Here is a 135,971-nt window from a genome sequence, read left to right as displayed (position 1 = left end):
GGCAAGGGATGGCCATCTGACCACCTAATGTTATTAGGTGCATACACACTTAGATATATATATGTGTGATAAAAGTTGATTGATAACTTTATCATTAGGTAATATATTTATTCCTGGTAATGTTTCTTGTTCTGAAGTCTACTCTGATATTAATAGTTACACCAGCCTTCTTTGATTAGCACTGCATGGTACATCTTTTCCCATGCTATTACTTTTAACATCTCCATGTTATATTCAAAGTGTATTTCTTGTAGAAAGCTGATAATTGTTTTTCTAATCCAGTTTGGCAAGTTTTGTCTTTTAATTGGTGTGTTTAGACCGTTTAGAATAAATACGATTATTGATATTATTAGATTCAAGTCTACCACCGAAGTAGCTGTTTCCTGTTGATAATATCTATTTTGGTTCTTTCTGTTTTCTTTTGGATTGAGTATTTTTTTATTTTTCCATTTTATTTCAACTGTTGGCTTAAGTATTAGTTGTCTGTTGATTCACAACAAATTATCCTCAAATTTAGTGGCTTTAAAGCACACACATTTATTATTTCACAATTTCTATGAGTCAGGAATACAGACACAGCTATACTGAATGCTCTGCTTTATGGTCTCACTCAAGGCTGCAAAGTGTCAGCTCAGCATGAATGGTTTTATCTGAAGGCTCAACTGGAGAAAGATCTACTTCCAAGTTCACTCATTGGTTATTGGCAGCATTTGGTTCCTTGCTAGCTGTAGCTTATGGCCACCTTTGGTTCCTTGCCACGTGGGCCTCTTCAAAACAGTGAAAGTATTGCCAGCAATGTGGAAGTCATGGTCTTTTACAGCCTATCAGAAGTTATAGTCCATCACTTTTAGCTAGTTATACTAGTTTGAAGAAAGTCACTATGTTTCTCCTGTATTCAAGGGGAAGCAATTACATGAGGATGTGAATACTAGAGGTGGAGATCATTAGTGACCATCTTGGAAGTGTACCTACCACAACTTTTTATTTATTAACTCTTAAAAAGATTTAGTGGTTTCTTTAGAATTTTCAATATACATCTTAAATTATTCAGCCTAATTTCAAATAATCTTTTAGAGTGATTAAAAATAATAAAAAATGTGAAGTATATATTTACACTCTTTATGCCATTTCTAGTAATCTTCATTTATTTGTGTTTAAGTTTCTCTCTGTTTTCATCCTGACTGAAGAACTTGCTTTAAAATTTTTTGTAGTGCATGTCTGATGGTAATGGTTACTCTTATTTTCCTTTTTCTGAAAAAAGTCTTTTTTGGAGAATATTTTTCTTATATAGAACTCTGGGCTAGCTTCTCTTTTTAAGCATTTTGTGGATAACACGCCATTATCTTCTAGCTCACATAGTTTCTGACGAGAAGTCTGCTGATTTTCTGTCTTTGTTCCTTTGTGTGTAAAGTTTCTTTTGTCTCTGGCTGCCATCAAGAGTTTCCTTCTATTTTTGCTTTTCAGTGGCTTGAATATGATGTGTCTGGGTTGTGGGTAGTTTGTTTTTTTCTTTTTATCCTTCTTGGTGTCCTCTTTTTGGATATTTGGTTTAGTGTTATTACTTTTGGGCAGTTCTGGCCATTATCTCTTCAATATTTCTTCCATTCCATTCTTTCTTTCTTCTTTTGGTATCCAAATTATACACTTATTAGACATTTGATATTGTCCTACAGCTTGTGGATGTTCTGTCCTATTTTTTTTCCTATTCTTTTGTATCTTTGTTTTTCAGTTTGGACAATTTCTATTGATTTATCTTCATGTTCATTGATTCCTTCCACCTCTGTGTCAAGTCTACTGATGAGCCTTCAGAAGGCATTCTTCATCTCTGTTACTAGGATTACAAAATTTTAATTCCAGCATTTTATTCCTAGCATTTCCACTTGATTCTTTCTTACAGTGTTAATTTTTCTGATGAAATTCCTTATCTGGCCATGCATATTGTCAATCTTTTCCACTAGAGACTTTATTCTCTTTATCAGACTTATTTTAAATTCCCTGTTGTTAATTCCAACATGAGCATCACATATGAATCTTTTCTTTTGATTGCTTTGTGTGTTGAATTTTTTCCCCTGCTTCCTCATGTGTCTCAATTTTTGGATATTAAGATGCTTAATTATTAATGCTTAATTCTTTTACTTGTAGAGGATATAAGGAAGAAGGATCTGGACAGGATTTTGTGCCTTTCTTGCAGTGCTGCTATTTTCCTATCCAAGTTCTACACTATAAGGAGGCTTGCTGGGGTCTCTGTTCTGTCTGAAGTCTTTCTTGTGAGCACCTTGTAAGATATGTGCAGAAGACTCGTAAATAGGTGAAAATTCTCATGTCTGTGGTTCCTGGGGATTCTATACTTTCACACTGGTGCACATTCAGCTTTTAGCAATCCATTAAAATTTTAAGCTGAGTTATTCTTACCAGTTTGTACAATGTCTGGCATTTACCCTCGGTAAGCAAATGCTGGCATCTTGTTTCTTCTTGGAGGTGCCTGTCTTTAGATTTCAAGTAAATTGGTTGCACAGCTACCTCAGCAATGTGATGGATTAAATAAAAATTGTGACTTTGCAGATATCCAGCTTTTTTTGGTGGGAGTGATGCTCTTTTCATTTCGGTACATACTAAGCTGAATTTGGAAATTTGGTCCATTTACTCTTAATTGATTATAATTAATTTCATGCAATCATGTTATTATAACTACTTTGTCTCTCCCCTGTCAAATTTATGGATCTCAATAATAGAGGTTAGATTAATCACTAATCCTTTGTTCATGACATTCTAATTGATCAGTGCATGGTCTGTTTTTATTTAGTTATTTTTAATAGTTATATTTAACTAAAATATTAATTATATTTAATTCATATTTTATATAATTACATATTATATAGATATAATTTTATATCTTAAAATTATTATATTTAATTATTATTTATTTATATAAATTTAATTATTTTTAATCAAGAAGCAACTGTGAACCTTCTCAAAATAATATCTTGAAAATAACTTATACTGATCATATTTCCCAATACCTCCCAACCCATTCTTGCCTTTTCTACTCAAGAAAACTTTCATACTGAATCCATGCATATGCCTTCTTTATTTTGCTTTTCATGTAATTTTATTGCAATTATATGTCTTTTTAAAACTTCCATTATAAATCTAGGTGTTTAATTTTCTAATGAGGGCATTATGTTACAATCTTTTTTAGACTTTTAATATTACATTAATATTACCTTTTAATATTACATTGCTAAAATTTATGCATATTGTTGACTGTCATTGTGGTTCATTTGTTTTATTTGGAACTTTCTAAAAGTCAAGTAAAGTGTGGAGAAATATCCACATTCCTGGGAATAACACATTTTGAGCCCAAATTATCCCACCTTTCCTCATGATCATGATAAACTCATTTACCACTTGTTTAATTTGTTTACTTTTATTGATAATAAATGATAACAGCCTTAAACGAGTCCTCTGATTCCTATGCTTTTAGAAACCTGATTGCATGTATAAAAACAGTTTATATTCCTAGAAAAGTTATAGTATAAAATCAAATTAATATGTAGACTCCCAGTTGAAAGACCTTATTCACTGCTTCATGAAATATACTCATTTACCCTATTCTCTACTTTCTAAGAATCTGAGTATGAGGGAGTTTTTTCAGATTTCAGGACATGCTCCAATATGGTCTCAGATGACTCCATTTAGTTGTCAGTTGTCATGTTGGTCTTTCTGTGACCCTAAAGTGTCCTTATGGGACCTTATTATTTTAGGAATCTGGTGAAATTTAGAGCAATTTTTCAAATAACTGGAAATAGCCTAGTTGACTATGGGTAACTCCATTAGTCCCAGTATTTTAATGTGTGAATTATGTAATTTAGTATATGTCAGAGAGGAAATATCTTCTTTGAGCCTGACATTTTATTTTCCTTTTAAAAAAACACCATAAAATGGAATTTTCTGGACATCAAGAGACAAGAGACCAACTGAAAACTGAAATTATCTCAACAAAAGGTAATACTAAGTAGTTACCAAACATGTACTACCCACTCCTGCCTGAAGGTGGGAGTCTTCAATTATATAATGGTCTAGGGTAGAGCTTGTGGAGGAGTGGTGCCATCCAGCCCTAGTTTATGTGAGTCAGGTTCCAGTGGGACATTCATTCATTCACTCATTTATTTATTTATGTAATATTTATTGACTCCATAATATGCTCCTGATTCTGTACTAGGCTTGGGGCAACAGAAGTGAACAAAATATGATAAAAAAGCCTATGGAGAAAAATAAAAGAGGTGAGGGTATGTCAAGGGCTGCAGTGTTAAGTAGGGAAGTGAAGAGAAGGCCTCTCATAGAAAGTGACATTTAGATAAAAACCTGAAGTTTGGAAGCCTGACATGCAGAAGGAGCATTGGAACATTCTGGGTAGAGGCCAAGGTCCTGAGCCTGGAGAACAGGAAAGAAAAAAAGAAAGAAGAGCTCTGGTGGAGTAAGAAAGATAGCATGGTAGATGAGGTGACAGGGGAAAAGTAAGGTGTGCTGTTTTGAGGACTTTCCTTAGATGGAAAACTACTGGAGAGTTTTAAGCAGAGGATTGACACAAATTGGCTAACATTAATTAACAGAACTACTTTGGCAACTGTTTTGAGAATAGATTGAAAGGAGGCAGGCCTTTCTTACCTTATGTGAGTCTGTGAGGGACAGTTTTTCTCCCATTCTTTAATATGAGAATAAAAAGTCAAGCAAGTAAAATTTCTCTACAAAAAGGAACTTTTCTCAGGGAATTTGTGAATATTATAAGCTCTCACTCCTTGATGGAGATACATTGTCCATTTTCTGGGAAGAGACACTCATATTCTTGTTGCATTTTATATAAATTTATTTATTTTATTTATTTATTGGCTGCATTGGGTCTTCGTTGCTGCACACGGGCTTTCTCTAGTTGCTGCGAGTGGGGGCTACTCTTCATTGTGGTGCGCAGGCTCCTCATTGTAGTGGTTTCTCTTGTTGTGGAGCATGGGCTCCAGGCGCATGGGCTTCGATAGTTGTGGCACATGGGCTCAGTAGTTGTGGCTCATGGGCTCTAGAGCACAGGCTCAATAGTTGTAGCACACGGGCTTAGTTGCTCCATGGCATGTGGAACCCTCCCAGGGCAGGGCCCGAACCCATGTCCCCTGCATTGGCAGGCGGATTCTTTACCACTGGGCCACCTAGGAAGTCCTCTTGTTGCACTTTAAGAACAACAGGTATATGAAAAAATGCTAAACATCACTAATCCTTATGCAAATCAAAACCACAATGAGATATCACCTCACAGCTGTTAGGATGGCTATTATCAACAAGTATTGGTAAGAGTGGAGAATAGGAAACCCTTGTGCACTCTTGAAGGGAATGTAAATTGGACCAGCCACTATGGAAAACAGTATGGAGGTTCCTTAAAAAATAAAAAAAAAAACACCACAGAATTACCATATGATCCAGCAATCCCACTTCTAGTTATATAGCCAAAGGAAATGAAATCAGCATCTTGAAGTGATATCTGCACTTCCATGTTTACTGCAGATATACATCTCTTTTTAAAAAAAGTGATTAGACCAGACACAGAAATATAAATACTGCCTGATCTCACTTACATGTGGAACTGAAAAAAGTCAAACTCATAGAAGCAGGGGGTAGAATGGTAGTGGCCAGGGGCTGAGGAGAGGGGGAAACGGGGATATGTTGGTCCAAGGGTACAAAGTTAAGTTATTCAGGATAAAAACATTTTGGAGATTGAATGGTGACTGCAATCAGTAATACCATATTGTGTTTGTAAATTTGCTGAGGGAGTAGATCCTAAATGTCCTCACCACACACACACACAAGTGGAACCATATGGGGTGATGCGTGTGTTAATTAGTTTGCTTGTGGTGATCATTTCACTGTGTATATGTATATTAACACATTACGCTGTATACCTTAAATGCACACAATGTTTGTCAATTATATCTCAATAAAGTTGGAAGAAGAAATAATAGTAGATGTTTATAATCCATTAATCCTTTCTGGTGTGTCAGAGAGGAATAAAAGGAATTTTCCATAGGTCTTCCATAACACCCATTGAACTGATATTCAACTGTTTGATTTCACCATGTCAGTTTACTAGTCTCTGTAAATTCACTGTTTTAAAAAATGTTTATGTTTTCTAGAACTCAGTAGTTTTTTTTTTTCTCTATCAGGAAATTGTTCATGCTTTTTCCTATTGATTTAAAAACAAATGACATGTTTTGGGGAGATGAGCAAAAAGTATTAAGAAAAGGATGAAATCACCCAGAAAATCACCCAGGAAAGAAGCCTATAAGTATTTTTATTCCTTTCAGTCTATTTTTTAATTGAAATATATTTGACATATGACACTGTATAAATGTAAGGTGTACCACATGTTAATTTGATACCTTTATATATTGTAATAAGATTGCCATTGTAGCAATAATTAGCACCTCGATCACATTACATAATTATTTTTTCTTTTTAGTATTTGGTATTCAGATTTTATATTTTCACGTAGTTGAGATCATAATGTCTATACAATTTTGACTCCTCTTTTTACTCAACATTATAAACATTTCCCATGTTATTCAATATTCTATTACATCATTTTTAAAGACTGCATAATGTTTATCCATATGGGATGAACAAAAATTTACCCCCTGGTTGTTGATATGTAGGTTGAAAGAACTCAATCCCTACTCTTACTAAACCACAGTTACACAGATAATCATATAATTTTTAAGAACAGGTATTTCAGCATAGAGGAACAGAGTACTAAGGGGGTACAAGAGGAGTTGAATATAGTCTGGGATCTCAGAGGAGACTTCTCTGAGGAAATAATATTTAAATGACTCTGAATCACAAGACATTAATTAAAGGATTGCGCAAGGGCACACCCTCCAGAGGGAACCATGGAGCAAACATCACGTGGAAAGTCACCTGGGTTGGAAAGGAGTGTGTGTTTGAAAGGTCAGGAGCGCTGAAATGGAATTGCAAGGGGAAGACTGACAGCAGATGAAGTTTGGGGAGGAATCAGGAGACAAATCATAAACAGCTTTACAGGCTAAGTTTGAGATTTTGGTTTTTATCTTTAAAAAAAAAAAAAGAAGAAGAAAAGCCTCTGAAGAGTTCCAAACAAGGAAATAACACTACCAGAATTTTATTTTATAGAAATTGCTTGGACTATAGTCTGAAGAATAGATTGGTGAGGAGGAAAGCACAGTTGTCAGGAGACTTGTCAGACAGGGAGACAGAGTGCACACAGGGGGGCTCATGGACATAGGGAGGGGGGAACTGCTGTGAGAGATACTTGGGAGGGAGAATGATCAGGAATTGGTGATTGGATGTAAGAGTGAGGAAAATGCCAAGAATTCCTCTTAGTGTTTTGGTTGGCACCATGGATGGCTGATGGGGCAATTCACTGAAATTCAGCACAGGAGGAGGAGCAGTTTTGAGAGCAAGGCCAGGAGCTCAGTTTTGGACATGTTGAGATTCAGGTGCCTGTGAACCATCCAAATGAAGATGTCAAGGAAACAGTTGTATATAGGGGTCTGGAGTCTAGAAGAAATCTATCTGTTGAAATTTAGGAATTATTGATATATGAATGGTATTTGAAGTCTCAGGGTGTGATTGCCAAGTGAGGGAGTACGATATGAGGACAGCCTAGGATAGAGTCTGTGGTGGAGGCTGTGCTCGCAGATAGATTCCCCTTTCAGGATGGAAAATCTTTTGTCCCTTGGCTGTTGGCTCACAGCTTTAGTTATTAGCTCTCCCAAGGAATTGCCCTTGGCTGAAGAGTGACACTTTGCCCAAGGTCTTGACCTCTCCGGGAAGGGCACTCACCTGCATCTCAACTCAGGACAACTACGGAGGGCCATCCCAGCTTTATAGGTACTTGTTGTGAGATTGGCTGAGAGCTTTGTTGAGACTGTATTACCATTCAAGTTCTCCCTCTAAACAATTCTGCTTCCTTCCCTTCCCTTCTTTATCCCAAGAGCACTCCTGAATAAACTTTCTGCATTCAAAGCTCTCAAAATTGGCTTTTGGAGGAACCTGTCCCACAATAAAACTTTCCACTCAGTTGAGACTTATTTCACAACATAGACCGGGGAAGAATTTTGTTAGAAGAGACAGACGAGTGGATCGATCATTTAACAGGAAAAGAGTCCCTTGGAATGCCTTTTAAAGACGTACATTTCCAGGTAAAATTCAAAAGCTTCCTCAAAAAACCTTTGTTCTTATCAACTTATTTCTTTCTAAGCGGATCCCCAGACCTTAATTGGAATGGTTCTTTGTGAGCTGTCCTGCTTGTACTAGGCTGATGTCAGTTTTCACCCCCAGGGCTTGCCTTCTTTAGAGTGTCTCCTTCTTCATCTATTTCTAGCCAATCAGAGGAGAAATTTTGAGTGGCCTTTCTGCCTCTCTCTTGTCCTTTTCCCTTTAAATCAAAAGTAGGCAATGTCCCCTTCACTTTTTAAGAAGAAAGAGAATCTCAAGGTTTTCATAGCTTTCTGACTGCTGTTATTTGAAATTTAAATATAGAGCTCCTGGCAATAATATGAGCATAGCTTCCTTTTACGCTTGCCTCTGGGAGAACAGATTTCTGAAAAGCTTATATTCCTATCATACCATTAAATTTTGAATAACATCCTTAAACTGACAACAAGATTTATAATGAAACATCTAAAATGCTTTTATCATCTCTTTCATTGGAGATATATCTATACTATACATGGAAACAAAACAAAACACTAAATGCTAAGATATAATGAAAACCGATCACAGAAGCATCACAGATCCTTTGAAACTTATGTATGTAGAATAATTATTTTCAGATAAAACATCATTGAGCCCTTTGGAAAAAGATTCACATTGTATTCACTTTTCTTCCAGTTCCAGTTCTGACAAGAGTGTGTCAGAAGAGCAGAACACAAACTGCAGAAGGAAGGATTTGCAATTATATCCTACATAGAGAAGAATCCAAATTATGAAACATTAAATAGGACTAATAGGTTATTTCACATCTATAAGCAAAACTCATGAGAGGACGTGGCATCATGAAACTATGTGCCAAATAATATATAGCTTTAATGCGAGGAGAAATATCACAACAATAGTGGAAAATAGCAACACCCCTCTCTCGTTTCTTGACAGATCAAGCAAGTAAAAAATCGATGAAGGTATAGAAGATTTAAATAACTTAAGGAACAGACTTGATTTAATAGTTATGTATAAAAATCTATATTTATATATAACATGACTTTCCTTATGCTTAGAGAATTTTAACAGAAATAGTTCATATATTAGGCTACAAAGAAAATTTAATACATTCCCCAAACCAGGACACATTTGGACTACATGCGGTGAAGCCAAAAACTAGTCTTAAGAGATATAAATTAGCTTATTTTATGAATAGCTTTTGAAGAGCAGAGTTTTTTAAAAAAGAGATATAAATTAGCAACGATGAAAACCAAGCATTTAGAAATTAAAATGATACAAAACTATTTTACTGAATGACTTGAATCAGGGAAGCAAATCCTCAGCTATACAATATTTGAAGGAGGGTAATAAAAAAGCAGCACTAATCAGAGATATATTAAAGTAACAGCATTAATTTCTTTCATTATAAAACAGGAAGAAAGTAAATCAGTAGACTAGATATTTGTCCCAGGAGGTTCAAAGGAGAAAAATGGGATAAAAATAAGGGAGTGAAGAATAAGAAAATAATTTAAAACATAAGTTAATAAGTTACAAAACTAAAAAAACCTGAGAGCTAGTTATAAAAAATGCTTATATAACAATTGAATAATGAGTAAATATTTGTTTTTCACTTATAGATGTTGTTATAAGCAGTATATATTCATCTAATCCTTGTAATGACCCTATGAAGTATTACTAGCACCCTCGATTTGCAATGAGGACATTGAGGCACAGAGAGGTTAAGTAACTTTTACCTAAAATCAGAAATCTAGCAAGTGACAGAGCTGAGATTTGACCCCAAACAGTCTAGCTGCTAAGACTATGTCCTTAATTCTAACACTAGACTCACAATTATGAAGGAAAATGGTTACAAGCTCTTGGAAACAATAAATAGCAATTTAAAGATTTATTAGTGAAAACGAGCCATATGATACTATGCTAAAAACATAGGTGATTTAAAAATATTCTTTATAGGTAATATATGGTAAAAGTCACCTGGAATTATCAGTTAATGCTCCAAAGAATATTTCGTTTCATCCAGGCCAATGCCAATATATTACCTTAAGTGTGTATATTAATTTAAAAGTAAAGTTGATAAGCTAAACTGTTCAGCATGGCATTGTGGTATACAGACATCTGGTTTTTGGAGTGCTCAACACTCTTTCCAACTTTTTGAATACTCCCTTCCTTTCTTTCAAGAAATGGTTTTGTCCACATCAACCATGTGGTTTGAGTAGGGGTTGTCATCTTCAAATCTCATTTCTCTTATCAGAAATGGGTGCTGACTTGACTTGTGCCTATCAAAGTCCTTCCTTGGAAGTTTTGAACTGAGGACCTGAGAGAACACATTTCATGCTGTTATTTGGTATGAAAGAGAAACTTCTCTTAGCAGTATGTCTGCTGAGAACAACTAAAATTTCAGTAAAATGAAAAACAGCTGTTTGAAACAGCAATAAGATACCACTACATACCTATTAGATTGGTTAAAATTCAAAACACTGACAGCAGCAAATGCTTGTGAGAAGGTAGAGCAACAGGAACGCGCATTCATTGCTGGTGGGAAGAAAAATAGTTCAAGCGCTTTGGAAGACGGTTAGGCAGTTTCTTTCAAAACTAAATATACTCTTACTGTACTATCCAATAGTACTCTTTTTTGGTATTTATCCAAATGGATTGAAAACTATGTTTACATAAAAACCTATGCACATACATGTTTAAAGTAGCTTTATTCATAATTGCCAAAACTTGGAAGCAACCAAGATGTCTTTCAATAGGTGACTGGATAAATAAACTGTTCAGCATCTAGATGATGGAATACTACTCAATGGTTAAAAAAATGACCAGTCAAGTTGTGAAAAGCCGTGAGGAACTTCAAATGCATATTGCTAAGTGAAAGAAGCCAGTCTGGACAGGCAACATACTGTAAGATTCCAACTATATGTGATTTTTGAAAAAGGGGAATTTATAATCCGTGGTTGCCAGGGGTTTGGAGAGAGGGAGGGAAAGAGGAATGAATAGATAGAGCACAAAGGATTTTTAAGGCAGTGGAACTCTTCTGTATGATACTGTAATGATGAATATATTACATACGTGTAGTAATGGATATATTAAACATTTGCCAAGACTCATAGAATGTACAACATAAAGTGAACCCTAACGTAAACAATGGATTTTAGTTAATAATACTGTATCGATATTGGCTCATCAATTATAAAAATGTACCACACTAATGTCAGATGTTAATAACAGGAGAAGTTGTATATGTGTTCTGCTCTGTGTGTGTGTGTGTGGGAAGGGGGAGCGGGGGTGATGGCAGGAAAGAGGATGTATGAAAACTCTGTACTTTCCTCTCAGTTTTTCTGTGAACCTAAAACTGCTCTTAAAAACAGTCTGTTAATTAAAAGCAAAACAAAGCCCCAAACAGCTGTTTGAAAGAGGGGGACTAATGAAACAAGGACTTGAAAATGTATGATTCTGCGGAGAAGTTAATAATGGATTGGGGCAAGCCTCAAATTCTCCATTGCTTTCCTCCTTCACACTGCCAATTGTGATGGCAGACCTAGAAACTGAGAAGAAAGCAGTGGCCAAGAGCTTTTGGCAGTCTCTTGGGACTGGGAAATCAAACATTGGAGTTCATTGCTACCAAGATATCCAGGACTGAAAGGGGACATGTTCCCAGAGAAAAGGGAACTTGCTGAGAAGTGAGCCCAAACTTCCCTACTTTTTTTTCCCTCAAGAGGTTTTCTGATTCTTAATCTGTTTGGGTTGATGGCCCAAATGTAAAGTTGATATGAAGAGGTTAAGAAGCTTAAACAGAACATGTGAAGGCTCTTGGTGACACAGAAAGACAACGATTGGCATTCAATGTCTGCCTTGGAAGAGGAGTCTTGGTAAATGTCCTAGGCTTCAGTTCGAAACCCCCAAGAGCCTGTTCAAACCCCAAATAGACCAGACCTTACAAAAACTGAAACTTGGCCTCTAATTATCTCAATCCCTAATTGGACCAAGGTGAATTGCTCCTATTTAACTGCCTATGAGAATAAAAGTAAATTATCCTTGTTGGAAGATAATGGTATCTATATCCTCTATAATTTTTCATATACAATGTAAGACATTCAATAAAAAATTTAGTAGGCATGCCAGAGTCTAATTACTAAAAGCCAGGACAGAAAAAAGATAATAGAGATTAACATGAGATATAGATACTGAAGTTATCAAATGTGGATTTAAAAATATATGTAATATCATTAAAATTGACAAGATGCAGAGTGTCACTGAAGACCTGAAGCTGATAAAAAGAACTATAAAGACTATTTAGAAAAAATTTTAATAACTAAAACCAAGAACTCAATAGATGATTTAACAGTAAATTGGATAAATTAAACAGAAAACAAAACCCATAAAGATTACACAGATGAGATTAGTCAAGTGGAAGATAGAATATATTTAAAGTATGGAGAGGAAAAATAAAAACAGGTGGACAATGCAGAAAAGGCCACAAGAAATGTTGGACAAGGTCTACAAGACATGTAATTAGCAAGCCAGAAAGAGAGGAAAGTGGGACCAATAAATATCTGAAGAAATAAAGTAACAGGAAATCAACATAGAAATCAATGAAACCAAAAGATGATTGTTTGAAAAGTTCAATAAAATTAATAAACCTCTCACCACCGTAACAAAGAAAAAAGAGAGGGAAGAAATAAATTCCTAATATCAAAAATAAAGGGTACATCTGCCAATCCCATGGATGTTAAAAGGATTATAAAGGAATACTATGAACAACTCTTTGCCAACATACTTGATAACCTAGATTAAATAGACAAGTTCCTTGAAAGACACAATCTGTTTAAACTGACACAGAAAAAAAAAATAGATAGTCTGAATAGGCTTATATCTATTAAAGAAACTGAATCAATAATTAATAACCTTCCATAAGAGAAAGCACCATGCCCATATGGGTTCACCAGTGAGTTCTACCAAGTATTTAAGGGAAAAATGATACCAATTCTCTACAGTTTCTTTCAGAGGAGAGGAGCGGAGGAAAAACTTCAACCCTCATTATCCTAGTCCAAGTCTAGCATTATCCTAATGCCAAAACCAGAAAAAGACACTACCAAAAAAAGAAAATCACCAATTAATATCTTTATTGAACATAAATGCAAAAATCCTCAAAAAATATTAGCAAATTGAATCCCATAATGTGTAAAAAGAATTATATACCCCAACCAAGTGGGATTTATCCCAGGTACGCAATGCTAGTTCAACATTTGAAAATCAATTACTGTAATCCATCACCTCAATAGGCTGAAGAAGAAAAATCATACGTTCATTTCAATAGGTGCAGAAAAAAAAAAAGCATTAGATAACATCAAACATCTATTCACGATGAAAGCTCTCAGCAAGCTAGGAATAGAGGGAAATTCCTCAACTTGATTAAAAATATCTGCAAAACCCTGCAGCTAACATCATACTTAATGGTAAGAAACTGGATGCTTGCCTACAAAGATCAGGAACAAGGCATGGATGTCCCCCTCTCACCACTACTTTTTGATATCATACTGGGAGTACTAGATAATACATTAAGACAAGAAAAGGAAATAAAAGATATACAGATTCGGAAGGAAAAATTAAAACTGTTTTTGTTTGTAGATGATATGATTGTCTATGTAAAAAATCCAAAAGAATCAACAAGAAAATTCCTGGAATTAATATGCAATTACATCTAGGTTGCAGAAAACAAATTTAATATGCAAATGTCAGTTGCTTTCCTACATACCAGCAATGAACAAGTAGAATTTGAAATTAAAAACACAGTACCATTTACAGTATCACCAAAATATGAAATGCTTAGATATAAGTGTAACAAAATATATACAAGAACTATATGAGGAAAACAACAAAAACCTGATGAAAACAACAAAAATCTGATGAAAGAACTCAAAGAACAAAATAAATGGAGAGACATTCCATGTTCATGGATAGAACAAATCAATTTTATCCAGATGTGGGTTCTTCTCAACTTGATCTGTAGATTCAATGCAATCTCAGTAACAATCTCAACAAAAGTTATTTTATGGATATCAACAAACTGATTCTAAAGTTTATGTGGAGAGGCAAAAGACCTAGAATGGCAAACACAATATAGAAGAATAAAGTGGTAGGACAGAAATTACCTGACTTCAAGACTTGCTATAAAGCTGCAATAATCAAGAGAGTATGATGTTGGTGAAAAACTAGACAACCCTGAAATAGACCTACATAAATATAGTCAACTGATCTTTGATAAAGGAGGAAAGGCAATACAATGGAGAAAAGACAGTCTTTTCGACAAATGATGCTGGAACAATTGGGCATCCATATGCAAAAAAGAAAAAAAAAAAGAATCTAGATACAGATCTTATACTCTTCATAAAAATTAACTCAAAATGGATCACAGACCCAAATGCAAAGTGCCAAAATATACAGCTCCTAGAAGATAACATAGGGGAAAATCTAGATGACTTTGAGTTTGGTGTTGACGTTTAAGATACAGCAGCAAATGAATGGCTCATGGAAGAAAGAAACAGTAAGCTGGATTACATCAAAATTAAAATTTCTGCTCTGCAGAAGACACTGTCAAGATGATGAAAAAACAAGCCACAGACTAGGAGTAAATATTTGCAAAATTTATATCTAATCAAGGACTGTCAAACAAAATATACAAAGAATTCTTAAAATTAAACAATAATAGACATCCCGCCACTGCCATCTTGGACTGAGGTGTCGGGTGCAGCAGTTTCTCACTCGGAACTCTGGTCTGAAGTGCCCAGTGCAAGGCCCCCATGAGCAGGTGAAACCAGACATCACAAAGGAAAAGAAAGAAAAAGACTTAATATTCATTTAATCCAATACTTGGACATTAGTCTGAGGCTTGGACAGTCTTCTATAAACACCTCTATCGCCAGGACAAGCAACCCCAAAAGTTTGGACAACCATGAGGAAACAAAGAAACACCATGCAGGCAAAGGAGCAGGAAAAAACCCCACAAGACCAAATAAATGAGGAGGAAATAGGAAAAATGCCTGAAAAAGAATTTAGAGTAATGATAGTGAAAATGATACAAAATCTCGATAACAAAATAGAGAAAGTACAAGAAACAGTTCATAAGAACTCAGAAAAACAAACAGCAATGGATAACAAAATAACTGAAATTAAAAATACTCTAGATGCTATAACCAGCAGAATGACTGAGGCAGAAGAACGAATAAGTGAGTTGGAAGATAGAATGGGGGAAATAAACACCACAGAGCAGGAAAAAGAAAAAAGAATAAAAACACTAGAAGACAGTCTCAGAGACCTCAGTGATAACCTTAAATGAACCAACATTCGAATCATAGGCATCCCAGAAGAAGAAGAAAACAAGAAAGGGTCTGAGAAAATATTTGAAGAGGTTATAGTGGAAAACTTCCCCAACATGGGAAAGGAAATAATTAACCAAGTCCAAGAAGCACAGAGAGTCCCATACAGAATAAACTCAAGGAGAAATACACCAAGGCACATATTAATCAAACTAATGACAATTAAACACAAAGAAAAAATATTAAAAGCAGCAAGAGAAAATCAACAAACAACATATAAGGGAAAACCCATAAGGATAACAGCTGACCTTTCTACAGAAACTCTGCAGGCCAGAAGGGAATGGCAGGATATACTGAAAGTCCTGAAAGAGAGAAACCTACAGCCAAGAATACTCTACCCAGCAAGAATCTCATTCAGATTTGAGGGAGAAATCAAAAGCTTTCCAGACAAGCAAAAGTGAAGAGAATTCAGCACCACCAAACCAGCCTTACAACAAGTGCTAAAGGAACTTCTCTAAGTAGGAAACACAAGAAAAGGAAAACACCTACAAATACAAACCCAAAACAATTAAGAAAATGGTCATTGGAACGCACATGTCAATAATCACTTTAAATGTAAATGGATTAAATGCTCCAACCAAAAGACACAGACTGGCTGAATGGATCCAAAAACAAGACCCTTCTGTATGCTGCCTACAAGAAACCCACTTCAGACCAAGGGATACATATAGACTGAAAGGAAAGGGATGGAAAAAGATATTCCATGCAAATGGAAGTCAAAAGAAAGCTGGAGTAGCAATACTCATATCAGACAAATTAGACTTGAAAGTAAAGACTATTACAAGAGACAAGGAAGGACACTACATAATGATCAAGGGATCCATTCAAGAAGAACATATCACAATGGTAAATATCTATGCCCCCAATATAGGAGCACCTCAATACATAAGGCAAATGCTAACAGCTATAAAAGGGGACATCGACAGTAACACAATAATAGTGGGAGACTTGAACACCCCACTTACATCAATGGACAGATCATCCGAACAGAAAATAAATAAAGACACACAAGCTTTAAATGACACATTAGACCATCTCGACTTAATTGATATTTATAGGACATTCCATCCAAAAACGACAGACTACACTTTCTTCTCAAGTGCACACGGAACATTTTCCAGGATAGATCACATCTTGGGTCACAAATCAAACCTCAGCAACTTCAAGAAAATTGAAATCATATCAAGCATCTTCTCAGACCACAACGCCATGAGACTAGATATCAATTACAGGAAAAAAAACTGCAAAAAATACAAACACATGGAGGCTAAACAATTCACTCTTAAACAACCAAGGAATCACTAAAGAAATCAAAGAGGAAATCAAAAAATATCTAGAAACAAATGACAATGAAAACACAACAACCCAAAACCTATGGGATGCAGCAAAAGCAGTTCTAAGAGGGAAGTTTATAGCAATACAGTCCTACCTTAAGAAACAAGAAAATGATCGAATAAACAACCTAACCTTACACCTCAAACAACTAGAGAAAGAAGAACAAAGAAACCCCAAAGTGAGCAGAAGGAAAGAAATCATAAAGATCAGAGCAGAAATAAATGAAAAAGAAAGGAAAGAAACCATAAGAAAAATAAATAAAACTAAAAGCTGGTTCTTTGAGAAGATTAACAAAATTGATAAACCATTAGCCAGACTCATCAAGAAAAAAAGGGAGAAGATGCAAATCAACAGAATTAGAAATGAAAAAGGAGAAGTAACAACGGACACCTCAGAAATACAAAAGATCATGAGAGACTACTACAAGCAACTATATGCCAATCAATTGGATAACCTGGAAGAAATGGATACATTCTTAGAAAAATACAATCTTCCAAGACTGAACCAGGAAGAAATAGAAACCATGAACAGACCAATCACAAGTATGGAAATTGAGGCAGTGATTAAAAATCTCCCAACACACAAAAGCCCAGGACCAGATGGGTTCACGGGCGAATTCTATCAAACATTTCGAGAAGAGCTAACACCTATCCTTCTCAAACTCTTCCAAAATATTGCAGAAGGCGGAGCACTCCCAAACTCATTCTACGAGGCTACCATCACCCTGATACCAAAACCAGGCAAAGATGTCACAAAAAAAGAAAACTACAGACCAACATCACTGATGAATATAGATGCAAAAATCCTCAACAAAATACTAGCTAACAGACTGCAACAGCACATTAAAAAAATCATACACCATGATCAAGTGGGGTTTATCCCTGGGATGCAAGGATTCTTCAATATATGCAAATCAATCAACGTGATACATCATATCAACAAATTGAAGGATAAAAACCATATGATCATTTCAATAGATGCAGAAAAAACTTTTGACAAAGTTCAACATCCATTTATGATAAAAGCTCTCCAGAAAATGGGCATAGAAGGAAATTACCTCACCATAATAAAAGCCATATATGAAAAACCAAAAGCCAACATCGTTCTCAATGGGGAAAAACTGGAAGAATTCCCTCTAAGAACAGGAACAAGACAAGGGTGTCCACTCTCACCACTATTATTCAACATAGTTTTGGAATTTTTAGCCACAGCAATCAGAGAAGAAAAAGAAATCAAAGGAATCCAAATTGGAAAAGAAGAAGTAAAACTGTCACTCTTTGCAGATGACATGATATTATATATAGAAAACCCTAAAGACTCTACCAGAAAACTGCTAGCACTCATTGATGAGTTTAGTAAAATAGCAGGATACAAAATGAATGCACAGAAATCTCTTGCATTCCTATACACTAACAATGGAAGAGCAGAAAGAGAAATTAAGGAAACTCTCCCATTCACCATTGCAACTAAAAGAATAAAATACCTAGGAATAAACCTGCCTAAGGAGGCAAAAGATCTGTATGCAGAAAACTTTAAGACATTGATGAAAGAAATCAAAGATGACACAAACAGATGGAGAGACATACCATGTTCCTGGATTGGAAGAATCAACATCGTGAAAATGTCTGTACTACCCAAAGCAATTTACAGATTCAATGCAATCCCGATCAAACTACCAATGGCATTTTTCACAGAACTAGAGCAAGAAATCTTACGATTTGTATGGAAACGCAAAAGACCCTGAATAGCCAAAGCAATCTTGAGAAGGAAAAATGGAGTTGGTGGAATCAGGCTTCCTGACTTCAAACTATACTACAAGGCCATAGTGATCAAGACAGTATGGTACTGGCACAAAAATAGAAAGGAAGATCAATGGAATAGAATAGAGAACTCAGAAGTAAGCCCAAACACATATGGGCACCTTATCTTTGACAAAGGAGGCACGAGTATACAATGGAAAAAAGACAGCCTCTTCAATAAATGGTGCTGGGAAAATTGGACAGCAACATGTAGAAGAATGAAAGTAGAACACTTCCTAACACCATACACAAAAATAAACTCCAAATGGATTCAAGACCTACATGTAAGGCCAGACACTATCAAACTCCTAGAGGAAAACATAGGCAGAACACTCTATGACATCCATCAAAGCAAGATCCTTTTGGACCCACCTCCTAGAATCATGGAAATAAAATCAAGAATAAACAAATGGGACCTCATGAAACTTAAAAGCTTTTGCACAGCAAAAGAAACCATAAACAAGACTAAAAGGCAACCCTCAGAATGGGAAAAAATAATTGCCTATGCAACAACGGGCAAAGGATTAACCTCCAAAATATACAAGCAGCTCATGAAGCTTAATACCAAAAAAGCAAATAACCCAATCCACAAATGGGCAGAAGACCTAAATAGACATTTCTCCAAAGAAGACATACAGATGGCCAACAAACACATGAAAAGATGCTCAACATCACTAATCATCAGAGAAATGCAAGTCAAAGCCACAATGAGGTATCACCTCACACCAATCAGAATGGCCATCATCACAAAGTCTGGAAACAACAAATGTTGGAGAGGGTGTGGAGAAAAGGGAACTCTCCTGCACTGTTGGTGGGAATGTAAGTTGGTACAGCCACTATGGAAAACAATTTGGAGGTTCCTTAAAAAACTACAAATAGAACTACCATATGATCCAGTAATCCCACTCCTGGGCATATACCCAAAGAAAACCATAATCCCAAAAGAAACATGTACCATAATGTTTATTGCAGCACTATTTACAATAGCCAGGACATGGAAGCAACCTAAATGCCCATCAACAAATGAATGGATACAGAAGATGTGGCATATATATACAATGGAATATTACTCAGCTATAAAAAGGAATGAGATGGAGCTATATGTAATGAGGTGGATAGAACTACAATCTGTCATACAGAGTGAAGTAAGTCAGAAAGAGAAGGACAAATATTGTATGCTAACTCACATATACGGAATCTAAAAATGGTACTGATGAACTCAGTGACAAGAACAAGGATGCAGATACAGAGAATCGACTGGAGAACTCGAGGTATGAGGGGGGGCGGGGGGTGAAGGGGAAACTGAGATGAAGCAAGAGAGTAGCACAGACATATATATACTACCAACTGTAAAATAGTCAGTGGGAAGTTGTTGTATAACAAAGGGAGTCCAACTCGAGGATGGAAGATGCCTTAGAGGACTGGGGTGGGGAGGGTGGGGGGGGGACTCGAGGGGGGGAGTCAAGGAAGGGAGGGAATATGGGGATATGTGTATAAAAACAGATGATTGAACCTGGTGTACCCCACCCCCCCAAAAAAAAAAACAATAATAAAACAACCCAATTAAAAAATGGGCCAAAGACCTTAACAGACACCTCCACAAAGAAGATATATGGGTGGCAAGTAAGCATATGACAACACCAAATGCTGATGAGAATGTAGAGTGAGAGGAATACTCATTCATTGCTGGTGGGAATGCAAAATGGTACAGACACTTTGGAAGAAGTTTGGCTGTTTCTTACAAAACTAAACATACTTTTATCATTTGATCCAGCAGTTGAACTCCTTGGTATTTACCCAAATTAACTGAAAACTTATGTCTACACCAAAACCTGCAAACAGATGTTTATAGCAGTCTTATTCATAATTGCCAAAACTTGAAAGCAACCAAGATGTCCTTTAGTAGGTGAATGGATAAACTGAGGTACATTCAGATAATGGAATATTATTCACACTTAAAAGAGATGAGCTATCAAGCCATGAAAAGACATGCAGGAAACTTAAATGCATATTACTAAGTGAAAGAAGCCAGTCTGAAGAGACTGAATACTGTAGGATTCTAATTATGACATTATGGAAAAGGCAAAACTATGGATGGAGTGGTTGCCAAGTATTGGGGGGAGGGTGGTGTAAAGAGAATTTTTAAGGCAGTGAAACTACTCTGTATGATAGTCTAGTGGTAGATGCATATCATTATAAATTTGTGCAAACCCATAGAATGTTCAACACCAGGAGTGAAACAATGTAAACCATGGACTCTGGGTGATAATGATGTGTCAATGTAGGTTCATCAATTGTAACAAATGTACCACTCGGGGGGGGGAAGGGGGATGTTAATAATGGGGGAGGTTATGAATGTATGGGGGCAGGGGACACATGGCAAATCTCTGTACCTTCCATTCAGTTTTTCTGTGAACATAAAACTGCTCTAGAAACCATAAAATCTATTTAAAAAATGAGGTAAGAAAATTTGCCTAATTTGACAAAGGACATCAAGCCACAGACTCAAGAAGTACCGTGAACTCTATTCAAGATAAATTAAAAAAAAACAAAACACTCTTTGGCACATCATGATAAAACTTCTGAAAACTAAAGCCATGAGAAAATATTAAAAGGATACAAAGTAAAAAAGAAATATTATCTTCAAAGGAGAAACAATAAGTTGCTTTTTTAAGAAAAATGAAAACAATATAGTACCTTTTAAAGTGCTGAAAAATAAAATCAACTGCCAACCTAGAACTTTATACCCAGCAAAAATATCCTTTTAAGATGAAAGCCAATGCCAAAGAACAATGAGGGACTTTATTACAATAAAGCTATACTAAAGTAATACTAAAGAGTATTCTCTTTTAGAATAAATTTTGGAATAAAAATGATCCAGATGGAAGCCCAAAATGCAGACAAAATTAAAAAGTGATATAAATGATAAACATCTGGGTAAATCTAAATGAATGTTGATGATAATACTTAATTAAAATAATAATCTATGGTGAGTTTTCAATATCTATATAATGTAAAATTTATGACAGAGCATAAAAGTAAAAGAGTGTGATTAAATTGTTCTAAGGTTCTTGAGAGGTAAAAATATTAATTTATATTAGACTATAATAAATCAGAGTTGCACATTGCAATCTGTAAGTTAATGACCAAAGTAATAAAAAAGAAATAATTAAAACAAATGTAGGTAAAACTAACAAAATATTTTACTCACCCAAAAAATGGTAAGAAAGGAGAAAGAAAGGAATAAAGGATATATGGGGATTTCCCTGGTGGCACAGTGGTTAAGAATCCACCTGCCAATGCAGGGGACATGGGTTCTAGCCCTGGTCTAGGAAGATCCCACATGCTGCAGAGCAAATAAGCCTGTACGCCACAACTACTGAGCCTGTGCTCTGGAGCCCATGAGCCACAACTATTGAACCCATGTGCTGCAACTACTGAAGCCCGTGTGCCTAGAGCCTGTGCTCCACAACAAGAAGCCACTACACTGAAAATCCTGTGTACCAGGACAAAGAGTAGCCCCTGCTCTCTGAAACTAGAGAAAGCCTGTGCACAGCAATGAAGACCAGATACAGCCAAAAATAAAAATAAATACTATTTAAAAAGAAAGCTGGTACAGCTGTGTTAATACCAGATAAAGAAGACTTTAAGACAAGATGTAGCTGTAGAGATAGAGAATATTTCATAATGGTAAGAAAGGGTTAATCCAGCAGAAATGATTCTAAATTTTTATCTACTTGATTTTATATGCTCAAATATGTAAAGCAAAAACTAACAGAAATAAAAGAAGTAGGTAAGTCCACCATTATAGTAGGACATTTTAGCACACATTATAGTTATTGATAGAATGAGCAGATGAAAAAATCAATGGGCAGATTTGAACAACATGACAAACAACTCTAACCACATTGACTTATACAGAATCCTGCACCCAACAGTTCAAGAATATTCATTCTTTTCAAATGCACATGAAACATTTGCCAAAATTGGCCATAAGCTGAGCCATAGAGTCTGTTTTAACAAATTTCAAGGGAATAAAATCCTAAATAACATGTTCTTTGATCACAGTGCAATAAGGTATTAGCTAATAACAAAAGAGATATCTAGAAAAATCCCCAAATGTTTGGGAATTAAACGTACATTTCAGAGAAAGGGAATCGCAATGTCCATTAAGAAGTGATCCTGAAGGCTGTTGTTAACCTTAACTTTCGTTTTATGGAGGAAAACGATCTGAGAAAATAAAGTCAACACAGAGAGAAGTAGAAAAAATGATGAACAAATTAATCAATTGATCTATCTCTGTGGTCCCTACAGTTGGACTATTTGAGCCAATACATTTCTGATTCAATCTAAGGGGATTCTACAAACTTGTTATTTGAAACAAAAAGAGTCCTGATTAATGACAACACACAGGAAAGACTTTCCTCATCTGATCTCTGCTCACTTCTATTTTTTCTGCAGCTTAAACTCCATGCTCTGAACTCTGAACTCCAGCCAGACTAAACTACTTTGCCTTCCTGGGAATTGTCCAAACTTCTGTACCTGTCTTTACCCTCTTTGCCTTCCTGACTCTTATTTGTCCTCGGACCTCAGCTAAGACTTCCTCTAGGAAATCTTTCCTGTTCCTAGTCTAGGACTGGGTAATGGAATCGCAGCACTCCTACTGTAGTCTGTTCTTCCCTTTATATGTTAGTGTCTGGATTCAGAGACTTCCAATTTTGTGACTTACTAGCTGCTTGACATTGGCCAGTCACTACTATGAGCTTTGATTTTTTTCTTTTGTAAAATGGGGGTAATAACAGTATCTGTACTATAAGGCAACCATGAGAAATTAATGGTATTTTACACGGTAAATGCTTAGACTATTGCTTGGCACATAGTGAGTACTCAATAAATGTTAAGTATTGGTATCATTATTTCAGAAGTTTGTTGTAAAGGGTAATAGACAATGCATACACAGGCTTTATCACAGTGGCTGGCACACAGGAAGGACTATATAACTCTCTGTCAGTTGAGTCTCTTTTAGTGGATTGTGACTTCTTCAAGATCTGGAACCATGTTGAAGGTGGATTCAAAGCCCCATGTATGATCTCATCATCCATGCATTTTCCACTTCACATTATTGCCTCTTTGGACAAAGTTGGGAAGTAGGTGAAGTTTATCTTTAAAGCATTTTAAGCTTCTTTCTTCCATTTAATCATGCCCCATTTCTTTCTCTATAAAGTCTTGGAAGAGATCATAAAGATTCATTCATTCAATGGATACAGAAGATGTGGCATATATATACAATGGAATATTACTCAGCTCTAAAAAGGGATGAGATGGAGCTATATGTAATGAGGTGGATAGAACTACAATCTGTCATACAGAGTGAAGTAAGTCAGAAAGAGAAAGACAAATATTGTATGCTAACTCACATATACGGAATCTAAAAATGGTACTGACGAACTCAGTGACAAGAACAGGGAAGCAGATACAGGGAATGGACTGGAGAACTCGAGGTATGGGAGGGGGCGGGGGGTGAAGGGGAAACTGAGAAGAAGCGGGAGAGTAGTACAGACATATATATACTACCAACTGTAAAATAGTCAGTGGGAAGTTGTTGTATAACAAAGGGTGTCCAACTCGAGGATGGAAGATGCCTTAGAGGACTGGGGCAGGGAGGGTGGCGGGGACTCGAGGGGGGGGGCGTCAAGGAAGGGAGGGAATATGGGGATATGTGTATAAAAACAGTTGATTGAACCTGGTGTACCCCCAAAAAAATAAAATAAAATAATAATAAAAAAAAAAAAAAAGATTCATTCATTCACACAAAGGCCTATTGACTTAATTATGTCCTCTTCTAGGACTGTAAGGCCTAATGATTTTTGAATATCCTTTGTGTATATTTGCCATCTATTCATTCTCTTTGATGAAGCATTTGTTTCAGTCTTTTGCCCACTAAAAATTTTTTTTAACAGTTGAGTTTTGAGAGTTCCTTATATGTTCTGGTTACAAGTAATTTGTCAGGTATATATAATTTGCAAATATTTTTTTTCAGTCTGTAGTTTGTCTTCTTTACTGTGTCTTTGGCAGAACAAACATTTTAAAATGTGCTGAATGCCAATTTACCAATCTTTTATATTTTGTGATTTTGGTGTCAAGTGTATGAACTGTTTGCCTACCCAGGACACAAAGAGTTTTTTCTTATGTTTTCTTCACAACATTTCATAGTTTCATATTTTGCACTTAGATTTATGATCTATATTTGTATAAGGCATATAGTTTAAGTCAAATTTCATTGTTCCAACACCATTTTTAAAAAAGATTATCTTTTATCCCTTGAATTGCATTTGCACTTTGTCAAAAATCAATTGACTATTATTTGTATGAGTCTATTTCTCTTCTCTCTATTCTCTTCCATTAATCTATATGTCAATCCCATTACCAGCACAATGCAGGATAAATAGCTATAGCTGTATATAGTAAGTCTTAAAAGTGGGCAGTGTGATTTGTCCAATTTTATTTTTCTTTGAAAAAAATGGTTTTGATTAATCTAGTTCCTTTGCCTTTTCATATACATTTTATTTATTTTCAAATCTTTATTGGAGTATAATTTCTTTACACTGTTGTGCCAGTTTCTGCTCTACAACAAAGTGCATCAGCTGTATTTATACATATATCCCCATATCCCCTCCCTCTTAAGCCTCCCTCCCACCCTCTCTACACCCCACCCAGGTCATCACTAATCATTGAGTTGATCTCCCTGTGTTATGCAGCAGCTTTCCACTAGCTATCTATTTTACATCTGGTAGTGTTCATATACATTTTAGATTGATCTAGATTTACTTATAAAAATTCCTATTGAAGATTAGACTAGAAAATTAATCCATAAATCAATTTTGAGAATTGACATCTTTATTTTGTTGACTACTCCAATTCATGAACATGGTATGTCTCCTCATCTTCTGAGGTCTTTCATAAGCATTTCATAGTTTTCCCCATACAGATCTGGTACATATTTTGCTAGATTTCTAATTGTTCACTGCTAAAATATAGAAATGTGATTAATTTTCGTACATACATATATCCACAACTTTGCTAGACTAGTTATTTAAATTTAGTCCTAGGAATTAAAAAAAATAGATTTCTTGGAACTTTCTATGTAAATAATCATGTTGTTTGCAAGTAAGGATAATTTTATTTCTTCCTTTCCAATCTGTTTACCTCTTATTTATTTGTCTTGCCTTATTGCACTGGCTAGTACATCCAGGTATGATGTTGACTAGGAGTAGTGAGAGTGAACACTCTTGCCTGTTCTAGATCTTGGGAGGAAGACATTTAGTTTTTCACCATTAATTATGACATTAGCTTTTCTTTCCTTCCTCCCTCTTCCTTCCTTCCTTCCTTTCTTTCTTTCTTTCTTTCTTTCTTTCTTTCTTTCTTTCTTTCTTTCTTTCTTTCTTTCTTTCTTTCCTTCTTTCTTTCTTTCTTTCTTTCCTTCCTTCCTTCCTTCCTTCCTTCCTTCCTTCCTTCCTTCCTTCCTTCCTTCCTTCCTTCTCTTTCTCTTTCTTTCCTCCTTCCTTCCTTCCTTCCTTCCTTCCTTCCTTCCTTCCTTCCTTCCTTCCTTCTTTCCTTTTTTCCTTTCTCTCCCTCCCCTCCCTTCCTTCCTTCCTCCTTTCTTCCTGCCTTCCTGCCTTTCTTTCTTATGCCCTTTATCAAGTTGGGGCACTTTCCTTTTTTTTATTCCCAACTTTTTGAGATTTTTTATTATGAATGAATGTTATGTTTTATTAAACTCATTTGCTCTTTCAATTGCATCCTCATGATAAAGCCCACTTGTTCATGGTGTATCATTATTTATGTCTACTGGTGGATTTGATTTTCTAATATTTTGTTGAAGATTTTTGCACCTATGTTCATGAGGTATATTGACTTGTAGTTTTCTTGTCTTGTACTGTTTGTCTGTTTTGGTAATTATGGTAATCAGCATTCAAAGAATGAGTTAGGAATTGTTTCCCTCCTCTTTTATTTTCTGGAAGAGATTGTGTAGAATTGATGTTATTCCTTTAAAAATATTTGGTTGCATTCACTGTGAAATCATTTAGGGCTGGAGACTTGTTTTTCTGGGAGATTTTTAACTACAAATTCAATTTCCTTAATAGTTAGGACGATTCAGATTATACTTTTATCTTGGGTGGGTTTTGGTAGTTTATGGTTTTTGAGGAATTGGTCCATTTAACCTAGTTCATCAAACCCATGCACATAGAGTTGTTTGTATTAGTCCCTTATTATCCTTTTAATGTCTGCATGCTCTGTTGTGATATGGGTAATTTCTATATTCTCTCTTTTTTCTTTGTCAGTTTTTCTAGAAGTTTATCTGATTTATTGATCTTATCAAAGAACCAGCTTTTGGTTTCATTGATTTGCTCTATTGTTTTTCCTGTTTTCTATTTTATTGATTTTTGCTCTTTAGTATTTCTCTCCTTCTGTTTGCTTTGGGTTTATTTTACTCTTCTTTTTTTCTGGGTGATGGCTTAGATTATTGATCTGAGACTTTTATTATCTTATGTTATACACATTTAATGCTGTAAATTCTCCTCTAAGCACCATTTTAGCTGCACTCCAAAAATTTTTTTATATCTCATATCTTCATTTTTGTTCAGTTCAAAATATTTTTAAATTTCCCTTGAGACCTTCTCTTTGACACATGGATTATATAAAAGTGTGCTGTTTGATTTCCAAGTGTTTGGAGACTTGCCCATTATCATTCTGTCATTGATTTCACGTCTAATTCTATTATGGTCAGAGGACATTCTTTATATAATTTTCAATTTAAAAAAATGCTTGTTTTATAACTCAGGATATAATCTATTTTGGTATCTCAGGATATAGTCTATCCTAGTAAGTGTTCCAAGTTCATTTAAAAATAATACATATTATTCTGTTGTTGGGTGGAGTTTTCTATAAATGTCAATTAAATCCAGTTGGTTGATGATGTTGTTCAGTTCTTCTATAACAGTGGTTTTCAACTGGGAGTGATTTTGCCCTTCTCTTCCAGGGGACATTTGTCAATGTCTGGAGATATTTTTGATTGTCACAACTTGGGGGAAGATGCTGCTGGCATCTAGTAGTAGAGACCAGAAATGCTGCTAAACATCTTATAGTCCACAGAACAGCCCCTGACCCCCACAAGAAATATTTATCCAGTCCAAAATGTTAATAGTTCTGAAGCTGAGAAACCCTGTTCTATAGCTTTGCTGATTTTTTAAATTTGTTTTCTCAATTAATGAGGTGGCAGTGTTTGAGTCTCCAACTACAATTGTGCATGCGTCCATTTCTCCTTTCAGTTCTGTAAGCTTTTGCCTCATGTATTTTGAAATTTTGTTATTACATTCATACATATATAGGATTGTTATGTCTTCTTAGTCAGTGGGCCCTTTGAGCACATGTAATGTCCGTCTTTATCTCTGGTAATTTTCTTTGCTCTGAAGTCTACTTTGATAATAATATAGCTACTCCAGCTTTCTCTTGTTTAGTATTATCATGATGTATCTTCTTCCATCTCATTACCTTTTCTTTGGTTGTCAAATAATCCCTTATTGAAATATTTTCCTTTGTAGTTTTTAACTAGCTGGGCATTCTACTGTACCATTGTTCATGCCATCTATGATACCTTGAGAATCATGGCCATCAAATTGCACTGAATAGGCCATCCCCAGGATCATTTTAATGTTTCTAGAGAGTTCTCTAGCTAAAGATCAGTGCTGTAACTGTCAAGCGATGTTGATAATCTCATCAAAAGTGATATTTCCATTGTGCTTACTGTTTGTCTGATTCTTTCTGCCTCTGGGTGCTTCCTCGAGGACTTTGGTGATCAGAGCAGAGGCAGAATGTACCACTTCAATCTGGGCCTGTCTGTTCTGAATGGTGTTTCTCTATAATCCTTAGACCCTTCCAGTAATCAGTTGTCTTGGTAATGCCATCACTAACATTTTTTGGAGACAGATCCAGCAGGATGATCTTGGGGGCCAGGAAGATGGGGCACTGACTTCCTCATTGGTGTACCTGAGGTTCAAGATTTTGATCTCATTGGGGTCAAACTTGGGTGGCATGACAGAGGCAGCTAGTGGCAGATGAACCCAGGTGTGGGAGCAGAAGAGAGTTGCACCTTGGCTTCCTTTGAGTTGAAAGTCAAAAGCTTGACCCAGTATTTTAGCCTACCTGTATCATTTTATTTGAAGTGAGTTTCTTGTTGACAACACACATTTGGTTCATGTTTTTCCTTCATTTTGACAAACTCTGCTTTTTATTTGGTTTGTTTAGACCACTTAGACTTAATGTAATTATTGATATGTTTGAGTATGTCTACAATTTCATTATTTGTTTTCTGCTTGTTCCCTCTTTTTTTGTTGTTGTTGTTTCTCTGTTTTTCATCTTATGCCTTCTTTTGGGCCATCTGAACTTTTTTAGTATTCCATTTGCATTTATTTTAGACTTTATCTCAATATATTTTGGTTATGGTAGTGATTACAATCAGCATCATTAAGTTTTCACAGTTTAATTGGAATCAATACTTTACCACTTCAAGTGGAATACAGAAACATTATCAGCAGATTGGTCCCTTTATCCTTCACTTATGTTGCAGTTGTCTTATATATTACATCTATGTCTACATACTTGGACCTCACCAGAAAATATCATAATTTTTGTTTTCAGTTGTTGAACATCTTTTCCAGAGCTCTATAGGAGAATAATAGTCTATTACATTTAGCACCCCTCGATATAATTCTTCAACAAGGTGCTTCTCCGCATCACTCTGGCCCCCTGTTTCTTTCTGCACCCTCTCTCCTGTCCTCATATATAAGGAAGCCTGGATTTCCCATTGCCATGAGATAGGCCCTTCTCCTGGACCTTACTAAACTCACAGGACCTGTGGCTTAGAGTTATTAAAGGTGCAAATTCTGCTTGTGAATCAATCATAAGCTGTGTTGAAGAGACTTCCCTTTTCCTTTGGAGGCAGCAATAATAGGATCAAATACAAGTGTTCACAATTGTTTCCATGTAGCTGTCTACATTTTGTTGTCCTTAGACAATGCCTACACCTGAAATTCATCCAGGTCTTTGGAAAAGCAGGGAGTGGGGGACTAATACTTATTGAAATACCTCCCTCTCATATATCTGTATACTTCTATTAACAGAAGTGCCCTAGGAAGCTGATGTAGTATAGCCTCTATTGTCTCAGAAACATCTGTCTGTTTCTCTACACACACACACACACACACACACACACACACACACACACACACACACACATTTATTTCATTCCTAAACAGTACAGGTAATATATATGTTTTCTCCTGACCTTTTAGCTAGGACACTATATGCTCACTATGTGAATGCCAACAAAAGTGGCCAAATACTTTATGGTGCAAGCCAGGATACTTTTGAAAGTGAAAGGGGATGCTATTACTAATGCCAAGACCTCATGAAGTGCATCATAAACTGCAGCTGGGAATGAATGGCTCACGGTGATTTGGACACAGCTGGGGGAAACCGGTGGCAATAGCCTTGACCTCAGAGGATCTGAAGGACTTGTAAGAGCAATCCCCAGGGATGAAACAATTCAGCCCTTCAGAACCCTGTCCCTGAACTGAAGGGGATTTCTTTAAGTGCAGTCTCTTCTCATATTCACAACCACTCTGCAAGGGAGGTGTTATTATCAGAGATAAAGAAAGGGAGGCTTGGAGAGTGAATGCAAAATGTCCAAGATCCCCACAGCCAGAACTTTGTAGAGCTGACACTAGGACTTTGCCCTCTGTGATTCCAGACACCAACCTGGAAGCCCCGTAATGTCGTGGACTGCATACAGACTTTGACAGCAGTGGATCGGGGCTCAAATCCCAGTTCCTGGTGCTATACCAGCTCTGCAACCTTAGCTGACCTGCATGATCACAGTAGCATTATGAGAATAGGAGCTTATGTTTAGGCACTGCTTGCCATGCACCCTGCTCTGAGCTAAATGCTTTCCTCAAGTTATCACATTCACACCTCACACTAACCCCACCATGTAGGTACTATGAGAAATCACCATATGCAAATGAGGGAAATAGTCTGAAAGAGCCTGGAAAAGTGCCCACTGCATGGGAGATACTCAATAAATATTAGTTCTCTCCTTACACAGGTCAGAGCATGGTGCAGGTCCTGAACAATTCTGTTTCATAATATTGTTCTGGAAGATCTTAGGAGTGGCCCCTTCTCCTAATGAATGTGCCTCTTTCTCCAGTTTCCCTAAAAGCTCAAGGATTGCTTATAATATGGTGCATATTAATTTTTTTTTTAATGAATCCCTCCCACTTTTTTGAAACCGTTTTGTACCGGGCTGTGGTTGTGGCCATGCATGAGAAACAGCAGGTGGTGCCAGATGACAGATGGTGTGGGAGCCCGTTTCCAGGTGGGAGGGGGCGCGAGCGAGCGAGCAGGCAGGCAGGCAGGCAGGCAGGCAGGCAGGCAGGCAGGCAGACAGCTGCCAGGAGCCCGCTCGCTGGCGCCTCGCTCGCGCCAGCTCCCAATCCAGACGCACGCAAGGCGCTGTCCTTTCAGCACTACAAGCTCCGGCTGAGGAGGGAGGACTCCTGGCCGTCCTCCTCTTCAAATTGGCTTGAATCTGCTCTGACCCCCAGGAGCGCAGCACAGTAAGTAGGCATTTGCTTTTGCTCTAACCACTCCCCAATATCCTCCAACCCTTCACCATCCCTTTCACCCCCACAACAACCCTATTTTGTCTAATAACGTTCCATTAGCAGGATTGACAAGAAACATTCAGTTGTGCTGGGCTTCTGAGGGTGGGGTGGGAGCACGGTTTGACTTCCAAGGGAGCGGGAAAGAAGAAAATGTGATTTGTTTATTTAGTTGGCAATCTTGCGATATGGGGGTGCTAACTTTCCATAGAAGCCCCCCCCCCCCCCCCGAAAAAGAGCCCTTCGCTATTGAGGAAATGGAGGCATTCCATGGCTGAATAACAGGATCAGGTTCAAGCCAGCCCTTTTTTGTTTTAGGAAATTGTATCTTCTGCACAAGCTACATATTGTGTAAAAGGGTACACTACACATAGAGGCACTGAATGTATTTGTTGTATTTTAGGGAGATTAATGGGAAAAAAAACCAACATAATAAAATAGCAACCAAGATGGTAAGGTGAAATTTATCATACTGCAGGGTGACCCAGAATAACAGAATTTATTTTTGCACTAAGAATAAGCTTTCCACTGAGATTATATGATTATGTTAGCTCTAGTGTCTTGGATATTTTTTTAAGATTGTATATTTTGTGTGTAAGCCTGGAATTTTCCTTGAGTTTCTCAGATTTGAAGGCTCTTCAGTGCCGTGGGTAGGTGGCATGTCTTGATGATTAAAGAAGTTTTGCTGGATAACAGGAATCATGTCAGGAAATCTAGCGGAAGATCGATGACTGATCTGTACATTGAAGCTGCCGAAGTGGAACTGTGGAGGACAGCGCTATTTTTTCTGTCATCAGCCCTCTCTTTTCCTGCCTCACTTCCCACTGTAACTAGAATCCCACTGCTTGCCTTAGGTCTGGGAAGAAAGGCGTAAGGATGGTGAAGCTGAACAGTAACCCCAGTGAGAAGGGAACCAAGCCGCCTTCGGTTGAGGATGGCTTCCAGACCGTCCCTCTCATCACTCCTTTGGAGGTTAATCACTTACAGCTACCTGCTCCGGAAAAGGTAAAGCAGGTGCTCTTTTCCTCATCAGCTCCCCCATGCTCACCCCATCTTGGGAAATAAAGCAGCAAAAAATTCCACCTCCCCCAAATCCTTTCATTCCCTCATCAGCCAGATACATTCTGTTTCTTGTAAAATGTAGTTATTCCTTCCAGAGACATGACATCTCACATTATTTCAGTTTTATGGTAAGTGTTTATTCATTTTTTTGTTCACATATACAAACATGGGCAAGAAAATTAATCTTTCCTTTTAAAAGTTTTATCATAGTAGATGACCACTAATAAGCAGCTTCTAGATATGAAAGAGAAAATTGCCTTTATTTTGGGAAGATGTTTCAAAAATCGACTGTTACAGATTTGAGGACAGAGAATTGGATGCAGTCCAACAGGCATTTAGTCTTTGCACCTGCGAAGGCCCTGTTCCTATGCTGGAAGTTTGGTTATAAAAAGACACATTACAAAATCCCTGTTCCGTATAATACTTAAATTAATATACAGCATCATGGTAAATGCAATGCCTGAGCATTACAAAGATTGTGAGAGCACAGGGGTGGAAACAAAACTAAATTTTGTTGTGGTAGAGAGGGGACTGGTAGGACAGCTTAGGTATGCAGAGGAGAACATTTGAATTTGGCTTTTAAAGCTGAGTAAAAACCTCCTGGGTAGACCACTGGAGGAAAATGCATTTAAGGCAAAGGGCACACATGTGCAAAGGATGGAGAGCTTTTGGGGAATAGCATGACAAAAGTAGAATGTCTTTGTGGGAGGCGTGCCTGGAGATGAATGACTGGCTGATGGCACATCTCCTGACATAGGAGTAGTCCATGAAGGATGGAGGTGAGCATTTGTACAAAAGTGGGGGAGTTATCCTATGGACACAGGTGGCAGAAACAGTATTGTTTAAGATCCATCTGAGAGGACTTGGGATTTTGTAATGTGAGCTTTTGCATACCATAAGAAATAGATTTGGAGGCAGATGATGAAGTTCCCTGGCTGAAGAGTGAACAATGGATCATTCCATTTGTTTGATTTTCTCATTGGCATCTCCAGGAGGGCATTGTGTGTCTTAACCAATTGGCTCTATCCAATGAACAGAAGAGGAGCCAAAGCTAGATAAAGGGCCTAGCTGATTGGCTAAGGGTTAAGTCATCTGTTTTGAAAGTGCAAAGGTTGTCAGTATGAAAATGTGTGTAGGGGTGGCAGGAATAAAGAATCCTTGAGCCATCCTGAGATACTGATAAGACCTTTTGAAAATAAAATTTGAGCAGGCAGTTAGCAGTAAAGAAATGTGAAGGAACAGTATTAACTGAGTATTGGCTACCTGTACAGCAGAGGTTTTCAGTTTTTGACTGCATATTAGAATCACCTGGGAGCTTTTGAAAATCCTGATATCTGGGCCACACCCCAGAACAATTGTATCTGAATCTCTGTGGGTGAGACCCAGGTGTCAGTATTAATTAAATCTTCCCAGGTGACTCCTGTGTGCAGCCAAAGTTGGGAACCACTGTGCTAAATGCACATTATCCAGGGATTATATATCCATGTTTGCAGGCAAAAGGTGAAGGATCAGAATTTGGTTAGTTACCCAAACTCACAGAAGAAGTAAATGGCAATGCTGGAATTTGATCCCAGATGTAATGGAAATTGAGGAGAAGCACAGGGAATATTCTCTCAAGGTTTTGTGAAATTTCAGGAAGAATGTTTACCCTTTACAGCCTCGAAGATCTATATGTCCCTGAGAGGCATGCAAGGAAAAGGAATTGTGGAGAGGTCACCTGTCTTCTTAACTCTACACACATCTGTGGGTCATCCAGAGATACCATGGCCTCTGTCTCTACTTATTCCCCACCTCCAAGGGCTTCTTTCTCTCCTTGAGAGAGGAGACATGGCTGATAACCACTGAACATCCAGTCCAGATGTGCCAAAAAACTGTCCCAAAGCCCGAAGATAAATACACTGTGGACTTGCGTGCATGGAAAGGAAACCAAAGTATCCTGAAAGATGCAAATCCCTAAAGGGACACATCCCCACAGGGACACATCACAGATTCCCTCTGATGTTCATGACAAAGTCTTTGTACCAGGTGGACCTCAATGTCCTCCTCTGTGAGGTGGATCAAACCTACTTCACAATGGTCGGGGCAAAGTTAGATGTGGCCTTATAAATAAAGTGCTTGGCCCAAAACTAACCATAAGAGAATAATAACTATCATTTTCATATGCTTCTGAAATGCTAGATGCTGTTGTAAGCCACAAGTACACACACACACATACACACACACACACACACACACACCCAAACATGCACACAATTTTCTTTCATCCTTTCAGTAGTTAATAGGACCTAATAAGGGAGTGGGTACTTTGATCCAATTTTTAAAGATGATAAAACTCAGGCGTGCAGTGATAAAGCCACTTCCCAAAGCACAGGGTTGGTAAGCTTCCTGGCAAGGTCTGGAGAACCCAGAGTCCAGGCAGTGCTGTTCTAGAACCATCCACCTCAGCAGGAGTAGGGGCCCAGCTGGTCTGGGAGTCCCCAGACTTAGACTCTAGCAAGAGCTCAGTCACCAGCCTCAGCTCAACTCCTGTGAGTTGTCTCTCCTCCCTTAGGCCTCTGTCTTCTCTTCTCTGAGTGGGAGATTGTATCAGCAGTTTTCTGTGCTTGGATTTAGATTTTATAATATTTACAAGAGTAAACAGGGTTTTTTCCCTGACAGAGCAGTTGTGTTAACAGTAAATTCCACTTAAGAAGCCAAATGCTGAGAACAGGGTTGTGGTTACCAGCACAGACTTGGAAACCGCCTCTCTCGGGGAGTCACTGCTCTACCTTCTATGAGTCCAACTGCCTCAGCCTCAGACCCGCCATGGGTAGAGGGGGGCTCAACCTCACAGGGCTGTAGAGAAGGTGAGGTGAGTTCTGACACAGTTGTCAGCTCTCTTATTAGATCCAGCCAGATGGTGAGGGTTTGAAGCTAAAAAGTTTATAAGAGAGAAGTATATTTGGCCCCAATGTTACATTGTAGGTTTTCTTCTTGACAATATAAAATACAGAGTGTGCTTGGTGTGTAATACTAAGTACTATCTTATTCATTAAATGCTCTTCAGTATGGAATGAGAGCTTCTGGGGAAAAGATTTTGGAGGCTAAGTGGAGAGGACGAGCATGTATGGAGCCCTTGCTCTGGGCTGGGAATGGGCCATACAGGGCATTCATAGCTGTCGTTTCAGTTAACCTTCCCAACAGCCCCATGAGGTGGGTGTTAGTGCACCCATTTCACTGATGGGGAAGCTGAGACTCAGACCAATGGAGTGGAAGAGCTGGGGTTGGAACCCCGGTGCACCTGACACCCCAATTTCCCCCTCTGCCCTGTGCTGCCTTCTATAATGAGAAGCCTTCATCCCCAGGCAGTGCTTCCTCAAACTCTACATCCCCTCATCTGTGGCCACAGGTCCTCCTCGAGCTCTCCCGGACCTGCAGGTGGGGTCTGGGGCAATCCTGCAGCGAGAACATCAGGGCCTCCAGTGCCCCCTCCCTACCCAGGGCTACAGGGACGGTGCCTGCCTTAGGGGAGGAGATTGGCCAGCCTCATGGTTGTTTCCCCACCTCTTCTGTCACTCTAATCAGTCCTCCACACTGCATCTGCAGTAGTGCCTCTGGAGTCGTGACCGGTCCTTCTCCCATGGAAAGCCTTTCCAGTCATCCCCACGGGGTAAGGTCCTCAAGTCCTGACCTCGGCACTCTAGGTCCTCCATTATCTGCCCCACTGGCTTCCATTCCTATCACTCCTCACTGTGCACCTTGAACACCAGCATGGCAGAACTACCTAGAGCCATGGTTGCCAGCCCGGGGGTGATTGTCCCCCCAGAGAGGCATTTGGCAGTGTCTGGAGACATGTTTGGTTGCGACAACAACAGGGGGGATGCTCTGGGCCAGGAATGCTGCTGACTATCCTACAGGGCACAAAATCGCCCCCACCCAGAAAAGAATTGTCCTGCTTGAAACGTCAACAGTGCTGAGGGTGAGAACCCCTGCCCTGGAATTTTCCACTCTCTCCAGGGTATGTCTTGCTCCCTCCTCCTTGCGCACGCCATTCCTTCTGCCTGGGATGCTCTTCCTGCCCCTTTGCCTGTCTGATAAGCCAGTGCTCATAGTCCTAAACCCAGTTCAGATGGCAGCTCTCTTGGATACCTTCTCTGGCCACCCATAATTATAGCTAAGGTTATACTTATTACACTGGAAGGTACTCAACCTCTCATCCAGCATGTCTGTTGGGCACCTTCTCTGTGCCAGGCACTATGCTAGGCTATGTGTGTACCACCATGAGAAGTCAGGCATGGCCGTTGCTTTCATGGAGCTTCCAGTTTAGTGGGTAAGAGGGACTTCAAACAAGCCAGCACACAAATAGAAGTACAGAGATGCAAGCTGCAAGAAGGGCTATTCAGGAAAGAATCAGGTGCAGTATTGTAAGAGGGGAGAAGACTTAACGGGATTTAATTATGATGGCAGGATGGTCAGGGAGGTCCTTCTGAGGAAGAAGCCCTGGCTGAGAGATGGAGGATGGGCTGGTAAAGGGAGTAGGGGACGGGGGAACCAGCATGTGGACAGGCATTGAGGGAATGGGAGGAACAGTCGGGAGGGTGGGTTGGCTGGGCACACTGAGTGAGGGGGAGAGACTTGGGAGATGAGGTGCGGTGGGCACCAGTTCATGTGGGGCCTGGTGTATTTTTTTTTTTTTTTTTGGAAGGGGTTAGAAGAAGGAGAGTAATAGGATCAGCTTTCTGTTTTAGGAACATTCCTCTGCTGCTGTGGGCCACCCCAGGGCCAAAGGACTCATGCTCCGTTTCCTGGTCTCTTCTTCCTTTTTCCTCCCAACCCATTTCCAAATGAGGCAGCACCAGGGAAATGTCTCCAAAACAGAGGCTACTGGTTTTCCTGCAGTACCACCAACTCCCCAGCCCTGGCCATGAGTGGTGGAAGAAATGAGTGGATGGCATGAGATCAGCTAGAAGGCCACCGCTGTGCTCATGAAAGGGATGGTGGTGGTGGGCACTCGGGCGGTGGCAGCAGGAATGGGGAGGTGGATGGATTGATGGAGATTCGGTGCTGGGTCACCACTGAGGAGCTTTTCCTACTACGTCTGAGGGTCCTAGCTCTGTCTCATCTCTGTAGTCTTAGTCCTGGCATATGGTGGGCAGCAGGAAATGCTGGCTGAATGAGGCCCCCTGCCCCTTGCCTATGTGAAGCTGGGCTTGATTTCTCCACTTGAATCTAAGCAGTCTGGTGGCTCTCTCCAGGCTATGGGAGCAAGCTCTTGAGAAGTTGGAACATCAGTCTGTAGATACCAAATTCCAGGACGTGCCTTTGGTTTATCTAAGTGACCACAATAATTCAGATGTCCCCACAACTCCTCTGTGAAGTTATATCCATTATCTCCATGCAAAAACAGGCTCAGAGAAGTGGAATGCTGTCCTAGGACACACCAAAAGAAAACAGTGCAGCCAAGATCTGTACCCAAGAGTGCTAGGAAATGCCAGCTAAGGGATGGCTGGTATGCAGAAAGCAAGCCACAGACAGGCACAACTCCACCTTGGCAAAGCCCCAGGTGCATTGTGTATTCAGCAAGGCAGCTGCCAGGCTCTAGGCAAATGTTCCTTTCCTTTCCACTGATTACTAAGTCTTTACATATCCTAGAGGAGGTTGGCTCACCTGCTTGTGGGAGGGAAGGAATGCAGACATTAAAAGATCAATTATTGATGTTTGGCATACTTCACATTTTGCGTTGGTAGGCCACATGTGCTTTGTTGTCTTAGAGACTTGGATTAAAATTTCAGCTTAACTACTTATGTACTGTGTGGATTTAGGCAAGTTGCTTGGCATCTCTGGGCTGCTGCTTCTTTTTTTTTTTTTTTAATGATCATAATAGCTACCTCACAGGGTTACCACAGTAAAGAAGTGTGAAGTAAGAAAAAAAGTGAAAATTGTCTAATGGCACAAAGGTGATGCTCATTGATAGACTTTATTTTCTTTCACTGGATATTTGGAATATGTCTCTCAAAGGTGACATTTTGCGAGGATGACTGTCAAAGTGAATTAAGCTGAGAAGGATGGGGTTTCAACGGTGGGGGTGCAGGGGTCTGATGGGGTGGATCTGGAAGGATGTTAGGCAAAGGAGATATTGCTCCTGTCACTGAGTTCTCTGTGCCTTCTTGGTTGTTCTCGTGGCTTCACTAGAGGGTTTCTTTTTCTCCCTGATACGCAGGATCAGAGAACCATCAGCATTTCCCTGGGGAGCAGAGAATGCACATCTCTGCAGATTCCAGGCTCATAAAGTCCCCTCGATCTGCTTTTCAGAGACTCACAAGAGAGATTATAAATCACCCCAAATTGGGACAAAGGCTCTGACTGGGTGGTTCCAGCAAATAGACAGAAAATGACCTATAAGCAGATTAAAAATTCTTTATAATTTCAAAACATAATTTAAAATGAAACATAACTTTTTACCTATCTGATTGGCAAAAATAATGAGATACTGCCCAGTGCTGCTGACACTGGGGGAAAGCAGATCTTCTCATTGCACTCCAGTTGGTTACATAATATGATGGCAATGTTTTTCAGAGGGTATTTGGACATTGTTTATAAATTTAAACTGTATATCCCTTTCGATTGGTGTGCTTGCTACCGGCAAGAATTTATCCTATGGGTATATTTTTCAAGCATGCAAAGATGTATACATACACACACACACGTAGATAGAGAGGTAGATAGGTAGATAGATAGGTAGATAGATAGATAGATAGATAGATGTGGAACAATTGGAATGTTCCATGAGATTGGAATGGTTAGATAAACCCTGGTGCATGGATGTGGAATAGTAAGTGATTGTTATGAGGACGAGACAGATTTGCTCGTGTTTACGCTGATGTGGAAAGAGAAACAGACACGTTGCTCTGTTAAAGCAACTTCAGAATGTGGTATAGAGTGACCCCATTTGTGGAAACATGTGCGTATGTCTCATTCTTATAACTCATAAAGCAGTCTTGAAAAGACACTCAAGAAACCATTAAATGGTCATGGAGTGTGGATGGAGTGGTTGGGGCCCATTTGAAGACGTTTATTCTACAATTTTCATACCTGTTTTTTTTACCATGAGCACATATCAAATTTTCTATTTTTAAAAAATCACCTCCATCTCACAGTTGGTGAAAGAGTCTCAGAGAGCTAAAGTGACTGACTTGCTCATGTGCCTCTGCACGTAGACGGAGGCCTGTATAGATGCATGTGCATTACAGCAATGCAGTTTGAATTTTTTAAATTAATTAATTAATTAATTAATTAATTTTATTGGCTGTGTTGGGTCTTTTTTGCTGTGCACAGGCTTTATTTTAGTTGCAGTGAGTGGGGGCTACTCTTCGTTGTGGTGTGCTGGCTCCTCATTGCCATGGCTTCTCTTGTTGCGGAGCACGGGCTCTAGGTGCATGGGCTTCAGTAGTTGTGGCTTACGGGCTCTAAAGCACAGGCTCAATAGTTGTGGCGCACGGGCTTAGTTGCTCCACGGCATGTGGGATCTTCCTGGGGCAGGGATTGAACCCATGTCCCCTGCATTGGCAGGCAGATTCTTAACCACTGTACCACCAGGGAAGCTCTGCAGTTTGAATTTGAATCCTAATTCTACCACCTACTCGCTGTGTGACCCTGGCCAAGTTTGCTAACCACTCTGTCTCTCTGTTTTCTCTTTGTTAAAATGAGGACAGTAATATCTTCCTCTAAGAATTTAAGGGGTAAGATGAGAAAACCCATGTGGAATGTTTGGCACAGTGCCCAGCACAGAGAAACTCATCATCAATTCAGTCCCAGAATCAGGATCATTTTTCCTGGAGTACACAGGGCTGGTCTCAGGCTGCAAGAACAGTTGAGCAGTGAGGTGGGCTGGGCCTTACCCTGTAGGGGACAGGGCTGGGTGGCAGAGCTGTGGATTTTGCTGTAGGGATTCCAGCCCAGGCGGCTAGCCTCTGCTCAGAGCAGGAGCTGTCAGTCCCTGTAGGACCCAATGAAGACTCCCTCATCTTGCCCAATTCTATGCCTTGCCACAGAGTTGGAGAGTCATAGACTTATGGGGCTAGCCCATCTCTTTGAGGCCATACTGGTCAACCTTCCATTCTGCCCTGAGAAATCAAAGGCCCAGCAAGGAAAGGAGACTCTATTCCACAGAAAGAGCCCTGGACTGGGAGTCAGCAGTCCATACTAGAGTCCTGAGTCTGACACAACCTTGTTGTGTGATCTGCAGCAAATCCCTCCCCCTTTCTGGGCTTCCATGTCCCCATCTGTGAATTGATGGGATTGCACAACACTGCTACTAATGTCCTTAGAGCACTGACATTTTACCTTGTGTTCTGAGCCCTGTACCAAACTTCAAGCATCCAGGGAAAGACTTAAACCCACAGGGAGGGAGTGTGGGTTGAGGAGTGAGGCGGTAAATGGGAGCAGGTTCCCAACTATGTACTCAGGCCCCACTGGGGTGACTGCTTCTTGTCTCTTTAGATACAGGATTCATTCATTTATTCATTCATTCAATAGCATTTATGGGGCATCAGGTGCTACAGGACCAGAGGTTGAGTGTTATGATTTTCGAATGGTAACCTTACTAGTGGCACTTGATCTGAGCCAGAAGCCCGGGTTCAAGCCTTGACTCTGTCTGTTAGTGGTTATGTGAGGTTGCGAAGTCATTTCTACTCCCCGAGATTCGGGCTCCTGTATAATGGAGATAATCACTCCTACGTCAGAGGGGTGGAGAGGATTTACTGAGATATAGGATGTAAAGCTTTTGGTATAGTGCCAGGCACATAGTGAATACCTTAAAAAATGATACAAAAAAGCATCATGTTCTTGAGTTTGAATACCAGCTCAACCACTCACCAGTCATTTGATCATAGCCAAGTGACTGAAGTCTCTGAGGCTCAATTTCCTCATCTGAAAAATGGGAATAATAATGATTGTAAAGGAGAGATGTGAGGATCGGAGAGGGGAGTTATGAGAATTAACTGAGGACACGTTAGTAGGGCCTGTAGAACAGTGTCTGGCACACAGGAGCTAGCCTTTCATTGTCCTGCCCCAAACTTCTCTCTTTGCTGCAGGAATGAGCTGAAGGATACAGCTTAGATCTATTTTTGGCCTGTGCAAGTCCAGCTCATAAAAATACAATCATGCTCCTTGTCAGTGCTTCTGCACTTTTATTTATTGTTCCTGCCAATCCTGGGTCCTCTCCATGTGGGAACCTCTTCATTATTAATAATCCTGGGAAGTAGTATTTTAAATTTTTATGATCTGTACTTTGCGCCATCTGAACCACCATGTATTATCTGGCCTTGCCAGCAAAGGGGGAATATATCCAGACGAGAGGTCCTTTCGGGATGAATAATTTATCCCATTTTCACAATGCCAATTATGGTAAATTATGTTCTTCATATCAGCTGCCGACAGAACAATGGGCACTGATGTATTGATATGAAAAGAAAACAAATTTATTTCCTTGCCCAAATTCACAATGATATTTGAAAACCTGGAGTTTCATTCTTTCAAGTACCTATAAAACCCCACTTTTAATAATAGGAGTAGAAAGAATTTTTCCTCCCCTCTCTCCACTTTTTCCTCCCCTTTCTGTTATTAATCAAGGAGCTCAGGGCTCTGTTTTGCTCCATTTTTTTTTTCAGCTGCAGAAAATAGAGCCTTTCTTTGCAAATTTATTTTCTCTTCTCTCTCTTTCTTTGCTTATGCAGGCTGATTCCTCTAAGGTACAATTAATAATGATTGGCTAACATTTCTTATGCTTTCCCCTTCATAGTACTAAAAAAAGTGACTGTTACTATATCTCCTTTTACAGAAGGGAACTGTTTCTGGCTCCAGTCCATGGGAATAGCACACCATGCTTCCCAACATGCCCCATAGCTGGTTGATTCCAGTAACTGTAGGGCTGGTTTTTCCTGCTCTCTGCATCTCTCCAGTGCATCTTCACTGTGCCAGAGGCTCCTCCTCTACCTGTAATGCACACCTGGGAAGTCATTCTCTTGTTTATAATCCTTCCTCAGTTCCTCACTGCTCTCGAGTTCATCTTCAAGATGCTAGGCATGGCATTCAGAGCCTCTGTTTACCCCTCCCTTCACCTATTCTGTTCCCTGGCCACCCAAAACTACCTCTTTGTGGTTCTCCCAGGTGCAGCCTCTTGGATGTCTTCTGAGTGTTTACTGGTCTATGATGCTCTCTTGGTCTAGAAATCTCTTTTTGTTTGGGTTTGGGGAGGCAAGGATGGAAACAAGGAAGCTGGTCAGAGCGAAAGTTCATGAAGAGAGGATGATGCTCTGGACTAGGATGTTGGCAGTGTAACTGGACAAATGGGTTTATTTGAGAGAAATTTTTGAGGAAGCGGGAACTGGTGATGGAATGGATTTGGAGACTGAGGGGAAGGGAGGCATCATGAAAGATTCCTGTAAATGACTTGGCATAAGCAATGGCATATCATGCTTCTATTTTCTTAGCTGGAGATTGCACGGGGAAGAGAATGTCAAGGGCAAGATGGTTGGGGAAGGTGGATCAGGGAACACAGACATGGTAAATTTAGGTGTGTCTATCCAAGGGCAAATGTCCAGTAGGGTAATCTGAGTGCTGGGTGGGGTCAGAATTGGAGATGTAAATTTGACAGTTATGAGAATAAAGATGGATCTGGAAGTGATGGGAGTAAGAACACTCAGAAGGGACTTGTAGGAAGGAAGTGTGCCCATGAACTTGCCCTGAGAGGTTCTAACATTGAGAGGTCAAGCAGAGGGGGAGGAGCCTGAGGAGAAAACTGAGGAGGGCTGGTCAGTGAGCAGGGAGAGGACTGTGGACCCTGGAGGAGGACTCTTAGGGAGTGAGTGAGCAAGCCTGTCAACTACTACAGGAAGGTCAAAGAAGACAGGACAAAGGACTGCTCCTTTGTTCCAGGCAAATGGGCAAAGACCTGCTTTTGATGTGGAGAAGGGGGTCTAATGAGCTAACACTTCCTTAAGGGCAAAGTTAAAATATTACCTGGGTTGCTTTTGGAGAAAATATGGCCTTGCTAAAGAGAGAAGCAGATGACTGAAGACTGACACGGGGTTCGTTGCCCACCTGTCTGTTGGCCTAGTTTGAACTCTGTGGTTTGAGAAGTGTTCTGAAGCCAAAAGAAGTGTTTTCATTAGAAACTCAGGGCATAAGCAACATCTCATAAGGGTTCAGGGCAAAGTAGTACATGGATTGAAGGAGGGCTATGACCCCAACTCTGCCTAAACTCAGCACCCCTCCTATTACTGAAAATGGTAAATGGGATATTAAATATATGTATTTATTCAGATAATACGTAAATTACTTTATGTATATTGAACATGATATAAATGAAATCACACAGGACATAAAAAACCTTTTTGCTTCAGATTTCTTGTAATGTCTGGGAGAGTCACCCATGTCCGTGTAGCATTGCTGTGTAGCATTCCATCTCATGAATGAACCACAGTTTATCCATTCTCCTATTAATAGACATTTGGGTTATTCTCAGTTTTGTGCTATTATGAAAAAAGTCACTATAAACATTTTTGTGTGTATCTTTTGATGGATCCATCATATTTTGAGGTGATTTTTTGCTAATGCCAAGAAAATCTAATGGTTTTGTTATACTTACTTAGTACTTGGCCATCTTGCTAAATTCTAATAGCTTTTCGGTTCATTTTTCTTGGAACACATTTCTATCAGATAGAAAGCTTCTCACCTCAAGTACTCAAAAACCTAACCTAAATTGGACTAAGGCCCAAAGAGTATATATTTGCCCCCCAAGCCACCCCCATGACTGCAGGGTCCAGCTTGTGCCTGGTTTCAGGCAAGGTGTGATCCAGAGGGCAGGGTGTCATCAGGGCTCATCTCCATTTCTCCGGGTTCCTCTTGGCTCTGCCCTGTTTTGTATGCTGCCTTTGACTTCATCCTGGCTCCTCCTCATAGTAGCAACAATTGCTTCAGAAATTTCAGAACTAAGTCCTCACCGCACCATCCAGAGGAAGAACATGCTCTTTAGGGAACACTCATAAAGAGCAAGGAGGTTTCTTCCCCCAGGTTCCTGGTCATTATTGCCCCATATCTCTTGATCCAAGTTGGGTAACATGCCCATCTCTGAGCCAATCAAATTTTGTGGTCAATAGAATAGTATGCTCTGATTGGCTTAACCTAATTAGGGACCATCTCTGTCATCAAGGAAGGCATCAGTTCCACCAAACCACATGGCTGTCACATGGGACAGGGTTGAGTTCTTGAAAGGAATATTGGGGGCCTTTTGATTGAAGAAGGAAATGGATGCTTGAGAAGCAACCACAAAATATTTATTATGACAATTAGAATGATATTGCCTGTAATGGTTATTCATTGTCTCATTCCAACTGTAATATTCTTTTAGTTTTGTCTCCTGTCTTAATGTGTTGGCTACTGCATGAGGTCTTCTAAATTTACATGGAATGATATAAATGGTTTAGGGTTTTCTGAGAAGCTTTCAGAAAGAGGTTTATAAAGATAAAGGGGCAAAGGGAAAGACTAAGAAGCAAATGCTTCTTAACATTTGATGTATGATACTTGAGACCAGTCTGCTGGCTAAGGATCTAGAAATGAAGGAATCAAGCTAAAAGATGATTGAGATGAACTTGGCAATGTGGGAAGGCATATTAGCTTTCTGTTGCTATGTAACAAATTATGAAAACTTCAGCGGCTCAAAACAACACAAGTTTATTATCTCACAGCTTTTATAGGTCAGAAGTCCAGGCACAGTTTAGATGGGTTCTCTGCTCGGGGGCCTCATGGGTCTGAAATTGAGTTGTCAGCTAGGCTGCATTCTCATCTGGTTCTTGGGATCCTTTTCCAAGCTCATTCAGGTTGTTGGCAGAATTCAGTTACTTGTGGTTGTAGGACTGAAGTGCCCATTTTCTTAAGTGACCTGGCTATTGATCAGGGTCATTTTCAACTTCTAGAGTCCACCCTCAGGTACTAGCTGCACAGACCTCTCACAACATGTTAGTTTACTTTTTCAAGGCCAGCAGGAGAATCTCTCTCCAGTCTGCTGTGATGGAGTTTTAGATAACATAACATACTCATGGGAGTGACTGTGCCATCATATTCACAGGTCTTGTCCTCACTCTTGAGGTAGGAGATTATACAGTGCATGTACACAGAAGTGGGAAGCTTGGGGACAATCTTAGAATGCTGTCTATCATAAAAGGCAAAGGCAATTATTGCCCTAAGGCTTATGGGTCATGTGGCACACTGACTAGGAAATTCACTATCTTAGAAATGGGCACTGAGATGTATTATAAAATATATATGTATATACATACAGACATTAGATATATACACACACAGAACACGGGGAACTGGGAGAAGAAACAGTAATTCCCAGTTTGTGAATATTTCTAAAAATGTGGATTAAGAGAAATGATCAGTCATCTAAATTTTCTCTACGCTTCATAGACTGCCACTTGATCTAGTGATATTCCAAATATTTTTAATCATTACAATTTGTAGAATATCTTTGATGTTCACAAAGCACCTGCACATGTATTATTTCATTTGGCCCTTCCCAGAACGTTCTAGCCTGTGAACAGTGCCTTAGCATTTACTCTTACATTTATATCAGCTCTTAACTCTCACTAACACATCACGTGATAGTTTACATGACACTAAAATGGCCTAATGTGTAGATTACACGATATTTTACACTTTTGTTTTTTTTGACCGTGTGGTTCACTTTGCATAAAATATCTTGTCTTGTTCACCCAGGAAACTTCTATTCACCCTTGAACGCCCCCTTTTTTTCAGACCTTTCTTGAACAGCATTGTTCTTGAGAAATCCTTGCGTCACTCTCACAGGGCTGGAGAGGGAGGGCCTGCAGGCTGACGGCTGCAAGCCAGGCCCAATTCCACATCTGTCTCAGACATCTATTGGCAGAACATTTGGCACCACTCGGAGGCAGTGTTCAAAAACACATTGGTTATTGAATCAGTGGTCTGAGAGCTTAACTTATGTTAACTCATTTGAACCTCCTAACAACCCAACCAAGTAGTTATGGTTATTTTCCCATTTAAGAGATCAGAAAACCAAGACATCAAAGTTGTAATGCTTGAGCCAGGATTCAAACCCAGAGCACAATCTTTCATCTCCCTACGATACTAGCAGAATCAGTATTTGCCCCACAGCATAGAATTAAGTGAGATTAATACATGTCAAGTGCTCAGTGTCTGCTATATAGTAAATTTGCAAAGCAGGACATATTTTTATTACTGGTGGCAAAGAGGCTTCTGCTTTCCTATTCTTTGGAACAGGAGATAGAAAAAAATAAAAATAACAAAACATCTCCCTCCCCACTCCTCCCCCAAATCCTCACCTTGTTTAGCTGTACCATTTCTTTGTTTAAGAAAGCCAGGGCTCGCTCTTTATTGTTTGGAAGAACAGAATCTAAAGGGGGAGGGGCACAACAACAGAATTTACATTTGCAAATAAGTTCTAAACGTCAGGGAAGGAGTGAGGTTCTAGATGCGCTGGGACCCAGATCCTCTTTAGCTTACATGTTTAAGTGCCGCATGGTAGGTAGATGTTCAGTCAAAGTAGTTCCTCCCCCATCCTTTCCTTTTTGAGCTATATTTTGTCCATGGTATGCCTCACCTTAAAGAAAATTCTTCATAGAAGAATTGAGTATTGTCTCTAGGAAAATTTGGTGAAAATTGTCAGTTAAAATTCGGTTAATTTAAGCTCTGATGAGAAGAATGATCATAGTTAGAAGACTGCTTCCTTTGAGCTGTGTGATCTTGGACAAGCGACTTGGCAGCTCTGTGCTTCAGTTTTCCTTTCAGGAGAATGGAAATAATAGTGGTATGTAGATAAAGTATATGGAGAGCTTGATCTATCTCTGGCACATAATACATTATTCCCCAAATATTACCCATTATCATCTCATTTAGTCCTCAAAACAGCCTTGCTAAGTAGGGGTTATGATTATGGCTCTTGTCCATGTTTTACAGGTGAGGCCCTGAGACTCAGACAGCTTCTGTGTTCCCCATGACACTGCACTCAGCAATAGTTATTGATTATCTGTCAAGTTTCTTTTTTCTTCCACTTTGCCTACACAGTGGGATGGAGTTCCATAAATGTCTTGGCAGGTTGACAGCTTATCTTGAAAAGGTATTAACCACCTCTGCAAAATATTCAGACTTCAGAAAAATAAGATGATACAATAGATTCAATAGACCTTTATGTTTTTCTTTGTGACAGTCCCTAAAGCAAATTGGAATCATGTATATGTGCAAAAGTTTAGCTACAAGATACTCACCGAAACTTGTTTATAGAACCCAAACTGTAGAAACAACCTACATGTTCAACCATCAAGACTAGTTAGATTAATTGTGGTATATGCATACAATGAAATATTAAGCTACATCAAAAGGCAAAATGAAATATATTTGTCTACATGAAAAAAATGCTGGTAGAGTGTTGTGTGATAAAATGAAGTATGAATCCTTTTCATAAAAGTATATATTGGCATAAATAGCATATACATATAGTAATCTATGCATATATATGCATAAAAACTTCTGGAAAGGTGCGACCCAAGTTGTCACCTGTGGTCGTCTCTGTTGGAATGGGAAAGTATTATGGGTAATTTGAATTTTCTATTTTCTTTCCTTCGTTTGAGTGGGAGTTTATTTTCTGATTTTTATGCAATATATAGTAAATTCTAGTTACTAAAAAAAAAAGAATAGAAACTCTTTCAAGTCTCTATGCATGCTAACACTGGTTGAACATTTCAGGTGATTGTGAAGACAAGAACGGAATATCAGCCCGAACAGAAGAACAAAGGGAAGTTCCGGGTGCCGAAAATCGCCGAATTTACGGTCAGTTTCTTTTCTTTTTTAAGTTCTTTATTGGAATATAATTGCTTTACACTGTTGTGCCAGTTTTTGCCGTACAGCAAAGTGAATCAGCTGTATTTATACATATATCCCCATATCCCCTCCCTCCCGTGACTCCCTCCCACCCTCCCTATCCCACCGCTCTAAATCATCACCCATCATCCAGTTGATCTCCCTATGTTATGCAGCACCTTCCCATTAGCTATCTATTTTACATTTGGTGGTGTATATATGTCAAATCTACTCTCTCACTTCGTCCCAGCTTCCCCTTCACGCCGCGCCCCCCTCCACTGCCCTACCCTGTGTCCTCAAGTCCGTTCTCTACATCTGCATCTTTATTCTTGCCGTGTCACTGGGTTCATCAGTACCATTTTTTTAGATTCCAATGGTCAGTGTCTTGATGGTGTAACAGAAAGACTGGGTGTGGGTCACTGAGTCTAATCACATAATTAAAGCTCTTGAGGACGAGTTTTCTCCTCTCCTGCTTAAAAATGTTCAGACCATTTGATAATTGATAAAAGTGTCTCATTTCTTCTCCTTCCTCCTGTCCCTGTCTCTGCCTTTCCATCACAATCTCCAGGAAATGTGATGGAAATGTACAAAGAAACTCAAATTTTGGACATTGGTTAATTGCAGCAAATACAAAGAAGACAAAGGGAAAGAAAAGTTGATTTCTTAGTGGTACAAACCAAACGGTTGCTTTTCTGTTTCTTGGTGGCTGGATCACTAGGGGAACTGATAAATATGTATCACTGTGATGAATTGTGTGAAGGAGCCATGACGCCTGCTCTGTGAGAATGTAAGGAGGAAGCTCAGGGAAGTACCCTGGGGAAGTCACTTAAGTGGCTAAGGACAGCACAGCTTGTGCAAAGGCCCTAAGGGAGAGAGGTTGAACCCAACATCAAATAGGAATAAGGACAGTGAAGCTGGCCTCTAGGTGGGGTGTGGGGAACAAGCAGAGATGAGGTATGAGAAGTAGGCAAAGGGCAGACAATCCCAGGCCTTGTAGGCTGGATGGAGGGAATTTGATTTTATGTTAGAAGCATGAGGGAAACCACTAAGGACTTCAAGAAGAGGAAGGACATGATTCAATTGGGTTTTTGGAAAAAGCATGTTGGCTTTTACATGGCTAATAGGGTGTAGTGGGCAAGAGGGAGTGTGGGGAGATTGTTGGGCTACTGCAATTGTCCAAGTTAAAAAACTATAGTGGCTTAGAGAAGGATGGTGAGTGGATAGAGACCTAAAAGATATTTAGAAGGCAATATCAGCTATGGACGCAGTAGAATAAGTGCTTCTGTGGTTGGATACTGAAGCAGTCTGGCTGGGTTTAGCCGTTTCCACCTCAGACCAGCCATGTGGCCACAAGCTAGTCTGTAAACCTCGTTTATCAAATGGTGATAATAGATGGTTACTGTGAGAGTGAAGTACAGAATACGTGCAAAGCCCTTGGATCTATACCTGATAAATGCATGATTAATAGTAGCTATTGTGTGCCAACTGCGGCTGGGGGCGGTGGAAGTGGAAGCAGCCCTCGGCTGGTTGTCTGGGGACTGGAGGATGTATTATGCATGGATAAACATTTCGGTCCATTTCTGTCCCTATCCGTCTCCCTGCTAAGTGTGTTAGAGCAGCTGGGTGTGTGAGCCTGGGAGGGAGTATGGCCCCTCTGTGTACATCCCCCAGAATGTGGAACTTTCCTGCCTGTTGACACCCTCTTTGAGGGCAAGGATTGCTTTTATTTGTGGCTGTAGCTTTAGTGACTGGCACACAGCATGGGCCCAGTGGACGTGGCCTGAACTGCATGCAGGTATCTGTAAGAACCAGCAGGCAGCTGTGAGGGGAGGGCAGGAGCACCTTGGTGCATAATGCATGGGCACCAGGCCAGGGAGTGAAGCTGACCTGTCCTCTTGGCAGCAGAGATCATCAGAAAGATGCCCAGAGTCACGCACAAAAATGTTTATTGCAGTGCTATTTGTAAAATCAAAGCATTGGAAACAATGCTGGATTTTCAGCAACTTTCTCATGATTCTGTATATAAAACTACATGCATGGGTTGGACTATTTCAACAGTTTCTTAAGAATCACTTTTGTGGGGAGAGTATTTCGTTTACTCTGAATTATGGGCTTATGAGATATTTTCATCTTCCTTTTACTTTCCCATTATACACGAGCATGATTATTACAATAATCAGAAAAAAATCAGAAGTATTTTCAACATTTGCTCTTTTTACCAAATAGAGTGTTACAGTTTTTCATGGAATTATTCCTTATTTAGCAATCATTTAAAATGATGGTTATGAAGACATGCAATAATTTGGGCAAATATTTCATAGAGGAGGTTGAGTGAAAACAGCAGAGATAAAAAATTGTATGTTTTCTATGATTGGAACTATGAAAAAAGCCACACGTATACAGAGGAAAAAGGACATGGAAAGAAATGTCTCAAAGTGTCATCTCTGGCTGTATTATCAGCAGTGGTGTTAGACTATGTTGTTGTTGTTGTTGTTGTTTTTCCTATTCATTGGTAACTTCTGGTGACGTGGCTGTTTTATCATATTTGATGTCTATGGGTCCCTGAGAAGCTGATATAGTGCCCTGCTGTTTTTCAAGGGGAGCTGTGGCTCAGAGCAGTGATGTGATCTGCTTAGCCACTAGCAAGAGGCAGGGCCAGTGCTGAGAGCTGGCCCCTGGCCTTTCTGTGCAGCCGTGCCGCATGCAGCAGGTAACTACGGGTTAGAACAGAAGTGAATCAGACAAGAGAAAATGAGTGGCTTCTCAGGGTCCCGGGCCTGTGGAAGCCCCCCCACGCAGCTTGACTCAGTTGGCTCTGCGGGTTGGCAAGAAAGGGCGTTGGGGTTCGGGGCAGCCGTTTGTCAGCACTGACTGTCAGCTGTGGGCAGAAGGCCCTGCCACTTGAAACAATATGGGAGGAATGGAGCAAAACTGTTTGCTTTTGTAGAGCTGGGAGCATTTATTTAGCCTGGCTTTCCACTTCCTTAAAGGGAGCTCCCCTGGGCTGCATGGAGGATGCGTCTGCCGTGGTGAAGGGGGATGCAGCAGACTAGGGAGCAGGCTGTGGTGGCAATTAAGAAGAGTCTGAGGGTCTGAGCTGTCAGCTGCTCTGGACCTCGGGGGTCCAGGTGGGCTATTATGGAAGTGGAATTGTTCCTGGTTGGAGAAAGGGGCATCAGGGGTTCCTTGGTGTTTGGCTTGGCTGACTGAGCTGGGAGGATGCTGTCCACTGGATAGGAGGCGGGGGACCGGACAGTGGGAGATACATTGAGTGGGAGGTGCCTGGGGACCATAGGAGGGAGTCTGGCCACTCTTGGATGTAACAGGTCTGAAGCTCAGGATGGAAAGTTTGGCTAGAGAACAGGGGCTGGAAGTCAGAGAATTCCCAGTTCATCTTAGAGAGCATATGCTGGTAAGCAGTGGCCGGGCTACCCCTCCAGGATATTGCCCGTGGCACAGGTAACCATGGGGATGGCAAAGATGCCTCCCTCCCTCATTCCAATGTCTTCACAGAGCTGGAACAGCTTGTGACTTCACATCTCAAACTTGACCTGGGGAGATCAGCTCATAACAATTACACTATGAGAGAGAATGAGACGAGAGAGCAGGGAGGGAGAGACGCATTGAGAAAGACTGAAAGAATTGCCTGAAATTTCTTTTTTAACATGAAAGCTCTTGCAGTCATTGCCAAGGGCCACAGACTTGAGAGATTGTTCAGCAGGCTTCTTTGAGAAGATGGGAGCATGCGCAGAGAAATCCCTCCTTTTTCTTTGTCCTGGGAGCTGGAGGTTCTTCTAAAGCTGAGATCTCTTTGGAAGGAGCTGGCGCTATGGAAGGAGCTGGTGCATGTGGCCATGCTATCAGACCTGGCTGTCCCCAGGCTCACCTCTGAGAAGGAACCGAGTCTTGCATTTGGAGGCTTTTTGTGCCAAGCTGATGAGAGGTATTCTAGGGAACACCTGCACTTTGGGGCTAGATTCACCTGGCAACTCAGGTCATATTCCTGTCACCTCAGCTTCATGACCTTGGGAAAGTCCCTTACACCTCTCTGAGCCCCTGATTCCTCATCAGTAAACCAGAACACACTCTTGAGATAGCATGAAGCGTAAGTCCTTGGCGCACTCTAGTTCTCCATGAATGGCCGTCTTAGTCTCTTCCTGTTTGGTCCCTTTCCTTCATCCTGGCTTCTTCGCTTGCTGCCTATTTAGCCAGATTTTGTATGTTGGTTGAGACAGACCTGGTCCTCCCTTTCCTGGCTTTTTCTCCCTGGGAGTGTGGCTGGGAAAACCTGGAGGAACTGTTCTGAGTGTAACCAGTTCAACGTCAAGATCCACGGGCGGCCTCTGGCTCTCTACAGTGGCCTCGGGGGCCATTTCTTTGCCTTCCGGGAGGTGTAGGCAATATTTTTTGGTAGGTTACTTCTCAACACACTCGTTAGAACACAAGTAATCCTAGTACCTGTTAAAAATGCCTGTACATCCAACAACCCTGTGTACCCGCTACTGTTATTATCATCCCCATTTTACGGAAGAGGAAACGGATGCTCAAGAAGTGAAGTGTCTGCCAATGCCACGCAGCGAGGACATGTCAGGACAAAACAAGAACCCAGCCCTGTGGCTCCATACCCCATTCTCTCTGCTGCTCCTGAGGCCACCCTGCCATTGTCCCCACCAAGCTGTGGCCTGCCTGACTTCTTCCCTTCCTGCCCTCTCTCCCCTTTCTTCTTTGTCTTTATCAAATTGGCTCTGGGCTGGGCTGGTTGCCTGTTGCTGGGAGACACACAGATGTGCAAGACAGAATCCTTGCTCTGGAGGAACACATGAATGTGTGGATTAGACAAGAACGTTCCAGCCAATTTCTTGGCTATACTGTCCCTGTAGCGTCACCTCCTCTGGGATGCCGCCCCTGATCCTCTGAGCTGGGTTTGGTGCCTCCCCTGGGCTCTGCAGATCAGGGGGTCACGAATGCTTCTGTACAGTAACTGGCTACGCTGGCGTCTTCATCCCCCTCCAGCCTCTGGTCCCTGGAGGGTAGGGTCACACTGGCCCACTCATGTGTTCCCAGTTCCCAGAAGAGGGCCTGGTGTGGAGTGGGTGTCACGTGTGCTGCAACTCAAGCCCGGGTCTTTCGGGACTGCCTCAGCAGTCATCCCCAGTGACACATCCTGAGTCAGGGTTCAGAAGATCTGACTCTGGTGGCTATGGCCTGGGCAGGCTCAGATTAGAGGGTGTCTGGACACATGCGGGGGTCCTGGGGATGCCTGCAGACCAGACCCTGAGCACATTCAGTGGGGAGAACTCAGAATGGGAGGAACACATTAGTGTAAAGGGACCAGAACTCACCATTCCTGTCAAGCAAATGGACACATTGAAATAAAGCGGGTGGGGGAGAATTGGAAGTGAGAGGCTAGCAACTTTTAAAGAGTTGGTGTCTGTGGGCTATTACTAAAAACAAGCAGCAACAACAAACCAACAATAAAAATCCAGTTAAAGCATCAGGCTTAATGTTACGTATTAATATTAAATATTAATTATTATGTGTTAACATATGTATATAATCAATATTATATAGTGACTTTTCACTGTTTCATCCATTTGCTGATCCACTTAACTCTTTGGACTTGTGCTCTGCTGCCGACCTGACCTTTGGTTGGTGCCTTATGTAAGATATCCCACTGAATGATCCCAGCACACCGGGGATTTTCCCAAGTTTCATGCCCAGGAGGCTGTGGAGCAGGGATGTACTTGCAGGCCCTAAGCAGGGGGTCACGGCTGGCCGTAAGGGGTCAGGGCAGCTGCCGCCAGTGAAAGGGGAGTCCGGCTACCAGTGAATAGCTCCTGGGGGATGCTGCTGAGCCAATCTACCTGCTAGCTGCTTCTTTCCTCCTCTTCCTCTTCCACGCAGCCAAGGGTTGGGGGGCTTGGCACTCTGCCTCAGGCCTCAACTCTTTTCACATTCCCTCCAACACCAACATGGGAGAGACATGGTGAAATGCCAGAACCAGCCTCCCCGGGGAAGTGGCCACATCTAACAGAGTCTAGGCCCCTCTCCCTCCTGAAAGTCTCTGATGACTGCTTTCTTTTCTGGTCTCTGTCCTCACTCATCATCTCCTGGCCCAGCTTCCTTCTGGGCCCCTCTGCCTTCTTTCTGAGCCCCCTCCTGCCCATTTTTCTCACCTCCCCAAAGGAGAACTCCTTCTAATGTGCATATCCTGAAAGGACACTGCCATCCTTCTTACCCCGCCATAGCTTCCATTGCTCACTTGCCTCTCCCTGACCTGGCCGAAGCCCTGGTCCTTCCCTCGTGACACCATACATCCTCTGCCTCCCTGTCTTTGTTCGTGCTGTCCCTTTCAACTGGAATGCCTTTCCCACCTCCGCCATTGGGCAAGCTCCCTATTCATGGCTCAGCACTCAACTCAAATGGCTCTGGCCTGTGAGGGCTTGCCTGCCCGCCCATGCAGAGTCTGTCCTTCTTCCTCGGAATTCCCGCTCTCGCTGTATAACCCTCCAGTTACACAGTGTTGGCATCAACATTACCTGCTGTGTCTCCCACTGACTTGAGGCTGGGATGATGTCTTCTTCATCTTTGCTCCCCAAGAGCCTAGCCAGTGCCTGGCCACCCTAGGCACCAAATGATGTCTTTTATAACTAAATAGACAGGTGAATGAGCAAACAAACAAAATCCCTGTGGCTGATGGCAAAACTCCACATTGATAAACACCAGAACTCTGGTTGCCTCATTTTCAATATCTTTATTTAAAATCAGGGCTCTATCTTTGCTTCTAAGCTTCTTGCCGATGACACAGTCTCATAAATGTCCTCTTCCTGATGTCACATTCCCCGGGGGGTGAGACCTCATTTATAACTGTGCCATTTGCTTCTACCAGTTTTTCATCAAAAACCCCAGGGGCTGGCTTCCATTGGTGGGATTCTAATATTCGCTGACAGCAGCAAATGGAGATAAGCGATTTTACTTTATTGTTTGTTGTCTTGGTTTTTATTGCTCTCCTATTTTTTTTAATTTTGAGGACCATTTTAGGTAAGTTATTAAAAACACTGCCTGCTGTTAGGAGCAGAGTCATTATCTGGCGTGGAAAGAATTTGCATGTGAGTGCTTGGTGGAGAAAGGCTGCAGTAGTATTTGATGTTTATTATTGCACTTCTGGCGAGGGTTTTACTGAAAACCAGAATAAAGATGCAAGCCTGTGTTTATGGCTGGGTGCTTTCTCTTGACCTCATGGAACTATATTATTAGAGTGACCTTCAAAAGCATATATTATTGAGAATTGAAAAGCAAATGTGGCTTAATTTTTTTAAACAAAACATTTCCCTGGGAGAGAAAACCTCCGTGGTGCTATCTCAGGAGGAATGTGCTCAGGGTTTGGATGGGGGACTGGGTGATGCAATGACCACTTCACAGCCTAGTGACTGGGCTGCTTTTATTGCCAGCTTCTCATTCTCATTGATTCAAACATTGGCAAATAAATGCTGTAATAAAGCAAGTCCCTTGTTAACAAGTTTGGTGTAGAAGACTTCTAGAGTTTAGTGAATACTCTTATCTCCTGAGACTCTTTTTTTTTTTATTTTTTTTAATTTTTTTGGGGGTACACCAAGTTCAATCATCTGTTTTTATACACATATCCCCGTATTCCCTCCCTTCCTTGACTCCCCCCCCTCGAGTCCCCCCCCCCCACTCCGCCCCAGTCCTCTAAGGCATCTTCCATCCTCGAGTTTCCTATGAGACTCTTATAGGAGTTGGCCGATTAAAAGTTTGCATACCAGTTGTTAAACCGTTGGAAGTTTGTAACCAACCATTGTGGGAGTATTTACACCGTGGAAAGGAACAAGCACTGTAAATCACACATCCCCATCCTTTCCCTGCCCAGGGCAGTCAGCACATTTGTGTGAAGGGCAGTATGGAAAAGGGGAAGTACATGGGTTGGGGGTTTGACACCGTGGGTTTGTACAAACTAAAGCACGTCATTTCATCTCTCTGAACCTGCGTTTCCCAATCCGTAAAATGGGATAATGCTGTCTACATCATAGGCCTGGCGTGAGGACAAAATGAGATAATATTAGCTGCATGGTAGCTTGATAAATGTGAGCTGCCTCTCATCATCACGTGATAGTTTCATGGCTGGGGAGCTGGTCATCCGGCTGGTTGGGTGGGTCTCAGTTGGAAGCCATGCCTGGCTCCGCCTCACTAGGCCCTCTGTCTCACCTGAACTTGCCCTGGCTCAGGTGTTCCTCCTCGCCCACCGTGCCCACTGGGCCAGCTTTTGACCTTCCAGCTCCATCCCATCTTCCCCTTTCCACCTGTTATGAAGTCAGAACGATCATCAGATCTTTTTTTTTTAAGCCCGTTATTGGAATGTAATTGCTTTACACGGTTGTGCCGGTTTTTGCTGTACAACAAAGTGAATCAGCTGCATCTACACATATATCCCCATATCCCCTCCCTCCTGCGACTCCTTCCTGCCTTCCCTATCCCAGCCTTCTAAGTTATCACCCATCATTGAGTTGATCTCCCTGCGATCATCAGATCTTGCCTGAGAAATCTTTGAAGGCTCCCGGCTTCCTACAGCGAGTGTGAGGTTTCTAGCTTGGTATTGCAGGTTCTTCCAAAGATGGTCCTTGCTGCCAGTCCCTCTGCCATTTCCCATGTCCTCAGTGCTTCAGGCCCCTCACGATTCTGCAAAACCACCATGTCCTTTCACACCTCCAGGTCTTTGCCCACACAGTTTCCTATGGCTCTATTTGCCAGCTCATGTTTTCTGCCTTGTGACCCAGCTCTGATCTCACCTCCTCCAGAAATCTGGCCTCAATTTCCCAAGTCAGTTTCTCATGTGGAGTCCCACAAGTCCCAGCCTTTCCCTGCACCCGTCACTGCTCTGAGGTGGCACGTTGGCTTCAACTAGAGCTCTCCTGCTACCTGGCTGGATTGCCGAGAGTAGCACAGAAGGTAGAGCTTCATAAAGGATTCTCACATCCCATACTGGGGTAATAAAAGAAGGGTGGTCATGGAAAGTAAAAGAAGATTTAGGAAATTATTATTTGTAATTAGTTAATAACAGTAACTTCCATTTCATTGAGCTCCTATTATGTGCTGGGCCGTTTGCCAATCATTTTCCATTTTATCTTTACTCTAACTCATGAAGTAGGCATTATTTTTGATATACAGATGAGGAAACCAAGGATCAGAGAGTTTAATTAAGGTACCCAAGGTCACGCAGCCAATAAGGGGCAGAGTCATTCTTTTCTGGCCCAGAGGGGTATGGATGTCTATTGTGTATATATGAGTGTGAGTGTGTGTATGTGTGTGTGTTCTTTTGTCTATATCAGCTTCCAAATCAGGAAACCCTGCACATATGGGGAATTGGCTACATGAAACTAAACTGAAAAGTGGTTGCTAGAATACTAAAATTTTGCTGCCTATCCCTGTTATTTGCCAAGCATTAGGCCAATTTCGCTTTGGCTCTCTTCTTTCTTCTCTTTAAATACACTGTTTGGCCAAGTCCTAAATGCATTGATCCAAAAAAGAAAAGAGAAGCAAACATTTCCCAAAGAAGAAATGCATTTTCCTCGTGGCTTGTCATGTGACTTCCCTCACCATCCCCTCACACAGCGGGCGGGTTAACCTCCTGACTTTCTCGCTCTCTGGGCCTCTGCTGCTGCAATGCATGATTACTTTAAATGGGATTTTTTTTTTTTAATTTATTATGTTTAAGCTTCTGGAACTGTCAGAGGAAGACAGGTCCTAACAAAGTGACTGTCTTTGAGGCTTTGTCGTGTCACCACCGTGTTCTATAATTATAAGAAAACTAGTCGTCATAGCAACTGCCACATAGGCCTGGCTTCTTCCTGGAGATGCTGGCAAGCCCCTCAGCTCTGTGATCCAAGCAGTTGTGGGGGATTTCGGTTCTCTGAGGGGATTCAACTCTCACCTGGGCGATCATCATGAGCCATTCTAAGTCTCCACAACCCGAACTCAGTTTAACTGTGCAGTCTGACAGACCTAGGTCTGAATGCTGGCTCCAGAACTCACTGGCTGTGTGGGCAAGTCACCTCACTTCCATGAGCCTCAGTTTCCTCTTTAGTACCATGGGTGTGCCCTTGTCCACTTCAGAGGGTTGCTGTGATGACTGAGTTTAGGATGTGCCTGGCAGAGCGCCTGGTGTGCAGGCGCTCAGATATATATTAACACCTTCCCCTTCACCTCTTCACTGTGAACAAACGCAACAAGGGAATGCTGAATTAGAGAAGGATGGATGTTTTCATAATCTTTTGTCATCATCGTCATCATTATTGTTAATTTTGGTAGCATGTGTGGCTAGAAAAACAAGTTAGTAAATCGAAATTCTAAGCTGAATCATGTATATCAGGGAGAGAAAGAGAGAGATGAAAAGAAAAGAGAGAGAGAAAACATAAATGAATATTCAGCTAGATGAAACTGATTTGATGTTTTTTCCTTCTTTTTTTCAAAAATTTTCATTTTAGTGGGCACCTTTTTATCTCTGGAGCACAGTTGATTAACAATGTGTTAGTTTCAGGTGTACAGCAAAATGATTCAATCATACACAAACATGTATCTATTCTTTTTCAAATTCTTTTCCCATTTAGGTTATTACAGAATATTGAGCAGAGTTCCCTGTGCTGTACAGTAGGTCCTTGTTGGTTATCCATTTTAAATATAGCAGTAGGTACATGTCAGTCCCATAATCCCAATCTATTCCTCCCCCCTCCCCCCATAACTATCATTTGTTCTCTAAGTCTGAGTCTATTTCTGTTTTGTAAATAAATAAGTTCATTTGTATCATTTCTTTAAGATTCTGCATATAAGTGATAGCATATGAAATTTGTCTTTCTCTGTCTCACTTACTTCACTAAGGATGATAATCTCCAGGTCCATCCACGTGAAACCGATTTGATTTAAAATTCCTTCAACTTTTTTTTTTTTTTAAATTTCACTTCTCTGAGGCTAAGAAAAAAATATCTGGTCTCTAAAAAAGAATTCTAAACTGAGTAAGGAAACCTGGTTTCTGGTCTTAACCTCTGAGCTTCAGTTTTCTCATCTGTAAAGTGAGGAATTTGGGTGGTATGGTCCCCAAGGGCTCTTGTCTCTGGGATGTTCTAAGGCAGTGGTTCTCAGTCAGGGATGATTTTGTTCCCCAGGGGACATTTGGCAATGTCTGGAGACATTTACGGTTGTCACCACTCTGTGTCTGCGTTTGTGTGTGTGTGTGCTACTGGTATCTAGTGGGTTAAGGCCAGGGATGCTGTTCAATATCCTATGATGCACAGGACAGCCCCCCACAATGAAGAATTATGCTACCTAAAATACCAATAGTGCCGAGACTGAGAAAACCTTGGCCTAGGATTTACCACCATATTTATTGGCCTGAAAATAGGAATTACGCCACTGTCGCCCCACCAAGACCTGTCAGATTTGTGGAGCATCCAGTTTCTTATCTAGCTGCCTCCTGGAGGTTTGAAGCACTAGAAAAATTAGTAGAGGTAAAGATAAAAGACCTCTCAACGTTCTAAGGGACTTAATATATGAGATGATCGCAGGAGGTGGGAAAAATTAATTCCTTTGAATTTTCTTTTCCTTGGTACTGCATAACTTTTAATAGATCAAAGGTGTTTGTTCATGGGCAAAGTCAAATGTACAAAATTCAATTTTAAATAGCTTTATCATTTTTCTATATAGGATAAAAATTAATCTTATATATATTTCAATTGCATCCCTCATTTTCCAGCTGCTTCAATTTTGACATTCCAAGTCATAGTCAGTGTCTGTCTCCTCTGAGAGTCATGTGTGACTCCTCTCTCCTGCTTAAAGCCATTCTGGGGCTTCCCTGGCCTTTAGGGTGAAGTATGAGCTCCTTAGTCTACTGTCCATGGTCCTCAGAACCTCTCCTGTTTCTCATCTCTTCAGCCTCCTCTCCTTCCTGCCTTCACACCCCTCCCCCAATCTGAATTACTTGTGGCATCCTGGGCACACTCTGCCCTATCTGCCTTCACTTCTCCAAATAGCTGTTTCCTCCACCCTGAGTGCCTTTTTCTCCCCCGTGGTCTAGTGGGCACATTTTTTTTATCTCCTAGGCTGCCTTGCACATCACTGTCTGGGTGAATGAAGCCTGTTCTAATAGCCCCTCCTCTCTTCCCCACTGTTAGATGTAGAACTGAACCTTTCTTCCTCTGGGACCTCACTTGCTGGGGAGTTTGTCAACTTGACCTCCTCTGTGAAGTTATTTCCTTACAGGTGTTTTCCCACGGCCCTATGAAAGCCTGGGCTCTTGAGGACAGACACCACCCTTGATTCACTTCTAAATCCTCTGCTATGACTATTAGTCATGGGACCTTGGTGGCCAGTAACTTTCTAAATAGGAGTAAGAATTGGATGAAGGTAGACTAGGTACAAACTTCCATTTATAAAAAGATAAGTAAATACGAGGGATGCAATGTACAGCATGGTAAATATAATTAACACTACTGTATGTTATATATGAAAGTTGGTAAGAGAGTAAATCCTAAGAGTATTCCTCACAAGGAAAACCATTTTTTTTTCTTTTTCTTTTGTTTTGTATTTATAAGTGAAGATGGATTTTCACTAAACTTTTTGTGGTAGTCACTTCATAATGTGTGTAAGTCAAATGATTATGCTGTACACCTGAAACTTATTCAGTGCTGTATGTGTATTATAGCTCAATAAAACTGGAAGGAAAAAAAATAAAGCAAAAGTTTTGGAGATTCTGTGTAATCAAATGTCCATTGAAGAGCATTCAGATTGCTGTGTAGAGCATATTCTACACAGATAATAAATTGAAGACAAATAAAATCTGCTTTAAACTATAAAAAAGTAACGCATATAGTACATGTACAAAATTCCAACAGTATAGAAAGGCATAAACTGAAAAAATATCTCCCTTTCTCTCCCTTCATAATCCTTCTCACCCAAACTATCCATTGTCTATGTCTGTGCTATCCAAATTGGAAGCTCCTAGCTGCATGTGGCTATATACATTTGAATTAGTCAAAATAGAATAAAATTCAAAATTTAATTACTCAGGACTTCCCTGGTGGCACAGTGGTTAAGAATCCGCCTGCCAATGCAGGGGACACGGGTTCGATCCCTGGTCCAGGAAGATCCCACTTGCCGAGGAGCAACTAAGCCCGTGTGCCACAACTACTCGGCCTGCCCTCTAAAGCCTGCGAGCCACAACTATTGAGCCCATGTGCCACAACTACTGAAGCCCGTGTGCCTAGAGCCTGTGCTCCCCAACAAGAGAAGCCACTGCAGTGAGAAGCCTGCACACCACAACGAAGAGTAGCCCCAGCTCATCACAACTAGAGAAAGCCCGCGTGCAGCAATGAAGACCCAATGCAGCCCATAAATAAATAAATAAATAAATAAATATTAAAAAAACAAAACAAAAACAAAGAGTAGCCCCTGCTCTCTGCAACTAGAGAAAGCCAGCGCACAGCAATGAAGATCCAATGCAGCCAACAAATAAATAAATAAATAAATAAATAAATAAATAAAATACATTTATTAAAAAAATTTAATTCCTCAGTCACAAAAGCCACATTTCAAGTGCTCAATAGTCACGTGAGCCTAGCAGCTACCATATTGGACAATTCAGATTTAGGGTATTTCCATATTGCAGAAAGCTCTACTGAACAGCCCAGGAATATCTCCTCGTTTCTATCCAGAGGCGTTTTCCTACATGTCAGCATAAATGTATTTATATATGCATATGCACATTTGATATTCTTTTTCATTTTCTCAAATGGACCAGTTTATATACATTCTTCTGTACCTTGCTTTTTTCCTCTTAATAATACATCTTGGAGGCCTTTCCACATCAGCACATTGAGATCCTTTTTTGTTCTCGTAATAACTGTAGTCTGAGAATTTTCAGTCTTTCTCAATCAGTCCCCTATTGTTTTAGCTTTCAGTCTTTTGCTGTTAAGACCTCTGCTTTAGTAAATTTCCTAGTATGTGTGTTTTCACACGCATACACACACACACACACATCTTTCATGTGTTTTACAAGTAAATTTGTATGGTATGAGAATCTTTATCTTAAGAGCTTTGCCAGAGTGAATATGAATCTTCAATTTTAATAATTTTCCCAAATTACCTTCCAAAAATTTCCCACCAATCTATACATCCTCTACTATGCCTACAAATATGTTTTTCCCCACATTGCCAGCACCTGTTTTAACAAATTTTAAGAGTTTCACCAGGAGTTCCCTAGGATAAACCGTATTGGAAAAGAATATACAAAAATTGCAAAAGAATACAAAAAAGAGTGTATATATGTGTATAACTGAGTCACTTTGCTGGACAGCAGAGATTGGCACAACACTGTAAATCAACTATACTGCAATAAAAAAATTTAAAAAACAAAATTAAATTAAAAAATTTTCACCCATCCGATAGAGCGAGAATGGCTCTTCACCTCTGCTTTGTTGGTATGTCTTTCATTACTGGTGAGATGCAGCCTCTTTCCACGTGCCAGTTGCCTGTTGACTGTGTCCTTCCTGGAAAATATCCTACTTGGTTAGGTCACGTGCTGTTCCTCCCTACTGATTTGCACGGCCTCTTCCAAAAGCTGAGAACTCATTAGGTATTTTCTCAGCTCTCTTTTGCCTTTTTGTTTTGTTGATGGTGCAGCCTCTTTCTTAAGCTTGCAATATTTCTTACTTTTGCTTTAATCACAAACTCCAGAGGTATAAAGGAAATTATGGGTACATTTGACTCTAAAAATCAAAGCTTTCTCTCACCCTGAACTCATGTTTTCTTCTGCTATGTTTATGATTTTTTTATATTAAAATTTGAATCCCTCTGGAATTTGTAAAGAGTAGGGTAGGAATACAGCTTGACTTCTTTTTGAATGGCAGTTCGACACTTGAGCTATGATTATTAGTTAATCCTTCCTCTCTTTGACTTGACATGCCACAATTTTTAGATACTGCATTCCCATATGTATTTGAGTTTACTTCTCTGCTCTCTTTTCTTCCTTGGATCTGACAATTATTTGCTATTGATAACTGAGACAATGCTAAACTGTCTCAATTACATAGTTTTATAATACATTTTGAAATCTATGTAAACTGTTCTTCTCTTACTCCTTTTACATTTTAGGAACTCCTAATCCATTCTTGCACATTTACTTTTCCAGATAAATATTAACATATTTTTAGGTCCAAAAAACTCCTGTTAACTTTTTAATTTGGATTACATGTATTCAAAGATTAGCTTGAAGAGAAGCTGCATCTTTAAAGCACTGAGTCTATTTAGAAACAAGATTTAACTTTACATTTGTGGAAGTCTTCTTCTGAGCTTCTCGGCTAAGCTTTAAAATCATCTTTACAGTTCTTATCAAATTTATTCTGAAGTATTTTACTTATTTTTTGTTGGTAATGTAAAAGGCCCTTTTCTTGCATTGTATTTTCTAACAATTTTTATTAAGTTTTTATTTGTACTTGATAAAAATGCTTTTGAATTTTGTACATTTATTTGCCACCAGGGAGTTACAAACTTCTCTTATTGTTTCTAGTAATTTGTTAAAAAATTTGATTCTTTGGGTTTTATACACATATAATTGTCTCATCTGTCCATAATACTCATATTGCTTCCCTTTTCTGATATTTAGTTTTCTTATGATATTTCCTCTTTGAAATTTTTAGACTCCTAATGTCACTTTCTTATCTAATTGCATTGGTGAATACTTTCAGATCTGCTGTTTCTAGCATTTCACCGTTTAAATTTTGATGAATTTTTTTTTGCTCAAATGCCCTTTCTGCGTTTATGGAGATGATCATATGTTTGTCTTCATTGACCTAGTAGTATGGTAGATTATACTGATAGACTTTTAAATATTAATTTGTTCTTACACATCCTCATTTAGTCATGGTGTACCACTGAATTCTGTTTGCTAATATATTATTTAAAATCACTGCCTTAATTATATTGTGTGTTGGGTTTTCTATGCTGTCTTTGTCAGGTAAGGTTATTAGTGTTATGCTGCGTTTGTAAAGAGAACGTACACGCTTTTTCCTTTCTCCACACTCTAGAAAATTGGAAAGAGTAGAGAAATAATGTTCCTTTGAGTCTTTTATAAAACAGAATTTACCCATAAAATCATCTGGCTTAGTGTTATTGGGAGGGTGTGGGTAGTTTTCAGTAAATATGTGAAGAATTAATAAACAAATTCCATTTGTATCCAGCTACCTGTCTAAATCTTTAGAAGATGACATTATGAAATGTACCCATTGTCATTCTCCTAATTGTAACTCCCTTCAGTAATTTTTCTCCAAGTGGCCCCATTCAGCCAATAAGTATTTATAGAGTAGCCACCGTGTCCCTAGCCTTGAGGTAGGCGGTGCAGGTGATTCATGGAAGTACCAGACGTGGTCCACAATCTAATGTTCCCAGGATGCTGGCATGCATATTCTTGAAACCTCCATTTATGTAAATTTGATGTGAAAGCAACATCATTTATCATTGGATATTAATAGAGCTCGAGGCTCTATATTTACAGATCACCCTTTAGGCACACATTAGTTATTCTTGGACCTAGAGTACAACATTCACTCCAGGCTGCACACATTGATGCAACAAATTCATCTTTCCTTTATGTAAATTGAGCCCTCTCCATGTCTTACGCTGCAAGGTAGGGCCACATTGGTCAGCAGACCTGCCTTACTCATGGGCTTTCCCCATGTGGCTCACTTCTCTTTACCTCGCTGAACTTTAGGCTTTTTAATCTGTAAGATGGAGATACTACTCTTGTTTTGTGATACTTAAATGAGATAAGATATATAAAGCATCAAAACACAGTTGGCACCCAGCAAATGTATGTTTATCTCCTTTTTTTGGTGTCTCCCAAAGTACCTAGCTCACCACTGGGCTATGGAATACTTGTTTAGGTCTGGACTATTTTTAGAGCCCTCAACTGGTTCTCCTACCTGCCAATTTCATCCCGTCCAATTCAATTTCCACCCATCCATTCAATTTCCATTTGAAAACAATGGAGCCATGTCAGTAAATGCCAGATGTCAAACATCTGTTAGCTCTCCAGTGCTCACAATAAACTCTGTAGTCTGACATCCATGCTCCCTCTTGAGCTTGTCTCTGTTTACCTTTTAAGCCTCATCTTTCACATACCACCCACACCACCATATCTTTGCACAGACTGTTCTCTCTGCCTGACTCACCCTTTCTCCCTCTCCTCCCAGGCTGGCTTAGGCGCCCCTTCCCCAGGGCTTTCTCCATCACAGTGCTTCTCACCTTGCCTTCTCCTCTCCTAAGGGCAGAGACCACGCATATGTCATCCTTGTATCCTGTGTGCCTGGCCCTGGCCCTGCTACGGACCCGGTGTTCCACCAGTGTCTGTTGCCAGTTGCACAATTAGTTTTTGGGTTACATGGTAAAATATGAATGAGATTTTCTCCATTTCCATTTTCTAAGGAAACCCTGGGAAACAGTTCTTTAAAATATGAAAATAAGGCTAGGAAAATCAATTGTATTTCTTGGCTGCTGTAGATGACGGGACAGTGTGACTTTCCTGAGCCTCCCGGGGCATGGCCCTCTAATGGGAAGTTAGAGGCACCTTTCATTTTTACGTGGATTTAAGCAGGGCCCAGGCTGGAACTCACCGGATCATTCAGCCGCCCACTGCTTGTGAAATTCAGGAGCAGGCGTGCTTGAAAAGCCCTGCATAGCTCCTTTCTTCTTTTTAGGCAATAAAGAGCTGACTGAGCAGCCTTGCCAATGATTTTACAGTTAAACACCCACGCTCCAAGATGCCTCCTTCAATAAGTGGAGGAGGCGAAAAGGCCAGAAATATGACAGGGTGAGTAATTGGTGGAGCATCTTCTGGGTTCCAGGCACTGGGCTTGCTGCATTTATCATCTCCTTTGACCTTCGTAGATGCCCTGTGATGGGGCCATGATTGTAATCACTCCCTTTGCACAGAAAACAAAGACAAAAACAACCAAAGAACCAGAGGGTGAGAAAGAAGTGACTTGTCCAAGGCCACGTGTATTAGATAGGAGCCATTTGTGCATCTTCTGAGAAATCAGTTTGTTTTTATTTTCTGGACTCTTGCGTGTTATAACAGATCCAGTTCCTATGTTTGGTTAGGCTTCTAGAAAACCTTGCATCAATTTATTGCCCCCCTGTTGCAGGTACAAGCACTGTCACAACACCTGCTTCTGATGATTGCCCATCCTTGTCCCTTTTACTTCATTCCTGTTTTCCTCATCTGTAAAATGGGGGCAATAATAATAATCCCTATCACAAAAGATTGCTGTGAAGACGTACTGGGGGAACCATATGAAATGCTCAGGGCCGAACTCGGCACCCTGGGAGTCCTTAGCGGATGTTAGTGATAATTCAATCATGCAGCCTGTACGCTGCCTTAAATCATTTCCGGAAAAAGATAGGGGTGTAATGAAAATAAGATGAATGAAGCTAGTTATGGACATTTATTTACTAAGCACAGATTTATCGGGCACCTCCTGCCATCAAGCTTTTGTCAAATGCAGGGGCTACCAAGGTGAATCCCCAGGGCTGGGGCCCCCCAGGAGCAAAGAGCTTGGTCAAAATTCAAGTCCCACACAAGCTTTCTGGGCCGGCCTGCGGTCTCCCACCATGGAGCCTGTAGCCGAGACCATTCTGCCATCGCAGTATCTTCTGTCCTGCTTTATTTGCTGTACCCAGGAAGCAGCCCTGACCTGAACCTCACCCTCAGCCCTGTGGGTTTCCGCAACCCTGCAAAGAGCAGCTTTGCATGTATGAAACATGCTGACCCTTCACGCTGGGTCACCACGTCTGCTTATCCTGCCAAGGCTGCTGGGAAGACTTGGTGGGAGGTCACAGTTGAATAAGCACACAAACCAGGGACCCAGATTGCAGCCACTGTAGGGAACTCGTTGAAGGAAGGCAATTTCCATAGGTTCCAAGCCCTTGCCTCAACGCTCTGTGGAGAGGTCTCTGCAGCATCGCAGACTAGCTGTGTGTGCACCCCCGTGTATCTATGGGTGATTTGCTCACCTTGTAGAGTCAGAATGGTTTATAAGAGCCGTGAACTTCCATTATTTGGAGCCAGGGATAGGGGGCGAGAGGCAAGGGCCTGAAACATGGTTTCCCAGTGCAACCATGGGAAAGTTAATTAAAGCTGTGACTCAGCAGACCATTCTGATGAAATTAAGAGGTCCAGCTAGGCATCCTGCTATTTTTGTGACAGGGCATCAAGCAGGTGGCTTTATAGGTGACTGCTTAAGGAATGTATTTTGATAGTAATGGCAGTGATGATATCCAGCATGGCTGGGAACTTTGCAACCAGTGTCCTTGGAGGCCTACCAATGTGCCTGGTAGTGGGTGTTATGATTTATCCCATTTTTGCAGATAAGGAGACTGAGGCTCAGAGAGGGGGCATCACCTGCTTAAGGTCACACAGCCAGTAAGTGTGGAGCAGAGACTGGACCCAGGCCAGTCTGGCGCTAGAGCCTGGCCCCCTCTTGTACCACCTGACCCTGCTTTCCTTTCAGATGCTTGTATCCCGGCCTCTGCAGAGCTGAAAGTGGGCCCCCACACCACCTGTACTGGACCCTTGGATGCCTTTCATTTTCTTACTAATAAATAAAAAATCATATAATCACAGCAGCAGTAAACAAACTTCATGGCCTATCTACTCAAAGCCAATTTTCCTGAGCGTTGGGACCGATTTGCAGCTACAATCCCTCCCTGTGAAAACAGCAAGGCTTGTGTGACATCTTAATTTACTGAGTTCCACTTTGTACAAAATAACCCTGGTCAGCTTTGTGAGGCCTTCTGGCCCAGACTGTATTCTACAAAATGCTGGTGATTGACCACATTGCACTGGAAGCTCCAGGCCTCTCTTTGCCTAAAGCCCAGGCAGGAGGAAGGTCCAGGAGTTTTGAGCAAATGTTAGAATGAAGAACCTCAATCTGGCCTGCCTGTGTGGTCCTGGAAGTCCCTCAGGAAGGCAGGAATAATAACACCTTCAAATAGCTGTTGTGTGGATTCAATAAACCAGTGCATGTAGAGCCTGGGGCCTGACTTCTGGTATTTGCTCAATAAATACTAGGTCCTCCTTCTCCATGTCCCCAAATCCTTCCTCCATGATAGATAGTGCTTTGCAGCTGTTTTCTAGACGTGCTCCAGACCTCTCTAATCCCCCACCCTGTTCTGTACAGTAAGTGCCACCTGGGCTGGCTTTCCACTCAGCCCCAGACCAGTCACACTCCCCAGCTCATCACCTTGGACCTCGTCACCTCCCTCCCAGAACAAACTGGGAGCAAGTCCCAGTTTCAGCCTTTACTGGCTGTTTGACCCTGGACCAACCACTTACTGGAAACTTGTTTCCTATAAAATAGGGTTAAAAAGACTGACTTTATATAGAGCCACTGAAAGGTTTAGAGGGAATAATGAAAGAAAGCGTAGTCTTATATCCCCAACTTAAAAATTGGGACATTTCACTTATGAGCAGAAGCTCTGTATTTTCTTGAAAAAGAAGAAAAACAGCCATATGAGGGCCTCATTCCCATCCTTGACGACAATTGTCTGGGGCCGAGCAGCTGCCGCATATGGGTGGGATATGCTCCCTCCAGTTCCCTCCAGTCCCCGCAACTGGCCCTCCTCCCTCAGTTATGTGGCTTGTCTGTTCTGTGCTTACACATAGTAGGTGACCAGAAAAGGTTGGCTCCTTCCTCTGATAGGCTGTTTCCATCTAGGTACACTGGTTACGATCTCTATTCTGCATTTGCCTTTGATTATCGGCTGATAAAGACACAACCTTGTGAAGGAAGGCCTCAGCTTCTCCAATCTGTAAGAGGTTTGCTCTCAAAAGTCTTAATATCCTCTGGTCCAAGTTGAACAATGGCTTGCACTTGCAAAATGAAAAACACACCAGGAGTCCAGAGGTTTATCTCCTACCTCAACTGGGCCCCGGACCCCTGTTTCTTCTTTCTAATGGTTATGCCAATAGCAAATTAAATTGGAAAATGAGTTATTGCTTTGGAATGTTCCAATTTAAATTGTGCGTTTTCTCTTTCAAGGGTTCCACTAATATTAATGAATTCCTGGCTCTGGCCAGGATCACGCTTCCGTACCGCTCCTCCCTCCGTGGGGAGTTGCCCTTTCTGGCTTCTGGAAGAGACTCTTGAATTATTGCTCATGTAAAGTTTGAGGCCACAGATGTTTCATTTTCCCTTTCCTTTCAAAAGGCAATTTACTCAGCGGGATTCACTAGGGCCCTAGAGGATGGACTTCTTTAATGGGTTTTGGGGGGCTTCCATGGGGAGCTGACCAGTGTGATATATAATCTTTTTGATTTGGGATGGAGAGAACCTTTGTATTCCAAATAGCCACTCTGGTAGCAGCCATTCCAGAGGAAGTGGAGGTACACACAACCGTAGGGCTCACACCTGAGTTCAAATTGTGCCTCTCCACTCATTACTTGGGTTTACTTAGGCAAGCGGCTTAACTTCTTTGGGTCTTACATTCTTCACTTATAAAACAGGAAGAATGATAAGACATCGTATAGGGCTGGTTTTAAACATTTTCAACAAGAAACAAAGCGAAGCCATAAGCAAAGCCAACTTCTTCGTCAGGAACTGACCCTCACTGAGGAATTAAATAGAATACAGGCTGTAGATAAACAGATGCTCACCCTCCAGACCCGTCCTGCCATTTTAACATTGGCATTTCTACTGGAGAGATAACATCTTGACAGAAATCATTCCGATACATTCACTTGGAAGCCACTTACTGAACACTGCTTCAGACCAAAGCCAGGCAGGTGGTCTGGATGAGCTCACGTTGCCTGTCAGAGCCTCTGGGAGCTGGGGATCATTGTAACTCCCATTTCATAGATGAAGAAACCGAGCCTTAGAGATGTCACAGAACTTGTCTGAAGTCACATGGACAGTAGGGGGAGGAGCTACCAGCGGAGAGCACGTGTGTTCTCAGAGTCTGCACCAGCTGCAGACCAGCTCTGGTTAGCAGCGGTGGCTGTCTGCAACCTCATCCCAACATTTCATAAAACCCAAAGGAAAGGGTTTCTTTTCCTCTGATTAGTCCAAACAAACCAACAAAAAATACCAGGGGTCTTTGTTTTGGTCCCTCTGCTTATTTCCCATTCACAGCTATGTGTGTGAGTCTGATGAGTTCACAACAGGAGAATGAATTCACTAGCGTTGAGTGGATGCGTTCTGTTTGGCATGAAAAAAAAAAAACTAAAAAACAATCACTCAAAGCCTGGAACCATGGCACAGGCTGAGGGCACATAGTTTTAGATCCTGAGGTGGGTTCATCCTTCCCAGATCCTGGGGACGAACCTCTCTGGCCCCCAGCTCTGTGCCAGGTGTAGCCCTCCGTGTTTTCATACAGCGATCTCGTTTCATCTTTATTTCAGGGCTTCACTGTAGTTATGAGGATCCCAATTTTCAGATGAGAAAGCTGAGGCCCAGGAAGTGCAATAAGAGAACCAGGAAGTCGTAGGGTTGGAATCTAAAGATGGGCATTTCTGGCTTCCAAGCCAAGGCTCTGGCCGCCACCCCATCTTTCTTTATTGAGATAGAAAGGACCGAGGGAAAAATTTCCATCTGAGGCTACATGGAAACCTACGTAGCTGACCTGAGAACATTTGGGCTTGAGGGTAGATTCAGCTTCTCGGTGCTACTTAAGGGTGAGGATGTGCGCCCTTGATGGGGCTAAGCGGCTGAGGAATCAGCCTGTGCTCCCACGGCTGCAGATTGGCAAGGGCTGGGAAGAGTTTTTGGTGCCAGAATCCTTCCACTCTTTCCTTCTGAGGCTCCTGCCAAGGAGGTCTATATATGAGGACGGACTCCAAATGGCAGATGAAGGACTGCTCTCGTCACCTGGTGGGCACCCAATAACCCAAAAGGCAGCTTCTCCCATGAGCACAGCTGGGCAGTAGGCTCAGGATGGGAGGCCCAAGGGATTTTCTAGCTTCTCACCCTGTTTTTTCCACACTCACTCCAGGGAGGGATCTCATACTGATGGATACTCACTATCACTGGAGGGAAAATCCAGGTGGAAGGTAGGAGAGAGTGTCTGTTCCTAATTCCTAATATCAGGCTCACCCAGCAATAACCTTGGTCAAGATGGTGCGGGGGAGGGCAGGGGGGGGAGGGATGGAGGGAAGGAGATGGCCCAGGCTTCTTCCATGTAGGAAGAGTGAGAACTTTACCCCGATCCTGGCCCATGAAGCAAGCAGTCAAAGAAGAGAGTTGCATGGGGCCTGGGTGCTGGGGGCAGGAAGGGAAAGGTTAACGGCTGGAGCCTAGTGCTTTAAGGCACAGGGTCTGCAGGAAAGCACAGCCTTTGCTGCCAGGCTCTGAAAAATACGATTCACGGTGTCTCTCCTTCAGGCGGAACCAAAAAAGGGGACAGCAAGGGAGCTGTGTCCAAGGTCCCTGAGGCCACCCCCAAGTCGATGATTCACTGGAAGAACTCACAGGACTCAGGGTGCAGCCGTTGTCACGGCTATGCTTTATTACAGGGAAAGGTTACAAAGCACAAACAGCAAAGGAAAAAGGTGCAGGGGGCGCCCTCCAGAGGAAAGCAGGCAGGACTTGCAGGGGCCTCTCCTGGCGGAGTCACAGGACACACGCTCGTTTCCCCCCGGCAATGAGTGTGAGCACACTCATGGAGAGTCATGGACCAGGGAACTCACGAGAGACTCAGTGCCCAGGGTTTCTGTTGGGGGCTGGTCACGTCGGCACCCCCTGCCTAGCCCGTACCCAAGCTCCGGGCTCCAGAAGAAAGGCAGCTGTTGAGCATAAACCATGTTGTTTGCATAGTTTAGGCACAGTGAGCCCCTCTTACTAGTTCTGGGAATGGTGGGAACCCTCCTGATACCCACGTTCCCGGATGCCAGCCAAGGGTCACCGCTGCAAGCGGACCTTTCCAAGGGCAGCCGTCTCAGACCCAGTCTGCTAAATCTTTTCTGTGGAAACTCCTCCAAGACTCCTCCCAGGTAGGGAATGTGTGTCTGTGTCTATGTGTGTGTATGTACACAGGGCAGGAAGGATGAGGTGGTAGAAGATTGGGTAGAGATTCCTTCCTCCTCATGGATAAAAGCAGCAAATTGAATAGAGGCAGAAGTAATTCCTCCCCCAAACACGGCCACCTTCTGTCCAGAGGCGATCCTGCTGCGTGTGCTGTTGTGTTATTGGCAGGCATTGGTTCTCAGCCTTGCAGGAATTATAGGAAGACATGGAGTAGCTTATCTGGCTCAGAACCCCCCACTGGCATGCCTAGCAGTGCCACACATTGGAACTCGAAGATGATTTCTAATTTTCCAAACCAATTTTGCTGACCTGATTCCCTTTTTTTTTTTTTTTAAAATCATCTCTTCTGCCAAGAAAGGGGATTGAGGAATGAAAGTAGCTTTATGGAACAGGTTATTTGGGCTGCAGGGCTGGCGTCTCCATGGAGATGTGGATGCAGTCTGCGTGCAGACAAAGCTAGGCTGGGATGCGGTGAGGCAGCGATGTACCTCTGACTGTGGTCAGGATGTGTGTGGCCAGTCCTCTGGGGGAGGAGACCACCTGCCCTGTGCTGGGGCCTGGCTCTGGGCTGGCTGAAGCAAGTGGATGTGAGGCCTTCAAAGCTCACTCATGTGCTCTTGGTGCCGAGCCCTGGCCGAGAGCTGGGCAGGAAGTTGGTGAGGTACAGTTCTGCCCTCGAGAAGCTCATGGAGTGGTGGGGCAGGCTGATGGGTCTGGAAGTTGTGATAACACAGCAACACATGACGGTGGCCAGGCTGGAGCGAGGGGGAGCCCAGAGAGGCCTCACGCCTAAGGGAGAGATCCGGGAAGGCTTCCTGATGTATAGGGGAGACAGCCTCCAAGGGGAAGAGAGTGGAAAGGCTTGCCAGCAGCAGAGAGCGCAGAACTTTCAGCAGCTAGGACTGTTATTGTGTGTGCGTGCATGTCCGTGTGATTGTGTGTCTGTATGTCTCTGTGTGTGTGCATGTATTTGTGTGCCTGCGTGTCTCTGTGTCTGTGTGTATGTGTGTGTCTCTGTGTGTGTCTGTGTGTGTATCTGCATGTGTGTGTCTGCATGTGTTTGTGTCTCTGTGTGTGTGCCTCTGTATGTGTGTGTGTGAGGGTTCCTAGGGCCACAGCAATTGGTGCTGTGGGACAGGAAAGCAGGGCCAGAGAAAGAAGACAATGCAGGGCGGAGGGAAGAAAATGTGTTTAGGGTCCAGACAGACCTGGGTTCTGGGTCTTGCTCTACCATTGATGGCCTGGAAAACCCTGACAATCACACAGCCTCTGCCGTCCTCAGTTTCATCGTCTGAGAAGCAGGAATATGAGCAGTACCCACTTTATGGGACTCTGGGAGGACTGAGTGAGATCATCTACGTAAAGTGCTGAGTGTCTGACCGTCAAGCATATAAGTTCCTTGTTCTCTTCTCTTCAGAAGCCACACAAAGGATGTTGGCCCTTGTCTTGATCTAACTACAGACTCTAGGTCACTGGCATCCAAACCTCCTGGACTTGTGTAGAAATGCTGATTTGTGAGTGTCGTGCAGACCAAGGGAACCTGGATCTCTGGCTGCAGGGCCCAGGGCTCTGCATGTGATCAGTCTCCTTAGGTGGCTCTGATGCTCAGTAAGGTCCTAGACCCACTGTGTCAGGACACAAAGTCAGCCCCACAGCGGGCTCATGGGGACCTTCAGCCCTACCATGAAAGGTTCAGAGGTAATTTAATTTTTTTTTTTTTTTGGCTTACAAACAACAGAAGTTTATTTCTCAGAGGTCTGGAGGCTGGGAAGTTCAAGATCAAGGCAAGAGGGGATTCGGTGTCTGGTGAGGGCCTACTTCTTGCTCATAGAGGGTGTCTTCTTCCATGTCCTCACATGGTGGAAGGCACAAGGGAGCTCTCTGGGGTCCCTTTTATAAGGGCACTACTCCCATCTTTGAGGGCTCCTCCCTCATGCCTAATCACCTCCCAATGGACCCACCTTCAAATGACATCACATTGGGGGTTAGGATTTTAACATATGCATTTGCTGTCAGGGGACATATACACAAGCATTCACACCATAGCAAAAAGTCAGGAAACTTTTTCTGCAGAAGGCTGTTTCTGATCTAGGGGCAGGATAAAAGATGGGGCTGGAACGTCCGGGGGGTGGTCACATGATGCTGGGCATTGAATACTAGGTTAAAGCATCTGGTGTTTTTCCAAACCCGTGTCAAATGCAGGAAACCATGATATTCAGACATCCCTAAATTGGACCCAGAGGGATAATTTAATTTAGGAAGATCCCGTTGGTGGCCAGCAGGGATGATGGATTGGGAGTGGCTGGCGGGAGAGACCAGGGAGGAGATGGCCTGTGTTGGAGATGCTTTTCTGCCCCAACAACGTGAGTTAGCAGCAAATCCTTTAAACAGTAGGATCCTCAGGCCCTCGGAAGCCCAAAGACAGAGGGCCCTGCCCTGCCCTCGAGGGACTGTTAGTCAGGGAGGACAGGTCACAGGTGATGGTAACACAGGGTAACACCTGATGGTCCTCGTGCTGAGGAAATAACCAAACACAGCTCCGATGTTGTACAATTATAATGATAACGGTGGGGGGAATGAGATGCATTAGTTTATCATTTTTGCCTTTACATGGTGTTTTTCATTCACATTATTCATCTTGGTTGTATCCTATGACAGTGTTTTGTTTGTTTGTTTTGGCTACATCACGTGGCTTGTGGGACCTTAGTTCCCCGACCAGAGATTGAACCTGGGTGCTTGGCAGTGAGAGTGCGGAGTCCTAACCACGGGACCACCAGGGAATTCCACTCGTGACAGTTTTGTGTAGATCAGTGAATGATTTGGAGCTGCTTTGCAGATGGTGATGTTGAGGCCTATCTTGTTCTGGGGTGGCCTGGACTAGGCTTGTGACGATGTTCTATGTGATCAGAGAGAGTTGGATGCGCCACAGATGGGTAAAATGGAAGGAGCAGAAGGGATCAAGATTTATGCAGGGAGGCAGGTGGATAGGAACAAAAAGCAAGTGTGTAAAGACGGACCTGAGAGGGTGGCAGGATTGTAATGGGTGGTTCTCCTCTTGGATTTCCAATATTGTTCTTGTAATGGTGCAATACATGTTTAGTAAAAATAAACTCTAATGTAGTTATAGATTTATTGGCAATATAACATCTGGTTAGGCAGCTGGGCTTCTGGCTGAGACAGACCTGAGTTCGAATCCTCAGTATCCCCTCATATAGGTAAAGTCTTTCCGTCTGTAAAACGGGCACCTTGATAGTACCTTTCCCACAGAATTGCGAGGATACAAAATGAAGTCACGTGTGCGCCCTCAGGATGCTAACTAAGGTCATTATTTGGGCCAGGCCTATGCTTGAGGGCTTCAGACACGAGCACATTCTGCCTCACAGCAGCCAGTGGAGAGAAGTAAGCAGAGGCCTCCAAGGGGCAAGCAACTTGCCCAGGGTCACAGCAAAGATGTGGCAAAGCTGAGCTTTCAGACTAGACCATCTGGCTCCAAAGACTCAACTCCATTCACTGCTTGGTGCTAGGGAGAGGACTAGGGAAGCCAGGGTGTCATTTGGACAGAATTTATGGGTTCTGTGATCTCCTCGCACGTTCACTCAAGCCCTATCGTCAGGATCCTTGGGGCCGAGCCAGGAGCAAGGCGCCGGGCGGCCTACTTCTGTCTCTGGAGGTTCCAGCTGTCACATACAAAAGATGAACGTCTGTTGGGCAGCTCTGTTTTTACCTCCCCACAAATTTTAATTTCCCCGACGTGAGTGGTTCTATTGCTCTGAGGTTTCCAGCGTTTGCATTCTTCATAAAGAAGGACGGTTTATTGGGTATCACGGTGCCGAGAGGCTGCAGGACATGAATATTAATGAAGTTCATGTCTCCTGGCATGATGAGGGTCCTAGATCCGTGCCCTGGCTTGACAGATGGGGGGGGAGGTTTTCGTTTTCCTCCTTCTTTCGAACTCCTGGGGTTTCATGTCTGCGGTGACTTCTCCTCCTAGAATAAGTTTACAGTACACATCACCTTGTTTCATTGCACTATTGCAAGTAAATGCAGCTGCAGGACCGAGACATATTTATCAAAAGGCTGGTTAAGGTAGTGTTTAGGATTGAGGGTTTCAGAATCCAATATTCCAGAGTTCCAATCAGGCTCCGCTACGTCAATAACCGTGTGAACTCAGACAAGTTACTCTGTGCCTCTGTGCCTCAGTGTGAAACTGTAAAATGGGGTAATATTTAGGCTTATAGGGCTACCACGAGGATTAAAAGAGATATTACATGAAAAGCGCTTGACACAGGACCCGTGCATTACCAAACAGTCAATAAGTGACTGCTATTATTGGTTACGCCCAGGGGCCAGGCCAGCACTGGGTAATGTACGGACGTCATGTCATTTAATCATCATACCAGTCCTGTGGGGTGGGATTTTTGTATCAATTTACCAGAAGAGGAGACAGGCGCTCAGAGAGGTGAAGCATCTTGCCGACGGTCACACAACTCATCAGAGGCAGAAGCAGAATGGGAACCTTGCAGGGATGGGGCCACAGCTACTGCGGACAACTGCACGGACATCGCCTGGAACGAAGGTCTAGTTCTCCTGGCCATCAGAGAAAAGCTTCTCATCTTTTAGAGGCACAACAGGCAGACTAGAAGAGTGCTTCAGGGGCGAAACTAATCATTTCCCAGCATCAGACAGACTACTTCAGATGACACAATGCAATGATTTTATTCAGTTACCCTATCACATGTGGAACCGTTAAAGGGGGCCCTAAAATTCACTCTTGGTAGTGCTTTGTGGCAAAAATGAAGAAAGAGGTGTGGGGTAAGGAATGTGGGACGTACATTCTGCTCTGTGCCAGGTCATGAGCTGGGATCACAGAGACAAACAAGGTGTGGTTCCCCACCCCCCGCCCCCAACCTGATGACACACAATAGAATGGACAGTTGTGATACAGGGGGCTGAGTGCTAAATGATGAAGGGAAAAAAATGTGTGGTAAGGAGAAGGCGAGAAAAGGCTTCCTAGAGGAGGTGAGGTGTTGTGAGTTGGGTTTTGAAGCATGACTAGGAGTTCTCCAAGGAAACCAAGGGCCGAAAAATATACAAGAGAAATACATGTTGAGAAATGGCATTCTTCCTGAGTGGCTGCAGCTTTTGAAGTACCTGCTGAGGAGCATGGCAGATGACATGGGTAGATGGAGGAGAGCACATCTGTAGTACCTGTGCCAGGCACTGTGGGAAGTCACCCTATTAGTTTCCTGGGGCTGCCACAACCAATTACCATAAACTGACTTAACGCAACAGAAATTTATTCTTTCACAGTTCTGGAGGCCAGAAGTTCAAAATCAAGGTGTTGGCATGATTTTGGTTGTTGCCATGCTCCCTCTGAAGGCTAGAGAAGGATCTGTCCTTGCCTCTTCTAGCTTCCGGTGGCTCCAGGTGTCCCTTGGCTTGTGGCTGTGTCACTCCCATCTCTGCCTCTTTGCTCACATGCCCTGCTCTTCTCCCTGTGTGTTTATGTCCTTCTGTGTGTCTCACATAGAGCAATTGTCCTTGGATTTAGGACCCACCTGCACAAGCCAGGATAATTTCATCTTGAGATCCTTGGGTTAATTACATCTACACAGACCTCTTTTCCAAATAAGATCATATTTACAGGTTCTGGTTGTTCAGACGTGGACACATCTTTTGAGAGGCCATTATTCAACGCACTATAGGGCTTCCCATGCATTATCTGAATTAATCCTCAGAACTCTGAGAGGCGGATACTACTATTATTCCCCTTTATAGAAGTAGACACTTGTAGAAACAGTTAAAGTTAGACTTTACAATAGCAGAGACCTCCCTGTCGTCCTCAGCACTGTACACGGTATAGCATGTAGAATTCTCTCTGGCACATAAGCGCTCAGTTAATATTCAGTGAATACATGCTTTACGAGAAGTGTAGCATAGGCTAAGAGCCCAGGCCATACTTTATAGAGTTGAACTCCTGACCATATTACTTAATTAGCTGTGTGACCTTGAGAAAATTATGTAACCTCTCTGTGCCTTAGTCTAAAATGTGAAAAGGTACTATCTCATAGGGATGTTATAAGAATAAATCCATGTCAGTGCCAAAAACAGTGCCTGGCGCATAATCAATGCTTAGTAAATGGAAGCGTGAAGTATTATTCCACACTGCCTTGGGAGGGGAGGCATACAGGTGGTGGTTAATTAGAGTGCTCTGGAAAAAGTGTCTCAGGGGCTGTGAGCCGACAGGGCAGTGGCTAAATACCACCTGAAGACTTTGGGGAAGAGAAGAAACTGGACCTGGGTAAAGGATGAGCAGGGGCTTGATGGGCTTGGGAGGGGAGGCTGGCATTCTGCACAGAGGGACCAGCAGGTGCAAGAGCTTGGAGGTGGGGGAAACGAGGGTGCAATCAGGCAGCGGAGGAAGGGGTTGGGGCAGAAGCGGGAAATAGAGGTCCCATCAGGAAGGGCCTTGTCTGCTGTGTAAAGAGTTCAGACTGGACCCTGCAGGTGTGACAGCTCATTCATCAGGGAAGCCGCATGCGTAGGTTGGCTTGTGAGAAAGTCCGGGGTGGTCTGGAAGCCGGGAGGCTGGAGGCCCACGAGGAGGCTGCTGTATGCGGGGGTGAGGTGCTGGTGGTCCTACCCACGGAAGTTATGATGAAGATGGTGGAGGGAGACGAACAAAGCATGCCAGAGGCAGAAGCTCTGGGAGCTGGTGGCTGACAGAGGTGGGGCTGGGAGAGGAGTGGGAGGGATGGCAGGGGTTGGCTACAGGAGGGCAAGCTCCAGAGGTAGGTGGGCAGAGCTGCCTCCCACCCCAGCTGAGGGGAAGACACCAGGCTGCTTCTGGCATGGTGAGTTCAAGGTGCCCTTGAGGCACCTCGAAGCATTGTCCGAACTTATCTTTTACTAAATGTGGGACCTGAAGCAAGTCACTAACCTCTTCGAGCCTAAGTTTCTCCATTGGCAAAATGGGGTTAAGAATTCTACTTGTTTCAAGTGACGGTGGTGATATTAGTATACAGCAAGTTCCCATAATTCTTCGCATCTATTGTTACTATGACTACCATGACTGCTGCTATCGTCATCATATGGAGATGTGGATCATGGAGGGCGGTCCCGATGACTGCCGTCTCAGGACTTTTTGGCCAGAGACCCTGGCTGCACTCTTAAGCTCTCCCTCTATTCTCTCCCTGACCTATGCTCAAAAGCTGGAGGAGAAATCTAGGGTAGGTCTTAGCTATGCTGCCCCAAACCCTGATTCTTTTCAAGGTTAGGGTACTTTAATTTGAGCATGTGTATGGGTGGGTGGTGGAAGGGGTTGCGACAAGGGGCTGGAGAAGTAGATGTTTCAGTGCCCAACCCCATCGCACGTGAATTTGCAGTGTGGTTTGGGCCAGGTTGAGTGTGTGTGTGTGTGTGTGTGTGTGAAGAAGGGGTGTGCATGTGCATGGGTGTGCATGTGTATATCTATGGGTTTGCACTCCAGGTCTTAAGTCAATTCAGCATTTCAGTTCAGGAAATGTTTACGGGTGTCCCCTGTGGGTGTCACCATGCCGGCACAGAGGAAAGGATGAGATTGCTGGCTGCCCGAGGCACTCCCAGCAGAGGGAGGGTTCAGAGGTGTGAGGAGGTAAGATGATGCAGTGGGTTCCATCAGGGGAGCCCAAGCAGGCCCCAGGTACAGAGCAGGGCAGGGGCTTTAGGGAAGGGGCTCCAGGGCTGGAGCAGGAGGCTGATGAGGAAGGACACCGTGGTGGGGAGCGGGTGTTCCAGGGCTGGACAATGCCCTGATCAGCATGACAACAGGAGCTCTCAACAGGGTAGTGGTGGTGGGGGAGCTGGAGGGGAATCTGTGAGCCAGGGAGCGGTGGCCTGAGAGGCTGGAGGGTGGCAGGGGGAGGCCAGGCTGGGCGGGATGTTACCCGGAAAGCGTTGGGATGGAAGCTGGAGTAAGCACCTCTCCTGGGCAGGACAAAGGGTGATCTTGGTCTCCAAAGCCCTATAGCGTCTCACCTCAGGGCTCTTTCCCCTTTGTCCCCCTCTCCTTTCATCTCAGGCAGACTGCTCCTTCCAGGTCCACTGAGACCCTGAGCTCCTCTTCTTCCTAGGGGGTTTGGGGATGCATCTGGGTCTAGATAACTGTGCCCCGGGGTCTTCTTTTGTGGGGCTTCTTCTGCTGCCCCTGCCCACCCTATCTGAGGCTCCCCTCTGATGCACTGTTCCAAACCCTTCTCAGGCCTTGTTTTGAAGTGATTTAATTGGTGATTTGCTTGTTCAGCGTCTGACCCTCTCCCTGCCGTAAGCTCCCAAGGCGATGGCTGTATGGCAGCATCTGGCTCACAGTGGGCTCTTTAATAAACATGTGCTGAGTGAGTGAACAGATGAACAAGGAGACAGGGAGCAGGGAGGACCACATCTTTGAGGAAACACTCAAATCCAACACCAGAACTTGTTTATTTCTAATCCCAGGCTGTTACATTCAGGAGGTAAAGCCAAGGGCTTTAGAATATCTCCAAGCAACAAGGTTATATAAACCAAGTCAATCAATACTGATGTGTGGCTATGAGCCAGGGAGCGGTGCTCTGTGGGGGAAGTGGGGGCTTCTACCCCGGGTCCTCTGAGGCTCTCACACCACATGGGGAGCTTTGCTGTAGGGACCAAGCACTAGGACCTCTGACTTCCATGAATCTAATCCTCTGGAAAGGGAGAGGCCAGCTGCAGGATGCCCCAGGGTGACTCACCTTCTGCAACCAATCAGAAACCTCAGTCTCCCCATCCCACCCTACCCAATAGCCAACACTGACTTGGTCATTAAGAATAAGTATCCAGGACTTCTTAGGTGGTGCAGTGGTGAAGAATATGCCTGCCACTGCAGGGGACACGGGTTCAAGCCCTGCCCTGGGAAGATTCCACATGCCATGGAGCAACTAAGCCCGTGCACCACAACTATTGAGCCTGTGCTCTAGAGCCCGTGAGCCACAACTATTGAGCCCATGTGCCACAACTATTGAAGCCTACACGCCTGGGGCCTGTGCTCCACAACAAGAGAAGCCACTACAATGAGGAGCCTGCGCACCATGATGAAGAGTAGCCCCCGCTCACAGCAACTAGAGAAAGCCCATGTGCAGCAACGAAGACCCAATGCAGCCAATAAATAAATAAAATAAATAAATAAATTTATTAAAAAAAAAAAAAAGAATAAGTATCCAGACCCAGGTCATCCTCCTTCCTCCCTGGAGTCAGCCCCTTCCTCCTTCCTTTTCACATCACTCTGCTCCCCTCCCAGGCCTTCTCAAGCCATTGACCCCTTCCACCCTCACAGCCCCAGGTCTGGCCTGTGCAGGGCATGCCCTGGTGCTTCAGCCTACCTGCCCCCAGCCTTGTGCCTGAGAACCTGCCTCCATGTCCCCCTCCCCCACTCCCTGCCTCCGCCACGCCAACTTTCCAAAATGTAATTCTAATCCTGTCACTCCCCTGCCTAAAACCTTCAGGGGCTCTCTGTCACCCTGGAGATAAAACCCAAATTTTAGCCTGGTCCTTCCTTATCTATTCTCTTCCTACCTACCCATTGCCCCAAGCCTGACTCTCCTTTGCTTGCATCCGGACCAGCCATGACAAACCATATAACGTTTCCAGAACAGTCCCAGCTTCTGCACTATGGCAGCTGTGACTTCCTCTGCTCAGAAACTTCTTCCTCCCCTGTCCTGAAATTCTTTCCTGACATCACCTCCAGAGTCACCTCCCCCAAGAGGCCTTCCCTGATCCCCCACCCGCAGACTGCTTTGGTCCGGCAATCCCCTGTGCTGATGCCCTCCCTCATGGTGCCACCCTTGTGCTACAAGTGCCTATGTCCTCCTGTCCACCTCTCCCCCGCCCTGGGGGCTGGGAAGCCTTGAGGGAGCACGCGTGCCGGATTCACAGCCCTGAGCTCTCTGACCTCTGCAGGCTCTTAAGGAATGACCGATCTCGAGTTGTTGCAGAAGTTACCAAGATTCAGGACAGGGAGGAAGACTTATCTTTGCCTAAAACGGCCTGCCATCACTCTCGTTCTGGTGCTGTGGAACACGTGACAGAATTTAGCCTTGCTTGGCAGAATCCCTCGTGGTGGTCTGCACCCCTTGCGTCCCAGTCAGTGTCAGACCCTTGACACTGATGGTCGTATAGGGCACCCCGCCTGGAGTCTATGTACTGCACTCTTCTGGACACTTGTCTGCACCTGGCAACCACCTTGGGACACTGATGTAACTGGTCTGGGCCAGAGCCAGAACATCAGGATTATTTAAAACACTGCGCAGGTGATCCTAAGGATGTACAGCCAGCTGGAGAACCCTCATACACAGTCATACTGGAGTAGTGGCTCTCCTCTCTCCTCGCACATGAAAATCACCTAGAGAGTTTATAAAAATACATGTCCTGGACCCACCATCCCTGACCTGATAAATCAGAATCCGCCTAGCCATCTGCACTGAATCCTTTTGGATCCTCCCTCTCGCTCTGCTCTCCTTCCCTCCCTCTCTTTTCTTTTTCCAGAAACATTTGCTGAGCTCACCCTGTCGAGCCTAGGAGTGCTGTGGTGAATCAGACCCTACCCCTCCTAGGTGGGGACTGTTAACTCAGGGCTGTTAGGAACGAAAGAGGTTCCCCCCGCAAAAGAAACTGCCATAAGAGGAAGCTGTCCCACAGCCAGCCTGCCGGGCCCTGCCGCAGCTCCCAGCGCCTTCACCAGCCTGCTGGGAACCAGGGGAAGCGTCCAGCCCTGCCCAGGGATGCCCACGCTGGAGTCTTGTCCTGTTCCTGAGTCAGCCAAGGGGCCTGGCTCTTTGCTCAGTCAGAGGTTGGAGCTGCATGTAGTCATTAGGATGGGAGGGGGGTGCTCTCTATAGGTTCCCCCAGACCCTGCATCAGCCTGGTGGTGGTGGCAGAGTGGGTGTAGCTCTCGACTTTTCCTTTGCATGTTCAAGGTCTGAACGCCCATGAAGATGCCCATGAGCACATCTGTCCCAGTCTCGCGGGCAGCTCTGGTGAGGGGATGCTAGCAGGAGTTTAAGGTCCCTTTGACGGAGTTGGCCAGAGCTCTGGGCATTTTTTTAAAAGTTGATATAAAATTCACATCACATGAAGTTAAGAAAATTAGAGTAAAAAATCCAGTGGCATTTCGTACATTCACAATGTTGTGCAACTATCACCTGAATCTAGTTCCAAAATGTTTTCATTACGCCGAAAGGAAACCTGTCCCCATAGGCAGTTGTTCTCCATTCCCCCCATCCCAGCCCCTGGCAACCAGCAGTCTGCACGCTGTCTCTATGAATTGACCTTTTCTGGATATTTTGTATAAGCGAAATCATACAATATGTGGCCTTATCATTTATCATGCTTTCAAGGTCCATCGGCATTTGTATGAGAACTTCATTCCTTTTTAAGGCTGAATAATATTCTGTTGTACAGATAGACCAGAATTCGTTGATCCACTCATCAGCTGATGTTGTTTGGGCTATTTCTACCTTTTGGCTATTGGGAAGACTGGGGCATTTAAAATTCTTTATGTCTATACGCCAAACATCTGCTGACTGGGTGTCCCTAGGTTTTCAGCATTGCACAGTGACCTTACCTGACCCTGTACTAATCAAATACTGTCTTTGGGGTTCCTAAGTAGGGTATGTGTTTTGGAGGCACCCCTTGCTCCAAATTCTGGCCTCTGACATCTCCATCTCTCTCCACATCTTGCTGGGTGACTCCAGTCTGACCTGTCCATACCATTGCACCTGACAATGTCACCACCTTCATCCTGGGCAGGAGGCTGTTGCGTGAGGGTCTGGGATGCAGATGAAGAGGGCGGACATCATATTGTGTGGACAGTAGTTTAGAACTGCATTTTACATGTCACTAAAGGAAAAAAACACTTCTTTTCATGTGAATGAAAAAACCAGGTAAAGGAAAAAACCCTTTTTCTCTGTCCTCTCACTTCTGACACCAAATGTGTGGATTTTTTCCCTCACCCTGCAATTCTCCAGTTCTTGGTGGATGCTGACTGGATGTCCTACAACTTAACTCAACTCTGACTTTACCTGCTCTGAGTGAGCACAGATCCCACAGGTCAGGGGCTCAGCCCCACAAGACTTCCCCCACTTCAGGTGCCAGTCACAAATCTCAGGTTGTCATCTGTACTTCTGACTGCCTCGTTATAAACTGGGGGTTCCCACAGCCTCCTCCACAGGTTCAGTGATTTGCTAGAATGGCTCACAGGACTCAGGAAAGCACTTTACTTACTGTTACTGACTTATGATGAAAGCTGTTAAAGGACACACGTGAACAGCCAGGTGAGGAGGACACAGGGTGAGGTCTGGAAGGGTCCTGAGCACGGGAGTTTCTGTCCCTGTGGAGTCTGGAGCGCACCACCCTCAGGGGCATGGGTGTGTTCTCCTTCACTGGCCTGCAAGCTCTCTAAGCCCCTTTGATTAGGGTTTCGTGATGCTTCATGATTCCTTAAAACATTGGCCATGGGTGATTCACTCAGTCTCCAGCCCCTCTTCCCTCCCTGGAGGTGGGGGAGGTGGTTAAGTTACAACCCAATGGTTGTAACCCAATTGATCGTCAGTTTCTCTGGCAACCAGCCCCCATCCTTAGGGGTTTTCCAAAAGTCACCTCATAACATAACATAACATTCGCTCAGGTGGCGTTGAAAAGGGGTTGTTATGAATAATAAAAGCGTCTCCTTTTACCTTTGTGGACTGGAGTTATTTCAGGACGTGGGCACAAAAACCAAATATTAGAACAAAAGATGCTGCTACCCTGCTTTTATCACTTAGGAAATTACAAGGGTTTTAGCTCTGTGCCAGGAACCGGAAACAAGGCCAAATATATATATTTCTTGTATCACAATAGCACACCATCCTAAAACTTCATACACACATGCACAGGCATTTCTCACGGAGGGTGTCTGCCTGTAGGATTCAGATGGACTTCTCCCACATCCATCTTCCTCTTTTCCTTTTCAAATTTCTTCCATCCATTATTTATAGCTACTAACAGCTTCCGTTTGAAGTGATGTAGAATCCCATCTTCTCCTGTCCTTGTAAACCATGGTCTGAGGTGGAAAGGAGATGGATGAGGGACCTCCCCCTGCCGCCTCCCCGCCGCCAAGGCTGATTTCACTTTTCTTCCAAATCAAAATGAGCCTTTTCTCCATAGCAGGAATTCTGCCATATTTCTGCACAAAGTGACTCAAAAGCCCACCAGCTTTAAAAATAACATGAAAAAAAAAGTCTGCTTATAACACGAGGTGCTCAGCATCATGGGGGTTATCCTACCCCTCGTACACAGGCAGTGGGATGGGGCCAGTGTAAGCCTGGAGGTGCCTCTGAAATTAGCCACTTAATTCTTTCTGATGAATCCTGGTGGTGACTTCAGTTTGTTTGGTGTTGTATGTTTTTCCTTTGAGCTTACTTGTTGATAGTGGCTAGGAGCTGGGCTTTCACTATGAGCCGTTTAGAGGCCATTAGATGCTTCTGAGCAGAGAAGGAACATGCCTCGAGTTAGAGTTGGAATGGAGTCCTCAGATTGCGGTGTGTGAATACATAGGGGTCGAGGAGGCTGCTAGTTAGAAGGCAGTTTCAGTACTGCCGGTGAGAGGTGATGGATGACGGCATTGGCCACAATGGAGATGACTGAGGGGGTAAGACGCGATTAGATTAGGGATGTGTTGGAAGGCAGAAATGATGGCTTCTGCAGGTAGCTGGGATGTAGAATGTGAGAAAAAGAGAGAGTCAAAGATGACTTCAAATTCTTTGGCCTGAGTGACTGCAAAGGTGGGGTTGGCGTTTCCTGAGATGGGGGAAGATGCAGGGGGAGCAGGGTTGGGATGGGAGGGGAGCAGGCGTTTGAGAAGGCAATTCAGGTGAGTATTGGACGTCCAGGTGGAGATGGAATAAGCGTTGATATCTGAGGTTGGAATTCAGCAGTGGCACGGAGGGTGGTGATGGGAGGCAGAAGCACTGGAAGTGGTGGCTTAATGACCATTCCGCTGCCTCCCCCGCCCCCGCCACAGAATAACAGGAGAAGTAAATGGGGACGGGGTGGAAATCACACACTGGGCCAAAACGGAGCTTCAGAGAGTATCTATCTGGAAGAAGGGGACACCGAGGCTCGAAGAGCGCAGGTGGTTTGCTCAGGCTCACACTGCAGGTTCACGGTGAGGGAGCTGAGACAGAGCTGGTTCTTCGGACCCCTGGCCACCCCCTACTCTTTCTAACATACCAGGCTGCCTACGAGCTCCAGGTTTCGAGGGATGCACTGGTGGACTGGAAGCAGGCAAGCTGAGGCTGGAGGATTCTGTTTTGTTTTTCTCCAGGTCACCATCCTCGTCAGCCTGGCCCTAGCTTTCCTCGCCTGCATCGTGTTCCTGGTGGTTTACAAAGCCTTCACCTATGACCACAGCTGCCCAGAGGGATTTGTCTATAAGGTAAGGGGCTCCTGGCATGGGAGTGGCTCCAGGTCACTGTTGACTTCAATTAAAGGGTTTATCAACACCTTCTTTTCATTGGCATTCAAATTCTGGGTGTGGCAACCTCCCTGCAGACTGCTTAAAGTGTAATATGTGTCCGAAGAAAATGAAAACTAATTTGAAAAGATGCTTGTGCCCCAATATTCATAGCAGCATTATTTATGATAGTGAAGATATGGAAGCAACCTAAGTGTCCATCAATGATGAAGGAATAAAGAAGATGTCATGCACACACACACACTGGAATACTAAACCATTCGGTCATAAAAAGAATGAAAATTTGCCACTTGCAACAACACAGATGGACTTGGAGGGCATTATGCTAAGTGAAATAAGTCAGACAGAGGAAGAAAAATACTGTATGGTATCACTTATATGTGGAATCTACAAAATGCAACAAATTAGTGAATATAACATAAAAGAAACAGACTTACAGATGTAGAGAACAAACTAGCAATTTCCAGTGGGGAGAGGGAAGGTGGGAAGGGCAAGGTAGGGGTAGAGGATTAAGAGGTACAAACTAGCATGTATAAAATAAATAAGCGGTAATGATATATTGAACAGCACAGGGAATATAGCCAATGTTTTATAATAACTATAAATGGAGTATAAACTTTAGTAATTGTGACTCATGATATTATACACCTGAAACTTATAAAATATTGTAAATCAACTATACCTTAATACAAAAGAAAACTTTAGGCACTGAAGGCACTGAAATATGTAAAAAAATTAGTATAAAGAAATGTATAAGTAACACCAAAACAAAATTGATGGTGGCAATCTAAAATTATTTTCACTTTCTAAAAAGTTGTATATTCACAATAAATTTTGATATGAAATAAAAATTACAATGAAAAAAGTCATATGTGTCTGGCAAGGAGCTTTCAGGCTTGCGTGAAGGACTTGGTCTCCAGCAGGCAGTAGAGGGCTCCTCCCAGATGGCATTCTCTTTGGACTGCATGTCAGCAGCTGGGCAGAGCTCACTGCCGCTCCAGATAGGCTGGTCCATCTCCAGAGCGCTCTGCCTTGGTGTGAGTCTTCCTGGTTAGAAGGCTGCTGCCTTATCCCTGCAGAGATGTGAAGACAGGGAGCAGTGCCTCTGAGGTGGCCTCCCCCAGCCCTGCAGCTGGGCCCTTTCCCTGTCACCCTGACTCTGTGCTCCTTCCCCTGGAAAAACTGAACTGGCTGCATGACCCCCAGGCATCCTGTTGCCCCTCTGAGTCTCAGGTTTCTTGCCTGCAATGGGCACCAATAATGTCTTCCCACAGGATTTTGGAGAGAATTCTAGTAAAATCAGTCAGCAAAGGGCCTGCTAGAGAATGGCCTCTCAGCAAATGTTACTGGTAATAAAGATAGAAGCTGGTTCGGAGCTGAGATGACTATTTACAAATTACCATTTATAAATTACCCATCATGTCACCCCTCTTTCTAGACAATTTCATAAATAGTATCTGAGTTGAGCTGTCCACCCATTCTGAAAAATAGGTTTTATTGCCCTCATTTTACATCTGAGGACACGAAGATTAAGAGGGTTCTGTTATGAGAGTTTTCCAAGACATCACAGGTGTTATGTTCCAAAGTGAGGAAGTCAAATGTTCTACCTTAAAAACACATGTTCTTTGGTTCTGCTACATGACTTCCTAAGATGACATTTTAAGTTGTTAGAAGCTGAGGTCCTGAAAGATTGGTAACAGCTGTCCGAGGAGACAGTGGAATAAACTATGACGTATCTGCACCATGGAATTCCAAACAACTGTGAAAACGAGTGAGGGGAGGCTCCAGACATGGACATAGAATGCCCTCCAGGGTGTTAGTGAAGAGGAAAAGGTGCCACGTTTGAGTGAGAAAAGGGGAGGGGAAGCATATTTGCTTCTATTTTCAGAAAGGAATTCTGGATGGGTAAGTTAAAAAACTAAGAAAAATGGTGACTCAGGCGGGGAGGGAGAGAACAGAAGGAATAGGGACGAGGAACAAGGCGTCTCTGGACATACCTAACTACACTTTTGTCCTGGATGTATACCAATGTTTGATGTATTTTTAAATAAATAAATAAAAAATAATTCCTCAAATTAAAGACAAGCTAAAATCTAGCTGTATATCAAGTTGGGGACATAAACTTACCAAGGAAATAAATATTCCAATTAACTGTAGAACACAATACATAGACTGTACCCCTCAGTGGAATATATTCTAAGGACATGGAGAGCTGCGGAGAAATCTAATCATTCATTTTAACTGCCACTCATCACATTGTTATTATTTTGTGACCATTTGATCGATATTGTAGGATAACGCAAATATACAATGATAGCAATGTTGTTAGGAACCAAGGCTTTTGATATGAGAAAAAGAGTTACCACAGTCAAGGAGATGAGATAGACAGCAACTGGCCGCAGGCAGTGTCTCAGAGAAGCAATGACTTAGCCAGGTGATGCATGACTTAGCCAGGTGATGCATGACTTAGCCAGGTGAAGAGCTACCGACAGCGTGCACTGCAGCCCCACGGTCAGTGAGCACAGGGTGTCCACCTTGAATTTGTATCAGCATCAGCTTCCTGCCTCCGCCCTTCCCTCCCTCCCTCTCTCCCTCTCTTTCCTTCTTTCTTCCTTCCTCCCTCCCTGCCTTTCTCTCTCTCCCTCCCTCCCTTCCGTCCTTTCTTTTTCTTTCTTTCCTTTTCATTGAGGTGCAATTGGCATATAACATTATATTAGTTTCAGGTGTATAACATAATGATTTGACATGTGTATATATTGCAGAATAATCACCACTATAAGTCTAGTTAACACCCTTCACCCTACATAGTTACAAATTTTTTTTTCTTGCAATGAGAACTTTTAAGATCTACTCTGTTAGCAGCTTTCAAGTATGCAGTTCAGTATTATTAACTGCAGTCACCATGCTGTGCATTACATCCCCAGGACTGACTTACTTTATACCTGGTAATTTGTACCTTTTGACCACCTTTATGCGTTTCTCCCACCCCCCTCTCCACCTCTGGGAACCTACAATGTAGCATCAGGTTAGTTACTTCTGGCTTCAAGTCGGTGACAGCTTTGATGGTGGTGATGATGCTGGGGAAAGCCTGATGAGAGCCAGGCCCAGGTCGGGCGCCAGCCCCTGCCCTCTGGCTGAGAGTCTGGTGTGCCTGTGGCCTCCCGGTGGGGTGGCCCGTGCTGCAGGGCGGGTTGGAAGTGGTCCACTGAGCTACCCCTGACTCTGTCTGTTTCTTCCCCAGCACAAGCGCTGTATCCCGGCCTCCCTGGACGCTTACTACTCATCCCAGGACCCCAGCTCCAGAAGCCGCTTCTACACGGTCATCAGCCACTACAGCGTGGCCAAGCAGAGCACCGCCCGGGCCATCGGGCCGTGGCTGTCGGCCGCCGCCGTCATCCACGAGCCCAAGCCGCCCAAGACCCAGGGCCATTAGAGGCCCACCCCCAGCCAGAATGGGGGGTGGAGAGGGGCACCCCCGTTGGCTAAGCCAAGCTCCAGTTACAAGACAACACTGTACTCCTGGGATATGGGGGCGGGGGCGGGGGCGGGGCCGGGGCCAGGGGTGGGTGGGGGCGATCTCACCGAAAATCTCGTGCACTGGAGTTGTTGGAATCGATATTTCTTTTCGTCCTTTGGTATTGTTGATTCGTCCCCGAGTCAGGCTCATGTACAAAGGCATGTTTCGTGTTGACTGTTCCCATGTAAGATATTTTCAAAGCCACTGCTTATTATTTGTTAGGAAAATTTACACACAGAAAAGAGAAAGAAAATGAACAAAGAAAGGATTAGACTGGCTGCATCTGGAAGACGTTGAAGGCTAGTAAAGAGCACAGACGCTCTGGGCTTCTTAGACAAGAAATGGTAGCTTCAGTGTGGGCTTCGGAAGGTACAGAACTTGGGAGTGAGGCAGGCGGGGCTGCTTGCTTGGCCTCGGTCTGCAGGGGAGGAATGCTGGCAGTTAGGATCTGCCGCGTTGGAGAGAAGGAGCGATTCTGGCATTTGTAAACCCAGGATGCACACAGCCCAGGGAGAAAAGCCTCCGCCATGTGTGTTTTGCGAAGTTAGCATGAACTTGTCTGTATGGGCATCGCAGCTGAGGCCTGGGCCGCATGGCCTGGGGATGTGTAGGGTATAAGCAAACATTAAGCAGCGGGCAGACTTTCTTCGTCTTTCTCTTGTGTTTCTAGCCCTACACCTGGGTACTGCCCATGCTAGGAAACGGCAGGGGTAGAAAGAGAAGGAAGGAGAGCTGAAGGAGAAGGCACAGCGTGGACGTGTGACATGTGGCCAAGCTATAAGCCAAGCATCCAAGTTTAAAATTTGTGTCTGTTGTTTCCCAAAGTACTAAGAATGGTAGGAAGAACAGGAGGGGTCATAACCAGGAACCGCAGGTGACAGCCAAGGAGACTTCTGATCGGGGCTGCAGCAATGCCGGATCATTTCTAAAGGAAGCCGAGAACGGTGGCTGTCTTCTGCCGCTCCATTGTGTTGACAGGGGACCCTGTCCAAACTCCCCAGTCTGGTTCTGGAAGCTCCTGACCAAGAGGCAGCATCTGGCATTGCCTGGGCCTCCCGTTGCCCTGGGCCCACATCAGGCACTCCCATGTGGCTCTCCCACAAACATTTTGGGGAGGTCCTCTGTGTGTGTTGGCTCCAGGCCCAGCAGAGCTGGAACCGGCTGGGAGAGTTGGCTATTTGAGATGTGGTACTGTTTCCCCACGAAGCTCGAACAGGCCATTTAAAGGGCATTTTTTTTGTGGCTTGCTATGATGCTGAAATCATCGTACACAACAGCTGGGTAGTAAGACTAGCATAGCTCACACTATTCTGCTAAAAGCTATCATCTGACTTTTCCTCCCTCCCCGCCCTCCCCCCCCCATCCTCCAGTCACCTCGAGTCACCTGTAAATTCATTGGTCATCTGAAGCGGAATAACAAATTGTCCCTAGCAAAACTGCTGAACGCTTTATAATTTTGTGGTGTATTTTTGTCAGTAGGTAGCAGAGGCTGAAGTATTTTTTGGTGTAATTCTTGAACTTTTCTGACAGGAAACAAATAAAGATAGATGTGTCTGAGAGTCTTGACCTTCCTTTGCATTTTTCTTTAGCTTCTGCTCAGTAAGCCTGGTGGGGAAGACGCTGGGGGCAGGGGTCCCCGAGCATGGGTGAGTTCTGGGGACAGAGTGTCCTGTTAGGCTGGGGCTGCAGCTGGGCTGTGGGGAGATCTCCATCTTCAGCCAGTGGGGCCTGAAATGATGCTGAGGTCAAAGGCAAGGACCAAGAGATGCACCTGACTCTTGTCTTGCAGCCCAACATCCTTTATCCTATGAGCATCTGCTGAGCACCTGCAGAGCATCAGGCTGTGCTGCGCACGGGGCATTCAGCCACAAATGACACGTATTCACTCCCTGAAGCCACGTGTGGAAACAGACATTGGCACGAAGAGTCTGAGGGTGCCATTGACAGAATGCATTCGGCCGTTAGCCAACAGCTTGAGGAGGAAGCTGATGGGTGATGGGTGGAGGTTTATTGTATATTACCTAGGCATGTAGGGATTATTGGTTCCCACTTGACAGATGAAGAGACTGAGGCTTAGAGGGATGGAGAGATGCCCTGGGGCTCTAGCAGATGAGCTGGGGTTCACACCCAGGTGTGTGTGACTCCTTTATCCCCCTCGACTGCTTTTGTTAAGACCCTGAGCATCGCTGTCAAGGTTCATGCCTCAGAAAGTCAAGTCACACTTAGTGAACTAGCTTCTTCTCAGCCGGAACTCAGTACCAGCAGTGAATGTTAAGGAGAGCAAACTTTTAAAGGCCCCCGGCTTATTGCCGAGCACTAAGAGCTTTGGGCATCTTGGTTCCCGTCACCCTTCTGCTGGATCTGTGAGGTAGGCACCCCCATCCTCCACATCCCTGTCATCATGTCATCCTTACCCCCTTTTTGAGGTGAAGGAACAGAGGCTCAGAGTAGTACAGCGCCTCTGCACGAGGCCTGCAGTTAGGAAGTGGCCGAGTCGTGATTCCAACCCACACTTTTGGGTACTGGTGTCTTACCCATCCCACCAGCTCATCTCTGCCCTTTGCTTGGGAGTTACTAGTTTGTGTTCACAACTCTTCTCAAACTCAGATGGCGGACCGTGGAGGGAGAGGCCAGGATTGACTTTGGGCAGAGCTGGAGGCTGAGGCCTCAGGCTCATTGCAGCACTGGGGGTGGTGGCCATTCATGCATGCCTGGTGGGAAGGAGGAGGCGGGTAGCACAGCTCCTGCCCTTTGGGGCCATAAACAGGACTTAGACAACCCCACCTGCACCCTTAATGCCTTAGATTGCGGCCTCTGTTCAGGCCGGTTGAGCTGGGCAGGCAGGGCTGGGCTGTGGGCTGGCCTCCCACTCACAGAAGCCTCATCCGTATGGCCAACGTGTAAACACCCACTATTTTTCTCAATTACACAAAGTCAGCTAAAGACTTAATGAACACATGTTCAAACATTCTGTCATAAATGGATTTGACACTCCATTGCTTCAAAAACTAAACCAACGCTATCTTTTCTCTGGAATGAACAGGCTCTGGGAGTGTGACGGGAAGGAAGGGACCGGAGACGGGCACAGAGATTTCTGTTTTTAGGAGCGACTCTGGGGCCATGTGCTATTCCCAGAGGAGTCAGAATTTTCTCATCAGAGAAAAGAAGGATGCTCAGCTCCTCCCACGAATACGCAAGGAGTGGAAGATGGATTTTAGAAGAGTTGAACCAATGGGGGTTTTGTCAGGGAAAACTGCTCTGGGTTTTGGAGGATGGGGTTTTGCAGGGCACTGTTGGCTGCCAAAGGGCCAAGGGGATCCAGGTAATGATTATTAAAAGCAGTGCCTTGGTTCATAGAAAAAGTTCCTTTTGTGGCTTTTGCACACTTTTGAATCTGCTCACCAGCAGTGGGAACCTCTCTCAAGATGCTCACAGTCAATGAGGAGGTCAGACAGGACCGCGGGTGTGCAAGAGAAGAGCTGGGGCAGAAGTTCTCAGGAGGGGAGACTATGGCAATGGGGTGCCAGCTGGAGGTTCTTGGAGGGACTGGACTTAGACCTGGGCCTTGAAGGATGGATTGCATCTTGACAGGAAGAAATCGGGAGGCGGAGAGAAGACACCACGGAGCCGTCCTTCCAGGCTGTGGGAACAGAATCATAAAGGTGCAGAGGAGAGACGGCCTGGGGCTGCCCCTCACAAATGCCCCTGGTGTGTCTCCCTGGTGCCAGTGCTGGACACAAAGACTAAGCAGGCACAGGAAGCTGCCGCCGCTGTCCTGCAGCTCATGGTCCAGGCTGGGGGAGGGGGGAGGGAGATAAATGAAGACACAATTGCTGTACCTTGGGGAGAGGCAGGGATGGTGCCTGGAGTGATCCCAGCAGTCAATCAGGTTCGAAGATATTAGGGAACGTACATTTTTCTGGAAAATTGAAAGACTGCTTGTCAGAACTGCTGTCAATCACTTTATCTCCCCTCTACCCCTACGATGTGCTCTAATCCTGGGCGGGGGGTGGGGGTGGGGAGGGACTCACGTGGAGGAAGAATAAGAAATAAATCTCTGATAAGTTTTTCAAAAAGCACACAACACCATCTCTAGAAAAATAGCGCTCCTTAACTGTTGAGGGAAAAGGGTTGGTTTCCATGGCAACATCAATGCCATGAGACAGTCTGGCACAGCGGGGTGTTCATCTGACTCTGCCCTTTTGTCAGAAATGATGTGTTTCTGAGAGCCCAGCCCCAGAGTTCGTGAGACCAAGTTGCCCTGAGAGGTGACCACACCCCTCTTGGACACTCTGCTCTGTCTCCTCTCTGTCTTTGTCTCTGCCTCCCTGTCTCCTTCCAAGGGAATGATGTCTGGAGGTATGGACTGACTTGCTGTAATTTATGCATCAATTCGAGGTCCGTGGTGACGGCTGTGCAGAATTTGGGCTGAGTGTGGGGTGGGGCACATGGCAGAGGGCAAGACAGCGTGGCTCCCAGGCTCTGCTCCTCCTGGCTCTGCGGCTTTGGCCAACCCCCTTCCTCTCTCTAAGCTGCAGCTTCTGCATCTCTAAAATGGGGATACTAATTGTATCTACCTTGTTTTGCAAGAATTCAATGAAATGATACATTTTTAAAGAACTTTTATTGAGGTATAATTGACATACAATAAACTTCTGGGATGATGTTTAAAGTTCTGCCTATAGCTAGCACTCAACAAATGGTGGCTGCTGTATCTTGAATGTCTCACAGATGCAGTTTCCTCATTTGTAAATTGCAATTATTTATAAATAACCCCTCCCCCTCATAGCCTTGCTGTGGCTTAAAAATAAGGCAGTGGCTGTGAAGTGCCTATGACACAGAAGTTGGTTACCTCCCACGGGCCCTTAGGAAGCTCACGGCCGCACCCCTTTCCTTCCAGGCCTCCCGAACATCATCGCAGCAGATGCCCTGACACAGAGCCACGCGCACCCCATCTTCCTCTGTCTACTAACTGCTTGTATTTGCTAAACTTAGACACAAATAAATCATTTTCAATGACAACATTAAAGCATAGCTTTGAGGTCTCCATCACATTTCCAGAAACAATTTTGATCAAACTCTTTACATGCATTAAAAAAGAAAGAAACGACTAAACTACAGACTTTATTTCAATTTCACCAGTTTTCCACTAAAATCCTTCCAGGATCCCATGTTACATTTAGTCGCCTCCTTAGTCTTCTCTAGTGTGTGACAGTTCCTCCATCTTACCTTGTCTTTCACAACCTAGACAATTTGAAGAGAACTGTTCTATAGACTGTCCCTCAGTTTGGGGTTTGTCTGATGTTTTCCCATAGTTACGATGAAGATGTGAATTTGGGGAATCTGAGGGGATGTGCTGTTCTTAGAGCATCACGCTGGGGATATGTGATATTGATCTGTCTTATTCCTGGTGTTGCTAACCTTGACCCTTCAGTTTAGGTGGTGTTTTCCAAGTTTCTCCAACTGTTTAGGTGGTGTTTTCCATTTTCTCCAAATGTTACCATTTTTTCCCTCCGTAATTAGTAAAAATTTGGGGGGAGGTACTTGGGGGATGTATGAATATCCTATTTTTTCTTAAACCTTCTCACGCTAATTTTAGCATTCATCAGTGGGTTTGCCTGCAGCAATTACTACTGTAGTATTCTAGTAGTAACTTTCTGTTTCCTCTATTCCTTCTACATTTATTTATCAGAATTCTTCTGAAAGAAAGAGTTGTTTCTTGTCCTCATTTATGTGTTGATTCAATTATTCATTTTATTAGTGTGGACTCATGGATATATATATATATTCTTTGGGTTATAATCAAATACTGTATTTTGTTGTGCAAATTGTTTCAGCTTTTGTCATTGGAAGCTCTTTCAGGTTGGTTCCTGTGTCCTTTTGACACATCCCACTTTTTTTCACTTTATTTTTTTTTAACTTAAAAAAAATTATTGGAGTAGAGTTGTTTTACAATATTGTGTTAGTTTCTGCTGGACAGCAAAGTGAATCAGCTATGTGTGTATATATATCCCCTCTCTTTTGGATTTCTTTCCCATTTAGGTCACCACAGAACACTAAGTAGAGTTCCCTGAGCTATGCAGTAGGTTGTCATTAGTTATCTATTTTATTCACATCCCCCCCCTTTTTTCAGTGCTTTCTTATTTTCTGGCACTACCGGGTGCTCCAGGGTCATCTTGTGTTCTCTCTTTCCCAGTCCTGGAATCAACCGTGACTCCAAGGAGCCCTGATTCTTTTTCATTGAGGAATGGTATTTAGAAACCAAGATCTGGATGTTAGTTGTGTTCATTTGCTAGAGGAGTGTCATTGCTTCTAGGTCCTCTCAGGGGACAGAGTTAGGAAATGATGGATGTATAGCAGTCCATTGCACACATACCTCTCTCTCACATTCTCCATCTCTCTCTCTCCATATCTCTCTTTTATCTATCATCTATCTGTCTATCTATCATCTATCTATCTATCATCTATCATCTATCTATCTATCTATCTATCTATCTATCTATCTATCTATCTATCATCTATCTATCTATCTATCTATCTATCTATCTATCATCTATCTATCTATCATCTATCTATCTTTCTATCATCTATCTATCTATCATCTATCTATCTATCTCTCTATCTATCTATCATCTATCTAATCTATCTCTGTCAAAATCAAATGTTTATTTTGATACCTCTGATTCCAATGCAAAGGGTTTATTCTCACATCCTCTCTTTGCTTGATCATAACTTATTTCCCTGACAGTGAGAAAGATGACTATTATTTACAATATATTTACTTACTCATTCATCTCTCGTATACATGTAGAGTCATTTCAGATACATGGCTTTTTGACATTTAGAATTTCTGACATCACTAGAGACACGTTTTGAGTCATTAACTTTGTGTTTTAGGGCATACTGTCTTGCTTTGTGTTTCATTGTAAAGAGTCATTTATAGAGCCACTTATTTTCTGAAAGCCAACATTTTTGAAGGGGTCAATGCATTGTGTTATATTTATGCTGAGTTTCTCAGGCTCACCACTGACGTTGATGATGGAGTCTTAATAACAACAGCACCTTAAATGTCATAGACACCTGCCCCCAACTGCTTATGTGGGATTCCACCCCCTTGTGAAGACCAATCTCACCAGCCCAGGTAGACTCTCACATGTGCTGGGGAACAGGTGCGAACCTGCTGGGCTGTGCTCTCCTCCACCAAGCTTCCTGGATGCCCAGAATTTCTCAGACTCTGATGGGTGGGGCCACTGATGCCTTAGGGTCCTGTGGCTTCCAGTTTCCCCAGGCTCTGGTAGGGAAGGGGAGAAGATGTCCTTTTCCCTTTGTATTTCAGTCTATCATCAGAGGCCTGCTGCAGGACAGCTTGTTCTTCTTGTGCCCTATAGAGTTTTAACCAAGCAGCTCTTTTATTCTTTTGCTGTGCCGGTAGTACCTTTTCCTCCTCCACACTCTACTTGGGACCCCAACATGAATCCATGGGGATGCACTAAAAGGCAAATTTAAGGAAAGGCTATCATGCTTGGATTGGAAGTAACTGGCCACACACCATAACTACTCCTATCTGCACCCATGGCAGACTGTGAATCTGTCACATCAGCTCTCTTACTGAGCCCTGATGCGGCCAAATCATCGTTCCCTATAGCGGTTCTCCATGCTCCCTCCATCACTCAATTTGATGCTGAGAGTGACAGACATCTCTGGTTCTACTGAAAATCCCATGACCTCCTTCCCTAGCATGGAGTTGTCACCAGGGGGGCCTCGGTCGGTAAGGAATTATCTTTCCCAGGCCCTCTTGTTTCTAAGCTTGATTACATACTAGTTTTCAGCCTTCACATGTGAGCGGAAGGTGGAAGTGACGTGTGTCCCTTCTAGGATGGCACTTTCAAGCAGGTGGTTGGGCTTCTCTAGTCTCGCTTCCTTCCCACTCCTCCCTGCTCTGTGATGTTGTTAAGCCGAGGATTCTCAGGGGGATGATGGGGCCGCAAAACGGAAGGAACCTGGATCCCCTAGTCACCATGTGCAGAGCTGCCTGCCTGCATTGGGCTGTTACATGAGTGAAAAACAGCTTCTAAGGTGTTACTAATGAAATTGGGAGCTTTATTTGTGACAGTAAAAAGACTTAACCATGATCAATATACAAAGGAAATCCATTTTCCATTTGGACACCATGCCTTGTTTAGGACTGGTTGCGACAATGGCTGGGACTTCCTCTGGGGCTAGGCTTGTGATTCCAACTCCATCCTCAGGTGGGCTTTCTCCAGGAAGCTCCTCAATGTCCAACTCTCTCATCCATCAAGGACTTTCCAGTCCACAGCTCAGGACTCAGTTCAGGTGTCACTTTTTCTGTGATCTCCCTGATCTCCTCAAGCCGGAGAGGAGTTTGTTGCTTGTCTTTGTTAACTGAATATCCTTGCAGGTACCTCGAAGTCAACATATGCCCCAGAGTCTTATTCATATTTCCCCCAATATGCTTTGTGTCCCATGTCCTTTTTAAAATTTTTTAAGCTTTTTATTGGAATATAATTGCTTTACACTGTTGTGTCAGCTTTTGCTGTACAACAAAGTGAATCAGCTGTATTTATACATATATCCCCATGTCCCCTCCCTCCCGCGACTCCTTCCCACCCTCCCTATCCCAGCCCTCTAAGTCATCACCCATCATCGAGTTGATCTCCCTGTGTTATGCAGCAGCTTCCCACTAGCTATCTATTTTACATTTGGTGTATATAATGGTACCCTCTCACTTCGTCCTAGCTTCCCCTTCGTGCCCCCCCTCCACACACCCCGTATCCTCAAGTCTGTTCTCTATGTCTGCATCTTTATTCTTGCCCTGCCACTGGGTTCACCATGTCCTTTAAATTGGGTGATGATGTCACTAACTGCTCAGCTTTCTAGACTGGAAACCCAGGTGCCATTTTATTTATTTATTTTTAACTATTATTTTATTTATTTATACATTTTTGGCTGCATTGGGTCTTAGTTGCGGCACGTGCGATCTTTCTTTGTGGCGCATGGGCTTCTCTCTAGTTGTGGCACACGGGCTCAATAAGTTGCGGCCCGCAGGCTTACTTGCCCTGATGCATGTGGGATCCCTGACAAGGGATCAAACCCATGTCTCCTGCATTGGAAGGTGGCTTCTTAACCACTGGACCACTAGGAAAGTCCCAGGTGCCATTTCAGATGCTCCCCTTTGTATCAATGAACACTTGCTCAGCCGCCTTCCACTTTCATAGTGGCTCGAGTTGGCCCCTTCCTTTGCCAGAACCTGAGTGCAGGTCCCCTTCACTCCTCCCTCAGACACCTTCTCACAATCTCCCTCCTTCAGTTTTTCCTCCCATCTATCCTTCTCACTGGCTTAAACTGACACTGTCACTCCTCTGCCTACAGCCTCTCAATGGCTCCTCCTGGTCCTCAGGATTAAATCCAGTCTCCCTGCCTTGACCTCAAAAGCCCATTACAGTCTGAACCCTGCCTCCTCCCACCCTGAAGGGTCTTCCATGGACCACACCCCTTTCACCACCCACACTCAGTCCCACCAAGCTGGCCCTTCACAGCATCCAAGACCTCAAATGCCTTGTGAGATGGGATAACATTATGGAGACTGTTTCATTTTTCCCCTCTCTCCATCCTCCTCACCACGCCTGATTGAAATAGGTAATTGCCTTCGTGCTCCTTGCGTGGGAAGAGGATAAGGCAGGGAGGAAAGCAGAAATCGCTTTCCTGACCTTCTTGCTTTTGTTTCCAAAATCCACACCCTGGAGAGGAGATAATTCCTGGGTACAGATGAAGTATCTTAAAGAAACATATAGAAAGATTTGTCTTATTCCAGAAAGGATCCCCTGGCCTGAAGGCAGCAGGGGATGGAGCAGAGAGATTGGGGATCTCAGAGAGAAGAGGGACCCTGTAGGCTACTCATCAGGTGCCCCCTCCCCAACCCAGGGCCACCAAGGCCCCAGAGAGGAAAGAGTACAGCATGTTCGGGAGAATGACCAATCACTCAGAAGACTGTTGGGGTTCATCTGAGGCTCAAAAGCAGACTGAAAAGGCCATGGAGACAGGCATGCGTGTCTCTAAGAGATGCTTTAGTTCCCAGAACCAAACTCCTCAAAGGGCTGAGGTTACACCTCCTACTGGCCCAGCAGAATGAGGGCTCAAGATAGGAATTTAATTGAATTTGGGGGTAAAAAAAGAGCACAATCTTGCCCACCTGAATTTATGGAGTAAGGTTCATACAGTTGCCAAAATCTTGGCTCTCTGTGCACCAAGGCTGAATCAAATACAGAGACAGAGATTTGGAGGATAAGAAACAGAGAGGCTTTTGATTTTCTTTGCCAGGCAAAGGGAAGACACAACAGTCTAGCGCCTCAAGAACTATGCCCCCTTCCTTGGGGAATAGAAGATTTTAAATGTGGGGCTCGCCGTCCGGGGTACGTGATAAGGATCAAAAGTAGTGAAGGTCTTGCATATCTTTTCTTCTGCAAATTCGTGGCCAAAGCTGACATCAGGCAGCACAGCAACTGGGTCTCATGTCCCTGAAGCTATGGGCCCGTGACCTTCTTTCTGAAATGAAGAGTGCTGCAAGGGAGTGCAGCGGGAGAAGAAATACCAGGCGTAAAGGGCAATTTGTATGGAGTCAGAGAGTAATCAGCTTTGTGAAGGACCAGTCTAGTTCCAAGTGTTTGTTAGTAGTCACAGCTAAAGAATAACCAAGCTTGCTTAACTCTTTCAGGCCTGTTTATGTTGTTTCCCCTGTCTGTTCACTGTTTCCTTATTTTTCCTGGTTATCAGAAGAGGAAAAACCTCCTTTCTATTTTTGTTGCCACAATACCCTCTCTGCCCTTTTCACCATCATCATCTCCTCATCGTTCTCAGGCTCCATCTCATCAGCCTCGTGGAACAGGCTTGCTCTGGCTGCACGAGCCCCTCCTCTGGGCCTCCATAGCTCTTTGTCTATTCCTCTATTACATTACTTATTTTATAATTCTTTATACACTCAGTAGGATATGTGGTAGGTATTATTATTCTTTCATTTTATAGATGACGAAATAGAGGCTCAGCGAGGTCAGATGCTGGGGTTTTGCACCTGCCCTGCTGCTCCAGTGCCCAGGCAGGGATGCCTGCACCCTCGTGTGGAGTCCGTTTTCACCCGCCCTCACCATCCGCCATCCTCCGCACAGCCCTCGCCATCTGGCTTGGAGGCCCCTGGCCCCGCTCTCCTGCAGGATGACAGCATCCTCGGCATCTCCACGGGCCAGCTCTTTCCCCTGCAGCTTTAAACAAACACATTTGATTAGGAGGATGTGTCTCTCCATGTTGGCAATTTATTCCTTTCTATGCAAATTGTCCCACTAATTAGCGAAGAAAAAAACAACACAATTCAGACCAGTGAGCTCTTGAAAGAGAAAATGAAGGAGCTGTCAGCAAATTGGTGACACCCGAGTCCTGGGCTGGGAGTCAAACAGACCTGGATTTGAATCCCTGTTTCACTGCTCTCTGCCCCGGGCCCTCAGGCAGGTCACTTCATCTCCCTGAGCCTCACTTTCCTCATCTGTGAAGTGGGGGTGCTGATCTCTACTTCATAGCGTGGCTAGGAGGATCATTTGAGAATGTATTCAGATGTTTTGGGGGCCTCAAGATGCTCTGGCAGTAGGGGAAGAATAGTCCTTAACATTAAATTGTAGAAAAACACACAGGTGGCTGTGCATCCTCTTAGGACCCTAGAGCACACGGTCCCACTGCTTACCCAGGTATGATCGACTCAGCTGTGGGTTGAAATATGTCTCCCCAAAAGATTTGTTGACAGCCTAGCCCTTAGCATCTCAGACTGTGACCTTATTTGGGAACAGGGTATTTAGAGAGGTAACCAAGTTAAAGTACTGGTTAGGGGCCACTGGTGGCCTCAAATCCAATGTGACTGGTGTCCTTCTAAAAATGGGGAGTTCAGACACAGAAACAGAGACACAAGGTGAGCACCTTGTGAAGGCAGAGGATTGGAGCGATGCGTCTACAAACCCAGACATGCAAAGATTGCCTGCAAACCACCAGAAGCTAAGAGAGGGGTGGGGGCAGATTCTCTCTCACAGCTGAGACTCAATCAACCCACCAACACCTTGACCTTGGACTTCAAGCCTTCAGAACTATGAGGATAGTACATTTCTGTTATTTTAAGCCACTAGGTCTGTTGTCCTTGTTTTGGCAGCCCTAGCAAGCTGATACAGACCCCCCAAAGTTTTGCTCTTTCTCTGAACTGCATGTAACAACTATTCACTGTGTGGTTGCTACTGAAACCGAGCAGGACCCTGTGAGGCTTCCTCCCCCATTTCTTGATTACAGGAAATAGGCTTCACTCAGCCTCCATGACCTTCCCTGAGTTCCAATGAGCAGGATCAAACAGCTGCTAATCAGAGAAGGGAGGGGATGCAGAGACAAGGAAGGAATAGTCAAGAAACAATAGTGCAGGGACTTCCCTGGTGGCACAGTGGTTAAGAGTCTGCCTGCCAATGCAGGGGACACGGGTGCAATCCCTGGTCCGGGAAGATCCCACATGCTTCGGAGCAACTAAGCCCGTGTGCCACAACTACTGAGCCTGCGCTCTACAGCCTCTGAGCCACAACTACTGAGCCCTCATGCCACAACTACTGAAGCCCATGCACCTAGAGCCCATGCTCTGCAACAAGAAAAGCCACCTCAATGAGAAGCCTGCACATCGCAATGAAGAGTAGTCCCCGCTCACTGCAACTAGAGAAAGTCCACGCGCAGCAACGAAGACCCAATGCAGCCAATAAAGAAAGAAAAAAAGAAAGAAAGAAAGAGAAAGAAAGAAAGAGAGAAAGAAAGAGAGAAAGATAAAAGAAACAATAGTGCATCCTTAGGGCAGGGTCCTGGTTCCCCAACAAGGGATATACATAACAATATCTTTGAGCTGTTTTGCAGATAATGGAACCCTCAGCGGGTGAAAGAAGTTAACTGTATGCTGCCCACAAGTACTAGACCCCAGACTGGCTGGAACCAGAAGATTGATGATGCTGACTTCTACTTACATCACCACCAACCAATCAGGAGAATGTTCATGAGCTGATCACGCCCTCTTTGAACCATTTCTATAAAACTCCTCACTACCTCCTCCAGGTCGGGACACACAGTTTTGAGGGTATTAGCCCACTGTGGCCCCCTTTGCCTGGCAAAGCAATAAAGCTATTCTTTTCTACTTCACTGAAAACTCTGAGATTTAATTCGGGGTCGGGGTACAGAGGTTGGATTCGACATCATGACAATAAGTGAATACAAGGTTGAATGATTCCTCTAAGTCAGTGTTCACTGATAACCTCCCACGTGCCAAGTCTCCACTAGGAACTGGTGAGCCAGTGACATCTAAAATGCAACCCCCACCTGCAAGGAGATAGTGACAAATGCCGAACACATACAGCTCCGAAGGGTTGCTCTTTTGTCGTGTTAAATGTCTAGCAGTCATTCAGGCAGTGCCCACACTGCCTGGATCAGCTGCTGGGGACTTACCGATGGGAGCACCTGGCCCCGCCCTTACGGAGGTCTCGCATTGACCCTTGCAAGGCAGGACACAATGTTACAAACAGCTTGGAGGGGGCTGTGGGAAGGGAGTCCACCACCAGCTCTGGCGCTGGGGTTTCACAGTGTGGCGAGGGGAGCACACCCCACAGATAATAACTGTCACACCCACCACCACAGCCCAACCATGAGCTGGCCGGGTGGAAAAAAAAACAAGAGAGAAGCTTCATTTGGACTAGATGAGCTGGAAAACAAACTCTCTCCCTTGCAACGTTTGCTGTTATCTCTCCAACACTTTTGTAATCATGAGTTAGATAAAATAGCATCAGCCATTTGGACTTGAGATCAGCCAAGGTGGTTGGCATCTAATTGCGTTTGGAAAGAAAACAGAGGAAAATCTTTTAAAGTCATTATTGTATTTTCTCCAGCATGAGAAGTGGTGCTTTTAATTAGTTGTTCTTTGACCTTTTTCTCAGCATCACACATGAAACAATGGAACTGGGCTTGAGCCAGCCCTGCAGCCAGATGTATTCTCTCTCCATGCTTCCTAAGCAAGCTGAGGGGCTGCTGCTGGTAGGGACGCCTCCTCATTGGAGGGTGTGTTGTCCTCCAAGTGAAGGTGGCAAAGGGGGTTTAGACTCAGCATTGTTGAAAAGCAATGAGCAGTACTTTTTGGTTGGGCTTCAGTCTGTAGCCCTTTCCTGCAGCTCTGGAAAGAAAGCCTCTTTCAATGGAGGCCTGTAAAATACAGATTGGCCGAAAAGCATACCATATGATTCTGTTCCTCTCTGATACGTCCAGTCTTTCATCAAGGCCCATCAGACAGCTTTATTGTGGTTGATCAAATCCTTTGCAAATGAATTTCCTTTCCCCGAAGCAAAGGGACAGCTTTATCATTTCTTTCCTCTAATGCCAAGAGACAGGGAAAATTCAATTCTCCAGACTTTCTCCTGAGAAGAGCACAGTATTTATTTGGAAGAAATACCTGAGAAGACAGTTTGGATGAAGGATGTTACCCCAAGGCAGGGGTCTTGAAAAAATTTTACTTCAAATCCCCCTGAAACAATAATGATTTACAAATCTTTGTTTTCCCTTGCACATTTTTTCAGGTTAATAACATAACTTCTTTTAAGTCATAAGTTTAAATTGTTGTGAAAGATATAGCTTACTATTCATCGTGTAACTATTCGCTTTAAATATATCTTCTTTGAAATCTTGAAGCTGCACATTTTGTGCTTTCAAGTTTGAAAAATACCAGCCCCCGCTCCTAAATAGCAAGGCCATTTACTGAAACTATCAGCCAAATCAAAGTATTTGAAAGAAAACCTCTGACTTCAGCACTTAGTTCAAATAAACTTGACCATGATACAACTACTGCACTTCTGAATTCTAAGTTAGTATATAAAATAGATAACCAACAAGGACCTACTGTATAGCACAGGGAACTATACTCAATATTTTACAATAACCTATGATGGAAAAGAATCTAAAAAAGAATAGATGTGTATGTATGTATAACCGAATCACTTTGCTGTACACCTGAAACTAACACAACTTTGTAAATCAACTATACGCCAATAAAAATTAAAAAACAAACAAAAAATTCTAGGTTAGATAGGCAGACAGACAGATAAATGGAAAGACAGATAGATGGCTGAATAAAGTCGGGGATCCTGCAAGGCCTTCACTCCAGTGTTCCTCACTGCAGGTCTTTGCTAAGGGGCTCCCCAACCCTGGAGCTCTCCTTCTGAAATCTTTCTCTTTGATTTGGTCCTGGAGGTCCTTGCCCTTTGTAGCAATAATACACTGGAGAAGAAGTAAACCTTTCTTCTGCTAAGTGCAAGAGGTGTGATTGTGAAAGAGAAGGTGGGGACCAAATTACCCGAGGGACCATTTTGGAAACAAGGGCTTTGGAAGCTGAAGATCTGGAAATTGATTCCCTAAAACGGTGGTCCGCAACCTTTTTGGCTCCAGGGACCAATTTCACAGAAGACAGTTTTTCCAGGGACGGGGGTGAGGTTGGTTCAGGCAGTAATGCAAGTGATGGGGGGTGGTGGCGAGCGATGGGGAGTGGCAGATGAAGCTCACTTGCCCGCTGCTCATGCTCACCTGCTCACCTCCTGCCGTGCACGCCCACCCCCCCCCCCCCCCCCCGCCGCGGACCGGTTGGGGCCCCCTGCCCTAAAACATACCCGAGTCCGCGTCCTCTCAGGGATCTGCACCCCACTCCAATTTGAAGATTGCCTGATAGTATAGGAGTAAAAGGGACTGATTGAAATTTGCTAAGGGGTTCCCAGCTTCGTCAGCGGGGCTGAAGACCCCAACACAGGCTTAGCTCCTTGGGCAGCACCCACAAACCTGCTGCCGGGGCAGTCTGGGGGGCCATTTACTGCACCAGCTGCAGGGCGGTGAAGCAATGGAGAAGCAGCATGGAAATACCCTCATTTCTCAGCCCAGACTGGCTCCCCTCCGGTATTAAATAGGTCAAACCTCTTCAGAGTTAATAAAAGAAAACACTGGCATAAATGTTAAAATAGTCCACGTTTATAAGCCTCTTTTCTCCCCAGAAATTACTGTCTAAATTCAGAATGGAGACTTCTCTCTCTCAGCCTTGTCTGGCCTCCTGGTAGAAGTTTGGGATTATTCTGAGCACACACACAGGATCAAAATCCTGCTGTATTATAAGCCTTCTAAAAAGAAGAGTGAGATCTTAGTGATTTGGGAGGTACCTGTCCAGCTCCTGTCACCTGCTCTAGAATTGCAAAGGCCTCTCAGTCCATCACCTGCCTGGTCTGCGCCCTTCTTCCTCCAATTTACCTTCCTCAGAGGTCACCAGGGTGATCTGTAGGAAATTGATGGGAGTGTAGAATGATTTAGCTACTTTGTGAAACATTCTGGAGATTTTTTTTTTTAAATAAAACTAAACATATCCCTACCTTATGAGCCACAATTGCGTTCCCAAGAAATATGAAAGCACATTGCACACAAAGACTTGTGTAAGAATAACCATAGCAGAGTTTTTCAGAACAGCCAAAACACAGGAAACAGCCCAGGCGCCCACCAGGAGGAGAATGGCTAAACAAGCTGTGATCGATCCATACGATGGAAGATGACTCAGAAACAAAGGAACGACCCACTGAGACACGCAGTAGCATGGATGCATCTCAAAAGCATTATGTGAGTGGAAGAAGCTTGCCTCAAAGAGTGCCTACTCTTTTATATATGGTTCCATATATAAAGTTTTGCAGCAATCAAAACTAGTCTCTAATGACAGAAATCAGGACAATAGCTGCCTCTGGGGGTAGGCAGGTGTGGAGACTGACTCAGAAGGGGCATGGGAGAAGGTTCTGGAGTAATGGAAATGTTCTGTGTCTTGATAAATGCTTGCATTTCACAGGGGTATCACTTGTCAAAATCCACCAATGGGTACTTTTAAGATTTGTGCATTTCACTGTACTAAATTTTATCTCAAAATTAAAAATATATTGGATACTGGTTAATCACACGCATGCTGAAATGTTGAGGAGGTAGAGTACTGATGTTGGCAACTTACTTTGAAATGCATTAAAAATGAGATGGAGTAATGGAAGGCTAGAAGGGGTGGAGAGATGGAGAGGTATGTGATGGAGAGGATGCAACAAAGTACTAATCATATCTAGGTGGTAGGCGTGTGGCTGTTCACCATGCAGCTCTTTCAAGGTAAGCTTGCCCTAAGTACTACTCTGTACTCAGCACTTAGCACGATGCCTGCTTGGAACTACTTATCAGGCATTTTGCTCATTGAGTCTTCATGACAATCTTATGAGGTCTGCATCAGCCTAGGTTACAGATGAGAAAACAGAAGCTCATGTATGAATTCATATGGTTGGTTCAATGTAAGCCTAGATCAGAGCCCAGGCCATCCACCTTTAGGACCCATGTTTTAATCCTCTTGAGAAGCCCACAGCCCATTATTTTAGGGGTCAGTTGCTATTTTAAGTCCCGAGAAAGAAGGTTGGAGAAATCAGAAGTGTTTTCTGTTCTCTAGCTGTGGACCAGGAGGCACCACAGAGGATGGCTGGCTTCCGGGCAGTGCATTTTGTTCTCTTACGTGGTCCTTGCTATTTCTCCTTTGAACATTTTGATTTTGAGACAATGACTGTTATGGCTTGGATTGTGACTGCACAAATTCATATGTTGATGTCTAACCCCCCGGAACCTCAAAATGCAAACTTCTTTGGAAATAAGTTCTCTCCAGATGATCAAATAAAGGTCATACAATCCAATATGACTGCTGTCCCAATAAAAAGGGGAAATTTGAACACAGAGACAGACATGCCCTAGGGAGAATGCCCTGTGAACACGGAGGCAGAGATCAAGGTGATATACCCACAAGTCATCTCAGACTTTTGGTGTCTAGAGCTATGAGACAATCAATTTCTGGTTTTTAAGGCACCTAGCTTGGAGTACTTGTCACTGCATCCTTAGGAAACTAATACCACATCCGAGCAATTCTTAGTCCCAGGCCATTTTACTCTGCAACCGGTTTTGAGAACCATCTCACACACACACTCACACACACACACACTCAAGTTGGTGATATTATATGTTTCACTAGATTCTTAAAGGTGTTATGGCTTAGAAATACGCTCCCAGAGAAACTCGACTCTGACATAGCATCACGTAGGCCAGGGGAAGACAAGATTTAATTTATAGAAAAGTATTTCCAAGTGACCTTTCAGGAATTAATCTATACATGATATACTCCCCCCAAAGATTCTGGGACTGAAAATAAATCTTCCTAATAAAGGGTGAAGTTTTCACTGCTTTATGCTAACTGTCCATATATCTGTGGAAAAGTAGTTCATGCTCATTTAAAATAATGAGACTTAAGGATGAATAGAATTTTTTCCCATCTAAAGGAAAAAAATAGGGCACGTTGTCTTCCTCTGTCCCTTTTTCCTACCATCTTTCTCTCCCTCAACTGAGCTCCTATAACATGTTCAGCGCTGTGCTAGCTGCCGATGACAGTATGTCCTTAAGAGATCCATGCATTTGTTCCATGGTGTAGAGTTGTTGCAAGGAATCAGCTGTTGAGCTTTGGACTACATTTCCCAGACTCCCTTGCTTCTAGGAGGGATTCTTTGCCTGAGTCCTGGAAAACTTGTCTGAGGAGGTGATCTATACCATTTCCCCATAAGCCTTGTTCTTAATAATAAATAGAACCACTGGTCCCTTAACTGTAGAAACCTCATTTTATTATAAAGTTTTTGGTTGCAATGATCAGAAACCTGTTATTAGACATAGATTAAGGAAAAGAAAAATAAAAACCCGCCAGAGGGAGAGAGGAAAGATTTATTAGAACACTAGCTTTTAAAGGTACCACTGAGACAGGGAGAAGCTTTTAGGAGGTTGAAGAGAAGGCACTAAATAACACTGAATGACACCAAGAAAGGGTTCCTCTTTCTTTAAATCTCTATAAGTACTGATTACATTGAGAAGAAAGTCTCAATTTAGGTCTACTCTGTCTGAATGCATTTCTTCAGCATGTGATGGTACCTAGTTAGTATTTACATCATTTTATTTCTATTTACTGTCATCATTACCTCTAGGTATAGCAAACACTGTTTTCTACTTATAGTCTTAATATGAAATTTCCTCTTTAAATCAAAAGATTTTAAGAAAAAATATCTAGTCAATTGAAAGAAAAGTATTAAGCAAATGGCAGCAGATGTAACACAAGGATGTGGTTAATATAAAGATGGCGTTTGAATGCCCAAATACTGCTTTTTGTAAGGAAATCGGGAAATACAAGTCAAGAAGATGCCGTGTTATTTTAGGGAGCTGGACCTCAGGAACCAGAGAATGAGAAGGAAATTCGTGATGCCTTCCGATCTTGCCCTTCCTCTGCTTCTCTCCACACACCTATTACATTTTGGTGCCACCCTGCAGGTCAGCTTTATCCCTGTAGAAAATAGTCATCAACAGCTCCCAAACTTGACAGCCACCTGGGAAGAGACGGATTGATTTCCACTCAGTCCCCATTTCACCTTCTTTAATAATGGGATCACCCGCCCAGTGGGGCCAGGTGCCCACCTGTGACCCAACTGCTTGTATCCACGAAGGCAAGATAACCCTGAAGGGGGCTTCCTAGGTGGTGCAGTGGTTGAGAATCCGCCTGCCAATGCAGGGGACACGGGTTCGATCCCTGCTCCAGGAAGATCCCACATGCCGCGGAGCAACTAAGTCCATGCGCCACAACTATTGAGCCTGCGCTTTAGAGCCCATGAGCCACAACTACTGAGCCCATGTGTTGCAACTACCGAAGCCCATGCGCCTAGAGCCTGTGCTCCACAACAAGAGAAGCCACAGCAATGAGGAGCCCGCACACCACAACAAAGAGTAGCCCCCACTCACCGCAACTAAAAAAGAAAGAAAGCCCATGCACAGCAAAAAAAAAAAAAAAAAAAAAAAGACCCAACACAGCCAAGAAAATAAAAATAATAATAATAAAAAAAAAGATAACCCTGAAGGTATGTGGCTGTCTCAGCTGTCATCACATGGTTGGGACCAGGAGTAAACTGGGGGGAAAGGGGGGGTCCTGACAAGAAAACTTGGATGAACCTGACATTAAAATGGAGGATTCTTTCTCAATGAAGAATTGTACCAGAAAAGTTAATAGACAAATGACAGGCTGAATAAAGATTTTTGCAGAATGTCACATCAACCTGACAGTCATTGCTAGGCTCTGAATGGAAGGGGAGGAGAGGATGGAAAGCAACCTGAGTGGCCACCACTGGGACAAGGACAAGTCATATATGGCGGATGTGCACTACAGAATACTCTGCAGAAGCCAGAAACCACAAACCAGGAGCGTTTACAGCTGCCCGGAAAGGTCTCCATGCAAAACAACTGAGAGAGAGAAGGGAAACCAGATGAACCTAATAGCATGATACTACTTATTTAAATTAAAACACATTTTAAACAAAGCAACTTTACTTAGCTGATAAGAATCAATGCATATTTAAGGCCACGTATGGGACCCATTAGGCTGAGTGCCCAGGTGGGTAATGCTCAGAAAAGATCAGGGAGGAAGGAGAGAAATGTAAAACAAAGGAAAATGTAGATAATCAGAAGGATGTGTGACCACTACCCTAGGTGGTGCAGAAATCAGAGGTGGGAGGGGGGGACAGAGGACCCAGTCAGGGGGCTACCGTCATAGTCCTGGAGAAAGAAGATGCAAGTTGAACTAAATAAGTAGTAGGGCTGGAGCAATGTCAACTGATTTAGGAGATATACTGGAGGAGGCAGAAATGATGAGGTTTGTGCCAGACTGAGTGGGGGGGGGGGAGAGGGAAGAGTCTAGAATATTCTTGTATTTCTTGGCATCAAAGTGACTGAGCTGGCATTACTAGGGCAGGGAACCCGGGAAGAGAACCAGGTTTGCAGTGAAAAAAAATGAATTCCATTTTGGTTGTCGGTTCATGATGAAACGTGTAAATGTTTCATTGCAGATAAAGTCAGGGCAGTCCATTTGAGCAGATTCCCTGCCTAATCCTACACACGCTGCCATGCTAAATCAGCCTTTTTAAGCAAAAATGGTTAGAAGACTTGATAAAGCAAATTTCTGGACTCAAGAAGAAAGCAAATCATATTTATACTCCAGTGAAGGTTAGAAAATTGGGCAGACCCAGACTAACTGCAAGATTTTAATCTGAATTTGAACAGAAATGCTGGAGTTCATTTTAAAATCTCTAAGTCATAAACTAGGATTTGTGCAAAGTACTTTATTCCCTATTGACTCCAAGTCATGGGGAATCTCAAAATTTTAGGGCTCTCATAATATAATACCAGAGTTTACTTAAGGAAATAAATACTCGTGACAGTGACAGAAATTTCCTTTCCCAAACTCTCCATTTATGTAGCAGTTGGCAACCATAAGGACAGAGGACTAGGGGAATAGGGGTTTGAGCATTTATAAGGGATCTCCTCATCTACAACAAGAAGGGCTTTGAGTAATTCTCATCTTTGGGGGATGTAGTGAACTCCACAAGGGTCCAGAAAGATACAGGGATTAGAAGGCAAGAAATTCCATGAGAACCAGAGGAAAGGCACTGAACTCGCTGCTAAGAGGCATTGGTTCCAATTCTGCCACAAACTCCCTGGCGGGCCTTGGGTGAGTCTCCTCCTGCCTATTTTCCTTGAGTCCCATGTTTCCTTATTTATGGGTTAAACCGGTTCAACAGTGGGGTCTCTAAGCTTTCCCCCTACTTGGATCCAATTCCCTCTGCCCTATTCCAACCTTCTGGGTCCTAAAAGCATGTTCCAAAATACACTCACGTGTGTGACCCTTTATAAAAGACTTCCCCACCCACCATCTCCCTGGGTCCCTCATCAGATATCTGGAAGGTAGCCTACAAGGCTATGTCTCACTTTTAAAGTGAAGAAAATGAGGCTTGGAAAGGGGGTATCTTTTCCTGAGGCTACACAGCCAAGACACTGGGTGACCAGCTGCCTCAGTTGGCTCAGGACTGTCCCAGTTTTAATGCCCTAAGTCCCACATCCCAGGAAACACTCACTCTGGGATGGTTGGTCATCCTAGGGAAGTATAGTCTCAAGGATTTAAAATCATGCCTCTCATTTTTCAAATCCTGTACTCTTGCTAAATAGATATTTTACTGTATACTCTGAGAAGTGGTCTTCCCTCCTTTCTTTCTGTTTCTCTATCCCACTCCCCAGTATCCTTACCTCCACTTCCTAGGAGATTCTGGAAATCCTTGGAGCATCTTTGTAAACTTTAGCTTAGAATTAAAGCAGAATGGCACATAAGACATGGAAGCAAACTAAATGTCCAAGGACAGATGAATGGATAAAGAGGATGTGGTATATACAAAGGAATATTACTTGGCCATAAAAAAGTAAGAAATAGTGCCATTTGGAGCAACATGGACGGACCTGGAGATTATCATACTAATTGAAGTAAGTTAGACAGAGAAAGACATATCTTTCAGACACATGAAATATCATATGACATCACTTATATGTGGAATCTAAAAAAATGATACAAATGAACTTATTTATAAAACAGAAATAGATCCACAGACATAGAAAACAAACTCATGGTTACCAAAGAGGGAAGGGGGCAGAGGATGGATAAATTAGGAGGTTGGGATTAACATATACACACTACTAGATACAAAAGAGATAAACAACAAGGTCCTACTGTATAGCACAGGGAACTATACTGAATATTTTGTAATAACCTATAAGAGAAAAGAATTTAAAAAAAGAATATATATATATATAACCAAATCACTACTGTACGCCTGAAACTAACACAACATTGTACATCAACTATACTTCAATGAAAATAAAAAGCAGAATGGCAGAGCCTGGCTAGTGGTTCACCAAAGCATTCTCTTTTCTCTTCCTTCTGGGCGCAAGCTAGATTCCACTCCCCAGTCTCCTGTGGATGGCATGGCTCGGTGACCGAGTTCTGGCCAGTGAAATATGGGCACACTACTTCAAGTCTACACTGTGAAATCCTCTCTCCCTTCTGATCCTCTATTCTCTTTCCCCATTTTCCATCTGTACAGAGGAGGGTTTGGAGGAGGGTTTGGAAGGAGCCTGGGCCCTTCTGTCCTTGCTTAGCGGGGAGCTACTCTTGGGAGATTATTTTTCATGGGGCTTTCGCATTTCTGTGTGTCTTGTGAGCAGAGGCACCGACAGCTTTTGTTCCAGACTATTTTTGCAAGGATGTTTGTACAGTGAACAGCTTTGGAAGATAAAGATGGTGTCCGCTTCTGAAGCAGAAGGCAGATTTGCTTGCTGCCTAGTAGAATAAAGATAGTACTTCCAGGATTTCCTAGGTGGTGCAGTGGTTAAGAATCCACCTGCCAATGCAGGGGACAGGGTTTTGAGCCCTGCTCCAGGAATATCCCTCATGCCGTGGAGCAACAAAGCCCATGCACCACAACTGTTGAGCCCATGTGCTGCACCTACTGAAGCCCATGCGCCTAGAGCCTGTGCTCCGCAACAAGAAGAAGCCACAGCAATGAGGAGCCCACACACCACAACAAAGAGTAGCCCCCGCTCACCGCTACTAGAGAAAGCCCGAGTGCAGCAACAAAGACTCAACATAGCCAATAAATAAATAAATAAATAAATAAATAAATAAATAAATTTATTAAAAGTTATAAAAAAAATAGTACTTCCTTCCAGGGCAAAGATCAGATAGACTTACCACCCAGGCCAAAGGATTTGGGTTCTGGAAACACGAGGCTCCTGGTCTGATATAAGCCCACTGTGCAGCACCCACCCGGGCCACTCTGTTTTGTTGATGTGGAGCTTGGGAACAAGGAGAACCGATGTGAATACAACACTCGTGTCCTCTGCCTCTGACCTGGAGTCCTGTGCCTTCCGCCAGCATCCACGGAATGGTGGCAAGCCAACTTGCTGGCTTGCAAGCAGGGTAAAATCTTGAGCCTCAAGGTTCTTCCTTATTACCAAGGGAATCTACCATCCAGGAACACTAACTTTGAACTTCTGTTTGAATGAGCCAGATCCTTTCTTATGATGATCCACTGAAATGTGGGGGTTGTTTGTTACAGCAGCTAGTCTATCCTAGTCTACACACAAAGGATCTGGAAGGACTCTGCAAACCTGCTGGCAACTTAGTACACTTCCAGGCTGGGGGTGGGGGGAGTGGTATGGAGGGAGGCATGACTCTGTCAAAGGCTGAGAAGTTCAGTGTCTTTGGGTTCAAATTCTGGTTCCTTCCTGAGCCCAGCACCCATCCGGTCACATGGCAGAGCTTGATAAGTTTCAGTCTTCCACCCACCCCCTCCTCCCACCTCCCACAACAGAGACCAGAGAGGCAGAGAGATGTCTCTCTCGAGGGTGGCTGGCATTCAGCCCCTGGAGCTGCTGTTCAGGCAGAGGTAACAGGAAGACAGTCTGTGCCTCTGAAGTGCATTTGAAGTCAGGGGAGTCTATGGCCATACCACCCTGAACGCGCCCGATCTCGTCTGAAGTCAGGGGAGGCAAACCCATCTCCAGTCAGGAGATAAGGTCCTGACTTTTATAGTCTTTGAGAAAAGATTATTGATTCATCAGAGGGAAGGCAGTAGCTGTGTGGATCCAGGCAACAAATCCTACCAGACAAGGGGATTTTGAGAAGGTCTTAAAGGCAAATACTTATAGTTGAAATCTGCAAAAAACCAGCTCTCACAGGTCTTCACCTTTTCTCCCAGGCGAGCCTCTGTGTTTTCCAGCATATGGGTACCTGCTAGTTTGGGCCAGAGACAACCCTGATGTTATCTATACTTACAGGTTTAGTTGCATCCTCTAAAGATATGCTGAAATCCTAATCCCTGGTACTTGTGAGTATGTCTTTTATTTGGAAATAAGTAATCAAGTGGAGGTTGTTAGGGTGGGTCCTAATCCAATGTGATTGGTATCCTTAGAAGAAGAGAAAAATACCGTGGAAGATATGAACACATGAGGGAGAAGGCTATGTGGGGATGGAGGTAAAGATTGAAGCTCTTTAGTATATGTAATGAGGTGGATAGACCTAGAGTCTGTCATACAGAGTGAAGTAAGTCAGAAAGAGAAAGACAAATATTGTATGCTAACTCACATATACAGAATCTGAAAATGGTACTGATGAACTCAGTGACAAGACAAGAACAAGGACGCAGATGCAGAGAATGGACTGGAGAACTCGAGGTTTGGGGGGGGCGGGGGGTGAAGGGGAAGCTGAGACGAAGTGAGAGAGTAGCACAGACATATATATACTACCAACTGTAAAATAGTCAGTGGGAAGTTGTTGTATAACAAAGGGAGTCCAACTCGAGGATGGAAGATGCCTTAGAGGACTGGGGCGGGGAGGGTGGGGGGGACTCAAGGGGGGGGGGAGTCAAGGAAGGGAGGGAATACGGGGATATGTGTATAAAAACAGATGATTGAACCTGGTGTACCCCCCCCCAAAAAAAAAAAGTAGTCAATATTCATAAGTTGCTCTTGTGTAACTTATCTTTAAACATGTGCACTGTTGGGCGAGAATTGCATGAACCCACATGTTTTGTACAGTAAAGGAAGCAACAATTAAAAAGTAAAAAACAAAACAAAACAAAACAAAAAAAAACAGATGATTGAACTTGGTGTACCCCCCCAAAAATAATAAATAAATAAATAAAATTAAAAAAAAAAATACATGTTTCCAGACTCCATCCCAGAGCTGGATTTAGATTCTTTGGCAAAAAAAAAAAAAAGATTGAAGCTCTTTAGGAAGCTTGGACAAACCAAGGAATGCCAAAGATTGCTGTCAAATAACCAGCAGCTCGGCAGAGGCAAGGCAGGATTCCCCTCCAGCTTTCAGAGAAAGCACAGCCCTGCTGACGCCTTGACTTCAGACTTTCAGCCTCCAGTACTGTGAGGCAATCAATTTCTGTTTTAAGCCACCCAGTTTGTGGCACTTCCTTACAGCAGCCAGAGGAAACTAACGTAGCACAGCGATCTTTCTAAAACACCAAGTTCTAGGCTAGTGCTCAAATACCCTCTTATACCCTCAACATACTCTCCGTTACCCGCACCACCCACCCTAGATTCCAGTCATAGCCATGAGCAGTCCAGATCCACGCATTTGAGCCTTTTGTCCATAGGGACTCTCTCCCTCAAAAGGTCTTCTTGCCCCAACTCCATCAAATCTCATTTTCCTGGGCCGTATTTTATTCATCTCATTGCCTCCCATTTTCCCTCTTGTGAACTTTGCTCTGGCCACATTGATCTTCTTTCCCCTCTTTGAACGTGCCACGCTGATTCTCAGCATCTTGGGAGACACCCCTGGTAGGAAGTCTTGAGCTGATTTTCCGCGCATTCAGCCAGGGTCATCGGACCTGCCACGGCCAATGTCCAGCTCTCTCTGTCTCCCGCTCCTCCCCAGCTGGCTTCTCCTCATCCTCAGAGAATTAGCTCATCTTTATAAAAGGCCTTTCCTGAGCGGACTAAGTCACCTGCTCCCCTGATGTATTTCCATCACAGCCCTTATCGCTAGCATACATTATCTCGTTCATTTATTTTTTGCATCCTTATTGCTTATCTTCCCTCACTAGACTATTTACTGCATGAAAGCACAGACCTTGTTTATTTGGTCCCCTATCATGTCTCCAGTGATTAGAACAATGTCTGGCATGCAGTGCCCCTTAATACACAGATACTGAATAAGTGGTTCTATCACATCCAACACATAGAGCATTTACTTTTGTGGTAGGCATGGTTTTAAGTGCTTTAAATATATTAACTTGTTTAATTCTATAACAATCCCAATGAGGAAACAGAGAGGTTAAGAGACTTGGCCAAAGTCACACAGCTGCTCAGTGGGGAGAACTGAGGTTTGAACCCAGAGTTGGCACTCTCAACCACATCCCATACTACCTCTTGGGAGAAAGAAGGAAAGAAGAAACATTGTTGCAGTCATTTTGCCCACAGAGGATTCTTCCCAAACTCTTGTCATGTGCTTACCTAGGGACCCAGACAGCCCCTGGGCAAAGCTCAGCCATGACACCCACCATACTGCATTATTATTATGACTATAATATAATAATCTAGGTTCTCATCTCTCTTACTAGAATATATGCCCCTTGAGAGCTGCTCCTGTCTGCTTTCCTGTACCCAGTGCTGAGCATGGGGTCTGGCACACAGGGTGTGCTCTGCAGACTCCTACAGCTATCATCTCCCACCTTGCCTGTGTGTTCTCACCCTCCTCTGCCCTGGCCGTGCCAACCTTGCTTGCCTCTGGGCCACGGCACATACAGCCATTTGCCTAGAACGCTTTTCTCCTCCCTTCTTCCTGGCTCAGTGCCCTTTCCCACTTGAAGTTCATCACCTTCTCCAGGAAGGACTCTGGTTTCCCGGGTCTGCTTGGGGGCCCTCGCTGTGGGGGTTCACGGCTTGCTAACTATTCTTCCACCACAGCACCAATGTCCCTGTGGGCCACTGTCTGTTTACCTAGTTGCCTCCCTCACCAGCCTGGGAACAATGTGGGAGCTGAGGTCACGTTTATTTATCTCTGTATCTTCCGTGTCCAGAACCCAGAACAAAGGAGAGGTAGTTAGGGGTAGTTATATAATGCTAGAATCTTTTTATTTTTACTTTCGGCCAACATCTCTTGGGTATCTTCAGTGTTCCAGGCATTGTTCTCATGCTTTTCCCGTGGAACCCATGAATCCCCACGTCGACCCAATGAGGCAGACGCTGTTTTATTCTCAGTTTACAGATTTGGAAACCAAGTCCTAGAGAGGTCATGCAACTTGCCTAAAGCTGCTCAGTTAATACTAAGCAGGGTTGATTTTCAAACCCAGACAGCTCCAGAGCCCACAGTTTCGGCTATTAAACTAAATCTGCAAAGGTCCAACAAGCTCTCTAGGGACTGCCTCAAACCCCCAGTCCCCTCTGTGGGGTCCCTTCTCCTTGTGCTGGGGCAACCTTCTGGCTGTGTTGGCCAGGACACAGAGCAGAATGATGCCAATCATCACATGAGTATCCCTGGCCCGTGCCCTTAAAGCCACCACTCTGGTTCTGTCAAGAAGGTGGGCATGAGATAAGGCTTCAGCATGCTTTTCAATGAGCACTAGCTCTCAGCTTGGAAAGGAGGATTTACAGCTTCTCTTGCATCAAGGAGTCTCAAATGTACCAAATCTAAAGTCTCGCCAAGAATATAATGTTCCTTTTTTCATTCATTCATTCATCTATTTCTTCACTGACCAGTGATTTATTGAGCCCTTACTACATACCAGGCATTATGTGGAGGGCTTTGCAGACCTCATCTCATTCAATCCTCACAGCTCTCATGCAGGTTACCTCTATTTGCAGATGCAGAAACTGGGGCTCAGGGGCTTAGCAGCTTGTCCAAGGTGGTGGAGTTGGGGTACCAACTCAGATCTGCCTGACATCAAAACTTGCAATAAATGGGCCAGTGAGAAAAACAGTGAACTGATCATTTACTCACTGAGGAAGGAATGCTAGGGGGGGGCACCACTGGCATTCAGCTATGCATTTGCTCAGCCTGGATGATTCTTAATCATTCCCTCATTCATCAAGGATCAGGAGAATCTAGTGTGACCTAGGAACTCTGCTTGGGGGAGAGGGGCCAGGAGAACTGGCCATGAGGCTCGCTATGCAGAGTGAGGCAGAGGACATCTCTGATGGGTCTCAGTGATCCTCCTAGCCACGGGTCCTGGCAACCCACCCCCAGCTTTACCCGTTCAGAAAGGAGAATGCTCTGCTCCTCTCCTCCCTCCTCCGAGCCTACTGAGCCTGTTGTAATTTCCATTGATTAACTCACTCACACACTCATACAGGGATTTGCTCAGTAAATATTTACTGAGCATCTCTGCTGTGTCCATCACTTGTCCAGGTTTGGGGGATATGGTAATGAACGAGACAGGCAGGAGCCCTGCCCTCAGGGAGCTTACATTCTAGCAGGGGAGACGGGACTCTACCTTGGAGGGACATTTGGAAGGAGACTGGAGCTGAAACAGGAGGAGCCATGGGAAGAGTCAAGGATGGGGGTGTCTGAGAGAGAGGGCACAACAGATTTGGAAACCCTAAAAGAAAGGGGCTGGGAGGGTTCTAGTAGCTGCAAAAGGCAGAATCTGCTGACCCCCATCCTAAAGAGAATGAATCAGCTTTCCATCTGTGTTCCTGCAGCATTGCGCTTCCTTCTGTTCAAGCTCGTGCCATATGGTAATTATTGATTCATGTCTTTGTCTTCCCAATGGAACTCAGAGTGCTTCTAGGTCAGGGACCATCTGTAATAGGCAGTTAATAATAGTGCAAGCCTTACAAACCTCACAGGGTCATTGGGAAGATGAAAGGACATCATTCATAGGAAGCCTTTAGCGCAGTTTCTGGAACTGTAAACATCCAAGAAATGTTATTTGTTATTGTTGGTGGCAGCCTAGTGCCCACCAGCCCAGGTATAGCACACAGAAGGGATCAGCGCTGTTGAAGGATGCCTGGAAATGAAGGAAGCAGGTGAGTTGGTCCAACTGAAAACCATTGATGGGTTGCCACCAACTGGCTGAGGATTTCTGTTTCGACAAAAGTATGCCTACTGAGAATCCTAGACCACAAGCTTACTACAAGAAACATAACTTCATTTTCTATCATTTATATTAACTCTACTTTTAGTCCCCATTCTAGGGTAGTGGACACGATCAAATATTTCCTCACTTTTTACTAGGGTGGAGCCTAAGATCTGGAGGGGTGAAGGAGCTGCCTACTCTGGTCTTTGACAACATCCACCAAAACTCAGGATTCCACCTGACTGGTCCTTGGTTAGCTACCAACATGGTACATTTATTTATCCAATAAATAGTCATTGATCATAAGGGAAATGTCAGGCGCTGTCCTAGGTGCTGGGGATACAGACATGAAAGAACCGTGCTTTCAGAACTTGTAGAGATTGGGTTCTCAGGTAGTGCTTGAGCCAACACCTGAATGAATTAAAAGGAGTAAGGTCCATGCCAGCCTGGGAGCATTCCAGATTACGTGCAAAGGCCCTGAGGTGGGATGTGAGCTCACTGTGTCTGAGGAGCAACTAGGAGCAGAGTGGCTGGTGCTGAGTGAGCACGGAGGATGTACCTGGGAGAGGAGTGAGCAGGTAAGACCTCGTAAGTCACAGAGGGAATTTGCATTTTGTGCTGTGTGAAATGAGAAGTTGCTGTAGGATTCTGAGAAGAGGAGGAGTGTCGTGCTCTGTGTTTTTAAAGGATCATGCTGACTGCTGTGCCAGAAAAACTGTAGTGGAATGAATGTGGAAGTCAGGAGGCTCAGGCAGCAGTTCAGCTGAGAGATGGTGATGGCTGGGTCCAGGGTGTGAGGAAGGTGAGAAAGTCAAAGTAGAAATCATAATACTAGTGGGACAATCCCTTATGTACTTATGTTTTGAAGGATCAGTCTGAGGTTTTCTGATGCGGTGTGTGTGTGTGTGTGTAAAGAGACAGAGAGAGAGATTAGAGGGAGGGAGAGAGACACAGAGGGAGTAAGAGATAGAGGAAGGGAAGGAGGGAGAGAGAGAAAGAGAGAGAGAGAGAGAATGAAGGCTGCTTACTTTCAGCTGTGCTGACTCTGCTGGCCCCTGGCTCTTTGGATGCTCAGAGGTCATTTCACTACTTCCGCAGCTCCTGGTCCCCGACACACCTGTGTGATGCTGTTCATAGCTTGTTTCCAAGACACACCGTGACTCACTTTCTGTGGTCTCTTTTCCCTCTCTTGAGGTCCTTGTGGGTTGCAAGGGAGCATGTCCTCTCTGAGTCGGGATCCCACAGACATCTTGGGGATTTTGCTCCCTTCCTGGGGCTCAGCCTGAAGAGAGATTGGGGCGTTTTCTTCAGGGCCCACCCAGAGTATCCTGATTCTCCTCAAAGACCTACTCTCCAGAGGAGAGCTATCCCCAGTCTGGAAAAATCAGTTCTGATCTGAGCGGTAGTGAGCTACAAAGGAAGGGGAGACCTTGTTTGTACAACCTCATGTTTTCTCGTAAATATTTTGTCTGTGCTGTGAGGAGACTTCCTTGCCCTGAGGGTTCAGGTTTTTAAAAGCCAAGAGGAACTCCCTCTTCTCTCTGCTTTAGTTGCCCACATTTAGCCCCTGTGGCTGCCAGCAGGACAGGGCCCAAAGGCAGGGGAGGGGATGGCAAGGAGCAGAGAAAGTAACATGCGGAAGGAGGAGGGAGGATACTAGTCACTAGGTCCAAAGATTATTCCCTCCAAGAGCAAGAGAAGTTTGCTTGAGATCTGAACGCCTTCTCAAGTGACTATGCTTGTCCATTTGGCTATCAGACCGGATATACTTTAATGTTTTGCCATGAGACTGTTGTGTCTTTCTTTTTTGAAGGAAAGTAGACAGGTAATGCTATTTCCCAGGGGAGGAAAGTGCAAAGGCCAGGAAGCAATTGAGGAGGCAGCTGTAGACAGAGGAGGTTACTATTCTCAGGCCTCTGGGTCTTTCTGGACAAGTTTGAGGATTGAGAGCCTATTAAAGTACAGGTGAGGCTAGTTTATTTCTCCCCCGTATCTTTGTATCTTCGCTTTCAGAAGACAGAAAGATACTCTATGATGAAAAAGATATAGTAGCGATAATACATAATGGGTGAAAACAATGATGCATAAGCAAAATGCATGATATAAGGAAGACACGTGATTTCAGAGCAACTTTTTGAGGGCAGAAGAAGAACAGACAGTCCTGGGTTCAAATCCTACCTCCTCCTTCTTTTGGTAATCGACATGGAACTTCGCTGAGTCTATTTCCTGTTCTGTATCGTGGTAAAATGCCAATATATGTTTTTCTAAACACATTGTTATAATTCAAAGAGACTGTATATGTCATCGGGGGGGGGGGGGGGACATTTCACCCTGACCTGTCACCCTGAGTCCTGGATGCTGGGGCTTACCTTCAGTGCCAAAGCATCCCCAGTGATTCTCACAGGCCCTACCTCTCAGTCTAGTAGTATGGCTGGAGAGCCTTGGCTATTGGAAGGCAGTGTCCTCCTGGGGCATTTTGGATGTGGTTGAGCTTCTCTAAGTCTCTGCTGGACCATCCACAGGTGGGGTGGGGTTCGCTGCCTCTGGGGCCCCTGGCTTGAGAATGGCGGGGGCCCTCCTGTTTTCCTGATGCCGGTCTGTGCCTCTCAATGTGGCGCCACATTCTACCTCGCCCTCCACACCCTGGCTTCCCTCCTTCCATGCCTGGGGCACAAGCAGGGGCAGAAGAGGCTTAATGGTCCCCCTCTTCTCTTTTCCGAATCTGGGTCCGTAAACTCTGCATCAAGCTTTCTGCACAGCCTCCCCTGTTGATCCTCCAGAGCCAACTTTGGGAGTCAGTAAAGCACACGTCTGCCATGCCTGTCTCTTGATCTTCCTGCTCGCATCCAGCTGTCTAAAGAAAGGTCAGCAGAACCCAGAGGGTGAACTAACCCCAAATGACCACCTAGAGACATCATTCTGCTCTTTGTGTATCTGTTCTCTGCACACAGGAGGGGATCAACAGGCCAGAATTTCCCTCCCTTTCCTTCTGAAGGAGCCTTCTGGGCAATGGAAACCAAGCTGTTCCTTTAGCCAACCAGGCAGATGGTTTGGATGGAGGAAGAGTAAGTAGATGCTGTGGGGGAAATTTTGAGCGAGACCAATCCAGCTCTGGCATATGCTAGTTTCTCTCTGAGCCTCAGTATTCTCATCTGTAAAATGGGGATGATATTCCCTCTTTGAAAAGTTGGCTATGAGGATTTAAGGGGCCAATGCATGTGAAATCATTTTATAATTATAAGGTGCTGTTCAAAGATGAGTTGTTACTCCTGATGGTTGATTAGTTCAGTGTGTTTGTTTGCTTGTCCTGAACTGATCAATTACTTTAGAGACTAAGCAGTGACTTTGTGGGCATGTTGACCACAGCAGTTTAAAATAAGCCCCTTCCCAGTGTATGATCACTGATCCAGTCAATTTGCTGGAGAGATTCTGGAAAATGTATTTTCCAGAATAAGAAGGAGGCATGTGAGCATAAACTATACCCCATGCCACCTCTATTCTCTGCAACCTTTTTTTTTTTAATTAATAGACTTTATTTCTGTAGTTTTCACCCCCATCCAAATGGGACATTTGTTATAACTGATGAGCCCGGACGGACACATCCTCACCCACAGTCCACAGTTGACCTTAGGGTTCACTCTTAATGTTATACACTCTGCGGGCCTCCTCCAGATTGATGATAGTTGAGTGAGGTTGTGATGCCTGGTGCCATGACAACCATCTTGCCACCAAAAGGAGGAGGACATGAGAATTCAAGAATATTGATCTAGCTCACTAATATTGTTGAGCTGATACATCAGCCCTGGGCCACTTACTTTCTGACGTCTTCCATGAGAGGAGAAAGGGAGAGAAATAAATGTTCTTAGTACAGGAACCAGAGTTAGGGCATTTTCTGTCACTTCAACTGAAAGCCCCCCAGTGGTACCCTCCTAGACCATCATCAACTTCAACCCCATCATCTTTAACGTCCCACTAAGCTCAAGTTCTTGCTCATCTTTTCAGCTTCTTCATCTCTGTGACAGATCCAAGAAGGAAGAAAGAGGAGTGTGCTGCCTGAGATTTTTCCCTTATCTAACTTTGTATGACCCTCACAAAAGCCATGTCAGGTGAAAGTTTCCATAGCAGTCTCCAGACATACTTTCCCTCTTATTGTATCTCAAATATGAATCTTGCTAGTTTCTGACTCAAGACCTTTGTTCTTATCATATCCTCTTCCAATCACATGGACCTGCCTGCATAACACAGAATGTCCCTCTGCCAGACAAATGGGTTTGGTGAGTTCCGAGCCTGTATTCTCTGCAGTGGCTCTACTCCAGCCCAGCTTCATGGCTCGACTCTCTGTCAGTCATGGTCTGCTGGGCAAGGACAGCTCTGTATTGTAGGTATATTGCTGGCACCCCAACAGGAGACCGTTCTGCCACTCTGCACCACGGAGGACATGATTTGTCCATCTTCCCAACAAACCTGGGTGGAGTAAACACTAGGTATCAGGCACTATACTTGGAAGTGAAAATGCAGGTATAGAAGCTGATGTCACAGTGAACAAGATAACACTCATCCGTCTACCCATGCATGCATTTCGCAACATTTGTTGCGTACCCACGCTGTGCTCGGCGACGAAGAAATGGCCTTGGGCTTGGCCACATGGTGTCACGGATCCACATGATGGATCTGACATGCTCGGTCTTCACTTACCAGTGGGACCCTGTGTGAAAAAGTCCACCTCTGACTCGCAGTTTTCTCATCTGCAAAATGAATGTCACGATTCAACAGTCTTGCACAGAAGGCAAGTATGGTAACAGCACTCTCTTGGGTATTCAATAACTGGGATTTTCCTTCCCTTTTAAGAGCTTGGGCTGTCTGCTCTGAAATTCTCACTTTAAAGCCAAAGTTTTTTCCAACAATTGGCACCAGAAGAGAGGAAGCAAAGCAGGTCAGAGTTTACATCTCCACAGTCTCAGTTTAATGCACGCAAAGGAAAATAGTGCCTGAATCAGGAATGAGGAAGGATTTTAAAAAATCTTTGATGGTAACATAATTAGCATAGAAGAAAAAAATCATTTGTTCCTTTGCTATTGACATTGAGGCAAGACAGAATTTGGCAACGAGAAAGAAAGATACCCTTGGAGGTGAGCTCTGAGAGCAGTGTCTTGGTTGGTCTGGGCTGCTGTAACACCATACCACCAACTGGCCACCTTACAAATGACAGAAATGTGTTGCTCATGACTTAAGCACCTTCCAGGCCCCACCTCCTAATATCATCATCTCTAGGAGTTAGGATTTCAACATATGAATGTTGGGGGGACACATTCAGATCACTAGCAGGGAGCACAGTTTTGTTCCTTGCTACTTTCTTTCTTCCCCTCCTTCCAAAACCTGAGTCTTCTGGGAGGCAGTTAATATAAGGTGAGAAACTTGGGTTTTAATGCTGGAAGGAACTGGGTTTGATTCCTGGCTCTGCCCTCCATGTGGAGACTTGAGCAGATTTTTCAACCTCTCTGAGCCTCAGTTTCTTAGTCTGTAAAATGGAGAGAATAATGCCCACCTAGTGGACTGAACAAAGCAATGAACGAAAAGTACAAACTAAATATCACATAGTAAATATCAACATGTGGTCCCATCTCCTCCCTTTTTATGTTGGGAATCTAGACTAGTGCTAACATCATAAAGCAGTTGAGTGTTTCATGTAAAAATCTCTCAGGTCTTCTTTGTTCCTAATTTTGTACTCATCTTGACTCCAGACATTCTCATTCCAGCCTCCTTAACTCCCTGCCCTTGCCCCACGCAGGAGGCCCCGCCCCCTCCTGGACCCACCCCACTTCTGGACCCTCCCCTCTCCTGGACCCTGCCCTCTTGGGCCTGCCCCTCTCCCGGACCCGTCTCCTCCCCTGGCCTCCCTGCCTCCAGTCGCTCCCCTCTCTAACCCACTGCGCCAAAGTGATCTTCCCAACTGTAATTCTGACTCCACCACGCTCCTGCTCAGAGCCCTCAGAACCCCGCACTGCTCTTTGACAAAGCACACAGGTCCTGACTTTGCATTTCAGGGACAGCCCGCCAGCCTCACTTCTTTCAGTGGAACCTGTGAACCCTGTGCTGCAGCCATAGGGAATAGCGTGTGCTATCACCAATGCATCTCGTTGTTTAACACCTTGGTTCTTTGCACACAGTTTCTTCATCCACCTGGCAAACTCCTACTCACCCCTCAAGGACCAACTCAAGTCTCTTCCCAGGGAAGCCTTCCTGGACCCCTGCCTCTTCTTGTTTTGTGCCTACTCTTCCTTGTTCATCTGTTATCATGATTACACTGAATTGATACCATCTGAATGCTTGTCTGTTGTTCCCAAGCAGACAGAGCTCCTTTGGGTTCAAGTGCTGCACTTTGTTCACCATTTATTTATAAAGGCATCCAATGGACATAGATTCAATATCTCACATGCCAGGTCCTGGGCTGGCACTGCGAACTGGATGGAGAACATGACGAGAAGACCCTGTTCTAGCAGGAGAGTACAGATGGGGAACAAATAGATGAATAAAAAAAGTCTGATGGTGATTAGCATTAGAAAAAGAAATACATTCCCAGGAGACAGAGTAGAGGGGTGGCATGTGTTGGGACAATGTTGGGTGAACTGGGAAGGTTCCTTTGTATCTACCATAGAAGGCACTAGAATACTTGCTGACAGAAAGGAGGAGTGGCAGGGGGGTGGGAATGGTGGGAGCATGTCCCTCTCTTGGGTGCATGTGGCCTTGTGACTAGCTCATTAGTGAGGAGTCTAAGTGAAGGTCAATATTTTCCCAGAATTACAATTCTCGGATTGGATTGGTGTCTTCATAAAGCTGACAAATGCTTCCTTCTCTTACCACAATCGCCGTGATTAACCCATGGCGGAAAGACCCAACGCGTAGGAGCTGATAGGGAGCGAGTGTGGGCTCTACATCAGAGAACTTCCAGAACAATTAGTGCTGTGTGACAGCCTCATAATGATGGCAATTATGACAAAAATAACCCTCACCACCACACGTGGCTTGCCATTTCAGAAGCACATCCATAGCCAATATCGTATTGGAATCTCCCTGCAGACCTGTGGGGCCACAAGCCCTATTTATGGAAAGGGAGACACTGGAACTCACAGGAGTGAAGAGGCTTCCCCAGGGTCATGTGCTGAACTGAATATCCAATCCAGGGCTCTGATTCCAAAATCTGGGTTCCAGAGAGGGCCATCTTGTGAGGTGATAAGCTCTCCATCAGTAGAGGTATGCAAGGAGAAGCTGAGCATCTCCTAAACAAGGAGACAGAGGAGGCAACAGAGTGAGAGGTAAGCTATGTGCCCTCTTCTGCCTACTCTCAGGGTCTGGCTTTCTCATTGTAAGATTGTGCAAACAGCACATCCCAGGTGCATAAAGGCTCTCTGTTCTCCTGCCTCTGGGAGATAACCAGAAGCAGAGCCTGCCCTCTTTCAGGCTGTAATTGAGGGGTGTCAGGTTCTTCCTGCTGGGTGAGAAAGAAGGTCTGAAAACTAGCCTACATTTTGGCAGATGAACCCAAAGCCTTTAAACTTTAACGTCTGATGGGCCTCACACAGATGCCAGAGTCTCAGTTCTGCACATTTTCCCATCCTTGTGCCCAGGACAAAGAGCCAGAAGAGATGGCTTTCTTGGTAATCCAATGGTCACTGTTTGGCACACAGCCACAGCCGGCCACCTCCTGGGGTTCTGCTGGGTGGGAGACGGGGTGGAGCAGGAATTGGCCAAACAGACAAGTTCAAGGAGGATGTTGATGGCAGAGCTCTGAACTGGAAGTCCTGAGCCACGGAGTCAGGCCCCTCCCGCTCTCCAGTGCCGTAGCCTTTGTGACATCTCAGTGAGGGGTGCTGGAGTCACCCAGCCGTGACTGGATGGCACTTTCACTCACTCCGGCCTTTGGCCTTCCTGGGATCTGGAGGCCTCAGAGGGCTGTGGGACAGCAGATGGATGGCATGAGGGTAGGGGACACGAGGCACACCCTGAAGCAAAGCCAGGCTCCCAGCTTCGGAGGGCCCTGGCTCCCCGTGTCCCTGAAGTGCAGGTGAGCGTGTGTTCTAAAGATGTAGCCTCAGAGAAGAAGTGCCTCTGACTTCAGAGCAGGTGTTCAGCTTTGGTCCCAGCCAGTGCTCGCCTTTCTGGAAGTGCCTGAGATGGTGAGAGGAGGGGTCTGATCTCCAAAAGCCCCTGGGCAGTAACTTTTATGGCAGACGGAGCAGGTTCGTGTCCTGACTCTGCTGCTTGCTCCCTGGGGGGCCTTGGCCACAGCCCTCAGCCCTCTGAGCTTCAAGTTCCCCATCTGTCCTCAGACACAATGCTCTTGCATCCTGTGAGCATTCACGTACTTAAGGCGCTCAGCAGAGTGAGAGCTTAGTGGGGGAGTGTGGGTACCTATTATTATTATTGTGGTGGTGGTGGTTGTTTTTAGGGGAAGCGTCACTCTGAAGGAAAAAGCTGAGAAGCATCAGGCTGAAATTTTTTCTCAGCAGACTAATGGCATTGACTTCCAGCGATCACAGCATATTGGCTTTTTGTGAAAGATACAGTAAGCTGGGAGCACCTGTGTGGGTATCAGGCAAGCCCTTGATTTTGTTCTTTTTTTTGATATTTAGCATTTAATATGGAGAATATTGGAGGCTGTTATTCCACAAACTATCAAATGTAACAAGTTACATTTAAAAATAAAATACCAAAAATTTAAAAAATGCTGTTTTAGTGTTACTCAGGAAAGTCACACTTGGAGGTGAAAGAGAAGAGTCTTTGGAAATGAAAAAGAAACCTTTTATAATAAATAATAACAGAAACCATAGTAATAGCTGATCATTATTGAATGTCTCATGAACACTGGGCACTGGGCAGTTCCAAGTCATTAACTCTTTTCATCTTTTCGAAACTATCCATGTGTTTTTATTAACCCCATTTTACAGATGAGCAAATGGAGGCACAGCGAGGTTAGGTGATTTACTCTAGGACACAGTATTAATCTAAGGCTGTGGAGCAAATTGCCCCACAACTTAGCAGTTTACAACCAACGTTTATTATTGCACAGTTTCAGTGGGTCAGGAATCCTGGAGTGGGTGATTCTGGGTTGGGGTCTTTCATGAAGCTGTCATCCAGGTGTTGGCTCAACCTGCAGGCATCTGAAGCCTTGATGGAGAGCAGGACCTGCTTCCAGGATGACTGTGTGTGTGTGTGTAGATGCATGTCTCTAAGCAAGTGTGTGCACGTGTGTTTGTGCATGTACTGTGGGCAGCCGGCATGGGGACTGGGTTGTGTGGGATCTTGCAAGCCTGGTGAGAAGTTTGGGCTTCAGATTGTGGTAGGTGGAGCCATATAGGGTTGAAGCAAAAAGTGCCAAGGTCACATTTGGCCTTTGGAAGGAGCTGCGGGGTGACGCGTGGGGTTGGAAGCCGAGGCTGGCCTGCAGTGAGCACACACCGTCCAGAAGACCATGGCTAGACGTGCATTGGACAGATGACCTGGGAAGAAAGGGGGGGATGTGGGAAGGGGACAGTTGCTGATTTGGTGACTGGCCTTGAGGTCGAGGAGGAAGGGAAGGGCCCACGGTGACACCTACTTTATTCAGCGTGGCTGCCTGGTAGGTACTGGTGCCATCACAGAGAAGAGGACTCAGGAGGCAGAGGAGCTGGTTGATGGAGGACCAGGAGCCCAGTTTTGATGCTCTTGAGTGCAGTGCCTGTGGTTCCTCCATGGGTACCAGGAGTGCTTGGCTATCTGGGGCTAGAGCTGTGCAGAGAGATGACAGCTGGGGAGCAGGATCTGGGAGGCACCTTGCAGCGTAGTGAAAAGAGCGTGGGCGTAGAGGCTAGCTAGACTCCAGCTCTGAATGTTGTCCTCTCTGGGCCTCAGAGTTCACTGAAGAAGAACCGTTCTGAAGACGGCATACGTAATGCACACAGAGTGCTCTGGGATACAGTGGGAACATAAGTAACTCTTAGTCTCCATCTTGTACCAGAAGGCCCAGGGGCTGGTGAGAGGGGTGGTCCCTTGGGGACAAAACAGGAGCTAGAACTGAGGCTGGTTCCTCCCTGGAGCTAGAATTTGGGTAAACTTGATCCCCTCCAAAACTGGCTCCCACCAGTTCCCAACAACTGGCTGTGAGTCATCTCTGCTGCTGCCTTTGTTTTGACGGGTGCCTGATGCAGCCTGGCTCTGTAATGATGCAGGGGCTGATGCTGTTGCTAGGCAACCGAGCTACTGCACAAATCCTGTGAGGCCTCTCTGCCACTCACCACCCCTCAACCCGGACCTGCTAACAGTGGTTGCCTTGGAACTGACTGTAAAAATGGGGAGGGATTCACCTGAAGTCCAAGGGTATGTTAGGGCAGTGAGCGTTTATATGCACAACAGGGAGGAAAAGGAGTGATGGTAATAGCTTCCGTTTACCAAGCACTTGTCCTGTGCCAACCACTGTCCAGGGATCAACTCATTTAGTATTTTATAGCAGCTCCAAGACGCATGCTGTAACTACTCCCATTTTACAGAAGAGAAACCCAGGATTTAGAGAGGAGAAGTGGCTTATCCAAGTCCACCTAAATATTAACTAGTGGAGCTGAGATTTAAATGGAGACCCCTCTGATTCCAGGGCTCATAAGTGGAAGGGAAATACGGCTTTGATTTCTTGCCTGATTTCAGCACTCCCTGCTTTATCTACTGTCCGCAATGCATTCTCTGCAAAGCAGCCAGAAATCAGATCTGTGGTCCTGCTACAGCCCACCCACACTGCCAGTGCCCTCAGGACACTCCTTAAATTGAATAGCATTGCTGTGTGTGGTCTGAAGCTGCCAGGCCCTCTTTGATGGGATGGCTTTGCCTCCCTTATTCACGCTTCCTCCTCCCTCTTTTTTGTATCTGCTTCCTTTTCTCTAAGCTTCATGCTTTTGGTTGCCTCAGAGCAGGTGACATCCTCCATCTTGCCTTTGGGAGCTCCTCCTTCTCCTCCTGATTTCGGCTCAGACATCCCTCTTCCCAGCAGCCTCCCTGGAGCCTGAGAGGGGGGCCTTTGACTCCCAGGTCACCCTGTAGCCCCCTCTCTGTCCATTCACATGCCTCTACCAAGAACAGGGATTGCACATCTCACTCAAACTTCATCTGCTCCGATATCTGGCCCAGGACCTGGCACACAGGACAGGCCCAAGAAATACTTTCTGAATGAATGAACAGCTGAGGAGTAGATGTTTGAATCTGGGGAGTGAGCTTCCTGGGATCTTACATTCATATGGGAGAAATCTGAGCATTAGCATTCAATCTGCTGCTCTTCTGGGCCAGACCTTCTCCTGGGGTCTAGGGCCCATCCAAGGGTAAGCATTCAAGCTGAACAAGTAGCCCATTTTGCAGGTGAGGAACTGAGACTCAGAAACAGGAAGTAAGTGGCTCAAGGTAGCACAGCTTGTAACTAACAGGATCTAAGCCTGAATCTCTCTGGTCCCATAGCTCTGCTGTGAAGTTGCAGGTCTCCCTGAAGAGCATTTAAAGTGAAATGGGGTAGAAAGAAGTGCACTGACATTTTCACAAATCCACAGTGTTCACAGACACCTTCGGTTCAGAGACAACAACTGCCAGAAAATGCAAAGACCACATGGAGGGAGGGAAAGGAGGAGGGTGGAGAACAGCAGGGTTAGGGAGCTATGGGAGAGCACAGGGAATGAGTGGCAGCTCTGTCCTGCAGAGGCCCGGGCCCTCCCGAGGACACCAGGAGGGGGTGAATAGGAGGGCGGAGGGCAGCTCAGGGTCAGACCACTGGGACCATTTGTCCCTCTTCAGGGCAGCATCAGAGGCAATGTTCTCTGTCCATGATCTCCACGAACTCATTTGATCTTCACAAAGGGAGGAATTATTACCCCCAGGTTAGAGAGGACCTGGAGCCTCACTCAGTTGTTCACTTTCATTCATTCGTTCATTCATCCAGCGGGTTTTATTGAGCACTAGTTGAACCCTATCAGCTCCACAAAGCTGCCTCATAGGCGCTGCAAACTCTCCTCAAACTCTGCCCTCTTCCAGGCTTCCCATCTCCATACAAAGCTCCCCATCCCCCCAAGAGCAATTCTCAGTCCTTGTCTTCCTCATCTCACTCATTTGTGTCTACTGCTTCTCTACTTCTGATGTGTAATAACTGGATTCTCTGATGCCAATACTCACTCTCTGGCCCTGGTGGCCCTTGTCTCCTGCCAGGATGACTGCATCAGCCTCCTGATTGGTCCCTGCTTCCACCCCTCCCCTTTGTAGATCACAAACTCTATCATGTCCTGCCGCTGATGGAAATCTTCCATGGCTGCCTGGAGCCCTTGGAAGGGCATGCCGTCCTTACCTCGGCCTGTGTGCCCACGATGGTTGGCCCTCTGCCCACTTCTTGCCATGCTCACGCCTGCCCCAGGGCCTTTGTCTTTGTGATTTCCCTACAATGCCTCACTCCATACTTGCACAACTGACATTTGTGCCGCAGCTCATGTCACTGTCACCTTGAAGGCTTCCCTAGCCTAATCTCTGTCACATCATACTCTTTTATTTATTGGTAACATTTAATTTGTTGTCTTGTTTATTTTTTTCCCCTCCTTACTATAAGCTCTATAAAGAGCAGGAATTGATCCTGTCTACAACACCTAGAACAATGCCAGTCATGGTGCTTGCAGGGCTGATGTACTGCACAACTCTAGAGGGCACCATTCACATCAAATCTGTATGAAAGGATGCGCTGGAATAGTACAGTGCACAACCTGTGCAACTGTACATGGAAGTTATACTCGTGAAGACAGAAACAGTTCTGATCTCACAGATCCTACACTTTAAAAGGCTTAATCCAACAATTTGAGGCTTTTATAGTAATGAGTGCCAGACATTACCAGACACTTCACTTTCATGATCCACATTTTTCCTAACAAAAGCCACCATTTTACAGATTAAGAAATTGAGGCTCAGAGAAATAAAATGACCTACCTTAAGGTCACTTACCTGATAAGGAGCAGAGCCAGGACATGAACACACTTCAAGCTGGTGGCAAAGTCTATATCCTTAGAGATGCAGAAGATAGAGGTTCCCTTTCCTAACAGAGCTTGCCATCTTCTTGGGGTGAGGACCTAATCTTTATTGTGCAGTTAGCGTATGTCCGTCATGATAACAAGCAGTTTATATGCATTTTTCTTCCCATATTTAAGATCTTACAACAGTGAGGGCTAGAGACCCAAAGAGGAGAAGGGACTTCCCCAAGGTCACACACATAGTGAGAGGAAGATCTTGGAACAGGAACCCCAAGCCATCTGATTTCCTGGTTCTTTCTAGTTTGTTACACTGACCAGGAATGATCGTAATTAAATATGGCAGCTGCTGTAATTGAGGGATGAACAGGGTGCTGAGGAGTGAAGAGGAAAGTGTCTAACTCTGCTGAGAGTGAGACAACAGTCACAGAAAGTGGCCTGGAAATGAGGAGAAAGTTTCCGGACATTCCAGAGCAAGGGCCAGCCTTAGAGCCATCATTAGAGGTGGCACTGGGATCAGAATGCAGACCTCCTGACTCCAAGGCCAGCCCTTGCTTAACCCAGGACCCCAGATGCTGTTGGCATTCATCTCCCTTCCCCCTTCCCTTATCTCCTTCCTCCTCCCAAACAGAAAATTCCTTAGCAGCTGGAATCAAAAAGGTAGGTGATTTCCCAGCCATTTGAGCTTGGCTGAGCTCATCCACACTGATAAGTCCTGGCTCCATTTCTTTCTAGGTGTTACTGAGTCCAAGCTTGCTCTGCTTGCTGCATGACAGGCCAATAAATCAGAGATGAAGTGTTGAGTCAAGGAATATTACTTTATTCAGAAACCTGGCAGACTGAGAAGATGGCAGACTAATGTCTCAAAAAAAAAAAAAAAAACTTATTGGAGTCTGGATGCCAGTTTCTTTTATAGAATCAGAGGGAAATAAAGTAAAAAGGCAGAATAGAGAGGGAGAGCTGGGAAGGAAGTAAAGTAAAAAGGGCCATCAGTCTTGCAAAGCATCTGGAATGGCCAGGTGTGGTGAGGGGATGTGTTAATTTCTTCTTTCTTGCAGCCATTCACAGGTGGGCAGGGTCAGATTGTCTGCCTGTGAGCTGAACAGAGGCACCTTAGTTCAACATTCAGGCAGAGGGGCAGGGTTCCCTGAGGCAGGCCATGATGTATAATTATAATAACAAGAGTAATGAAAAGCAAAGGTTAAAGTCAAAGAAACAGATCCAATGTGGAGTCCGATTTAGTTCTTCCCTGATATATAGGTGCTTCCATCATCTAAGTAAAGGTCTAGAAACGTAATGGCTGTGACTTGAGGGAAGGGGGCCTTAGGTGACTCTGCCTCCAAAGGTTTCAACTCTTTGTCAAGATTTCTCTGCTGTGAGATTGTTGGCATTGGTGCTGGGACTCCAGCTTTCATGGGACTTCCAATCACCCCTCCACAGATGTCCCAGCTGGCTTCCTCCGTCTCCTCTCAGCAAATTGTAACATTTTCCCCCTTTGCTGATGCCACAAAGCTGGGAGTGTTTATGCCTCCTTCCTCCAGCATTCTTCCCACATCCACTTCATCTTCAGTTCTGTTAATTCTGTCTCCCAATAAATCTCAGCCCTGTGCATGGTCCTCCACCCAGCAGATCATTCCCTCCAAAGTTCTTTCCAGAATGGGATGCTGCTGGTGCAGAGCCAGTTATAATCCCAGGAGGAGCTGCTGTAAGGAAGTCTTGGGCATGAGGAGGAATCACTAGGTTTTTCTGGGGATGGGACAAAAGAGGTGGGATTTGAGCTGAGCCTGGAAGGCTGGATGAGGAAGGCTTTACAGAGGAGCTGCTGACTGAGGGCCCCAGGAAGTTCTAGAACTAAGCATCAACTATCCCAGCCCCACTGCCCCTGCTCTGGGTAGGCAGAGAAGGCACAGCCTGGACAAAGTTCTGCAAATGGGAAGAGGGCAAGTGTACTCTAGTCATATCTGCCCCACCAGACCTGTGGGAGGATTAAAGAGGCTCATGACTGACTACATCCTGCTGGAGGTGAGGAGAGCAGGGTGGCGGTGGAGTGAGATCTCAGGGCTGGGTTGTGTGTATAGCAGGGTTTTCCCTGCCTTGGGAGCCAGGATTTGAATCCTCCCTCCACCACTCACCAGTGGGTGACCTTGAGTAAATTAATCGCCCTGGTGCTTCTTACCATTTCTCATATCAAAGAACACACAGAAAATGTACACATTTGTGTGTCATCCCGGAGAAGACACGTGAGTTTGCTCACAGTCAGAGACTCAATGCCAAGTTCACCCATACTTTCTCAGCACACCCTTAACTCAACAGGGTGTCTTGGTGGGAAGCATAACATATCTCTCTGAGCCTCTGGCTCCTCATCTGTGAAATGGGGATGTTGATAAAAATAGAGCTCTCCTCCTAGAATCGTAGTGAGGATCAAATGAGAAAATCTGTGCAAGTGCTTCCCACCCTAAGAAGACTTCGGTACACACTCACCTTTTCCCTTGCCTGTTCCTTCCCTTGTCTCCTGCTGACCCTGCTCTGTCTTAGTTAGCTTCTGATGACTTCCAAGAATGTCCTCATTCAATGGCCCAGCTCCTCTTTCTCAGATAATGACAGAACATGACTTCTGGTTTATGCACCCAGCCCTGGTGAGTCTGATTGGTTCTGAGCCCAGTCGGCTCCAGGTGCCTCACAAAGTCCTGTTTCTGGTTGTGCCAAGCGGAGGCAAGGCTCTTGACCATGGCAGGGGTATGATACACACACACACACACACACACACACACACACACACACGGTGCAGGGGAGATACAGTGAGAAATTTACTGAACAACAGCCTCTGTGTATGATCTTACTTGATTCTCT

At 43.9% G+C, this 135,971-nt stretch overlaps 1 protein-coding gene and 1 pseudogene across 1 annotated transcript; one reads left to right on the top strand and one right to left on the bottom strand.

Annotated features, from left to right (window-relative positions):
* Positions 1-28,353: 28,353 nt before the first annotated feature.
* On the bottom strand, positions 28,354-28,915 carry LOC130832407 (60S ribosomal protein L12-like; annotated as a pseudogene).
* A 2,346-nt stretch (positions 28,916-31,261) lies between these two features.
* NSG2 (neuronal vesicle trafficking associated 2) lies at positions 31,262-92,079 on the top strand. Its single transcript, XM_057748246.1, has 5 exons — positions 31,262-31,422; positions 32,322-32,472; positions 48,313-48,396; positions 86,854-86,964; positions 90,245-92,079. Exons 2-5 carry the CDS (start codon positions 32,344-32,346, stop codon positions 90,434-90,436), a joined length of 516 nt encoding a protein of 171 aa, XP_057604229.1. The 5' UTR covers positions 31,262-31,422; positions 32,322-32,343; the 3' UTR covers positions 90,437-92,079.
* The last annotated feature ends 43,892 nt before the right edge of the window (positions 92,080-135,971 follow it).

Source organism: Hippopotamus amphibius, chromosome 1 (genome assembly GCF_030028045.1).
Source record: "Hippopotamus amphibius kiboko isolate mHipAmp2 chromosome 1, mHipAmp2.hap2, whole genome shotgun sequence".
NCBI classification, from domain to species: domain Eukaryota; kingdom Metazoa; phylum Chordata; class Mammalia; order Artiodactyla; family Hippopotamidae; genus Hippopotamus; species Hippopotamus amphibius.
The sequence above is the reverse complement of the archived record's forward strand: the minus strand, read 5'-3'. Positions and strand labels throughout refer to the sequence as shown.

Bases quoted from the DNA above. Each gene is read 5' to 3' on its own strand.
- NSG2 (XM_057748246.1), top strand. From the start codon at position 32,344: ATGGTGAAGCTGAACAGTAACCCCAGTGAGAAGGGAACCAAGCCGCCT. The intron at 32,473-48,312 runs GTAAAGCAGGTG...TGAACATTTCAG, and splicing joins AGCTACCTGCTCCGGAAAAG to GTGATTGTGAAGACAAGAAC. The intron at 86,965-90,244 runs GTAAGGGGCTCC...TTTCTTCCCCAG, and splicing joins CAGAGGGATTTGTCTATAAG to CACAAGCGCTGTATCCCGGC.